This window comes from Vidua chalybeata, chromosome 1, assembly GCF_026979565.1.
Source record: "Vidua chalybeata isolate OUT-0048 chromosome 1, bVidCha1 merged haplotype, whole genome shotgun sequence".
Taxonomy (NCBI): Eukaryota; Metazoa; Chordata; class Aves; order Passeriformes; family Viduidae; genus Vidua; species Vidua chalybeata.
The window spans coordinates 2,444,155-2,546,670 of NC_071530.1; the positions used below are offsets into that span (position 1 = coordinate 2,444,155).

The 102,516-nt window shown below is 46.7% G+C and overlaps 3 protein-coding genes across 4 annotated transcripts; all 3 read left to right on the plus strand.

The window, feature by feature from the left end:
* Positions 1 to 3,288: 3,288 nt before the first annotated feature.
* GJC2 (gap junction protein gamma 2) lies at positions 3,289 to 40,786 on the plus strand. 2 transcript variants are annotated; one of them, XM_053965566.1, is made up of 3 exons: positions 3,289 to 3,352; positions 6,527 to 6,622; positions 37,535 to 40,786. In XM_053965566.1, exon 3 carries the CDS (start codon positions 37,555 to 37,557, stop codon positions 38,800 to 38,802), a length of 1,248 nt encoding a protein of 415 aa, XP_053821541.1. In that variant the 5' UTR covers positions 3,289 to 3,352; positions 6,527 to 6,622; positions 37,535 to 37,554; the 3' UTR covers positions 38,803 to 40,786. The 2 variants fall into 2 exon arrangements, with proteins under 2 accessions (XP_053821541.1, XP_053821544.1); XM_053965569.1 differs by lacking the exons at positions 3,289 to 3,352; positions 6,527 to 6,622 and adding an exon at positions 10,167 to 10,211.
* Positions 40,787 to 46,663: 5,877 nt separating this feature from the next.
* On the plus strand, positions 46,664 to 54,779 carry IBA57 (iron-sulfur cluster assembly factor IBA57). Its single transcript, XM_053951597.1, has 3 exons — positions 46,664 to 48,913; positions 50,639 to 50,970; positions 53,121 to 54,779. Exons 1-3 carry the CDS (start codon positions 48,663 to 48,665, stop codon positions 53,510 to 53,512), a joined length of 975 nt encoding a protein of 324 aa, XP_053807572.1. The 5' UTR covers positions 46,664 to 48,662; the 3' UTR covers positions 53,513 to 54,779.
* Positions 54,780 to 62,616: 7,837 nt separating this feature from the next.
* Positions 62,617 to 82,574, plus strand: LOC128791808 (uncharacterized). Its single transcript, XM_053949709.1, has 9 exons — positions 62,617 to 62,653; positions 67,105 to 67,231; positions 71,638 to 71,760; positions 71,992 to 72,158; positions 73,976 to 74,077; positions 74,605 to 76,363; positions 78,996 to 79,124; positions 79,899 to 80,079; positions 82,270 to 82,574. The coding sequence occupies exons 4-9, from the start codon at positions 72,013 to 72,015 to the stop codon at positions 82,509 to 82,511; spliced, it is 2,559 nt and encodes an 852-aa protein (XP_053805684.1). The 5' UTR covers positions 62,617 to 62,653; positions 67,105 to 67,231; positions 71,638 to 71,760; positions 71,992 to 72,012; the 3' UTR covers positions 82,512 to 82,574.
* Positions 82,575 to 102,516: the final 19,942 nt, after the last annotated feature.

A 102,516-nucleotide genomic window follows, 5' to 3' on the forward strand; every position in this document is an offset into this window, starting at 1 on the left:
TTACCAGGTTTGTACCTAAACGCTCCATCTTTGGGTTTCATCCTCTTCACATCCCATCCCTCCAGTTTATCCAGATGCTCTGCAGTGCCTCTTGGTCCAGGTCATCTCCAAACCTCCGTCCTCCACCTTATGGAGAGAACAAGCAGAAACCCCCCTTGGGCCACCCTTTTAGTACCTTGCATTTACAGCCAAGAATTGATGATTATTTTGCTCGTTTACCTTTCTTGGGCTGGTTTGATTCATCTTTCCTAGATTTCCTAGAAAACATTGCTTCCTGTTGTTGTTGTGGGTTTCCCACTACTTGGTTCTGGAACTGGCTAAACAAGCAGGAGAATCCTGTGTGAACTGCTGTGTCCAGGCTCTCCCTGCGCCATCAAGTGATGGGCTCTGATTATTTTTCCTTCTGAATCGTGGGATTTTGTTACAGTTTGAGGGACGCGTTTGCAATGGGAAAAGGTCCCCTCTAGGTGGCAGGAAAGGCAGCGGGAACGCGCTGGAGTCGCGGGGCAGGAGGCGCAGGACACGGCGCCCGCCTCAGTCCGGGGCTCTGCGGCCACCGCGTGGCACCTGCGGGGCTGTCACCAGATGGAAGCGCCCAGCTGCTCCCTGCGGATCCCTCCTGCCAGCGCCCCCAGCCCGGCCTCGGCTCACCCCTGCGGGACAGGTGAGTGCACCGCGGAATGGGAGCGGCGGCAGCTCTTGGGGAACGGGGAAAAAACCAATCCTTTGGATCGTGTGTGCCCCCCCCGCCCCTGGTGAAGGGCAGGGAGAGGGAAGTCTGAAATGTCCCGGCCTGGTGGGGTGCCCTGCTGTAGCTGCCACATGTGACGGAGCAGACGGAGAACGCCAGAGCTGACGCGAGGTGACGGGATCGAGGCGACAGCGTGGCCATCGGCATGGCGGTGGGAAGCAGGGGGTGGCGCAGCCAGGCTGGTCCCCAGGCGGGTGACACGGCTGTGGAGCATCTCCAGGGAGTCATTTTGGGTGCTGTCAGCAGCGCCCCTCTCCAGGTTTGGTGTTTTGGAGGGGCCGTGCCGTGCATCGAATCCCAAAGCTGGGTGGGTGAAGGCACTTGTTGGAGTGGGTTTAATTCCTGCACCCCCAAAAATGGGATGTCTGTTTTGTTAATTGAGTTTGCAGCCATAAATGCCTTTCTGGAGCCGTGGGTTTGGTGCTGGCTCATTGGGGTATTCCATTCCCACATCCTTGGGGCAGGCAAGGACCACGCTGAGCATGGCAGGTGTCAAGTCCTGGGTTCTCCACAACTGCAAACATCTACTCCCAGTGCTCCATGTGGGGCTGGGATTGAGGGATCAGACTGGGAAAGTGAGGATACAGGAGCCTTCCAGCCCAGGGGTTGTCTGTGATTAAAGATGCTCCTCCTGGAGGACCATTTTCCCACCTAGATCTTCCAGGCAGGCAGGTGCTGTTCCCATCTCAGGGTACACCCGAGTAAAGGAACAGGCCTGCTCCTGGGTTGCTTCCAGAAATGTCAGAAACAGGGATTTTATATAACTAAATATTCACTGTTCTGTCAGACTGAGGTAAATTTGGACAGACTTCAGCTTTTTTCAGCTGAGATGCTTTGGGAAACGTGGCAGCACCTACATCCCTGCAGGAGGAGGATGCTGGGGGAGGAAGAGGAGGGCAGGAGATGGTAAAAGCTGGGGTAAAACCTGCCCTGGGAGCTCTCTTGTCTGTGGCTGAGGATATTTTGGAGCTGATGCCAAAAAAATAACAACGCCCTGTAGCACTTTTGCTTCAAAGCTGTTGCTTTGCAGTCATTGCATTGTTTTTTTGCTGAATCCAGGCTGACACGCTGCTTTTGGGGCAGGAGCTGATTATTTTCCCCCCCATTTTTCAATTTTCCTGTCCACCCAAGCTCTTTGGCAATAGAAATGCTCCTTCAAGGAGTGAACGTAGGGTTTGAACTCAGAGGTCACCCCTGCTCTGACCCAGCAGCACCCAGCCCCTGCCTGGGAAGGATGTTGTGCAGGGATGCAGGAGGGCAGGCATTCCCCAAAGCCCAAATCATCCAAGAAAAGCTGGAGCCACGCTCCAGGACATCCTGAAGCATCCAACGTTAGCCCAAAGCCCATTTCCCCCCATCCTGATGAGCCCAGAGCCTTGTCCTTGCCGTGGTTTTCCTCGGCATCTCAGCGCCGTTGGAGGCAGCTCTGATTTTCAGGCTTCCTTCCATTCCACTGCAGAAAGGCACCGCGGGGCAGAGCCGGCCTGGCAAATAATTGGGCAGGCGGCGTAGAAAATGAGCAACGAGGGGAAGAAGGAGCAGGAATAACCCTGATTTTCCTGCTTGTCCATCAGCGTCCGCCTCGCTCCGCACGCGTTTCCCACGGCAGCGCCGGCATTGAGCACCCCAGGTATGGAAGTGTGAGGGGTTGTGCTCATGGTGGGGCACAGGGAGGGTGTGTCATGGGTGTGCTGAGTGCTGCCAGAAGTTATCCTGTGAGGAAAAACCCCTCTGTGCCAAGCACATTTCTCTCTCTCTCTCAGGATTTTTTCATAGAGGAGCACAGAGAGAAAGAAAGAGAAAACGATTTCTGTTTCTGCTCCTTGTTTTTCCCATGTGGAATGTGTTTGGAGAATTTTTTTACCTGGGGTGATTGCTTGATTGGATTCTGGTGAGGATTGTTTGAGCCTGATGGCCAATCCAACCCACCTGTGGCTGGACTCTCAGAGAGGGTCACGAGTTGTGAGTTAGAAAAGTAGGTAGGTAGTTTTAGTATCTCCTTTAAATAGTATATGAATGTATTATAGCATAGTTATACTAAAGAAATCATTCAGCCTTCTGAACTGGAGTCAGACATCAGCATTTCTTCCCACCTGCATTTTACAATACTGCTGGGATCTTCTGGAGAGGCTGTTCAATGGGGGAGGCCGTTAATTGCCACCTTTTTTTGGCAAAGACAGCTTTCCTGCTCTATCCATGAGGGAAACATCTTCTAGGAAATCCTCCAGCAGCCTGCACGGCTTCAAACAGGAGAGCAGGGAATTGGGGGTCTCATCCTCATCCCTCCACAGTGGAGCCACCCGCCCGTGTTCCCCAATCCTCCAGGGTGCCAAAACCTCTGGCAGCTCCCAGCTGCTCCAAAATGGATTAAGAGCAGTGGAACGGTGGGAGCAGAGGGAGGTGGGCTTGGGATGGATTTCCCCAGCCATGTGGATCCCGGGCTTTTTTCAGGATGTTGCAGCTGGGCTGGGTGGTGTGATCCATGCTGGGGTATCCTGATGTCCCTTGTGCTCTCCCACAGGACAGGGAGGTGACCACCACGCTCCAGCTGCTGCCACCTCACGCTGAGACTCCGACCAGCACCACCAACACGGACCACAGGTAGGTCCCATGATCCCACACCAGCCCAAAACCCTCCCTGGCATCCATGTGGGACTCAAATGGATCCATGCCAGCATCCCTTGGCCATAGCATCCCTCCTCCAGGGCTTTTCTCTGCCTGTGCTGCTGCTGGAAAGGAAGTTGAGTGGGAGGACGGAATTTTCTGCCGAGCATCCCGTGGCTCTGGATGCTGCAGGCTGCTGGTGGGAGTTCTGCCATGGCCATCAGCTCCACGAGGCTGAGAGTGGCCCTGGCAGCCGGCTCAGGGGCCGGGCAGTGCCTGCCTTGCTGGGTGCTGTATTTGGGTCAGCCACATCGACTGGATGTGCAACTGTGTCATCCCTGGAGAGCGCGGGACGCCGATCCATAACCGCGGCCGGCTCCGGCCGGGATGGCACGCACGGCCCGGCGTCCTCCCCCTGCTCCCAGCCCTGCTCCCAGCCTCCAAAACTCAGGAATCCACTACAGGCTCAGCTTTTTCCAGCAGCAGCTGTGACTCCGCTTGTCCCGGACCCTGTAAATAACCAGAAGCCATCTGCAATTCCCATTGTGCCGTGGCAACTGGTACAGCCGCCGCAACAACCGGATGCTTGCGGAGTCAGGGGTGAATCCCCCTCCTGACGCCTGATTCCTCTCTGTCCAGCCACAAAAAGGAGGGAAAACAGGATGTTTTTCTGGGTTTTACTTTCCCCATCTCTGGAGATGCAAGGAGAAGATAAAAAGAAGGGAGGCAGAAAAGGCAAAATTCCAGTATCCAGGTGGAGCTGGGCAAATGTAGATTTATATTCCTCAATTTCTACATGGAGGGGTTTATTTTATTGAAGCCATGTGGGAATAAGACCCCTGGGAGCTGGGTCCAATAGGCACAGGGAAGGTGCCCAAGCCATCAGCCCAGCATTAATTTGCAGACATTCCCTGAAGGAACAGGGGTTGCTACTCCTGTTTTTATCAATTCTTGATGGAAAACAAAGTGTCTGTGTGGTGGGCATTGAACTTTAGGGCTGGCCTGGCTCCCTAATGTGAGGTCAGCACTGAGGTGGTGGAAAAAACTCAAAAAGCCAAGAGCAATGCTCCAGTCACCACCGATGTGCTGGGTATAGGATGAGAAAATAGAGGAGATTTATTATTTTTCCTAGCTGGAAGTGCAGGATACATGAGCTGCATCCCTTGCTTTGAACGAGGTTGAAATCCTGTGATGCCTCCTGGATGTGGGGGCATGGACTGGAGGGAGAAAAAGCGCCCCAGTTTGGGTGGAGAGGGGAAACTGGTGCCAGAGCCCAGAGCAGAGGGATGATCTCCCTCCCTGGAGGGGTGGGTGCCTGTCAGGCTGTCCCCTGAGTGGGGGGGTGATCCCACACCCTCCATCCATTTGGGATCTGGCTGCTCCTTCCTGCTGCAGCCTGGCCCAGCGAGCCCAACGCCCCCGGTCATCCCCGCCCCCGACCTGGGAACATCCCTCTGCTCCCTCCTCCAGGGGCTGCCTGCACTCCCTGCCCCTGCCAGCATCCCCAGGAGCTGCAGCCTGGCTCCAGCACGGCAGCATTTCTACGTTTCATTTGCCTTTTCTTTTTTTTTTTTTTTTTTTTAATACATAATACTTTATTCACCCTGTGTCTTCCCAAGCACAGATGCTGCTGCTCCTTGGGGTCATGCCAGTGCAGCTTCACCCCACAGCGTTGCTCTGCTGGCATCTCTGGGATCTTTACTGTTTTTTTTTTTTTTTTTTGTCTGAAACCCAGCCTGATCCCCTTTGTCCTGTAGGGAAGACATTTCACTGGTGTTCTTGCAGCAGCTCCTGGTGTTTCCAAAGGCAGGTGGGATCTTCCCTTGTGCATTCTCACCACTGTGGCTGCCTCTTTGGGCCCTGGGTGCCTCTGAGAAGATTTTGGCTCTGTTTTCTCACCACTTTCCCATTTAAGAGTTATATTTCTCAGTGAAGTCTCTCTGCTGAGCCTCCCCTTGTGCCCCCCATCCTCCAGCCCTGACCATGCTCCCTGCATTTCCCAGAGCAGCTGTGGCTGCCCCTGGATCCCAAGGCCAGGCTGGACAGGGCTTGGAGCAGCCTGGGACAGTGGGAGGTGTCCCTGCCATGGCAGGGGTGGCACTGGGTGAGCTTTAAGGTCACTTCCAACCCAAACCATCTGGGATTCTAAGACTCCTCCAGCTCCTCAGTGTGCTCTTCCCCTGGAAGCAGCATCCAGATGCAAACTCCTGCAAGGATCCCAGCCAAATCCCCCTGGGAGCATCCTTCTGTTTGATCAGTGAGCTGTGAACTCCTGTTCTCACCCCAGTCCTCCCAATTCTGATTGATTTGCCCAATCCTCCCAATTCTGATTGATTTGCCCAATCCTCCCAATTCTGATTGATTTGCCCCAAGGTCCCATTTCCTTCCTCTCCTGCAGGAGCCTCACCCCAGTGCTGCTGTCAAGGCAAAACTGGGATTCAAGTCAAAGCCTCCTGCCCTTCTCCGGTGGTGGCACGAAGCCTTTTAGGAGCTCTCTTGTGGGAAATGAATTTGTAGAAACCTTTTAAAGTTTGATAGAAGGTTTATATGGTATGTATTTCTATATAAATTTCAAGACAAGAAATTAGATTTAGATTTAGAAATACTATAGAATAAGATAGATATTGTTGAGAGAGAGTTGGAATTAGAAACAAGTTTTAAAGGATGGTTTTATAAATACGACTAGGTACTTTAGAGAAATAGAACTATAAAAGTTACAGTATAGTAGAACTCACAAGAAGCAATTTTAGATGATTAAAGTATTCACAGTGTAGTGTGATAAAAGTTAATAAGAAACATTTATCATCTGTTGTGATAAATAGTTTCTGATTAGAACAGTGTAAATTATGACAGCTGCATTATCTTACTCTCCACATAAAATTAAAAATAAAAAATTTTAAAGCACTTCTCTGTTACTCTAAGAATAAAATAAAAGTTTTTAAGACACTTCTCAATTACTCTAAGTAAAAAAAAAAAAAAAAAAAAAATTACACAAAACCTTAATCCAACACTGTCGGAGGGGCAGAAGCTTCTCCCCGTGCCACGACCCGCAGGAGCCGTGGCTCGGGAGGGGACAATGGTGCCATTGAGCGGGGACAGTGGCACGCGTCCCTATTGTGCCTGGCGGAGAGCTGCCCGGGGCTGAGCCGCTCCTCCTCGGCTTTGTTGCAGGGCTGCGCTGCTGCTGCCGCTGGGCTCTCCCGGCCGGGGCTCCGCTAACGCTGAGCGTCCGCAGCTCCGCGGGCTCCTTTTCCCTGGCTGTGAAAGGTACGGCTTCGTGGGGCTCCGCGCGAGGACTCGTTATTCTAAAATAGCCTCATTTGTTATTGTGGTACAACTTCATCGTTTGGTATTATAGCATAGCATCATCATCTGTTATTATAGCTTAACATAATAATTTGTTATTATAGCACAACATCATCATCTGTTATTATAGTGTAACATAATAATTTGTTATTATAGCACAGCATCATCATCTGTTATTATGGTATAATAATTTGTTATCATAGCATAGCATCATCATTTGTTATTGTGATATAATAATTTGTTATTATAGCATAACGTCTTCATTTGTTATTATTATATAATAATTTGTTATTATAGCACAACATCATCATTTGTTATTACAGCACAACATCATCATTGGTTTTTATAGTACAACATCATCATCTGTTATTACAGCGTAACATCATCATTTGTTATTATGGTATAATAATTTGTTGTTATAGCATAACATCATCTGTTATTATGGTATAATAATTTGTTATCATAGCATAGCATCATCATTTGTTATTGTGATATAATAATTTGTTATCATAGCATCATCATTTGTTATTATGGTATAATAATTTGTTATTATAGCATAGCATCATCATCTGTTATTATAGCATAACATAATTTGTTATTATAGCACAACATCATCATTTGTTATTATAGCGTAACATCATTTGTTATTATAGCACAACATCATCATTTGTTATTATAGCATAACACCATAATTTGTTTTAGCATAACATAATAATTTATTATGATATAACATAATTTGTTATTATAGCATAACATAACATAATTTGTTATTGCGCTATAACAGCATAATTATTTGTTATTATAGCATAACATCATAATTTATTATAGCATAACATCATAATTTGTTATTATGATACAACATAATAATTTGTTGTTATAGCATAACTTAATAATTTATTATGATATAACATAACATAATTTGTTATTATAGCATACCATAATAACTTGTTATTATAGCATACCATAATATAATAATTTGTTATTGTGCTATAACAACATAATTATTATAGCATAGCATAATAATTTGATATTATAGCATAACATCATAATTTGTTATGCTATAACATAATAATTTCTTGTTATAGCATAGCATAATAATTTGTTATTGTGCTATAACAATATAATTATTTATTATTATAGTATAACATAATTTGTTATTATGATATATCAACGTAATCATTTATTATAGCATAACATAATAATTTGTTATTATGATATAACAACATAAAATTTTGTTATTTTGGCATAACATCATAATTTATTATGTCGTTAGTTGCAATGAAACTAATATTGATTTTTTTTTAAATTTAGCTAATAGTCTAACTGGCTTAATTGTTTAATGCTATGTTTGAGGTAAGTTGAGCTGGAAATAAAGTTGATGTAAGTCGTTTTGTACGGTTTTAAGGTTGGAAATTATTATAGTTTTTTTATAATGATGGGCAAATTATTTTTTATGGTTTTTTTTTTTTTTTATGTTTTTATGGTTTTTAAAATGTTTTTATGGTTTTTCATTGTCACCTATTAAGCTGGATGGGGCTCTCTGGGGCAACAGTGATGGGGAGGGATTGTGGATTTGGGGGCAAAAAGATGTTCCTCACCCCAGGAGGCCGTGTCACTGTTTCACTGATCCTTGTAATATATTGTCTACTTACTATATTTTATGTATTACATATATAAAAGCAGCATTGAGAGCCATGAAAATTATCATTTCTTCCTAAGCCTGCAAAATGTTTTGCATTAAATCTTTGCATAAGATACAGGAAACCAACTCCCCTTTGGGGTCTGGAGAATCCCTTAACATTTGAATCCAGGATTTTGCTTGGACCTCTTTCATACGAGGCTGAATGAGAGTTTGCTCAGAGTCTGATACACAGCAGGGCTGAGATTTTTTTTTTTTTAGGAGCATATTTAAGGTTGTTATTGAGCTGTGTGATCACAAAAAAGGGTTTCCCTATGGATTTTCTTGCCCAAAATTCCTTGAAATCCTCGGATTTGGGCTGAACTTTGGGCTCCTGACTGTGTCAAGGGCAGCAGCAGCTGCAGGAACAAGTGCTGTGGTGCTGCCTCTCTTCTCCCTCTTCCCCCTCCATCCCTGGAGCATCCCAGGAGCTGATTTCCTCTGGAAAACTCCTTCTGGGATCACATAACCCCTGCACACTCAGCCAGGCTGTTCCCAGCTTGTTCCTCCCCTAAAGCAGCTGGGGAGCAGAGAGCACACTTGAGAAATTAAATTAGAGGATCCAATCTTGGCTGCCCCATCCCAGCTGTTCTGAGGAGCAGGGACCTCTCTTAAAATTCCCTTCAAACCAGGAAAAACAAGTTATTTTGAGGAGTTTCACATGGTGGGAGCTGCTCCAGACATGATGAGGGTCGTGTATGTTTAAGAGATGAAGAGCCACCAGATTTTAAAGGTTTAGGGCCTTCTTCATGCCAGATTTGCTCAGTTTTGGGGCTTTCTTTAATTACAGCGAGCAAAACCTCACTGATTTGGACTCCTGGAAGCCAAATCTCCCCTCACAGCATGGGGCCTTTAAGGAAAACATCAATTTTTGTGAGGTCAGCCATAAAATCATGCGAGTTGGCAACGGGGAAGGAACAGATGACAACGGGCCAGAGGTTGTGGCCTCTGCATGGGGCAATTATTTAATCCCTGTTTGTGGGTTTGAGTCAGGGGCAACATCCACCCCCTCTGCTGCAGAGATGTGCACAGGGGGGGAAAATCCCTCTGGCAGAGAGCAGGAGGGGCTGGGGGAGGAGGAAAATGTCCCTCTGGCCCTTTCCAGCTGTTTTCCCTTCCAGCTGTTCTCCACAGAGCAGGGAGATGCTTCCAGCTGTTCCCCCTGCCCTGCAAGACGGGGTTGGGAAGGGAGGACAGGGATGAAGAGGGGCTGGGATAGGAGCCTCTGGTCACCAAAAACCATTAAAATACAAAATTTCAGCAGCAGGCACTGCTTTGGGCACAAAAAGTGGGGGGGAAATGAAGTTTTTTTTGGTGGTGCTGCAGTGTTTCACTGCAGCTGTAAGGACAGGGAGAGTTTGTAGCCAACTTTCCACCAGGTTTGGAGCAGAAAGGAAAAGAAATCCCAAACAAGAAGGAAACATTCTCATCCTGCTGCAGCACCTCCGCTTCCTGCCTCCCTCTCCTGCTCCAAGGAGCTCTTTTTGCTATTTTTAGCCCTAAACCCTTTGACTATTTGAATGATCTGTTGGTTTTTATTATTTTTTTTTTTTCCATAAGGCACCGCTCTTGTCTCTGTTACAGTGAGCGAGTTATTCACCTCGCTCTCTTTATTATGGCGTTTTTCATGCGAGCTGAGAAGGAAAATCCAAAAAAAAAAAAAAAAAGATGAAGGGGAGCCGAAGGAATCCTTGCTGTCCCAGGGAGCGCTGGGGTTGCAGATCCACAGGAGTTTTCCCGTCTCCACGTCAGAGCGGGGCTGGGAGGGAGGGAGGAGAGCGGCGCTGGGAGTGGCGCCGGACGGGGATCCAGGGACCCACAGCTGGCCAGGATGGGACAATTTTGGGAAGGACAGAGCCCAGAGCTTTCTCCGTATGTTACTTTCGTGTTTGTTTTGTTGTGTTCTCCCTCCTCCTGCTCGCGTTGATGTTTCGCCGGTGGTTTTTAGCTTGGCGCGTCGCAGATCCCCTCCCTGTGCTGCACCCCCCGCCACCCCCCTGCTCCCACCCTGCTCTTCATTTTCTGCCCTTTCCCAATTTTTGGGGTGGGAAATGCGTTTGCCGAGCCTGAACGTTCATGTGGTGCCTTTCCTGCCGGGGTGAGAGCCACAACATCCCTATTTGGCATCAGTTTGTGCACACTTTGCTGGCATGAATCATCCCCCGGCACGCAGGGCAGAGCAAATCCACGTCCAGGGAGTTTGGGATTAAACCAGCAGTGGGTTAGCTTTTTCCTCATGGAAAAAGGATGAAATTCTTCCCTGTGAGGGTGCTGGGGCCCTGGCATAGGTTGCCCAGAGAAGCTGTGGCTGTCTCTGGATCCCTGGCAGTGCCCAAGGCCAGGCTGGACAGGGCTTGGAGCAGCCTGGGATGGTGGAAAGTATCCCTGCCCATGGATAGGGTGGAATGAGGTGATCCTTAAGGACTCTTCCACCCCAAACCATTCTGGGACTTTGTGAAACTCCTCTGTGCTCTGGGACCTCCTGGCCAGTCCCTTTCCCAAACCTCCTCTTATCTCAGACCACCCGAGCTGGGGGAAGGAGCCCCAGATTCTGATTTTCCTGCTGATCCCGTGTTACATTCCTGAGGTTTCTGCAAATTTTGGGGTCTGCGTCCTCCTGGCTTTGGGATCGTCAGCTTAGAGCCCCCTGCTCCTGCATGCTGAGCTGGGCTTTGAGGCCAGGCACAGCTGGAGAGCAGCAGCTGTGGGGGCTCATCCCAGCAGCAGATGTGGATTTGCAGCTGGGGTCTCTAATCCATGATAAGTTTACCTTCTCTGTAAGGTGCTCTTGGCTTGTTTTTAAAAAAGGATCCAAGGCTGTGAGCACCCTTTTCATCTTCACATCCCAAATACCTTGCAAAGGCTGTGCTCCCTCCTGTGCAGCTGGGGAAACTGAGGCAGGGGGAGCCCGTGGCTCAGCAGCATCACCACCCGTGGGAGCTGAACCTGCTCCTTGGTGGCCTCATCTTCTTGGCCAACCTTCCTTGGGAGAAAACTCTCCTTTGGCTACCAAACACCCAGGATGCTCCTGTGGGGTGGGATCTCCAACTTGGATCCCTCATCCCCACCTCAGGCTCCTGAGATGAAGCTCATGTGGAGATGCTGTTGAAGTTCCACGGCTTTTAATTGTCCCATCCTTCAAAATCCTAAAGATCTTCCCCGTGGCTATTGGATGACCATGAATTATGTCCCTTCTACCTCCAGATCTCTGCAGATTTAGCTGCCACCAGTGTTTGTCCAAAGGATTTCCTGGAGAGGGGGACTGGAAGGAGCTCCTGAGCCTCTTTGTCCATGAGGTGGCCTGGGAGGCCGTTCCTCTCTCCATCTCCTCCCATCCCAAAAAGCCCTTCCCATCTATCCCAAGCACAGGATGAATTTCTTTAAGCTCTGCTTGTTGGCAGAGCTGTGTCCTCTCCTGGTGGGAGGTGAGCAAACATTCCATCACCCCCAAAAGGGAAACAGAGTCCCTGAAATCCTGGGAGGCCACAGGCACCTTCTCCTTTCCCCCCAAATTTCCTTGGAATGCCACAGGAGGGCAACCTGCCCTGTGTCCCAAGCTTCCTTAGAAAGTCAGAGGGAGGAAATCCCAACGTAAGCCAGCTCCAGACAATGGGAACGGGAAAAGGGCCGTGAGGCAGATGGGGAATCTGCACCTCGTGCTCCTCCTGCAAGCTGGGAGAGCCATTTCCGAGACAACCCTTGGGTCTTGTCCAAGACCAAAATACCAGGAAGGTTTGTTTTTTTTTTTTGTGTGTGTGTCACAAGGAAACCCCTCCTTCCCCAGCAACATGGTGTGCACCATATTCCTGCATGATCCCAGTGCTGGGGAGGACTCTCTTCTCCTGTAATTTATGGCCTGGTTGGAGTTCTTCCACCCAGTGTCCATCCCAGCATCCCAAGGGTCAGTTTTAGGGCTGCACAGCTCCCTTTGACCCGCTCAGTCCCTTGGAGATTGTGGTGACCAGCCATGAAAATCCACGTGGTTTCTGCTCCTCACTGCCAGGAGAAGGGAAAAGAAAGGAGTTTTTGTGGGATTTCTGCACGTCACAACCTGGGGCTGTAGCAGTAGAAAACAGGGAAAATGGATAGAAAAGGAGGAGCCCCATGCTATAAATTAATTAAGGCACATGAGAATAACCTTTGCTGGAGCAAAGTTTATCTCCCTGCCTCTCCCATTTTTGGGTGCTGTGGGTTGTGCCACTGTTTCTCTGGCTGCATCCTCAGAGGGTGAGGATCCCACGTCCCACCCTGAGCTGTCCCTGAGGAATGAAGTGACTTTCTAAGGACAAGCCAAGCCCTCGAGCAGGTCAGAACTGCTCCTCTAAGATCTGCACACTCTCTTTCTTGTGCAGTTTGACTTTTTGCTCCCTCTCCATCCTCTGGGGAGGATGCCAACTTTTCCTGGCTCCCAGTGGGTGTGGGAAATGCTGAGCAAGGTGGGGATCTGAGGGTGACTTGTGCAATCACAGATCAGCAGAGGCTGAAGGTCCCTCAGGAGGTGCAGATGCCACCAGCTCCCCATGCCAGCGTTTGTCAGGGAGACTTTTATTTCCCATCCACTTGAAATTCTTCTGCCTGCACCTTGTCCTTCCACGGCGTGTTTTTGGGACGTCTGTGAGCAACACAAAGCAGCACTGCCTCCCCCCAGCCCCTCCCCAAACTCGGTCCCATCACCCTGATCATTAATGACACGCCACAGCCTCGTCCCCTCTCCTCATCCCTGGGAGGTGCCACCACCAGCTGGGCCCTGTCGGCGCCCCAGGGGGGTGACAGGGTGGCACCAGCTGCTCCTCAGGAGCCAGGACGGTGGTGAGGTCACAGGGCTGGATTTCCTGAGCACCCAAAGTCCCCGTTTCCCCAGAGATCAGGTCCAGCAAGGGTTGAGGGAGCTCGGCACCTCTGAGGCTGCGTTTCTGCTTTGCGTTGTTATTTTGACCCTTTTTCACACCCTTTTAATCCGGCCCGGAGCTGTGAAAGTGCGCCCGGTGTGAAGCACCTTTCAAACACAGGGCAGGGGCCAGCGAGCCCCTGATGGCACCAGCAGTGGGATGGAAATGGGCAAAATCACGGGAAAACAGCCCCGAAATTGGGCTCGGCATCACTTCCAGCCCAGCCCTGAGCACCTTTGGGTGCTTCCAGCCCTTCTCTGTGCCACCCTCCGCATCGAGGCAGCGCTAATCCACGCCACGACCCCAAATACTGTTCCCTACCGCTTCCAGCCCCAGAGAACACCCGCCGCGCATCCGGAAGCATCTGCTTCGGAAACCTGAAGCCGGTTCAAACACGAACCCGAGCCAAAATTCCTCCAGGCACGTTTTTATCATCCTTTTTTTTTTTTTTTTTTTCCTGCCGGTGACAATGGCTTTGCTCAGGGCTCTGCCCAGCCCTTTCCTCTGCGCTGCCAGTCAGAAATAAGCAGGTTGGCTAAGAAATGAGTGCCCTCCTTTCCTTTCCCGGGCAGGCGGCTCCCCCTGGCCGCGTCTCCGCTCGGAGCCCCGGGGAGCGGCCGCTCTGCGGAGCCGTGCTGCGGGGGCAGACGATGCCTCCGTGACCCGGTGGCCTGTGCAGCACTGCCAGGTGCCCCGGGGGCTCTCTGCAGCACGGCAGCGGCTCTTTGCTCGCTCTCCGCCTGCCACGGGAGCGCCTCGTGTGCCCCGGGGAGGTGCGAGCCAGCGCCGGCTCCGCGCCTTCCACCCAAAACGGAGCAAGCTGATAATAACGAGCCGTGCTGGAGAAGAGCGGGGGAGGGGAGAGAGAGAGAGAGGGGGGAATGATGATGCCACGGGCGTTGCAAAGCAATCCCTCGTGTAGACACAACCTCGTTTGACAGCGTGGCTTCTCCTGGGAGATCCCCCAGGAAAGGCGAGACCACCAGGGCCGGGACCCTGTGCTGACCTCAGTGCCCAGAGCCCGCGGGCTGTGTCAGGGACACCCCGGGCTGGTTTGGGTAGGTGTTTAGGGTCATCCCAGATGCCACAACCCGTTAGTTGTGCCGTGGCTCCGGGGAGGGCTGGTGGCTCCCGGGATGCTCCAGCTGCCGGAGCGGCGATGCGGCGCTCGGGAGGAGCCGCTCCCGCAGCCTCTTCTCCGAGGGCATCCAGAGGAAGGCTGCCTCTCTCGGGGCTTTGTTGCATGCTTGGCTTGGCTTGATGGGAGGTGGTGGCTCTCGGGCTTGCAGAATCCCCGGACAAAGCATTTTCCACGCTGCGGGGCCGCAGGGACACGGGTGAGATCAGCCGTAGCTTCAGCGCCTGCTTGGATGGAGCCGGAGGTTTGCAGAGGATGGAGGCGGCGTGTGCTGGGGAGAGCTGGGCTGGTGGAGCATGACACATCCCTGCCCGGGGCATGGAGACCTGCCCGGCATCCCGGTGTGAGTGGAGAGGTGAGGAGCTCCAGCCGGGGAGCAGAGCTCTGCCGGGAATCCCCGCGGCCGGGAGATGGACCGCGAGCCGCCGGGATTTTGGGAGAAGGGAGGACTTCTGTGCCCTCTGCTTCGTCCCCAGCCTGGGAGATGACCTGGGGCTGGTCTTTCCGTGGGTGGGACCCACGGCAAAAGGAGCAGAGCTGGGGCTGGGCACTGCCTGGGGGCTGCTCCAAACCCTGCTCGGCTCTTGGGGCTGCCGGAGGGTTTGGCCAAGGCTGTTTCTGCCTGGAGATCGATCGGGGAAAACTCCGGTGGCAAATGCAAGGTTTGATCTCCTGCGCCCGTCCTCAAGGTCAGCGTGAGCTGTGGGGGCTCCTGAAGCTGCTGTGTGGGATAACCTAACTCCTGGTTGTTACAGCACAAAGGGATACCCTGGAAAACAGGAGAGGCACGTGGCCAGCTCAGAGGTTCAGCTTTCTGCAAGAAATTCTGTGTCCAAGGGCAAACACGCGCGAGGTTTTGTGCGCTGGCCAGGACACGTGTGGGCGTATGGAGCTCCTTTATTTATCCCTCCGTGAGCGGAGCTCTCCCGGAGATGCCGAGGTGGGAGGAGGAGGATGAGGAGGAAGCTCAGCTCCGGGCAGCTGCTTTCTCTCAGTCCTTCTCTCTGCTCCTCTCCCTGCCTCCCGGATCTCGTGGCTGCAGAGCCTCCTGGCAGCCCACGGCACTTTTTTGGCCATTCCAGAGAACTGGAATAGCTCTAGCGAGGGCGAGCTCTGATTTATAGGGAGTGTTTTTATGGTGTTTATGTTGGCAGGCTGGAGTTTATGCACGGTTTGAAATGCTCGCTGAAGCCTTTTATCGCCGGGGCTGAAAAACAACAGAGCGCTGATGAAAAGTCCTGTGCTAATTGCAGAGGGGTTGATTCAGGGCTGCAAAATGCCTGGCTCCTGCTTGGCTCCGAGGGGCTGCTGCTGCCTGCAGTCCCCCTGGGGAAGGAGAGACGATTTCAGCCATCAGCAGGGTGGGATCCATCCAGGTTGGGCCATTTGGCCAGCGAAGGTCACATCTGGCACTGGGAGGGACAGATCGTGGTGCCTCGGGCTCCCGTCCCCGCTCACAGCCTGACAGAACGAGATGATCAGCAGATGCAGGAGGCTTCAGTTTGGGGAAAAAAAAAAGCAGTTGCTTAAATGTGGTGTTTTTTTAGAACTCAGATGTGGGGCAACACCTTGTGCTCCTGGTGGAAACGCGGCTCAGCTCCATCCCAGCACTCCTCTCCCCATGTCTTTGTAGGATCTCAGTGAGGTTTTAGTGAAATCAGTGTCTTGGTGAGATCCCATCATCACCTGTGGGATTTGGAGTGATTGAACCTCAGGAGCCCCTCACAAGAAACAACCTCCTGCTCTTGATTTTCCCCTGGATTATCCCTCTCCCATTAGTCCTGCAGAATTAGTCTGAGAGCAGGGAATTCTTTCAGGTGCCAGCAATTGGTCATCTTGGAGCACAGGGAAGGAATTTACCCACCTGCCATAAGAAACCTACTTTAAAATCAGCTCCTGATCCCTCCAGTCATGCCCACCTTCCCTTCTCCAGCATCACATGTGCTAAGGAGAAGTGGGTGATCCATGGGGTGTGAGCAGCACCTCGGTGTGGGATGGGGAACTCTTAAGGGCAGTGTAAAATGTAAAACAGCAGGAAAGAGTTGCAGGGGGATGCCACAACTTGGGCAGGGTGTGCTTCAGCTCTCCTGGTTCCTGAGAGCAGGTGGGGAAATCTAGAGGAGTGGAGAGAAGGGCTGGGAACTGAGATGAGTCCCAGACCAGCCCCTGGATGTCAGGAAGGTCACAGAATCCCAGAATGGTTTGGGTTGGAAGGGCCATGGGCAGGGACACCTTCCACCATCCCAGGCTGCTCCAAGCCCCATCCAACCTGGCCCTGGATACTGCCAGGGATGGAGCAGCTCCTCTGGGCACCCTGTGCTCAGCTCCAAGGAGGGTTGACCACCCAATGAAATCCCACCCAAGTACCTTAAAACCAGCCTTGGTGGATGCCACAGAGATTTTATCCTTTTGAGGAGACCGTGGCACGTGGTCCTGCCTCCACATCACCCCACAGTTGCTCCATACCCCTGCAACCCTTATCCCAGAAACATCTACTGGGACTCCCCTGCCAGGCAAAAGGGCACTTTATTCCAGGCCAGCTGTTTAGGGAAGGCCCTGGCTGGCATTAGGCACCTCAGTAGATGTGTCCTGCTGGGTGGATCCTAACAAGAAGGGAGGGAAGGAAAGGCACAGCATTACAAGCACATCTACGTGCCTCTAGTCCAGTCACACATACAAGAAAATTTAAGGAATTTGGTTCTAAGTGTTTTAGTGAGGCAGAGAACCTTCTATTTTAAGAGATTTCTGATATCTCTCACCCTGCACTGAACCACACAGATTCTAAAAGAGGAGGGAAAGAAGAAGAAGAAAAAAAAAAGACACAAAACCAACAAATCCCCCACTTCTGCTACTGGCAGTAGAATTTTGGCTGACACGTGTGAGCCTCTATTAACCCGTGGCCCTGTGAACGTGCTGCTCAGGGACAAACCTTACAGTAGGAGAGTCCATCCTGCTGTTATTCCTTGTAATGGGAAGCTTCCAAAAAACCAGCCAAAACAAATATTTGGAGGAAAGGCAGGGGCTGCCTGGAGGGAGACACTCGGGCAGGAATGTGCCTGCCACTGGGCAGGAGGTGACATCATCCAGATTCCTTCACTGAGGAATGCAGGATTTGGTCTTCCCTGCCAGTAATTGCTTTTCAAAAACAGATCTGCCCAGGGAAGCAGATTTCACCCAGCCCCTTCCACTGCACGGCAGAGAGGCTGAATGTTCCCAAATCCCCTTCTTGTGCCTAGTTTAATGGGGACATTGTGTGGACAGGCAGGGTAAAATTGGTCATCTCCCAGACCACAAGTGAAAGCACCCAAAATTCCAGAAGTGGGAGCTGGACAGAAATCTGGGCAGGGAGAGCTGGTGGGGCAGCAATGACTTCTTGGGGCTGGCCAGGATGGGGCAGGCGATGGGCTGGGGGGGTGTGTGGACTTCTGTGCCGGGCAGACTTTGCTGAGGGCTGCAGGAGGAGCCCACGGTCACTCCGTGGTGACCCCATTTCTCAGCCCTGTGAAGCCCAGCGACCTCATCAGGGGTTTTGGAATGTAGGACCTCAGCGGTGACTGGAGAGTGTTGGTCCTTGTAGCTCCCTTCCAATTTGGATGTTCTCTGGTTCTGTGGCTGCAATAGGCTCATGTGGCTTGATCCAGGGCAGGGATTGTCCCCCTGTGCTGGCACTGCTGGGACACCTTGAGATCTGTGTCCATGTTCGGGTTCCTCACGACGAGAAGGACATTGAGGGTCTGGAGCACCAGGAGAGGCTGAGGGAGCTGGGAAGGGGCTCAGCCTGGAGAAAAGGAGGCTCAGGGGGGACCCTGTGGCTCTACACAACTCCTGACAGGAGGGGACAGCTGGGAGGGTCAGGCTCTGCTCCCAGGGAACAGGGACAGGAGGAGAGGAAGTGGCCTCAAGTTGTACCAGGTGAGTTGTAGGTTGGATATTAGGGAAAATTTCTTCCCTGAAAGGCTGGTCAGGCATTGGAAGGGGCTGCCCAGGGCAGTGGTGGAGTCACCATCCCTGGAAGTGTTCAAACACACGTTGATGTGGCACCTGGGGCCATGGTTTGAGGTGAACACAGCAGTGCTGGGTTGACGGTTGGACTTGATGATCTTAGAGCTCATTTCCAGCCTTAATGTCCCTCCATGATTCGTCTGGTAGGGCTAATTCAGCCAGGCCACCCCTCCATTGAAGCTTTTGGCTTCTCCTTTGGGTTGAACACCCCACATCCCATCTCCAGTCCCTTGAGCTTGCAGCCCTCCACCCCAGGCTCTGCGGCGGCTCCAGGCTCCACAAACACCTCTGGAAATGGATGTCATCAGCCCTTCCAGCAGCAGCAGAGGGGTCAGTTCCTGTGGGATGGAGGCTGCTGCCGTCATTTCAATAGGTGGAACTAGGTGTAGTTCAGCTGCCCCCGTTACCAGTCCAACGGGGTGATTTAGTGCCTGGAAAGGCCCGAAATATTTTGCTCCCAGTGCCTGACAGAGGATGGCTGGCAGGAAACGAGCGCGCCGCGCTCCAAGGCAGGGCAGGTCTTGCTGGTTCTCTAATTTTCCGCCAGGTTTTTGGAAATTCTTGGCAATGAAGTGGAGAGCAGAAGAGAAGGGCCTCGGCCAAAGGAGAAATCCCACTTGGTCAGCGGGATTTTTGGAAAGGGTGGAGTGAGGAGCTCTGAATGGGCAGCAGCAGGACAAGGGCTGGATCTGCTCTGCTGAGGTTGCTGGGATGTGGGGTCAGGCGTGCCAGGAGAAGGCCTGCTCATTTTTGGGGCCAGCAGCCCCCCCAAAAAAAAAGTGGGGATGGGCACAAAGAGGGGTCTGGGGTCATGGCAGGGTGATGATAATGGAATTTTGCCACGGCAGAAGAGGAGGTAATGATGCAGCTGGTTGGGACAGGGTGACAATGCCATGGGACAAACCTTCTGAGGGACATCCTGGGCTTGTTTTAGATAGTGTCCCCCACCAGGCAAGTCCCTTCTTGGCCACCCTCCACCCCAGGGCTGTGTCTGGTGCTGGCAGTCCCGCTTTGCAGGACTCTCACAGCTCGAGGGAAGACAAAACCAATATTTCCCTTGTTCTCTTTGGGAGAGGAGAAAAATCACAGAATCTGATGGCGTGGGTTGGAAGGGACGTTAAAGATCACCTGGTTGCCAGAAGGAGAAGGCAGGCACCAATCCCTTTGCCTCACATATGCTGAGCAAGCACTCCACCACTGGGGATAACCCCTTGTGGGATTCTACAGGGGTGGAATAGGGAATAAAGGGTATGAAATAGGGATCTCCTGCTCATTTCTGCCTGGAGACACCCTAGAGGCAGCACAGAGCTGGCCAAGCAGCACTGACATGAGCTCCAGAGGAATCAAGTGGAGGCTCCAAGGCTTTGAGGTCAGTAGGGACCAAGAAGCAGGCAGGAAGAAAGATGGCAGTGGAGGCAGATCTGCTTTTAAATGACACGAGGAAGCTCAGAGGCTCCACATTTATCACAGCTCAGTGAGTCAGGTGCCACCAGTCAGGTGTGGGACTGCTCCTCTGGCTCCAGGCCCCCCAGCAGGACATGATTTGGGGGTTTGCTTCATGCTAAGTTGTTTCTTCAGGGTTCTCTTGGTGTGGTTTCTTAATTATTTCTGTCTGGAGGCTGAAGGGAGGATGACTTGGAGAGGAAGGGAGGGAAAAGACCAGAGATGGAAAGACTGAATTTTCAAGAAAAGCCTCCCACCACTTCATCTTCTTTCCTCAGCTTCTGGTAATGGCCAGGGTGAGTGACTGCAGCTTTTCACTCCAGAAAATTCTCAGGGGGTTTCCTGGCATATTGAAATGTGGTGCAGAGAGGATGGACCTCAGCTGAGCAGCAACAAACTGAGACATGTCCCAAAAGCTGCCTGGAGGGTCAGAGGCTCTGGCTTGGCATTTTTAAGGTCTGTTCTAAGTGAAGGAGAATCAAGTTTGTTTTGTTTTGTTTTTTCCCATAAAAACCCTCTTTCCACAGCATTTTCTGTGCTGACTGCCTCTTTAAACTTAGCAGAGGAGGCTGAACCGGCCCTGGGCTGGCAGAAAGTGTGGAAGAAATGTGAGCACCAGACTGGGAGCCTGGGAAGGGGCTCGCTGCACATCCTGGAGGGATTTTAGCATTACTGTGAATTAAACCATGACTGCAACATCCTCTGTGTCCCATCCCCAGCCTCACAGTGGAGCTTCAGGCATCCCTGCCCGGGAGCCAGACAAATTCACCAGGGGTACCTGCCCTGGCAGCGGGAGCTCCCCTCTTCCCAGGGGTGGTGGAGGGTTTGGTGTCAGCAGGGCAGGGCTCACCTGAGCTGTTCCTTTCTCTAGCAAAACCTGCACCCACGGGCCTGGTGCTCCCTTGGGAAGATCTCTGCATTCAGGACCAACCTGAAAACAAAGACAGGCTCCTCATCTCACGGCCCCCGTGGCTCAGGCTGTGGATCAGCCCTGAGCACTGGAGCGTTGCTGGCTCAGGCTCACAGCCACAGCCTCTGTGAAACAGGCATGGAAGAGCTGTCCTCCTCCTCCTCCTCCACCTTCCCCTTCCGCCTCAACGTGCTCATTCATGAAAAATCCCCAGTTGGACGGACGTGCGGAGAGGAATTGATGTTGGCGCGTTTTTTCCCGCGCGTCGGCCAAGGGAGGTCGTAGGCCCAGAGGGATTTAAGCTTTGTTTTCGCAGCTGGATTCCATATTATCCTTTCTTCTCTCCAGCTTTTTATTGCTGCTCAGCCCCCGGAGCAACCTGTTGGGGAGCAGAGTGTGTGCTCGTGCAGAACCAGTCCCCCCCCAGGACTGGTGAGCTCCCCGGGGGTGCCCAGGACAGGACGAGGAGCAATGGCCATAAACAAAAACACAACGAGTTCCACCTCAACATGAGGAAAAAATTCTTCTCGTGGCGGGTGGCAGAGCTCTGGAACAGCTGCCCAGGGAGGGCAGGGAGTCCCCCTATCTGGGGACACCCCAAACCCACCTGGATGAGTTCCTGTGCCACCTGCTCCAGGTGTCCCTGCCTTGTCAGGGGGGCTGGACTGGGTGATCTCCAGAGGTCCCTTCCAACCACAACACTTCCAGGGCTCTGTGATCCCATGACCTGCACAGCCCCACGTGTTCATTAGGGGTTGAGGCTGGAAGGGATTGTGTGCTCCTGCAGCGGGAGCACGCAGTGGATCCTGGCTGGGGAGGGAGGAAGGTGCCATCCTATCGGTGCTGCGATCCCTGACACGGGAAAAATGATGATGTGCAGAACTCCATGATATCAGAAGGCTAATTAATTACTTTATTAAACTACATTACACTATATTGCACTAACAAGAACTAACTAGAAAACCCGTGACTCTCTCTGCCGAGAGTCCCGACACAGCTGTGACCTAATTGGTCAATCAATCCAAAACACCACCACCAGTGTCCAATTAAGAAATCACCTTGGGTGAACAAGCTCCACAACACATTCCACGTGTGCGCAACAACGAGCAGCAGCAAGTGAGATAAGAACTGTTTTGATTCTCTTTCCTCTGCTCCTCTCAGGAGAAAGCCTGAGAAAGCTAAGTCTCTCTTTGTTCAGAGGACGTGTGAACACCACACCATCCCATAATGGTCCCCTGAGGACACCTGGCTGCAGCCCAGATCTCCTGGCACAGTGTGGGGTGAAGGCAACTGGTCCAACCAGCCTGGTCCATCCCTTGGTGGGGCTGGGCAGGGAGCATCTGCCTTGGCCTGGAGCATGATAGGATCACAGCAAACCCTTGGGATCATGGTCCCAACCGGGGCACACCGTGACTTTGGGGGATGCTCCAGGGTTTGGTGAAGGTGGGCTATGGATTGGTGGTATGGTGTAGGGTTTGGTGGTGCTGGGCTAGGTTTGGGGGTGTCGGGTCGTTTTTCGTGGTGCTGGTGTAGGTTTGGTGGCGCTGGTGTAGGATTTGGGGGTGCTACGATAGGTTTGGTGGTGTGGTGTGGGTTTAGAGGTGTAGGGTAGAATTTGTGGTGCTGGTGTGGGTTTAGTGGTGCCAATGTAGGTTTGGTGGTGTGGTGTAGGTTTCTGTGGTGCTGTGGTGTAGGGTTAGGTGGTGCCAGTGTAGGTTTGGTGGTGTGGTGTAGGTTTTTGTAGTGCTAGTGTAGGTTTGGGGGTGCTGGTGTAGGGTTTGGTGCTGTGCTGTAGGTTTAGTGGCGCCAATGTAGGTTTGGTGGTGTGGTGTAGGTTTTTGTGGTACTGGTGTGGGGTTTGGTGGTGTGGTGTAGGTTTTTGTGGTGCTGATGATATAGGGTTTTGTGCTGTGGTGTAGGGTTGGTGGTGCTGGTGTAGGGTTTGGTCCTGTGGTGTAGGGTTGGTGCTGTCACTGTCGCTTTGGGAGCGTAGTGTAGGTTTTTGTGGTGCTGATGTAGGGTTTGGGGGTGCCAGTGTAGGTTTGGTGGTGTGGTGTAGGTTTTTGTGGTGCTGGTGCAGGGTTTGGTGCTGTGGTGCAGGATTTGCCCAACAGGCAGGTGTGGGCTCGTGCCCGTTTTGGTGAGGGGGTGGAGAAGGTGCTGCTGGAGCCCCGCTGGATGCCCAAAGGACTCCAGCACTGCAGATCTCAGGGTCAGCCTTTGCTCTGAGCTGCGGCGTGGCCCAGGGCCAGCTGGCACTGGCTCCATCCCCACCTGGGGGCACCTTCCCCATGCCACTGCCCCACTCCTGAGGGCAGAGAGGGGCCCTGATCCAGCACCCCTCCAGCCCTGCAGCGTGGCAGGCACATTTCTCTCTCTCTCAGGATTTTTTTCATAGAGGAGCACAGAGAGAAGAAAGAAAAAACAATTTCTGTTTCTGCTCCTTGTTATTCCCATGTGGAATGTGTTTGGAGAATTGTTCACCTGGGGTGATTGCTTGGTTGGATTCTGGTGAGGATTGTTTGAGCCTGGTGGCCAATCCAACCCACCTGTGGCTGGACTCTCAGGGTCACGAGTTGGGAGTTAGATTTGGTAGTTAGAAAAGTAGGTTTGTAGGTTTAGTATCTCCTTTAAATAGTATATGAATGTATTATAGCATAGTTATAATAAAGAAATCATTCAGCCTTCTGAACTGGAGTCAGACATCAGCATTTCTTCCCACCGGGTTCCCCTGCACTTACAACACTGCAGGCTTTGGGGATGAGCACACACGTGGTGTCCCTTCCTGGCACGGGGCACCCGGGGCTGTCCAGATGTGAGGCAGGAGCCGCTGACCTCTGCGGCGTCAGCGGGCGGGGGCCACCTATGTAAGCATGTCCAGGAAGGTTCCTGTCCCTGTTCCACCCCTCTGGTCAGACCCTCCTCGCATCAGGACCTGCAGCCCGGAGCTCTGGAAGGTACCGTGCTGCTCGCCCAGCCCTGGGCTCTCCTCTGGGCATTTCTCTCTCATCCTCCTCTTTGCACGTAAAGCTGGCTGTGTCATTGAGTCTGTGCCTAATTACCTAAGGGCTTATTAAATACTTGCTGGTGATATCGGTGTAATGAAATATCTCGGTGAGCAGAGTAGGAACCTGCCCCGGTCGTGCTGGGAACCCGGCCAGGAGGGTAGGAAAGCACTTGTGGAAACAATGTTTCTTATTTCTCCTTTTTTTTTTTGTTGTGTCTGTTATCTAAGAACAGCTTGGCAAGAGCACATCCAGTCCTTATTTTTCATGCTCGAGCCTCTGTCTCCCCTTTTAACTCTGTTTAGGTCTGATTAGCAATGGGGAAAGGGGCCACAAAGTCACATCGAATTGTCTTGGACCATTGCTTTGGCATTTTCCTTCTTGTCTTCATAGAATCCCAGAACTGTTTGGGTGGGAAGAGACCTTAAAGATCACCTCATTCCAATCCCCTGCCAGGGACACCTTCCACTACCCCATCCAGCTTGGTCTGGAACAGCTCCAGGGATGTCTGGGGAGGGCACAGCCTCTCTGGGCTTCTTCTTGTTGTCTCCAATATAATTTTAAAGTTGGGGTTGAATTTCTTTACCATAAAGATTTCGTTACCATAAAGAAAATCTGATGTTCAGGGCTGAGCTCAGGAGGACATTTTGGTGATTTGGGGTGGCAAGTGTGCAGCAGATTTATTTGGGGAGGACACAGGGATGGGTTTACATGGTGGAGAGAAGGGTTTGACAGCTGCTCCCAGCCCTCGTCCCTGTTTGCACAACACTTGGATCATGGAGCAGCCTCACTGTTATGCTCTGTCTGACTTGACAAGTCAGAGGCTTCTCCAAAGCCAAAAGATTGGGAAATAGATAAAATAGATATCCCAGCAATGAGTGTTGGAATCTGCAGAAAGGTTTGGTTTTTCAGATGTGATGGTTTGGGTAAAATTTTTGTCTTATCTCACAAGTCCTGCTGCCTGAGCTTCACCTCAGCTCCTGCAAAGCAGAACCCTTGTGGTGAGTGATGGGTTTGGGAGACCAAAGGAGGGTCACCAGGGTGACCAGAGGGATGGAGAACCTCTCCTGTGGGGAAAGGCTGAGAGAATTGGGATTGTTCAGCCTGGAGAAGAGAAGGCTTCAAGGTGACCTTGCAGCCCTTTCTTGTGGCTAAAGGGGCTACAAGAGAGCTGGAGGGGAATTTTGGGCAAGGGATGCTGGGGCAGGACAAGGGGGAATGGCTCTAAATTGATAGAGGGTAGCTTTAGATGAGATATTAGGAAAAACATTGTTCTCTGTGAGGGTGGGGAGGCCCTGGCACAGGTGCCCAGAGGAGCTGTGGCTGCCCCTGGATCCCTGGAAGTGTCCAAGGCCAGGCTGGGTGGAGCTTGGAGCAGCCTGGGACAGTGGGAGGTGTCCCTGCCCATGGCAGGGAGTTGGAACAAGATGGGCTTTAGGCTCCCTTCCATCCCAAACCATTCTGGGATTCTGTGATTCCATTCCTGGCAGAGCAGGCTGCAGAGTGTGCCTCAGCACCCTGAGCAGGTGACACACCAAAGCAGGACCTTGAAGCTGCTCTCCAGCACAGCAGCTGCTCCAAATGACCCCCAGGTGGTCTTTAACCACCTTAGAGTCCTTAGGGTTGTTTAGAGCAGCAGGACATGAGCTCTGCCCCAAGGATGCTGCAGGACAGGACAGGACAGTCCTCAGGGGTCCCAGGGTCTGGCCAGGGCAGTTTGAGGGAACATCCTGAGAACCAGGCAGAGCATGGACCTGATGCAAATACCTGGGCTGGCTCCTGTGGGTCCTGTTCCTGGACCAGTTTATAAATTTATGGCCCTGTTAGAATTGAGAGGTTTCTTTTGGTTGGCAAATTACAGATACTTTTGCGTTTGTAAAAGATTAGAATAATGGAATTGTTTAAGATCATCACCAGTAAAGCCAGCATCATCATAACCACCCCTAAACCACATCCACAGGTGTCACATCCACACAGTTTTGAACACTTCCAGTGATGGTGACTCTACCACTGCCCTGGGCAGTCTGTTCTAGTATTTTACAACTCTCTCTGTGAAGAATTTTTCTCTAATACCCAATCTAAACCTTGCCTGGTGCAACTTGAGGCCATTTATTCTTGTCCTGTCACTTGTTGTCCAGGAGAAGATAAAAGCATTAAATAACTTTGGACCATTTCTCATGGCTGTCGTGGCTGGGTGTGAACAGCTCGTGCCATCTGCTGCAGTGGCTGTCCCTGTGTCTGACATGGATGAGGTGCATTGTTTTTTCCACTGGAACTTCTGAAAAAAAAAAAAAAAAAAAAAAAAAAAGAGTCAAACTCTCAGGGTCAGCAGCCTGACTGTGACATTGCAGAGCATTTCCCACACACAAAACCACCCCAAACCTGTGGGCATTGCAGGTGTTTGCAAGAGGAGATTGGTGAGGAAAGCTGGGGGAGGTGTTGAGCGTGTCCTGCTTTCAGAGAACCACAGAAACATGGAATGGTTTGGGCTGGAAGGGACCTCAAAGCCCATCCTGTTCCAAACCCTGCCATGGGCAGGGACACCTTTCACTATCCCAGGGTGCTCCAAGCCCTGTCCAACCTGGCCTTGGACACTTCCAGGGATCCAGGGGCAGCCACAGCTGCTCTGGGCACCTGTGCCAGGGCCTCAACACCCTCCCAGCCAGGAATTCCTTCCCAATATCCCACCCATCCATCCCCTCTGGCAGTGGGATCCATTCCCTGTGTCCTGTCCCTCCTCTCCTGGAGCCCCTTTAGGTCCTGGAAGGAGCTCTGAGCTCTCCCTGGAGCCTCTCCAGGTGAGCACCCCCAGCTCTCCCAGCCTGGCTCCAGCCCTGGAGCAGCTCTGTCACCTCCTTGCCTTTCTTTGGGTGGGTCCCAAGGACAGAACTGTTCCCCCTCCACTCTGGGGGTTGCTGTCTTTATGCTCAAGCTGTCCCTTAAGGTGTCGCTGCTCCCATCCCCTTCCCACACTGACACTGGGAATGTGGTTTTCGTGCTCCTGAAAAATAGGGGAAAATGTTCCTTCCACCCTCTTGGCACCAGTCAAGGACCTCACCCAGCAGCTCCTGAATGCAGCTCAGAAGCTGTGGCTGAGCTTCCAACCTCTCCTGACCCCTTTTCCTGGGGTTCTTCCAAGCTCCCTCCTAACACTCCACCTCTGCCCATCCACAGGTGTTGGGAACAACACCACCAAACCCACACCTTGCTGGAGCAGCCAAAAATGTGTCCGTTTCCCTTTTTCTTTTCCAGCATTCCCTAACCTTTCCCATACACCCTGACCCTTTTCCTCTGCCCCCACCTGCACTAAAGCACTGCTGTGGGGTGAACTGTGGATGGAGGAATGTCCACATGGACAACAGAGGGAGCAGGAGATGAGCTGTGAGCTTTTGCATGGCCCGGGGATGGATTTCCTCTGATTTTAATTGAATTGTTTCAATTTTTTTTTTTAATTTTTTCACTCTTTTGTAGAAGTTCAGGAAGGTCTAGAGCGAGTCAAGCCTGGCTTGGCTTCACAGGGCTGGCAACACCGAGTGGAAATTTTATTGCTTCCTGTTATGAGAGCTCAGGGAGCCAGGATGGGATTTCAGGAGAAACACGGGCAGCTCTGACTCCAGGGATGACCCCGACGGGTGGGGCTGGAGATGGCTTTTCATCCCCATTGCTCCTCCAGCCACTTCAGGAAAGGGAAGCAAATCGAGGAGGGAATAATGGCTCGGTTTGACCTCTGGCTGTCGAGGCAGGTGTTTTCTTTGGAGCAGGAATAGATGCCGGGGAAAAAAAAAAAAAAAAAAGCTATAAAGGGCTTTGCTGAGCCATGTGCCAGGGCTCCACCTGAGTCCCTTCTTGTCACCTCTCAGCACATCCCTGTGTCATCTCACCACCTTGGACACTTCAGCAGAAAGGTTCCCCTCAGAAAAATGGATGTGTTGTTTTTTTTTTTTTTTTTCTCAACACTGAAATTTATCCCGAGAACGTGTCCATGGCAGTGAAATTTTCAGCTGGGAAGGGCTGGAATAAATTGCTTCTGCTCTCCAGCCTGGGTTTAAACATTTCCTCTGGGCTTTTGTACTTTAGAATTTAAATCTTCCTGTTATTTAAGCATATCAGAGAAGTTTTTAGGTCATTTTCAAAGTGAAGTGCTTTTACCTTTCTGCAGTCATCAGCCAGCGATATCTGAAGGAAACTTTTCCCTGATTTTCAGCAGAAATGTTATTTATTCTGCTAACAGCATTGGCTTCTGGCTCCAGGCACAAACCAATGCAAACTTCACAGAAATTCAATTTTCTGACCTATCTTTGTGTTAACTGAGGCTTAACTGTGGTCCAAATGTCATGGCAGCTCAGAGCCAGAGTTTACATTTTCAGAGTGCATGAAGGAAAACATCCCTCACCTCGCTTTCAAACAGTCTTACATTATTCAGCCAAAATCCCCACAGGCTTTGGAAAAATGTGTAAGACCAGATTTTCCCTGTTCCATCCTTGCAAAGAGCCAGAGACCAACCACATAATTCCTTTCCAGATCAAAACCTTCCTGGGTTCATCCAACAAGCAGAGCTGGGTGCAGGATAAAAATCAACCTGATGGTGAATAAGTTGAGATTTTTGTCTTTCTGCCCTTCAAATGACACATTTGCATTGGGGCTGGCTTCACCACTGCCCTGAAAAGTCTAAGCAGAGTTTTGTGATGAAGCAGATTTTAGCAACAGACCCTGGCACAGCTTTTTCTGCTGCTTGTAAATTAGTTTTTTTAAGAGAGTTAAGGTTCTGGCTGAGTTCTTAGGATGCAAGCCCTGATTAGCCCCAAACCTTGGAGAGCACCCAAAGCTCTGCGTGAAGGAGGGAAGAAGTTTGCACAGCTGGGATGGTTTTGGTGTTAATTCAGGGAGTTTGGTGGGACTGAAAGGGAGCCTGGAAGCCCTGGGCTGGCACGGCTGAGTCGAGCACCACCAGGGCCATTCCCACCTGCCCACCCCTACCTCTGCTTCCCAGATCCTGAACGGCTCCCCGGGACAGCCACGCTTGTCCTTGATCCCCTCCCCCATGGAATTGTTGGTTGGGTTTGTGTTTCATGAGGAAATGGGCTCTTTCTGTCCCCAGGCCTGGCCCCTCCACCCATTAAGCCAAGTTCTATCCCAGTGTGGTGCTTCCATCCTTGCTGGGAGCTGCTGGCCTGTCCCAAAGCACTCAAGAGATGTGGCCCAGCCCCAGCCCAGCCATGTCACTGGGGCAGTGACACGGCTTGGGTCCTTGGGGACACAGTTTGGGTTCCTGGGGACACGGTTTGGGTTCCTGGGGACACTGTTTGGATCCTTGGGGACACAGCTTGGGTCCTTGGGGACACAGCTTGGGTCCTTGGGGACACTGCTTGGGTCCTTGGGGACACTGCTTGGGTCCTTGGGGACATGGCTTGGGTCCTTGGGGACACAGTTTGGATTCTTGGGGACACAGCTTGGGTCCCTGGGGACACGGTTTGGGTTCCTCGGGACACGGTTTGGGGTCCCTGGGGACACAACTTGGGTCCTTGGGGACACAGTTTGGGTTCCTGGGGACACAGTTTGGGTGCTTGGGGACATGGCTTGGGTTCCTGGAGACACTGTTTGGGTTCCTGGGGACACGGCTTGGGTCCTTGGGAACACAGTTTGGGATCCTTGGGGACATGGCTTGGGTCCTTGGGGACACGGTTTGGGTTCCTGGGGACACTGTTTGGGTTCCTGGGGACACAACTTGGGTCCTTGGGGACACTGTTTGGGTTCCTGGGGACACAATTTGGGTTCCTGGGGACACAGCTTGGGGTCCTTGGGGACACAGCTTGGGGTCCTTGGGGACACAGCTTGGGTCCTTGGGGACACGGTTTGGGTCCTTGGGGACACGGTTTGGGTCCTTGGGGACACAGCTTGGATTCTTGGGGACACAGCTTGGGTCCTTGGGTTGCTGAAGGCTCTGGAGACTCCAGGCATGAAGAAGGGGCTCCCATGGGGGCTGGTGGCCTCTTTCCCACCAGGAACTGCAAATGGAGATGTCCCAGTGGGACACACACTCGGACCTCTGGTCCAAGGAACCTGGTGCAGTGGAAGGTGTCCCCACCCATGGCAAGGGGGTGGAACTGGAGGATCTTTAGGGTCCCTTCCAACCCAAACCTTCCTGGGGTTCTCCACAGTGCTCCGCTCACCTCATCCCATCAGCCAGGCACGTGCTGCTAGAAATGTCAAATTCCAGCGCTGGCCCGAACCAAACTGGTTGAAAATGAGCCCAAATCCTCCTCCAAACCCATGGATCCCCTCACACCTGTGTGCTCCTGGGACAGCAGCTCTGAAAGCAGAGAGGGGGTGGAGGAAAGGAGGACACATTGAGGAAGGGGGTGTCAACCCCTGAAGCCCATCTTGAAGGGGATGAAACCTCAGCGTGCCTCCCTTGTGGCTCTGTCACTCACTGACCGAGCCCCCAGCTCCCTTTCTCCCCATAACTGCCACCAAATTACTGGCAAATAAGAATAATAACACAGCTCCGTGGATTTTTAGTCTATGCAAAAGGGGAAAGAATGTTTTCCAAATCCCAGTATTCCTTTTTAGCAGTGCCTTTGCCACGCTTTCCATCACAAATCCCTTTCAAAGTGGACAGCACCCACAGCCACCAAAGGTGAGCGTGAGTCCTGCATCCCACCTCCAAAAGTCAGGGGAAAAAAAAAAAAAGTTTAGTGAAGTTAATCCAAGAGGAAAAAGATAAGAACTAAAATTGCTGCTTCACGTCTTGCTATCGCTTGTGGTGCTTAAACATTTTTGCTTCTCAGATGGGAAATTCCATCATCTCAAAAGCCCAACTCCAGCAATAATCAATAAGGAAAAAAGATGGTGGTTTTAATTTATTCCAGTTTTGTCACATCTGTCTCAACACAGTGGGCCCTGTTTTAAAAACAGGATTATCATTTGCACAGAGATGCACGCCTTCATTGCATTTAGTTAAAAACTGAACAAATGAGCATCCAAAAGAGGAAAATCAGAGAAGAAAACGACCTGTCAGCGCAATCCAGCACAGAGCTTTGTAGGTTTGTGCTCAGAGTGGGTAATTATGGTCACTCCTCATCCCTGACGTAGCAGGAGATGTTACACCAGGTCTCATTATCACTGCTGACAGCACTTATGTATTTCAACAGGACATTTAAATAAATATGCACAGATCACTGCTCTGAAACACAAATGGTGCCTGGGGGAGAGGTGGCTTGGAGATGTGACTCCCAGCAGCAGCCAGAATTATACAAAGCTCCATCACAACCTTTCCCCTCTGTCTCCTCTCTTTCATTCCCCTCTCTCCTAGCCAGGCGTTGACCTGAGGACACGGGATGCTGCAGGGGTGGGTTTTTCCCTGTACACTCATTTATGGCTCTGCCTCCTGCCTCCTCCCCTGGGCGATGGTTTGGTGATGGGAAGCCCTCAGTCCCTGCCAGTGTGGTGGCTGGAGCTGCTGGCCGTGAGGCTGCAGCAGGAGCAGATGTTGCCTGGCCTGCCTGAAGCACAGATGCCCCAAAAATCTTTACGCAGACATGAGAGCTGTGTGTATAAATAACCCTCACGGTTAGAAAGCAAAGAGCCTGGAAAATCTGCCTGACCCACGGGGCTGGGACCACGCTGAGCTGCCTTTTATCTCTGAGCTGAGCCTGGGAGTTGTTCTCAGCTGGTTATTTTTAAATAACCAACAACACTTCCCTGCAGCTCTGTCCTGCTCCAGCAGCAGCAGGTGGGACTTGCACCACAGGTTTTGGGTGGGAACGAGCTCTTGGTGGCCACGAGCTCTTGGTGGCCATCCCTCAGCTCTGGTGGGTGTCCCAGCGTGTGGCTTTCAGAAGGAGCAGGTGTGACATGTGCTGCAGGGACCCTGCTTGTGGGGGATGCACCCGGGGAACATTCAGTGCCCCTGTGGAGTGACCACGAGGTGACACACTGCTGTCTCCAGAGCTGAAGGACCTTGAGGGGAAGGACCTCACTGGCCCAGCGTGCTGGAGGCCAATCCCTACCCCAGGAATGAGCAGGGATAATGTGGCCTCAGCCTGCTGCGTGTTCTCACTCTCTCAGAGGGAGATCTCCAGCCCCTGGGGGGGTTTGGAGAACTCCAGCCCTCTGGAACCTCCCTGTGTCCTTGGGAGAGTAAGCTGTCAGTGTGCCACGTGCTGAAGTTGAAACATGAAGCCAGGGTTGTGGCAATTCAACTTTTTTTAGAGGTTTATTCCCCAAAAATGCCTCCCAGGTTTTCCTGGCGTGGCATATTCCCACCAAGCTGTGTTCATCCTTACGCCTCACTCAGCTGACAGGGCTTTTCCTGCCTATCTTAGGTGACTAATTCCAAACAGGGAATAAACTTATCAGTAATGATGAGTGAGTAATTCGTTTATAACATAAAACCTCGAGGAATGGAACTGCAATCAAATGCAGCACAGATGCTGCTCCCTGCAAGGAGTTCCAATGAGCAGGAATTGCCCTTCCAGATGCATTCAGGCTTTTTTTGGGAAGCCAGAGGTCTGAATATCCTGCTTTGTCAGCACCAGGGATAAAAGTTGTTGATAAACCGTTCTTCATAAACCCCCTTTAATCCCAGTGCAGGTTTTCCTGGGTTTTCTGCCCTCAGAGATCTGATCCTTGGCTGGACTTTCTGCCCTGACTCTCCATTTCCACCCAGCAGACACCCCGAGCCCTGGTGCTGCTGCAATGGCAATGCCAAAGCTCCTCATGGATGGAGCAGGTGATCCTTGGACCACCAGGGTGGAGGTTTTTTCCCTTGAAAACCACTTGTCTCAAGCTTCCTGTGCATCCCCATCCCAGCTATTCCCTCCTGCAGCTGCAAAGAAGCCAGAAAAACTCTCTGTTGGTGCTCAAAACCCCTTTCCCATCCTTCACCTGCTCTCTGCTACCTCCACCAGCTTGGAGAGAGGGGAACCACCTCCTTCAGGGACAGCTTTTCCTGGGAGTGCAGCGAAGCAGGAGCTTCAGGGCAGTTTTTCCCACTAGTGAGCTTTCCCTCTTTTTTTTTTTTTTTTTTTTAATTATTTTTTCACCCCCCAACAGCCGAGGAGCTTTTGCCAGAATGTGTTTTCCACATGTTCCCTATTAGTCATGCTCTCAAACTTTACAAACCTCTTACCAGTGCCACAAGCTGATGCTATTAATTTACTCCCAACCGACACAAGGGCTCGGCAGCAAAATTCCAGGCAGCGTTCCTAAAACCAGACCCGGCGGCTTGTTTGGATTTAAAACCAATGCCTTTCCCTCGCCTGGCGTGTCTGTGGAGCACCTTCCCAGCTTCTCCCGAGGCTTGGCGAGGGGCAGGAGGGTCGGCACAGGCGGTGGGACCGGCCCCGGGGGTCGGGCAGGGGCTGCCGGCAAAGGCGGGGTCTGAGCGCCTTAAATACTCCGCTGGAGCTCCGCTTCCCAACCCTGGAGCGCGGCTGGACCGAGCTGCTGGGACTTTATCTAGGGCAAGGCGGAGGGATTGGAGGCACAGGAATGTCGGTGGAGGAGGGAAAGCCACGGCGAGAAAGCATCATGTCTCTGTAAGTAGATTTTTCCCCCACCACTCGTTGCTTTCCCTGCACTTCAGGCAGCGGAGCGAGAAGCGTGCAGAAAGGAAGGACATCCAGCTAGCACTGATTTATATATATATTTTTTCATTCTTTGGCGTGTTTTAGACTCAGTTTTTAACGTTTTCCCAGTTCCTACAGCTGTGTGGAGGGGCCAGTGGGTTTTGGGAAGTCACTGTGGTGAGAACGTGGAGCCAGCACCTCATTCTGGCTACACACGGTTCTGACTACTTTAGGAGCTGGTGGTGGTTTGAGCAGTCCAGTCCCTCCTTTGTGGCTGTTTTGAAGCGCAGCTTGTAGCCCGTGTGTGTTTCACACGCTGTGTGTCACCTCTGGAGGTGGCATGTGAAGAGGGATGTCTGAATGAACGGATTTCAAAGCCACAGGGATGGGGAGTCCTTTCTCAGGGAGATAATTCAGCTGCATGAATCTACACCTCACCTAATCCCTCTACCTGCTGCAGATCCACTCAGATTTTTTTTTTTTTTTCTTTTACCCAGACTGCATAACTTTCACACTGCACAGAGGAATTGGGTCTGTAGCAGGTGGAAAGATGCAAAAATCTGTGTTCTGTGCTTTGATGGTTGGGATTGTGAGGAGAGGAGACACAGCCTTTTCCTAGTGCCAGTCCAGCACTGTGAGCAAGTCTTTCCTTGGAAGCTTGTTTTACTTATAATTGATTCCAAAACCTCATGGTGCACAAAACCCCGACCCAAGCAATTAAAAGCATTGAAATCCCCCAGTTTGGTCTCTGCAGTGGAGCCCTAAACCCCACCAGAAGTTTAACCAAACTGGTTTGTAGGGAGGGGTTTTTACCTCATTTCCTTCGGCTCCTGCTCACGGATACAATGCCAGGAGGGCAGGGGGACACACAGGGGTGACCCCACACAGCACAGGGGTCCCAGGGGCGCAGGAACAGCTCGGGGCTGTTCCCTGCAGATGTTCCTGCAGATCCAGATGTGCAGAGGGCTCAGCAGCAGGGGCAGTGGCAGGACCCACAGCTCAGGGTGGTGGCTGGTAGCCAGGGGTGGTCTTCTCAAAGCAACAACCTGTCACTTTTTTTTTTGTTTTTCTGTTATTTTACAATTTCCTTCCTTTTCCTTGGCTCGGGAGATCTGGAAGCACTTCATTGGGTTCTCCTTTCTAAAATGTGTCTCCGAGAGGAGACAGGGGGTGCTTTGCTAACAACCCTGATAAATACCAGTTCAAAACTTGAATATTTACTCTAAAAGCTGTCAAAACCTGGTCAGACCCTCTCTGACCCAGCACACAGTTCCTGGGAGGTGCATTGGAGCTTTGGGAATTGTGTCCATGAGTAACATTTGCAAAATGGTGAATTATCCTCAGTGTAGGCTTCAGAAACCCTTTAGGGCAGCACTGAAATTCGGATAAAGTGCTCTACAGGACATTCAAAGTGCATTTTTAAGAACAATTTGGGGCTTGCAGCTAATTTGGGGTGCAGATGGGAGCTGGTGGGGGGGTTGGACACCTGCATGGGGCCGGCCAAGGTGGGGCTGTATCCAACCCTGCCTCATCCAGACCCGGATGCTCCACAGACAGATGCACCATGCCCCACACCCAGCAGGGTCTTCCCTTCCCAGCCCCCCGTCAGTGGAGCTTGGCTGAGTGCCTGGATTCATTCTGCAAATCATTTAACACCCCAATTTGCCCATATCTGAATGTGAACACGACAGAGGAAGAGTTAAATACCCCTTAGGGTGTACCCACTGTAAGGAAGCAAAAAAAAAAAAAAAAAGGCACTCAAAGAGGGAACCTCCCCATCTCACCCCTGAATAAACCAAATTTCCCCAATAAATGAAGGATATCTCAGTGGGCATCACTTTCCATGTCCTGCAGTGGCTGAACTGTCCCACCTGCACAGTTGTACTGGCCAAGGCATCACCTTTAGTCCAGGAGAGAGGGATTCTGGTCCCAGCAGCTTTAGGGGTTGAGGGCAGAGAGCAGAATTTCCCCACCTCTCCTTCTGGTTTATGACCCAGCTGTTTCTCCCCTCCCTGCCTCAGTTTCCCCCACCCCAGGACAAGAATAGCACCGTCTGCAGAGCGCTCCCACAGGCTCGGCCCGGCGTGTGAAGACTTGGGGGTTTGTGTTCACAGGGGATTTGTTTGATCTGGAAATAGCAGGGTTAGAAAATTCCATCTGCCTGCTCTCGAGAGCCCTGGACGGGGGCAGCGCGACGGCGAGCGCTGAGCAAACCAGCGCTGAGCAAACCAACTCTGCTTGGCTCCTGGCCTGGGAATCAGCGGGAGCAAAATCGCATTCCAGAAGGGCTGGATGTGGAGAACAGAGCGGGGCACGTTTCCCTTCCTGCTCCCGTGTGGGGCCGTGCTCGTGGCCGCTCCCACCACGGAAACCCTACAGCAAAATTTTGTGTCTCCAGTGGTGCAAAGGCAGGTTAGGGCCAGGCTTTTGTCTCGTGGCACCACCAAGCTACGTTGGATGGGCCCTGGAGCAACCTGGTCTACTGGAAGGTGTCCCTGCCCATAGAACAAGATGATCTTTAAGGTCCCTTCCAACCCCCCAAAATTATAGGATTTGAGTTTTTATGATCATTTCCCCCCCTGGATCTTCACCCCCACTCAGCCATGCTCACCCAGCATGGAGAGTTATGGTTGATGCCCATACTTCTTGCACATGGGAAAACAGCTCTTCTCTTCTCTTCTCTTCTCTTCTCTCTTCTCTTCTCTTCTCTTCTCTTCTCTTCTCTTCTCTTCTCTTCTCTTCTCTTCTCTTCTCTTCTCTTCTCTTCTCTTCTCTTCTCTTCTCTTCTCTTCTCTTCTCTTCTCTTCTCTTCTCTTCTCTTCTCTTCTCTTCTCTTCTCTTCTCTTCTCTTCTCTCTTCTCTTCTCTTCTCTTCTCTTCTCTTCTCTTCTCTCTCTTCTCTTCTCTTCTCTCCTCTCCTCTCCTCTCCTCTCTTCTCTTCTCTTCTCTTCTCTCTCTTCTCTTCTCTTCTCTTCTCTTCTCTTCTCTTCTCTTCTCTTCTCTTCTCTTCTCTTCTCTTCTCTTCTCTCTCTTCTCTTCTCTTCTCTTCTCTTCTCTTCTCTTCTCTTCTCTTCTCTTCTCTTCTCTTCTCTTCTCTTCTCTTCTCTTCTCTTCTCTTCTCTTCTCTTCTCTTCTCTTCTCTTCCCTTCCCTTCCCTTCCCTCCCTTCCCTTCCCTTCCCTTCCCTTCCCTTCCCTTCCCTTCCCTTCCCTTCCCTTCCCTTCCCTTCCCTTCCCTTCCCTTCCCTTCCCTTCCTTCCCTTCCCTTCCCTTCCCTTCCCTTCCCTTCCCTTCCCTTCCCTTCCCTTCCCTTCCTTCCCTTCCCTTCCCTTCCCTTCCCTTCCCTTCCCTTCCTTCCCTTCCCTTCCCTTCCCTTCCCTTCCCCTCCTCGTGCTTTCCCTACTGCTCTCATCTCTCAGTATCTGTGCCAGTCAAGCAGTGAATTTGCCTCCTGTCTTTAGCGCTGCCTGAGGTCACCCGAGGAACTCGGGCTGAGGCCCCACTGCAAGTTAAGCTAAACACAAAATGCTTATTACAAGCTTTTCCTCCCCAGCTGTCCAGGTCTCCTATGAAATCCATGGTTTTCTCTTGAAAGCTTCTCAAGGTTTATTTTTGAAACAGTCTGCATTTGATTAAAGTTTTGTTTTGTTTTGCTTTGTTTCAAGAGGAACTTAAAAGGGCCATCAGCCTGTAAACATAAATATTCCCATTCTTTCACTGATTCTTTGCATTTTTCTGGGTTTGCTAATGAAAGATGTTCAGCAGGGCAAGTCTCTGTGATGTGGGAGCATCCTTCACTGCTCCAACCCTGACCCCTCTTTAAGAGGAGAAATTTTCCCTAATATCCAATCTAAACCTCCCCTGGTGCTAATTGAGGCCGTTCCCTCTCCTCCTGTCCCTGTTCCCTGGGAGCAGAGCCTGACCCCCCCGGCTGTCCCCTCCTGTCAGGAGCTCTGCAGAGCCACAAGGTCCCCCTGATCCCCCTTTTCTCCAGGCTGAACCCCTTTCCAGCTCCCTCAGCCTCTCCTGGTGCTCCAGACCCTTCCCCAGCTCTGTTCCCTTCTCTGGACCTGCTCCAGCCTCTCAATGTCTTTCTTGTCATGAGGAGCCCAAAACTGACACAAGGAATCAAGGTGTGGCCTCACCAGTGCCCAACACACGGGATTGTCACTGCTCTGGTCCTCCTGCTGGCACAAGATGTGACCTCACAGCCCTGGTTTTTATTTCCCTCTCTCCCTGCAGGTTATAACTGAGTAGCCCCTATGACCAACATGAGCTGGAGCTTCCTCACCCGCCTGCTAGAAGAGATCCACAATCACTCCACCTTCGTGGGGAAGGTCTGGCTCACCGTGCTCATCGTCTTCCGCATCGTCCTGACGGCGGTGGGGGGCGAGTCCATCTACTCCGATGAGCAGAGCAAGTTCACCTGCAACACCAAGCAGCCGGGCTGCGACAACGTCTGCTACGATGCCTTCGCGCCGCTGTCGCACGTCAGGTTCTGGGTCTTCCAGATCATCGTGATCTCCACGCCCTCCGTCATGTACCTGGGCTACGCCATCCACAGGATCGCCCGCTCGGCCGAGGAGGAGAAGAAGTTCAAGGGGTTCAAGAAGAAGAAGCAGTTTGCCCTGAACTGGCAGGCCGTGCGCAACATGGAGGACGCCATGGAGGCCGACGAGGAGGAGCCCATGATCTCCGACGACGCGGCCGAGCACGAGAAGGCCAAGGCCAAGCCCAAGTGCAAGGAGCAGCAGAAGCACGACGGGAGGAGGCGCATCCAGCAGGAGGGACTGATGAAAATCTACGTCTTCCAGCTCCTCACCCGGGCTTCCTTCGAGGTTTGCTTTTTGATAGGGCAGTATTTGCTCTACGGTTTCGAGGTGGAAGCTTATTACGTCTGCAACAGGGTCCCTTGTCCCCACACCGTGGACTGCTTCGTGTCCCGGCCCACGGAGAAGACCATCTTCCTCCTGGTGATGTACGTGGTGAGCTGCCTGTGCCTGCTGCTGAACATGTGCGAGATGTTCCACCTGGGATTCGGGACCATCCGCGACGCCATCCGCAACCGGAAAATCAACAGCTTCCGGCAGCCCCCCTACAACTACGCCTACCCCAAGAACATCTCCTGCCCTCCCGAGTACAACCTGGTCGTCAAATCCGAGAAGTCCACCAAGATCCCCAACAGCCTGATGGCCCACGAGCAGAACTTGGCCAACGTGGCTCAGGAGCAGCAGTGCACCAGCCCCGACGAGAACCTGCCGGCGGATCTGTCCACGCTGCACAAGCACCTGCGGGTGGCCCAGGAGCAGCTGGACATCGCCTTCCAGAGCTACAGCAGCACCCAGGCCAACACGCAGCCCTCTCGGACCAGCAGCCCCGCCTCGGGGGGCACCGTGGTGGAGCAGAACAGGGCCAACACCGCCCAGGAGAAACAAGGTGCTAAACCCAAGGCCTCCCTGGAGAAAGGCAGCTCCAGCAGTAAAGACGGGAAGACGTCTGTGTGGATATAACTCTGTCAGGAAGGCGAGAGGGCGGCGTGAGTGGGGTTTTTATTTTGGTTTGTTTCTGGTTTTCGGTGTTATCTCGCGTTTGTTTCGCAGGGCACGGTTTTTGTGTGGAAGTCAAGAGAGTAAAAGGAGTTTCGGACCGATTTTGTGCTGTCTTCCAGTGCGTTAACAAAAGACATTTCTTCCCTGTTTCCAACGTGTTCTCCAGCTGGGAACCTCCAGTGAGTAACAGCAAACCCCCCCAGACCTCCCAGCCCCTGGGTCAGCGCCGGAGCCCCCAGCAGAGACTGGACAATGAGCTGTGGTGGGAAGAGGAGCTGCTGGTGGCTCAGGAGGGAAGTGAGGCTGACAGGGATCAGCCACTCTCCTGCATGGCAAGGCTCAAGTGCTGCAGGCCAGGCAGTGTTTAATTACTAAACACCCTTAATCAAATTAATTTCTGATCCTTTGGTAAGAAAACCGCTGACATATTGCAGGGACCTTCGTGGCAGGCTCACAGCTGATGACCTGCCTGGGCTGGCAGATGCCAACGAAGGCCTCGTTGGATGCTGTGAGCCAGAGCTGGCACCCAAGTCAGGTCTGGGGCAGGAACACAGAGACTGCCTCACACAGGGGATCCTAAAACCAGTTTCATCTTTTCTTCCTCTGCATCAAAGCAAAAAGCAAATCTGCTCCAAGCCCTCCGGAGCAGGAGCGAGCAGTGACATTGAGTCCTACTGGTGCCTGTGTAGCACTTGCTACAGATGTGATGGGAATTGTTGCAGTTACAGAGTTTTTAACTGCTGCTTCACATCATCAGAAAGTGCCTTTATGCAACCAGGAAAACAAAAGTCTAAAGGGTTGAGGCTCCTTTACTTGCTGAATTTTAGATGATCGGCGTCGGCAAATTTGTTTTTCTGATTAGTCAAACCCTTATAAATAGTGGCAGGTGGCAGATCTATGCATAGTGTGTCTCTGGTGTGTGTGTGTGTGTCCATGTGTAAATACAGACACATATGAACACGTGTGTGTGAACATAGACATAGAGAGCTAGGTGTAAATGTAATATCAACCCTCTGCTCCTTCTACAGCCTTCCACCTCCCCTGAGAAAACCCAGCTGCTCCAGGGCTGGGGCTGATCTCATCCTGGGGTTTTTAGCCTCCAGCTCCTCCTGGGGAAATGGGAGGGTTCCCACACTTGCTGGGGGGGCTTTGCAGAAGGTCTGGCTTCAGTGGGGACAGGACCAGGATAATAGCAGGAAGTTTTTCCTGAGTTTATGAGGAATTTTTTCAGCTGGGCTTGACTTTAGGGTGGTTTTCATGCACTTACAGTACTTTGGGTGCATGTTAAAATCAAGCTGCTGAGCTCCAAGGCTGCTACTGTTCTTTGTCAGAGGGTGTTTTTCATCAACCCAGATAGGCAGAGTCTTCAAGATCAAACCTATTGCAAAAGAATTAATTTCTCCCCGAGCACTGCACTGTCCCTGTGCCAAGCTGTTCCCTCGGGCTGTGCCAGGATTTCTTATCCATGGGATATTCCTGACTTCTCACTGGGCATCACTCTCATGTCCTTGAGATCAGTCCCTAACAGCCCTGAGGATGCCTGTTCCCCAAGTGTCCAACCCTTTGGCCGTTTTTGGGAACAGGCAGAGAATTTGGATATGTCCATCTCCTGGGAACTTTGGCCGAGCTGTGTGATGCATTAGAGAACAGTCCTGGAAGCAAAAAAAAAAAAAAAAAAAAAAAAGTAGAATTAAAGGGAAAGCAGAGAAACATCCTACAAAGTATCCAGCAGCAAACATTCAGCTTTATGTAGCTGTCTGGGGAACAATTCCAGGCTTGCTCCTGGTCCTGCTGAAGGCATTGGTAAAATGCCTGGAATGCTGTTTGCTCTTGCAGCTTGAGACCTTTCCCTCACAAATGGGTAACTGGATCCAGGAGGGTCAGAACAGCAGCAGTCAGCATGCCATCCATCCATCCATCCATCCATCCATCCATCCATCCATCCATCCATCCATCCATCATCCATCCATCCATCCATCCACCCATCCATCCATCCATCCATCCATCATCCATCCATCCATCCCATCCATCCATCCATCCATCCATCCATCCATCCATCCATCATCATCCATCCATCCACCATCCATCCATCCATCCATCCATCCATCCATCATCCACCCATCCATCCATCCCCTTCTGCTGGGAATTTTGTAGGAAAGGCTCAGAAGGGTCACACCAAGGTGGTGAGGAGACAAACATATCCAAGTGCTCTGTTTGTCCTTGTCCCTTGTGTGGGAATGTGCTCTCTGCTGGCTGGGGATGTGCAGGGCACATCAGGAGAGGCTGGGTGCTCACAGGGCTGCTGAAACCTGGAAAAAATGCCTGCAGGGCCACAGCCCAGGCTGCTGGGGAGGAGAGAGAGGTGATCCTGGGTGCAAATTTGTTCTCTGGTTGCTGCAGCTGTGCAGGGGCACATCCTCTACATCAGTGGGACTTCTTTATTCCCAGCCCTGTGTCCCATGGGAAACTGTGTGTATTTAAAGTCGTGATCACAAGGGAGGGATGGAAACTGAGGATAACCATGGCTGGATGCTGCCTGGGTTCTTCTGATTCCTTTTCCATGAGCAACAATACCAGAGTCCCAGATAAACTTGTGCTTCCCACACGATGCTGGAAGGCACCGCCCCGTGCAGGAGTTGGGATTTTGGGTTTCTCCTGCCCCGACCAGCGACACCTCCCTCAGCACCACTCATGGCCTGAGCATTTCCTGGTGACTCAGATCTGCCCCTCAGCTCCTGCTGACCTGCAGATCCCCCCCACCGTGAGTCACCACACCAGGGATAGGAATGTGACTCCCTTGCTCTTGCTCCAGGAAAAAATCTTGGCAAACGCCTCACCATAGGAAAAGCAGATTTTAAGCTAAAACCCCCCAAACCTGGTCACAGAGAGCTGATGAACTCATTAAACCCAGTCCATACAGCAGGGCTGCACCTGCTGCCCCAGCAATACCCCAGCAGTGCCCACAGGAGGAGATTCCAGCTTCAGAGCAGCAGGGTGGGAAAAGACCATGGATCTTCTTGCCAACTTGCCACCATCAAATGTCATCCCTAAAGGGTGACATGACCCCCCTCTCTGCAACCCCACGGAGACATGGAGAAGCCTCATGCCTTTAACCTCAGCATGTTTTGGTTGTTTGGAGACTGTTTTCACCCTCAGATCTGCTTTGAGCTGAACACCTCCAGTCCCACCAACCTTTCTGCAAGGGCTGCTTTTCTAGCATGGTTTTCCCTGGTGTGTCTTTGGACCAACAGCAGCCACCTCACGTCTTCCCAGCAGTGTGGCAGTGCTGCTCCTCATGGCACCTTCCCTCCCTTCTCCTCTTCCTGCACTCTGCTCCTCCCCAAAACCCCACTGCTCCCCTCTCCAGATGTGTGGCTGTACAGTCAGAATCTTCCTGCCCACCTTCAAACCCCCTTTTTATTGTCACCCAGTGAGCCAAGGGGGCTCTGAGTGACCCCTGGGTCCTGCAGAGGGTTTGGAGCCTGTCCCCAGCTGGTGTCACCCTCACATCTCATACGCACACGCTGTTTTCCGCAGGGAGAGTCAATAACTGCAATATTGATGGGTTCCAGAGCCAGGGCAGACTCTTGGGGGATCAATAACCCCCTTGTCAGGCAGGGACACGGGGTGACCACTCCCAGCCCTGCTCACCCCTCAGGAGTACTTCCCTGCATAACATCCCTTCCCAACACCTGCTTTCCCAGTTTTCCAATAGTTTTGACAGAGATTCAAGCACAGGGGTGTATTCCCAGCTGGTGTCAGGGGTGCCTGGGAGGGATGCAAAGTTGCCTGTGAGGTCCCAGCCAGCCTGGAGGACACTGCTGCTCCTCTGAGCCTGGGGAGGAGGGATCCCAGTTCTCTCAGATCCCATCTGGGCTACACACAGGAGCCAGCACGGGTCAGACAGCCCTAGGAACAGAAAAGATTATTACTATTTATTAGTATTATTGCTATATATACTGATTTGCTTGCTTCCCCCCTTCCTCCTCCACTCTGTGACCTATAAACCCTTTAGGATGTTGGGTTTCTCCACTGAGTCACTGCCACAGAGGTGACCAAATGCAATGCTGACTCTGCAGGAATGACTCCTTTCTGGGCAGGAGCAACAGTCCCTTCTTTTATCCTCTCAGTGGGGGTAGCAAAAGGATAGAGCAGCAAAATATTCACAGCCACAAGCAAAATCCCCACCACAATTGTTCCTGACTCAACCAGCAGCTCGAGGAAATTCATTTAGAGGGCGGAGCATCAGCCACGGAAGAAATGCCAATGGTATAATTAATGCTTTGCTTTTATTTTTGTCTTTTCTCCAGGTAGCAGTTTTGTCCACACACAAGACAGGTTTAGCTTTGTGGCTGAACTAATCATAAACCTTGACTCTCTTGCTAAACTTGGTCAGATAAAGTGCCCACACTTATATTTCTCTCTTTACCATTCAGGGCTTGGAATGTCCCACAAAAGCCAGATTACCTTCTTGCTTGCATTGCATTCCACTGGGAAATACTTGAACTAAACTCAAGGCCATAACCAGTCTGTGCTGTTACAAAGTGTCTGGGATTGGTGTTTTTCTTTTCTTTTTTTTTTTTTTTTGGCTGTTTTTTTTTTTTTAATGTACTAACTGTATTTGTACTAGACATTTTTTGGAGAATGAGGTCGAATCTGTAAGTATTTTTCAGTGTAAATGTTACATCTGGGCTGTAGTTAGAATATGAAACACTGGTCAAAAGGGAAAGGGACATCAGTCCAACCCAACTGTGGCTATTCCACATCCATTACTAATAATATGGAATAAAACTTACATTTTGTTACAGTATGTAAAGCGTGTGGTGCTTGCTTGAAAAGGGCTCTGAGTGATGGGAAGAAATCCTTCTCCATCGATGATTTGCCTGGTTTAGCCACGTAGGAGCTGTGTTTTCCCTGATATGGCTACAAATCATCACAAAATAGTTTTGCCTTAAGAAGCGTTTGACCTTGGTGTTGTTTGGGATGCGTTGTCTCCCTGATGAATCACTGCAGATCCCTCAGGCACAGAGCTCAAACTGCTGAGGGAAGCCTGGGCTTTCAAAAGCAAGAAAACTTTGGGGAAATCTGGGAGAAATTGATGATTCAGGCTGAGCAAACGAGGGGAAAGCACTTTGTGAGAGAGCCTGGCTTTCCAAGCACCTCGGTCTCTGCTGCTCCCGTTAAGTGTTCACTCACAACCCCTCTCCAAATGCCCTCAGGAAAAAAATTCTGGACTCAAAATTCTGGACCCAATAAAGTCATATTGAAATATTTCAGTGTCAAAAAACTACATCTCTGCCAGTTTAGTGCATTAAATCAGCTCAGGGAGACAATTCCTGGTGTCACTGAGACCTGTAACCCCGAGAGCCCTGGGAAGCTTTGTGCCAGCCCTCAGTCAGTGTGTGCCTGTCTTCACTAAAAATGGGGGTCCTGAAGCCTGGTGGGATGGACAACACAATTCCCACAGCTTCCATGACTTTAATTTGTAGTGGAAGGTGTGGAATTCTAGTGGGAGGTGTCCCTGCCGGTGGCAGAGGGTTGGAACAAGGTGTCCTTTAAGTTCTTTTCCAACCCAAACCATTCTGGGATTCTGATTTTTTTTTTTTTTTCCTGCATTTTTTTTTCCCTGTTTCTCTGGAAGTTGAGCTAATTGACAACTTCTTTGGCAGGACACAGGACGTGGTCCCACCAAGAGACTGGGAAGAGCCAAGGCCGGGGCTTGGAGCAGCCTGGTCTGGTGGGAGGTGTTCCTGTCCTGGGGGTTGATCCCGACTCATAGAAGGAAGAAAGGCAAAAGCAGCCCCAGTCCAGCAGAATTTTGGGAACAGGCAGAGTAATTACAACCCCCTCCATTCCTTTGGAAAGCCAGACTGAAATTGCCAGTGACTCTCCAGTTCTCCCTGGGATCACAACACCCATGGCTGCTCCTCCTGCAGAGAATTCCAGCCACAATATCCCACTGGCTCCCAATCCCTCCTCCCAGGTGTTGGAATGGAAGCCCCTGAGGGCACAGGCCCAGAGGGAAATCCAGGCACAGGGAATGAACTGAAACCCCTGGAGAAACTGAGATATATGAAGCCACAAAGTGAAACAGAAATATAGATTTAGAATATAGATTTTAGCTTTTAGTAGAAACTTATACTAAGTGCCTTGATCTAAAAAGCTGCAGCAGAGAGCAGAGGCCTTTTTGCTCATAGGCACAACTCTACCATAGCAGTGGTATTTCTATAAGGTTACCCTGCCCCAGACAAAATGTAAGCTTAGCTCTTACCTACTCAAAATCCCACTCAATTATTACTGTTTCACTACTACTACCATAACAAAAATAACAATATATCCCCTTAGAACGCTCACCTTCAAAAGAACATAAAATAAAGACTTTAGTACAACACAGACACAACCTATTCCTTTTTACTCTCACCTCGAGTAAAACACCCATCATGAAGCCACACCAGGGAAATGCAGTGGCAGCTGTCCCTTCCTCTCAGTCCCACCAGCAGGAATCACAGAGCCCTTAAGGTTGGAAAAGCCCTCCGAGTTCATTGAGCCCAACCATTAACCCAGCACCACAACCACCCAACCCTGTCCCCAGGTGCCACAGCCACACGGTTTTTAAACATTTCCAGGGATGGTGATCCCACCACTTCCCTGGGCAGCCTGTTCCAATGCCTGGCCACTCTTTCAGTGAAGAAATTTCCCCTAATATCCAATGTAAACCTCATCCAGTGCAACTTCAGGCTGTTTCCTCTGTCACTTGTCCCCAGGGAGAAAAGCCTGGTGCCCACCCTCCTTTCAGAACAGCCTTTTGGATGCACAAACTCACTCCCTCCAAGCTCAGCTTCCACTTTGCTCTATTCCTGAATGCTGCCTGTTGTACTTGCAGTTCCCCCTATCATCACTGACTTTGCATTGTCCAGGCCTGCCACAATCCCTGGTTTCCTTTCCAAGGCTGTGGGATATTGTCCCAGAAGTGCTGCTATGGTTTACCACAGCCCCGTGTCCCAGCTGCCTGTGGCTGACCTCCCAGAATATTTAATGCACAGGGTTTGGGAGGAATAATTGCAGCTCACGTGGGTTTGTGGATGAGGAGCTGTGCTTAAAACCCTGAGAAAAAGAGTTTATTGTGGCAGCATTACCCTGCAGGGCTGGCTGCAGAGGTTATCCCTGGTGAGGATGAGTTATTGACAATTAAATGCCAAGGATGAGCCCTCACAAGTGGGAGCCTCGGGCTGTCCAGGGTTTTGTGCAGTGGGAGAGCAGAGAGTGGAAAGTTGATGGAGCAGGAGGCTGCTGGCAGCTTGTGCAACCACCCAGGGGTTGCTGAGGGACAGGGAGGGAATCTCTGTCCTTTGTCACCACCTTCTGAGCTGTGGGAAGGGATCCCGAGCCACCGTGACACATCTCACTGGGTGAGAGGTGTTCCACCGAGGAGGGAATTTGTGTCCTGTCACCCTGTGCCACCAGCTCTCCTTCCAAAAACACCCCCAGAAATTACAAAGCTGGAGGGGGATGAGCCATCAGGGGCTGTATCAGAATCCCAGAATGGTTTGGGTTGGAAAAGAACTTAAAGGACACCTTGTTCCAACCCTCTGCCACTAGCAGGGACACCTCCCACTAGAATTCCACACCTTTCACTACAAATTAAAGTCATGGAAGCTCTGGGAATTGTGTTGTCCCTCCCACCAGGCTTCAGGACCCCCATTTTTAGTGAAGACAGGCACACACTGACTGAGGGCTGGCACAAAGCTTCCCAGGGCTCTCGGGGTTACAGGTCTCAGTGACACCAGGAATTGTCTCAAACCAGCCCCTGAGCTGATTTAATGCACTAAACTGGCAGAGATGTAGTTTCTGATGCTGAAATATTTCAATATGACTTTACTGGCTGCGTAACTCCATGAGAAATGAAAACCAAAGCCAAGCCAGAGGGGAGGGAATAAAAGCAATAGGAAGTGGTAAAACAAATAAAGATTTGAACTGGCTGCCTGATTGTTTTTCATTTTCACTTTTATTCCCCTTGCTGCCCTTTCAAATATCTCCGTGGGGTTTGATACGCCTGTGGTGGCTGGGAATGCAGGGAGATGGCAAAGGGCTGCCTGTGGGATGGCCACTGACAATCCCCACAGCTTGGTGGGCCAAAGCAGGGCTGTGGAACAGGTAAAAAAACCACAAAGCTGGATCCAGATGTGCCCCCATGGTGCCTGCTGGATTCTGGAGTTCCAGCCCAGCTGTGCTTCCCGATTTGTGACTTTTCCCCCTTCTCCTTCACAAAGCAAACCCAGCTCCCGCTCTGGGCACATTCCCACTTCCAGGGAGAGAAAAGAACCACCCTGGGCACCAGCTCTCTGCTCCTTCAGCTGCCCCAGAGCCAGGCAGGTGTCCCCAGCCCCGTTTTTGACACACAGCTCGTGCCAGCGGGTGGGCAGAGCACATCCACGTGCCAAGGTCACCTCTGCCCACATCTGTATTTCTCCAGCTGCAGGGAATTCCAGGTGAACACCGCACACGTCTCAGCGCTGGGGGATGTGTGATAAGGTTATCACTGCGGGGCACAAGGGGAGAGCCCAGCCCTGCCCAGGGCCAGCTGCACCAACTCAGCGCGTTTCCAGCTCCTGGAAAATGAGCCTCCCCTTCACTCGGGGTTTCGGGATCGGTGGGTTTGGGCTGGCGCTGCCTGTCCTGGAGGTTTTGGCGGGGTCATTCGGGGCCGTTCCTGCCCGGAGAGCTGCTGGTGCTGGCAGCGGGAAGGGGCAGGATGGCCTCAAAGAGAAGGGGAAGCGCGGGTGGCAGCGGCGACTCACGGCGATTCCTCGGGGCTGTGGGGTGAATTCCAGCGCAAGGAGCCGCAGCCACACCCGGGGCACTTCAGGAACCACTTCCCAGAGCGCCAGTGAACATTCCAGGGGGAGGGAAACAGCGCTTAACCCTTTAATACAGGGATTCTCCATCCCTGAAAAATATTCCAGATCAGTTTGGGCTCAGGCTCTGAGCAGCCTGATGGATGGAACACGCCCCTGCTCCTCGCAGGGTGTTGGATTTAATGACCTTTAAAGCCACACCACGATCCCATGGTTTTATTCCCATGCAATGCTTAGCAGAAATTCCCACTGCCAAACGCTATCATTGACCCCAACCCGGTACCGCTGACAGCTTCTGCAAGGGCGTTAAAAGAGGATGGAGGGCAGCTGGTGAGTCCTGTGGAAAACCAGGAACCTTTGGAGTCTCTTTTCCACCCTGACAGCCAAAAATGTACCTGGAGGGGGAGGACGGCCCTGTGCCCTCTCTGTTTGCAGCACCCAGTGGATTTTAGGGGCAGGAATGGAGGTGCTTAAGGAATGACGGGACGTGGCACGCAGTGCCATGCTCTAGTTGCCGTGGCTGGACTCCATGAGCCCGGAGGTCTTTTCCAGCCTGGCTGATCCTCTAATTAAACGGGGAGCAGCCGGCACACGGAGAGCTGGGCTGGGCAACCCCCCCACGGCGCCCACAAACCAAACCGCGAGACGTGGGAGCGCTCTGCGCTGTTCCCTCGCTCGCTCCATGGCCGGGGAACGCGGGGAAGGCCGGGGGGGTTCCCAAATTCCTCCTCCGGGATCGCGGGGAGCGCCCGGCGCCGCTCGGCACCGTGAGGCGGCCGTGAGGGCGTGGGCGTGGCCAGGACGCGAACGGACGTTAGGGGCGTGGTCTATACGGAAAAGGGGCGTGGCCTGAGGAAGGGGGCGGTCCCGCGGCCCCGCCAGCAGGTGTCGCCCTCCCGGCGGACACACACAAGATGGCGGCGGCGGCGGGCGGCGGCGCTGGGGGGACTCTCTGACGGCGCCGCCATGTTGGTGAGGGCAATAACGGCGCCCGCGCTGCGCCGGTGGTGCCGGGGCCGGCGGGGCGCGGCCGCCGCCTGTTTCCCGCTGGGCCGGGCGCTGCTGGGCGTGCGGGGCGCCGAGGCCGCCGTGTTCCTGCAGGGGCTGCTCACCAATGACGTCACGCAGCTGGTGGCGGAGGGCGACGCCCCCGCCGCGCTCTACGCGCACGCGCTGAACGCGCAGGGCCGCTGCCTGTATGACGTCATCCTGTACAGGTGAGACCAAGCGGCGCGGCCGGAGTGGGGGGGAGCTGGGAGAGACCATTGGGTGGTGGGGGGGGGGGGGTGGCTCCTGTCACCGCCGTGTGACATTTCCGGCTTAAATTTCTGCATTAATGTGCAAAAAAAGCGCTTCCTCCACGTGTGTGTGTCTGTGTTTGTGTGTGTGCGTGTGTCTGTGAGGCTTGCAGCCTCTGGGGATTGTTAGGAATGAGCCGCTTGACTCAGCCAATAGATCAAGCAGCAATTCAATTTATTGATTAATATGGTAATATGAGCAAAGACAGCGCTGGGTGCGGCGGTGGGGGTTGTTGGCCTTGCTCGTGTTTATCGATCATGCTCATGCATATTCATAAGCTTTTCTCAGTGTCTCCGTGAGCTTTCGGCAGGTTCCGTTTCTGCCTTTTAACATCACAATTCTATACTTCAGGACCGTACATCTGTGATGGTGATGTCTGGTTCCTTTCCAGTTTCTATGCTGTACATCCCAGGATGTGTGTCCAAACGGTGGGGTCCAGCCTCTATTTTCTGGGATCATTCATCTATGGTAGCGATGTCCAGCTTCCCCTTTTGAAATAATTTATTGACAAGCTTGATATCCAATTTCCTTATTTTCTTAGGACCATTAATCTATGGTAGTGATGTCCAGCTTCCCCTTTCGAAGTCACTAATCAGCAATCTTGATGTCCATCTTCCTTCTCCAGGAGCTTGAGATAGGGTCCCTTCCCTTTCTGTTTAAATCCTTTGTACATTCTAAAGCTACACTTTAAAATCCTTACTACTAAGCAACGTTCTAAGGTTATAATTCAAAACTCCTTATTACAAAACAACTTAAGACTTATATTTGTTATTTGCAAACAAAAGATTGGCTCAAAAGCCTTGGAACTCATCTTTATAGCTGTCCCATGGCCGTGTTCCACACATTTCATAAGCACAGCTGCACGGGCTGCCTTTATTTACCTGCCGTGAAACACAGGTTTGGATTTCACAGACTCACCACAGCACAGAAGTGTGATGGCTCCAATACCCCCACGTGTGGGATGCTGCCTCTGCCGGGCTGGGAGAGCTGGGGGTGCTCACCTGGAGAGGAGGAAGCTGCAGGGAGAGCTCAGAGCCCCTTCCAGCGGGATGGATGGGATTTTGGGAAGGAATTCTTCCCTCTGAGGGTGCTGCTTCCCAGATTTGCTGGATCCCTGGCAGTGCCCAAGGCCAGGCTGGACAGGGCTGGGAGCAGCCTGGGATAGCAGAAGGTGTCCCTGCCCATCCAAGGGTGGCACTGGGTGGGCTTTGAGGTCCCTCCCAACCCAAATCCATCCTGGGATTGTGTGACAGCAGAAGGCACAGCTGGACAAAGCTTCTCCCCAGCTGAAACTGCCTTCACTGTTGGTCAGGATAGAGAATTCCACACGGGCAGACCTGCTTCTGCCCCCGGGAGAAGTGAGGGGGGTGTCTGCTAGGAAAGCCACAGCAGGTGGCTGAAACAGTTTCAGGTATTTCACTGTGGCCGTGTGGGTGCTGCTCCCTCTGTGCCATCCGGAAATTTGCACAGAAATGTCTGGATTTCTGTGCAAATCCAGAAATCCTGGTGCGGAATTCTGGATTTGCACCAGCATCCAAATAAAAATCCAACTTTGCTTTGGCTCCTGCTGCTGTGGGTGTTTGTTTTCCTGACCTTGGGGGTGTGATTTTTATTTTTTTTTTTTTATTTTTTTTTTTTTTTAGGCTCCACAGGAGCACAGCAGAGGAGCCTCACATCCTGCTGGAGTGCGACAGCAGCGTTCTGGACTCCATCCAGAAGCACCTGAAACTCTACAAGATCCGCAGGAAAGTCACCATCACCCCCTGCCCCGACCTCTCCCTGTGGGCTGTCATCCCTGGGGATGCCAGTTCCCTCCCAAAATGTGCAGACCAGGCTCTGCTCCTGACCCCTGACCCCAGGGCAGAAGTCATGGGCTGGAGACTGATTGCAAAGAAAGGAGCAAACCTCTCAGAGATTATCCCTGGGAGCCAAGTTGGAGATGTTCAGGATTACCACAGGCACAGGTATAAACAAGGTAAAGCCAAGCCCTGTTCTGCACTATGGGATTTGGGGGTCCACATGCTGATTTAAGGCAATAATAAGTTATAAACCCTTCATTCTCAAGTCTTAATGCCTTTAATTTGTTAATTAATACATGTATTAATTGCTACTTTGAGTATTAAAATGTGCTGGAGGTTATAATTCTGCCTGGTGGCAATGTTTCAGTATAATTTTCTATTATTCAGATTATGGGGATTGGGCAGGAATGCTAAAAAAAAGCCAGGATTATTCATTTTCTTAGAGAGAAGCTTCTGTGGTTTGAGTAATTTTGATTATTTTGGGATGATGCACAGCTCAGGTGTTTGGTTGTTGCTGAAGAAAGAAAAGGAAACAGCCAGACTTGGCTTCCTAAAAATTTTATGGCTGGATTTGCTGAGTTAACTCTGAGGCCAAGGAGACTGGACAGGGATCTCAGTCCTGGGAGCCCCAGTGCCTTTGATTTTAGTGTCTCCATGGTGATAAAGGATTAAATTAATTGGGAAGGAGGGAAAGATGATGGTCCTGTGCTGAAACTGGGATCCCTTTGGGTTGGAAAATCAAACTGAGAACGAGCCAGACAATTCAGAGCACAAATCTAACGAGGAGCAGTGTTTACCTTGGTGCCTCAGGTTTGAGCTTTTATATTTTCAGATTCTGTGCTGCTTTAGTGTGTGGGTCTGGGCTTCACATTAGGGGATGCTGAGCTCTGTGCACAGAGCAGGGAGACAAAACAATTCCTGCTCCAGCTGGGCACCAAGGACAAATGATCCAAACCTCAGGCCCTGGAGCACAAACAGCGTGGGCTGGAGAGAGAAAAACAAGCAGGATGGGAGTGCCTGGGCTAAAGCTGGAATGGGACAATGAACTGCAAGGTGCAAATGGAGCAGAGCTGATCCCAGTGAGAGCCCCCGGGAGCGCTCGTGCATTTTGTTGTGGCAGCAGCTCTCTGGCTGCAGAGAGCAGGCACAGACTTTCCCAGGCATTTTCCCAGGGAAGGCTGTGAGGAGATCTGTCCTGGCTCAGGGCAAATTTGGGAGAGAATCCCCAAAGGGGTTCCTCTAGAAGGCAGATTCGATTGGCCCCTCCCCGCAACCGATTTGGGGAAAAATACTTCCCTGGAGAAAAGTGGAAAAAACTGTTTATTAAACAAGAAAACCTAAACAATGAAACTTCTTGCCGCTTTAAAAGAGAGACAAACTCAGAAAATCCCCTCCCTGTGCTGCAGCTCAGCTCACTCAGTCTCTGATCAGTCCCTCCAGCACTGGAAATGCACGGCCCAGGCCCTGCCCGCTGGCCACAGGTGTGAGCTGCCGGTGCTCTTCTGGGTGTTCAGTCCAGAGCAGTTTGAGCAGGTCCAAAGAAAAGGAAAAAAACCACAGTCCAGGGAACTTCTTTGCCTCAGCTAGCTAAAACTAACTAAAAGCAAAGGAGAGCTCTGTCTCGCTGTCTGTCCATCCGCAGACAACACAGCCTGGGAGAAGAAATGTGGAGGAGTGAGTTTAGTTTCTGAAAACAAACTCCGTGCTTCTTCTCCCTCCCCTCACTCCTGGAACAAGTCCTAAATGTGCAAAACTTATTATTCAGTATAAACAACAGACGATTGGGGATAAAAGCATCATACAGTCAGCCTAGGACAAGATCAGAGGAAAGAATGAGAAACAATTCTTATCTCCACTTGTTGCACCTGCTGTTGTGCACATGTGGAATGTGTCGTGGAGATTTGTGATTCCTTAATTGGACACAGGATGGTGTTTGGGTTGATTGATCAGTGAAGTCAAAGCTGGATCGGACTGGCTGCAAGGGTTACTGAGGTTCTTAATGAGTATAGGATAATATAGGATATAGATATAGTAATGAAGCAATTGATCAGCAATAAAGCAATTGATTAAATCAATAATAAAGCAATTGATCAGCTTTCTGCACTCATGGAGTCAATGCTAGTTATTACCTGGCTGGGGGCTTGCAGCGACATTTTGGGACCATTTTGGTTCATCTTGGCTGCAGCTCTGGCTGGGCTCTTGTGCTGCCCAAGGATCCATGGATGCCTTTAATAAATCCCTGCTTTATTCTTTAGGCTCAGTCTAGCCTCTGCTCTAGGTCAAGCCTTGCCAAGGCATCAACCTGCTGGCTTTGTTCTCGCCCTAGGGATTCCCGAAGGGGTGAAAGATCTCCCCCCTGGAGTCGCCCTCCCTCTGGAATCCAACCTGGCCTTCATGAACGGCATCAGCTTCACCAAGGGCTGCTACATCGGGCAGGAGCTGACGGCCAGGACCCACCACATGGGCGTGATCCGCAAGCGCCTGCTGCCCGTCAGCTTCCCGGAGCCCCTTCCCGGCGCCGGCGTTCCCGAGGGCGCGCAGATCCTCACGCGGGCGGGGAAACGCGCCGGCACCTTCCGTGCTGGAGGAGGAGAGCTGGGCATAGCCCTGCTGAGGCTGGCTCACCTCAGCGAGCCGCTCTGCATCCACCTGGCAGGGGACAGAGTGAAGCTCAGCGCCAGCACGCCCGAGTGGTGGCCCAAAGCTGCTGCTAAATAAGCGAGGGAGGGGGTGGGAATGCTGCTGTTGGCTGGGGGGAGGTTTGGTCTTGCAGGATTCCTCAGATTGGGATAAACAGCCAGAACCCAAAGCTGGGGCAGATCACTGGGTTGGATCTGCCGTGGAGAGAGAAATCCAGGGAATTGCAGCTTTTCCTGAGGGTAATCCCCACTTTTTTAAGGGTGCTGTGAGTTGTTGGGTTGGACCCTGTTTAGGGGGTGCCCTGTGTTGTTGGGTTGGACTCTGGATGGATCTCCAGGCTGACACTCACTCCCTCAGACTGTGCTCTCCCAAGCAATGGGATCAGGAGTTTCCCTGTTCCATGCACTGATTTTTTTTCAGTTCAGAATAACCATTCTGTGCTATTATAATTCTGTTGTTTTTTTTTTTTTTGAGTGGAGATCGTGCTGCTCTTATCAAGATGTATTCTCAGGCTGAAGTTTTTTGCTGCAAATTGTTCCTTGCATTGAGCTTCTTAAACTTGCTGATGGGGCTGGCGTTCCTTGCCACCACTGGAATTGTGTTCAGGAAGAGGAACACCTTGTGCTTCACGTGTCAGGCCTTGATTTTAACTCATCCCAGCTGGGAAAGAAAGGTCTCAAACCTCCTGTCCTGTCTCCTGCTTTGGTGCCAGTGGAGGGAGCAGAGCCAGTTCCTCTGACTCCCTTCCCTCCAACCATTTTTTTTTTTTTGGGAGAGGAAAAGGATATTTTCAATGCCACATGTGCTGGCTTGGCCTGGCCTTGCTGGGGGAGGATTTTCACCATGTTCTGGCTCTACACCTCCACGCTCTCCGTGCCCCTCACACCCTGTCCCTGCTGCCACCTGCAGCTGGGGTTTTCTCCATCCACCACCCCCAGGGTTTTCAGAGCAGCCCAATGCCTTGGCATTTCTTTGCTTCATTTTTTTTTTCTGGCTGCCAACACTCCTCTGCTTCCCCAATTTTTCTTCCTGCTGCAACATATTCCTCTCTTATTCCAAAGCCAGCCAGCTCCGTGCCTCCTGACCCTGTCAACCTGCAGTGATTTATAGGAACCCTTTTTATTTTTGTATTGTGATCAATCCATTACACAATGAGAGAGCTGCCCAGGTGAGATCCCATTTTGTCCAAAACAAAAAACAAACAAAAAAAAGCCTTTGCATGAATATTTGTAACAAAACCCGTCCAAAATCACATTCTGCCTTTGTTTCAGTGTTACAGTGAAAGGAATTTGTCTGTAAAAAAAATGTTTTTATTGATTAAAACTCTATGGTTGCTGTAAAATGATTCTGTGGAATACCTCATTAATTATTACCTCTGATTTAAATGTGACTCATCTGAAAGAGAAGATGCCTTTTTTTTTTTTTTGCTTGGTGTGAAGAATAAAGAAGAATAAATGCATTTTCAGGTTGCTTGCTGACGAGAACCATGCCTTAGACTGTTGGTCAGGTGTGGGATTGGTACCAGAGTCTTTCTGCTGGGACAATAAATGAAATTGGACCCTTCAGAGGCCACAAAGACGAGGCTGTGCTGCCCAGCTCGGCCCGAAGCAGCTTTTCCTCTGCCACCCATTGTGCAAAGGCTGCTCAGAATGGTTTTATTGTCCTGGGGTGAGCAGAGCCTGAACAAACACTGAATAAACCCCTCTGTTTGGGGAAGCCCTGCCTGGGACACGCGTTTCTTCTGTCTTCCTCACAGTGTTTGGAAGGCTTTTGTTGCTGCCAGCAGCTGCAGGTGACACAAGGTTAGACACGAGAAGGTGCTGGGGTGAAGAGGTGTTTGATGGCTTCTGGAAAATAAATAAAAAAAATGAGGTAGAAATGGAGGGGAGCAGCTATCCATGTTATCCTTAATTTTTTAAAATTTAAATTAATTAATTTAATTAAATTTAATTTATCCATGTTATCCTTAATTTTTTTTATTCTCCTTCACAGCCTTCTCCACCATTAATGACTGGAGCCAGGTGATTTTGGGGCTGGAGGGTGCAAGAGTTGATTTTGCCTCTCTGAGAGCCATGGAATTATTAAGGCTGGAAAAGACCTCTTGGATCATCAGCTCCAACCATTAACAGCACTTCCAAATCCAAACCACGAATCCACGTCCCCAGGTGCCACATCCACCCATTTTTTGGCCACTTCTGGGGATGGTGACTCCACCGCTTTCCTTGGCAGCCTGTTCAGGGTCGGACTTTTCCAGTGAGGAAATTTTTCCTGAGCACCAACACGGTGCCCAAAGGTGACCTGCTCCGATTCCAGCCTCAGTCCAAACAGCTGGAAAATGTGGGGCCCCTTCCTGATCCCCTTTTTGTGTGGGTCCCCCCTTGCTGCCTCAGTTTCCCCTTCCTCTGCCTCAGTGATGCTTTCTGAGGGAAAAGAGTGGAGTAAACACTTGGAATAACCTGAAATCCCAGTGGGATAAGATAGGAGTCACTGGCAGAGATTGCAGAGGGGAATAGATGAAATGATTGCTTTCAGGAAAATAAAGTTTTCCTCTTTTTTTCTGCCTTTAATGTTGTTAAAAAATTTCTAGGAGCAATGCTTGTCTTCATTGTTAATTTTTTTTTACCTTCTCTGTCATAGTAAAATGCCAAAAAAAAAAAAGTTCTCTTGGTGTGGTGAGGAGTCCAGAAAAATTACAGCTTATACTTCAGTCTACTCTATTTTATATAAATAAATATAAATATAAGCATAAATATATGCATAAATATATACATAAATATAAATATAAATATCACAACAAATATATTCTCTATATATATTCTACTATACAATATATAAATTCTATAGATATATATATTCTACATATATTCTGCTATATATTAGATATATAATTCTATATATAGAGATATATATGCTATAAATATAAATATAAATAATATAAATATCACAACAAATATATTCTATATATATTCTACTATATACAATATATATATTCTATAGATATTAGATAAAGATATAATATATATTCTATAGATATATCTATTCTATAGATATATCTATAGAATATATATATTCTACTATATATTCTATATATAGAGATATATAATTATATATATTCTTTATATTCTATATATTCTATATTATATCTATATAGAGTGAGCTGTATATTCTGTATATATCTAGAAATATATATAACATATATATTCTATATATAGAGACATATATTCTGCTATATATATTCTATATATTCTATATTATATCTATACATATATATATATTTTATATAAAGAAATATATATAACATGTATATAGATATATATTCTACTATATATAATATATATTCTATATATTCTATAGATATATCTATATTCTATATATATTCTACTATATATTCTACATTATATCTATACATAGATACATATTTATATATATAGATATAAAAATATATATAATATAACATATATATATATTCTACTGCAGTTAAAGTCGCTGCTATTCCCTGTTAAAAACATAATTACTCACAGGGATTCACACTGCTGTGACCAAGTTTTGTGTGAGCATCTTCACTCTAGATTACTTTAAAAAGTAATACTTTTAAAAGTAATATATCTCACCAATATTTGTAGTTTAATATCAATATTTGGAGTGGTTTTTCTTGCTGCTGAGACAGCGCTGAACCCTTTCAGGCCTTCAGGGAGTGTCCAAAAACTGCCCAGACAAGAGGCAAAATTGGATTTATTCCTCACAGGTTGCCTTGGTGCTGCTTTTCCAGGAGACTCAAATTCTCCAGGGTTTTCAGGGCTGGAAAATTTGGCAGCTTTCATCCCCTTTTCCCAACAATTCCTGCTGAAACCACTCTCTGCATGGGCATTGTGGCACTTGGAATGTGATTTTGAGAGCAGGGTGTAGCTCCTGCTACTTCTAATTATTTAATATTTTTGGGAGCACAGTTTTTGCTGGATAGAAACAAAGACAAACGCTACATTTTGGCTTTAAATCCTTTTTTCCCAACCCTTTCCCTGTGTGGTATTTTGCTTTTTTAGACTGTGAACCCTTCAAGGAAAAGTCTTGGGTTTTTTTTTTTTTTGTTTTTGTTTTGTTGGTTTTTTTTTTTTTTTTCCTTTTCTTTTTTTTTCTGTAACCGTGTTTTTGACCCAGTGGAAATAATTTCTGCCTAAACTGTTTTTGTGGATTTGTGTCTGGATTTCCTCTCTTTCCCTCTCATCCTCCTCCCACTAAAATCAGAGTTTGTGCTTCAGTGCTCTGCTGCCACAACTCTGGAAATGTTTGGGCTTTCTCTATTTTCCTTCCTGAGATTTTTGATCTTTCAGGGTTTTGAGAAAAAAAAAAAAAAAAAAAAAAAGTGGAAATGGATATAAAAGCTTCTTGTTTCAGTTTTATATATTATTTTATTCTCCACCTGTGCTGACTACTTGGGAGCTGGAGGGTGCCTGGGAATGTCATTGGAAGTTTTGGGACAAACCAGAGGGGGAACAGCAACTCAGCAAATAAAAGTTGGGTTTTTAGAGCTGATCTAATTTCCTACTTATTGCTGTGTCAGAAAAGCTGCAGGGAATAAAATGAATATTTGTGCTGTGTGCCATTCACATTCTGTTTTATTAGAGCAGTTTTATTCATATTTTGGAGATTAGCTAAAATATATGTACATCAAAGGTAGCTTTTGTAATTTTTTTGGATGGGTTTTCTGTGGTTTTTCTTTTTAAATTTGGTGGGAATTTAGCACTTTCTATTTTTTTCCAGTCTCAAGATGAATAATTCCTGACTGATGATGGACTCTGCTTCCCAGCAACCCAACTAAATTGCGTTTTCACTGGGTTTTGTGTCATTTTCTTCAGAAAGATCAAGATGGATCCGTTTGCCATTTTGCCATTTCCATTGTCTCTGGATACATTTATTTGCCGAAATTACATTTGCTTTTTTTTTTTTTTTTTTCTTTTCTCTTTTTTTTGGTAGGGCTAAAAATGGAGTCACGAGGAGGGATGATCAGGATTTATAATCTGAGGCAAAGAATTGTGGGAAAACCATGACTTTATTAAGGAAAAAAACAATGTTGAAAAGGTGATAAAATGCATTTCTCACTGAGAAATTTGAAAAAGGGGAAAAGGCAAGTCAGCTTAGCATGGAAGGAAGCCTTTATTTAAAATAAACTTAATTTTTAATTCTTTTCAGTGGGGACACAGGAACAGAAGTGCCACCACCCCCAAAACCACATTAATTCCAGTGAATTATTTGAGATGCCAAACCCCCAGAGATACAAAATCGTATATTTATATGTCTGTTAAAGCAATTAAAATTTCCTTCCTGGTTTGTGCTTCCTCATTACAGCTTAAATGGTTTTGAAATATTAAAATATGTAATTTATTACTCTATAAGTATAGTATATATACACACTAATATATATACACTAATATAGATATATACTTTTAGAATATATATTATTTAATATATATGTAAGTATATAAATATAGTCTGTGTACACAAATATATACTAATATAAATATTAATGAATATATACTTATATTAAAAATATATAAATATAGTAGATATAAATGAATATATCCACTTATATATATGTACTTTATATATTATATATATACTTTTATACTGATATTCGTTTTTATATATATACACACTTTTGCACATATATAGTTTAAATATATATGTATATATACCTACTAAATATATATAAATATACATATAAATATAAATACATACTTTTATAACTATATAATTTTTATATATGTACTTTTACACACATATATACTTTAAATATACATATACATATACACACATACTTTTATATATAAATTTATACTTATATACTTTCATAGATGTGCTTTCACACACACATAAATATATATACATATACATTTATATATATACTTTTTAACATATATACACACATACTTTCATATAGTTTTATAGTTATATATTATTATATATATGTACTTTTACATACATATTCACATACTTTTATGTGTATAAACTTTTATACTTTTACGTGTATATAAATATATATACATTTATGGTTATATAATTTTATATAGATGTACTTTTACACATATATATACTTTAAATATTCATAAATATATAAACATATTTATATATATATTTATACACTTTCATACATGTGCTTTCACATGCACATATAAATATGTGTATTCATATACATAATTTTTAATATTTATACATATCTAGTTTAAATATATATACATATATACACACATACTTTGATAATATACTTTCAAAATTATATCATTTTATATAGATGCACTTTTACACATATATATACTTTATTCATAAATATGTACACACATACTTTTATATATACTTATATATTTTATATATGTACTTTCACATACACATATATATTTACATATAAATTTATAGATACTTCTATAGATATACTTTTTAATAGATATATATTTAAATAGTTTAAGTATATATACATATATACACTAATACTTTGATATACTTTGATACCTTTACAGATATACTTTCACACACACATATACATATATATACTTTTCTATATATATTTATACTTATATAAAGATATATATTCTATATACAACTAAGTTATATTCTATAACTTTTTTCTATAAAGTTATATTCTATAACTTTTATATATGTATTTTTATGCATGCATATACACAGATATACTTCTCTCTATATATTTATACTTATATATTTATATATATATATAAAGTATATATACAGTATATATTTTATATATATATATTTATATATATAATATAATTATTTTATATAAATGTATATACAAATATATATTTTATATTTTATATATAATATTTATTTCTATGTTTATATATTTATATATACTTTTAGATAAAAATGTATTTTTATGCATACATATACATAGACATACTTCTCTCTATATATTTATACTTATATATTTATATATATAAAGTATATATACAGTATATATTTTATATATATAAATGTAATTATTTTATAGAAATGTATTTATAAAGATATATTTTATATTTTTATATATAATATTTATTTCTATAGTTATATACCTATATATACTTTTAGATCTAAATATATATGGTTACTTATTATTATATTGTTATTATATTATTATTCATTATAATAGTATATATAATATACTCATTATAATAGTATATCTATATATACTATATATATATTGTAATATATATATTAATATATATATTATTGATTATAATAGTATATATATTATACTCATTATAATAGTATATATATACTATATGTATATAGTATATATAGTATATATATATTATATATGTTATATATATACTATATACATAATATATATAGTATATATACTATATATATACTATATATATAGTATATATATACACTATATATATAGTGTGTGTGTATATATATATATATAATTGTTACTTTATTATTATATACTTTAATATACTTATATATATTATATATGTTATATACTTTATATATATATGTGTATATATATATACTTTTTATATATATATACTTTGTATATATATATTATATACTTTAATATACTTATATATAGATATACTTTTACTTTTTAACAGATCTATATTTACATATAAATACCGATCACCTGCGCTCAATGACTCGCTGAGGGGGAGGAGGAGCCGCACTGCCCAAACCTGCAGGCGCTGCTGTCGCCCCCGGGCAGCGTTTCCCGGCTGAGCGCCCGGGCTCAGCCGCGGCTCCCCGCCAGAAGCCGGCGGGCAGGGGGATCCCGAACCTCGGGGCCGGCGGGAAGGGACTGCAATTCCCAGACTCCTCGCGCATCCTGGCCCTTGCGGTGACATCAGCGCTCCACGGCCGGGACTGGCTGGGCAGCGACAGCGGCCGAATGTGAGCTCGGCTTTCTCCCTTCACCCGCCGGGCCCTTCCCGCAGCCCGCTCCGCGCTGCCCAGGGCGGGACCCGGCACCGCAGGGCGGGCGTGCGGCCCGAACGTGCCGAGGTGACATCCCGGGGACGAGGCACCGCCGCCCCTTCCCGCCGGGCTCGGGGACGCGCGGGTCGCGCCGCTTGTCCCGAGGCTTCCCCGCTGCTTTTTCCTTTGTCCCGCGGCTCCGGGTCGGGGGGTGGAGGAGACGCTTTGCCATAGCCTGGCAACAGAGCGCGTGTGGCAACCGCGGTGCGAGCGGGGATCCGCCGCCGGAGGGACGGGAGTGGCGGGGACGGCTCGGTGCGGCCGCTCCCGCCGCTCCTTCCCCTCTGCCGGGCTCGGTGCGGCCGCTCCCGCCGCTCCTTCCCCGCTGCCGGGGGCAGGGAGAGCAGCCGGGGAATGGCAGGTGGGAAGCGACTGCTGCGCGGGTTGCTCTCGGTGCGAGTTGGCTCTGGATGCGGGATGAGGTTTCTGCGCCTCCGGGAGGGATGCTCGGAGTGTCCGGACGGGACAAACTCGGGGTGCCTGGAGGGATGCTCGGGCTGCCCGAAGGATAATTCGGGGTGTCCGGAGGGGATAACTAACTCGGGGGGTGCCCGGAGGGATGCTCGGGCTGCCCGAAGGATAATTCGGGGTGTCTGGAGGGATGCTCAGGCTGCCCAGAGGGGATAACAAACTCGGGGTGTCCGGAGGGATAACTTGGAGTGCCTGGACGGATGCTCGGGCTTTATGAAGGATAATTCAAGGTGTCCGGAGGGGATAACTAACTTGAGGTGTCCAGAGGGATGCTCAGACTGCCTGAAGGATAATTCGGGGTGTCTGGGGGGGGGGGGATAACAAACTCGGGGTGTCCAGAGGATAATTCAGGGTGTCCGGGGGGGGATAACAAACTCGGGATGTCCAGGGAGGATAATTCAGGGTGTCTGGGTGGGATAACAAACTCAGGGTGTCCCGAGGGATGCTCGAGCTGCCCCGAGGATAACTCGGGGTGTCCTGAGGGATGCTGGTGGTTTGAACATCTGGAAAACCAGCCAGGACAGTGATTTCTGCACTGTAATGCTGGCTGAGGTTGTTGTAGTTTAAAGTGAAGTGTGGTGAGTTCCTTTCCTAATAGTGTCCAGTGATTTCTTGGTACTTTCAGGTGGTTCTTTGATACCAGTGCCTGGCAGAACCCAGATTTCTCCAAGTATCTCGTGGTGCTGAGCAGGAGACTTTAGAAGTCTTTCTCAAAGTGGATAGGAAACTTGGGAATGCTTGCTGTCATCTCTCCCCTGAGAAGTGTAGTAACTTCACAACCAGGTAAATAAAACATTAAAAACTCGTCTGTTTCTCTTTAGAAACAGTTTAGGTGTTTGAAGGGACGTGTTGACTGTGCTTTGTTCCAATTTGTAGTCCTGAGGTCACCTAATTATTATTTTAATTTCACAAAGTGCAGAGGAAATCAAATGAGAAAAGTGGCTTTACATCAAATTTGAATAGCCTAATGAAATTAGGACACAAACTTATTATATAATATTTAGTGTGTCCTGATCCTCGTGCAGGTGATTAAAAAAGTTCTATTTGTTTGTCCACATGTTACACCAGTTTGTAACTTCAATAAGTGCTGAATAAGTCCCCATGGAGCAATGGATATTTTCAGTCTTTTTGTGTGTTTTAAGATTAATTTGGAAAGAGTTTGATTTAGGGGAGTTTACACTGTACTGGATAGGTCAGAATGAATTGAGAGAAATACTTTGTAACTCCAGCTGGAATTTTATATTCCTGAACAAAAAGGTTTATGTTAGTACCAACAATCCTGTTTTACAGCACAGGGCATTATCTACAAATCAGGCACTTCTTGTGCCTTTGGATTATTTGACTTTAAAGTGAGTGGAAGTCCAGTAAAATCTCGTTACCTGTTTGTTTAATATTCCCTTGTGTTTCCTGGGATTACCAGGAGCTAATGGAGTGTGACACATGATAGGAATTGTAAGTGAAGGTGAATTACAGTCTCTTCTATTTTCATGGAGCCTGCATAAAAAAATAAAACCTGAAACTTCAGAGTAAGGGTTTCAGTCATATAAATATGACTGAAATATTAATAAAATACTTAGAATTTATAGTATATAAATACTATAAAATACTTAGAAATAGTGGGGCTGGATTGTTCAGAGTACTTGTGGCTTTGGACAACAATTAGGAGTGTGTAGAGCTATAAAATCTATCATTAAAAACAATATTAGTAACCTTTTGAAATAGTTTAAATGAATGGCTGAGCAGGGCTTTGTTTCTAAACTATCTGCTGGCAAATTATCAATTTTTTTTTTAAATAAAGCAAGAATTTCAGTCAGTGGAGAGGTTATGAATTAGAAGCTTCAGTATAAATAATTGCAGAAGTGTTCCGTGTGTTTGGGTGGGGGTTTTTGGCTCAGGAAGAAGTACCTGACAAAGGTAGCACTGCCTTGTTTCAAGGATGGAATTGAGGAGGTGATTGGAACCTCTTCTCCCCAAAAACTTTATTACATGTAGCTTTGTAAAGCAGATAGGCCTAAATATAAAATAAGTCCAAAAAAAAAAAAAGTGTGCTAGAGAGAAATGTGGCTCTTCAAACTTGACACCTGATTCTGGAACTTGTAATGTTGGGAGGAAGTTTTCAGGTCTTCCCCATTACCCTCCTGAAATACAGAGGTCATGTTTGAAATCCCCTTTTTATTCACCACTAGTGCAAGAAGCAGCTGTTTGTGGCAGGAACGGGCAGTGAGCACAGAAAATCCATTTTTCTGAAGGAGGCAGCACTCAGAGCTGGTTTTGAGCACCTGTGTAAATTTTAAGCTTCACTTGGACTCTTGCGTGGGTTGTGAATTCCAAATGTGGCACCTGCAACAGTTTGGGGGGGTTTCCCGTGATTTCAGGTAGTTCCTGTTTAGAGAGATCAATGGATTGTTGTTTGGGCTTCAGGATATCCCGGAGTGCTTTGTGAAATCCACTTCCAAAGCTGCAAATAGAAGGGTTGTGGCACAGAGGTAATGATTAGCCAGATCAATAATGTGTATGGTGAGGGGTGCCTGGGCAGAGAAACAGCTGATAAAAGGCTGATGTGCTGAGACCCCATTTCTGGTGGCAAAATCCAGGTTGGACATCAGTTCAGCCAAATCTTGGTGCTGCAGCATGGGCGGGGGGAATCAAGCACAGTGGGATGTGGAGTTTTTCCTTCTGTTTTGCCAGGGTCAGGATTAAATGTGCGAGATGGTGTTTCTTGTTGGGACTGAGATGTTTATCAGTTCTTATCTCTGTCACAGCCTCACAGCCTGAGTTCTGCAGCACTTCACTCCAACAAACTAAAAATGGAGCCCATCTCTCTCTCTGCAAGGCCTTTTAAGGATCAACTGTCCCATTGAGAAATGACACCTGAATTATTTTCACTTTTAACCCAATAACCAACCACCCGTGCCCACAATGGGGGCTTTTTTATCCAATCACACAAAACCACCCAAACCCATGGAGAAGAGGGGAAGAAGGAGCAGCCTCCACCCCAAAACCTCCATCTTGCTTTCTATCTATTCCTGTATTCTAAACCCTTAAACTCTGAGTTTCCCACCCTGTGATATCACACACTTCTATCCAAACTCCACCCCCACAATCCCAGTTCTGTCATTCCATTTTGGAAGCTTCTCCATGGCCTCAGGTCAATGCAGTGTTCTCCTGGGGGTCAGTGCCTGGCAGCACAGATAGTCTGGAATTCTCAGCAGCCAGGGTTCCAACAATCTGACATCATCTCCTTCCTTTAGGACAGGAGCAGCTGCTTTGTCAGGTTTGGAGGATTTATCATAACGTGACTGCTGCAAAATTTATCCTAATTTATCTTAATCATAAAAGCTACCCTGAACTTCACTCAGAGCTTTGTGGTGGTGAAAACAAAGCCTTAGGTTTGTGCAGGGCATCGATTCTCTCACCTGGGACATTGGTGTGTCCTGGGAAGTGTCACACGTGTGGCAGGGGACAGCCACAGCTGGGCACTCCCTTGTAACAGGGGAGTTGTGCTGTGTCGGGTCCAAGTGGGTGTGCAGAGAGCGCAGGGGAGGATTTTGGAATCAGAACATTCCACCTGGAGTGCTCTTGGGTCCGTGGAGTTGTTCAGGTTGGAAGAGACCTGTCAGATCATCGAGTCCAGCCCTGTCCCCACGTGCCACGTTCAGACTCCTGAGCACTGGTGATTCCAGCAGTGATGATGATGCTGGATTCCACCCCTTCCCTGCCATCCTGCTCCAGTGCCTGACTGATAATTCCCTTGTGGAGAATTTTGGAAGGAATTTGAGGCAGGACCTCTGAATTGGTTTTGATGATGCAGTTTATTTTCTTACCTTCTACGTAGACAGGAAGGGTGAGCTCGGCTCACGTCGTTACAGGACAGTTCAGAAGGTCACAAGACCCTTAGTTACAAGACCTTTTAAGGAGTTACTGACCAATAAAACACTGCCAGTAAAGATATTTATGCCAAGGATATTTATGTTTTTGATTTAATCTTTAAATATTTCATCCATGCTACAGTGTGAGCTCTCTTAGCCAATCATGTTATAACACACAAACTTACAGTATTGTGTTATAAATTCCTTGTTTACCTCTGTAACTACTTTTATTTTTTCTATATCTTGAACTTTAAAACTCTAGACTTAGCTTAATGTGTCTTTGCTTTAAACTATAAATCCACATTCTCACTTCTAGCACCTCAGTTTGGAAGCCTTTTCCAAGGTCTCAGATCAAGTCCTGGGTTTAATTCTAAGCTTTGGCTTCCAGGCCTGAAGTTCTGAGAGTTCCTTGCATTTCATGCATTCACACATTTAAGTTAAAAAACATAAATATCCTTGTTAGCAGTGTTTTATTAGTCAGTAACTCCTTAAAATTTGGTAACTAAGAGTCTTGTAACCTTCTAAACCATACAGTAAACATGTAAACCAAACTCACCCTTCCTATCTATGTAAAAGATAAGAAAAAAATCAAACCACATAATCAAAAACAATTCAAAAGTCCTGTCTCAAATTCTGTGGGAAATGGAAAAACAAACTTCTACAGACACTGAAGGATTTGATTTGTAGCTTTGGAAGAAGCTTGGATTTATGCTAAAATATAATGCACAGGTATTAAGCAGAAAAATCATAAACTTATGTTTCTGTAGTTGTAAGAATCTGCCTTAAGTAAGTAAAAAACTGTATTAATAAAGATGGTGAAGGGTTTGTAATGTAGGGGTGTGGTTGTGTAGAGTAAATTAAAAGTTTAGGAGTTATAGTAGAAGCATTTGTGTGCACGTGAGACAGAAACCCATTGGATGAAAATATCCACAGTGCAGCAGAATAAGTAAAGGTGATAGGTCAGAAAAGCAAGATATTTGTAGCAACTGTCTATTGGGTTGGAAAGTTCAATGTTGTCTTGTAACAAAGAACTTGTGACTACTCTTGAGCTGTGGCTTGCTCCTCTAAAATCTCTGATATTTATCTGAGCAATAAATCGTTCTTAGCCCCCAAAACAATCCTGTCCCTTCATTAAACGCAACAGCAATGATAAAATTCCTTCCAAAATTCCCCACGAGTGAATTATCCCACCTTCCCAGCTCCGTTCCCTTCCCTGGCAGGATGGACTTCCCCATCTGGCCTTGGGATAGGAGTGGCTGGACTGGGGGAGCTAGAAGTGAGTTTTGTGTATAAATACAGCTTTGGCAGACCTGGTAACTGCTTTTTTTTTGGTTTTTGTTTTTTTTTTTAATTGATTTCAACCAGGAGAAGTCGGTCCTTAGGAGCCTTGATTCCTGCCTGCACGCAATGCCGCACGCTCCAGAGGAGAGGACCTGGCTGCTGGTGACAAGGACATGGTCCAAGTGCCACCCCTGGGCATTGCCAGCCACAGGTGAGTCCAAAACTGAGTTTTTTGCGGGGCAGCAGAAATAAAAACTCGGGTGAGGCGTTTGTTTTATGGTGAACAACCACGTTACATAAAAAAAACCTCAGCACCTGGAGGGAATGTTACATCCCAGACGGAGCAGCTGTCCCTGGTTGTGTGAGAGGCATCCTCTGCTCATGGAGATCCAGCAGATCCTCCCAAGTTCTTCTTGTCTTTGTGAGACTCACCACAAACTCCTAAAGAGCAACTGCTGGGAGTTACCATGGACCCAAAAAAAAAAAAAAAAAAACCCACCCAAAAATCTTAGTTGATATGAAATGAGTATTTAGATGCTTGTGTTAAAATAAACAAATGGCCCTGTGAATATTCCTAATTGTAATTGGGCAACAGAAGCCATGTATTGAACAAGCACCTCATAGATTTGTAAAATTGAGTAGTATTTTTATGAGTAGTATTTTTATGAGTAGTATTTTGTAGTATTTTTATTAATTTTTTATCTATTACTATTTCTTATTATGTATTTATTATTATTATTATTATTATTTTTATTTTAAATTAATTTTTGTGTTTTTATTATTTTTTTATTTTTTATGATTCTATTTATTTATTCCCACGCACAGCTTAAAATTTATTTTATTTACCTTTATTCCCACACACACACTTTATTTACCCACCTTTAAAGGTGCTTTTGACCCAGCTGAGAGGGGTCTGGCAGACTTGGGTCCTTTACCTCAGAGGAAAGAAAAGGTTTCTTGATTCTTTGGCTGCTGAAAAGGAACATTTCCTTTTGTTGCTAAGACAAATCTTTTTGATGATGTGACCCCAGGATTTAGAGGGAAGTCTTCAGTAATCTTCCATTTTTATGGTTTTATCCCTGATATTAAGAGGTCTGAATAACTGATCTATTTTCTCCCCTGAATTTGGTTTTTTTTGCATATCCTTGTTGCCTGTTTACTGCTGCTGGTTCATTTCCTGGGAAACCCAAAAAAGAAATTTAGAGATTTCTGGTTTTTTTTTTCTCCTTTATTTTTTTGCCCAGTGGTTTCAGAGAATCCCTGGCAGTGCTCCCTACATGAGTCATGCAGTCCCAGTGTGCTACAGATTAAGATATCCATAGGTGGGAATTACTAAAAACCTTTAAAAAGCCCCAAAACAGTGCTTGCTTTTTTGTGCTTGCTTTAACCTGCCAAGAAACAAAACCCAAGGAATAAACAGGAAATACTTCTCCTGCCAAGAAATGAGAGCAGAATCCCCTCAGTGTGGATGTGATAATGCTGCAGGGCTGGTGTTTACTGCTGTTAGCAGGGATGTTCTTGCAGTGCTCTGGAGCAGGGAGATCCTGCAGCTTTAGGATAGCTGGCTCTAAAAGGCTTTGGGCTAATTTTAATGCTGTTTTGGAAAATCAAGAGCTCTGTCAGGTGAGACCTTCTGTCAGTGAAAGCAGTTTCTTCTGATTGTACAATGAAGCAATATTTAGGTGTGATTATGTTATTTTTCAGCTGATAAAAGATCTTCTCAGAGGACTCTTAATCTGATATGAGCCAGAAGCTCTTCTCACCTCTAAAGAGGAAGAAATCCTTCCTAAAGGGTGCTGAGGCCCTGGCACAACTTCCCAGAGCAGCTGTGGCTGCCCCTGCATCCCTGGAAGTGCCCAAGGCCAGGCTGGATGGGGCTTGGAGCAGCCTGGTCTGGTGGAAGTTGCAGGTCCATTCCCAACCCCAATCATTCTGTTTCAGTCCCCAAGATGTTCATAACCCTGGCATAATTTAGGATTCTCCATGAAAATTCCTAAAACTCCTTCCAGGCTGCCCAAGGGGCTTCCCATGCTCTGCCAGCAGCTCCTGGCATCACGGAATAGCAGCCTCAAGACTTGGACTGCTTCCAGGGCTTTGCTGGACAACTCTGAGACCAAAACCCTTCCAGAGATGAGGAGCAATGTGGGAGTGTCTGTCGATTCTTTTGTTTCTGTTTTGCCAGGGTCAGGATTAAATGTGTGAGATGGAATTTCTTGTTGGGACTGAGATGTTTATCAGTTCTTATCTCTGTCACAGCCTCACAAAACCTGAGTTCTGCAGCCCTTCAATCCAACAAACTAAAAATGGAGCCCCATCTCTCTCTCAGCAAGGCCTTTTAAGGATCAATTGTCCCATTGAGAAATGACACCTGAATTATTTTTACTTTTAACCCAATAACCAACAACCTGTGCCTGCAATGGGGACTTCTTTATCCAATTCCACAAAACCACCCAAACCCATGGAGAAGGAGAAGAAGGACCAGCCTCCACCCCAAAACCTCCACCTTGCTTTCCATCTATTCCTGTATTCCAAACCCTTAAACTCTGAGTTTCCCAGCCTGTGATATCACACACTTCTATCCAAACTCCACCCCCACAATCCCAGCTCTGTCATTCCATTTTGGAAGCTTCTCCACGGCCTCAGGTCAATGCAGTGTTCTCCTGGGGGTCAGTGCCTGGCAGCACAGAAAGCCCAAAATTCTCAGCAGCCAGGGTTCCAGCCAGTGTCCTGCTGTATTCCCAGAGCTGTGGAATCCTGGCACAGAGAGGATTTTCACAAGGTGCAGGTCTCTGTTTCCAGCTGCTCATCTCAGAGGAGCCTCTGTGTGGAAAACGTCTCGGACGCATCTTTCACTGATCCTGCAGATCACAGAATCCCAGACTGGTTTGGGTTGGAAGGGACCTTAAAAATCATCTCATTCCACCCCCTGCCCTGGGCAAGGACACCTCCCTCTATCCCAGCGTGCTCCAGCCTGGCCTTGGGACACTTCCAGGGATGTGCAGCCACAGCTTCTCTTGGAATCTGTGCCAGGGCCTCCCCACCCTGACAGGGAACAACTTTCTCTCAGTGTCTGATCTAAATCTCTCCTTTCTTCATGTCACAGATACCACAACAATATCAGTGTCTAATAGCTTTGATGCTATTTAATGCCATATATATTTATACCTGAAAGACTTAACATTTTACTGATGAAGTTGTGCTCATGTATTTCTCCTCAAAAGAAACTTTGGAAGAGAATTTTAAGTACAAAGAACTGCTTGAGACTTTTGGAAATAGTGGTTGGTTTTGGTAAATAGTTTTTTTTTGTCTGTTCCTTCACTGTTGGAATGAAAAAAAAAATTAATCCAAAAGACCTGTCTGGGCTTTAGTTGTAGTTTTTTATTGTTGTTTTTGAAGGTAATTTGTTAAGACCAGTGGCTTTCCCATGATTTGAAGGGGAATAAAGTAAAAGCCCTACTGAAGAGTCTGGGAGTTGTAATTTGATTTTTCCCCCCCACTTTTTTTTTTTTTTTTTGAAGTCAGCATTCAATTAATTGATTTTTAAGTTTGATAGTCTGAGTGATTACGTCTTTTTTTTTTTCTCCCCTGCAGCTTGTTAGTGATTCCTATGCAAACCCCAGAGGAGAATTTGTGTGTTGCCTGGGTGGAAGGACAGGCTCCAGTGTTTTGGAAGCACTGAGCCTTATCTAGGGTACATGAAGTCCCTCTTCTCCTGGGCTTTAATCACATTATCCTGCCCAACTCACATCAGCAGTGATTAATGGCCCTGAAAATAAAACATAAATCCATTTGTTACAGACCCTATTTTTAATCTCTGCACAAGTATCTTATCCTCTGGCCAAGGAGCAGGAATTTCTCTTTGCTGCTTCCTGGTGGCCCAGACAGGACCAGGGGCTGGGCATTGCTGTGAGCTTGCTGCTCAATTCTTGATTTTGGTCTTGCTGGATCCTCAGGGATGCCTGAGTTTGCTCATTTGGAGCAGAAGGTGTGGCTCACACCCTCCTCCTGCCCTGCAGGGTCAGCAGGGACCCGTGGGAGCTCTTCTTGTGTCTGATTTAATGACATAAATACTGTCTGAGTGTTGATATGGAGTTTTACAGGATGTTTGTGTGGCCTCCACAGGGTCCTGGTGCTTCTGATTCTGTTATTTAGTAGGGATTGGTTTAGATGTGCAAAATCAGTTTATAGCAGGTGATAAACTCTCAGTGTAAACTTCTAATTTATTTATTTAAAAACATTTACTGCAGGGTTGTTCTGCAGTGCTCTTGGTAGGATCACACATGATCAGAGAATATTTCTACCAACCTTTTCAGAAAATACCCAGGAATGGAGACCTGAGGCTGTGACAGCTTTCAGTAGGCCAAGGATTAATAGTAAATTAAATTCAGAGAATTCCAGGTTGGAAGAGGCCTCAAATATCACCTGCTCCAGTCTTTCTTGGCATAAATAACCTCGGAACAAATAATTCATTTGTAATTCTCCTTTCTGCAGCAGTATTGGGTTACTTTTCTTTACCCACATTTTGCCCTGTGGAGTTTCCAGATGCCCCTCCCTCCTTCCCTGGAATATTTTTGTGGTTTTTGGGGTCTAACAGGGATGGTGGATCTTGTTTTCCAGAGGGGATGTGTTTGCCTGGGACAGGTGCAGTCCCGGTCTCACAGATCAGGAGGTTCTGAGCTGTGACCATGCCATGCCAGCACCTAAAATGTGAAACCCGTGGAGAATTCCTATTGCTGTGCAGTAAGTCAACTCTGATTTTTGCATATTTATTCTTAGAAGACAGATTTGGGTTGATTTAAGGCAAGGGAGGGAGCATGATTTAGACTTGGTCCTCTTGTCCTGGCTGCGTTAGGCGGTGCTGAAAAATTCATTTAGCTCAGGAAACAAAAGCAAAGCTTTGCTTTGCTGCCTTTACTGCTCACTAGATAAACATCTAATATTAAAGAACATTTCTTTCTCTGTTCCATGCAGGTGAATAGCAGGAAGCAAACCATGGACACTCAGTTGTTCTCCCCATTACTGGGAGCAGTCCCCGGTCCCCCCACGCCCCCGGAGCCCTCCCAGCTGTGCAGGGACTGGCCAGGATGTGCTGAGGATTTTGGATCCCAAACTGCCTTCCAGGAGTGCCCAAAAAAAAGGTATCAGTATCCCTGCCCAAAAAAAAAAAGGTATCAGAGTCCCTGCTGTGGCCTTGGGGCTTCTGGATCACTGGGGTTTTTTGTATTACAGAACAAATTCTGGATGTTTTTTGGGGAGAGTTTCAGGCATCTCTGGAGGCTCAGCGGATTTGCTTTGCTCTGTGGGGGTTGTCACTGAGGTTGTGAAGAAAAAGTGTGGGGGGGTTTTCTTTTTTCCATCCTAAAGCCAAGTGATGGTGACAGAATATTGCCTTTTTTTTGGAGGGAATTGGGTGATAGAGACTGACACAGCAGCTTTTGATGAGAAAAAGCTCTTTTGCTGAGCATTTCTAATATCTCACTGTGTTTTTTGTATAATTTGCTTAAAAAGACAAAATCTGAGGTGGGGTGAAAGTGGAGTCCACTGGCTCTCAAGGTGCTGAAAGGTAACAGTTAAAGAAGATAATGGATTGCAAAAAAACCTTTTTTTTTTTTTTTTGCTGGTTTCAGTGGGAAGTGTCAGAGTGATGTTTGTTTTTGAATAAAAGATCACACAGCTTTGGTGTCAGCTGTAAGAGTTAATTTTAAGCAAGAGGTGGCAATTTACTAATTAAAATATACAGTATTTTCTTAAAGCTGCCTTTGGATTATTGCAAGGTAGTTTTAAAAAGCCAAAAAGTTATGGAATTATGGTCAATCCATGTCTACACCCATTCTGAGCCTGTGGATATTCAAAATTCCTTGAGGCCTCCCTAAAAAAAAAAAACAAACAAAAAACAAAAAAAAAAAAAAAAAAACCAAGAAAAGGAAAAACTTTGCTCTTTGACCAAGACACAGAAAAAATCTGGTCATCAAATATCAGTTCTGCAGTCACAAAACATTTTCAAGAGTCTTTGCACTTCAGTGCATCCTAAATTAAATCCGGGTCCCTTAGGGAGGAAACTGAGCAGTCATGGGGTAAATCAGGGACTGAGCTAGATGTGAAACTGGTGAGGTCTGAAAAGCCAGCAGGGTGTGATTTTCACTGATTTCACAGTGGCAAGGGATTAAAAAGGTGAATTTTGTAGGAGTTTGTCCCACATTTTATGGTCTCTGTTAAGTCAGTGAGCAATTATGTGGCAGCCAAGGTGGTTTGGGTGAGGTGGAACCAGGAAATCTCAGAGATCCTCAGGGATCCTGAAAGGCATCGAGGTGGGGAGGGAAGTTTATTGGAGCAAAACATGAGGAAAGAGGGAAGGAGAGCTTCATAATTAACTTGTGAGGAAGAGTCAGGAGTCATTACAAACAACTCCATGAAAATCTAATCGTGCACCTGAAGTAAAAAGTTGGGTTTGTTCACAAATTGTTGAAAACCTTGGGTGTTCACCAGAAATATTTACTAATATTTTGACCTGTCCAAGAAGGGATTAAAAAGTAACTTAAGTATATAAAACTTACATATATGTTATTTTTTTTTTTGAGATTAACATAATAGGTTTTGAATTATTTGGCAGTAGGTAAATCAGAGTGCTCCAGACTTTGAGAATATTGATCTTAGTTATGCTCTAAACAAGACAGTCAAGGTTTGTCCATGAAACAGTTTTGTTTCTTGGAAAGAGAGGAGAATTTTTGCTGCTTGGAAAGTCTCTGGTGAAACAAGAAGGAAAATAATTCTGCTTCATTTGGGCTCTAGAATTCACAAATGCAGGAAGGGATTTCTGTAGAGGGATGCTGAGGATTCAGAACAACTGAAAAATCCTGCTAAAATAGAGGTTTGGTCTTCTTTTTGTCTGTTTTGTTTACGAGAAAAGTACTTATTTAAAACTTTTCCTTTTTTTTTTTTTTATTATTTTTTTCAGGGCACCATTAAATCTTTCTTACTCTGGCAATGGCCCTGATGTGTTTGGGTTGGTGTCGAGCATTTTAGAGGAGCCAAACAAGCCAGAACCAGCCACAGATTGGTAAGTTTGTTCTGAGGGTTCTTAAAATATCTGTGCTGGCTTTTATGCCCATTGTCACACAGATATGATAAACATTTTTAATTATTTCAGAGTTGAGTAATGACAACTTTTTAAATCCCCTTAAAATATGGAATTGTCTTTACTTCATTTAACAGTTAAAAAAAAAATACTGAACTGTTAAAAATGCATTTTTTTTTTTAAGTTTTCCATCAGCTTTACAGCATTTGAGGAGGGAAAAAAAAATTAATTTTAACCAGTAGGGAGTTGACTGAATACAGTGGAATCTGAGATATTTAACAAATCCAAATAAACTCTGCATTTCTGAACGTGCAGAATAAACAGTGTGGGTGCTGAGACTTCACAGAGCACTTGCTCAGCTGCAGTGGGAATATTCCTCCTGTTTTTCAGGAGAGCTGTGCGTGGTTGGTCACTAATGTGACTCTGGGGCATTACCACGATGTGTGAGTTGTTTTAAAGTAAGAAAGGTTTTAGATGCTGACGGGAGGGTTGGTTTAACTCTGTTACAGGAATTCTCTAGCAAGATTGTTTCCCCCTGTGTGGGCACCTGATCTGGGCAGCGATGGGGAGCTCCCAGGGCTGCCAGGCCAGCACTGTGTCCAGAACAAGGATTTTCCCAACCTGCTGGGCTCCAGCTGCCATCAGGAACCCCTGCAGGAGCCTCCTGAGGTGGAGATGCTGCACAGAGGTTTGGGAGACCTGCAGCTCCTCGAGTCTTGGCTCTCTCCTCCTCCTCATCCCAGCAACGCCCCGAGGAACCCTGAGAATTCCCCTTTGCAAACCACGGCTCCCCAGGAAGGCTTTTCCTTCCCAAATGGGGGCTGGAACCAGCATTTGTGCACTTACGACCACGGGAGGTTAAATGGGGGCTATGAAAAATGTGGGTCCAATTTTAGGCCTTTTTCTCCTCAGAGCAGGATGAGAGAAAGCCCCAGCGTCCAGAAGGAGTTTTGGAAAAGAGGAAAAGCTCTGAAAAATTATGCTCAAGGGCAAACTAAGTATTCCCCTGATCTTTCCAATCAGCCTGGTGATAACTCTTGGGATAAAGTACCCCAGGACAGCCGCCTGTTCTCTAAGAGATATGAGAACTTCCCAGCTGCTCACAATCTGCAGTCACCTGTCCATCCATCCCTTTGTTTTTTCAATCCACCCCCTAAGGAAAATACTTTTTCTGGAGGAACAGGCAGAAAACCCCAGGAAAGCCATGTGCAAAATGGCCATTGTGGCTTTACTTTAGGGGATGCTTTTAATAATAATGATGAGTGTAAAGTGAATATGGGACCTAAGGAAAGCTCTCCTCAAGCAGCTGAATGCGATTTATCTGTGCAAAATGGGAATTGCTCTTCGTACCAGGGGTGTGCGTGGCTGGATGGGAGCAGTCTGGCAGCTGCATCTGAAATTCCATATGGAAAACAAATGGCCACGAGCCCCCAGTCCTCATCAGGGGTTTCCACCATGTCTGGGGGCTCTCCCACCCACCAGCCTTTCACACAGCCCTCCTGCTACTCCCAGCTCCTTCCCGCCCTCCCTGCCAGGAAAGATGGGAGCTTACAACCATCAAATGGAGTTTCCAGCCGCCTGGGGGTTCCTCATTTCATCTCAGAGAGCCAGAAGCAGAGGAGACCCGTTGGAAGGTCCCAGGAGGATGCCGGGCTGAACAAGGAGGGGCGGCGCCGCAAATTCCCCGTCCGTTTTCCGCCCGACTGGCTCGTGCAGCAGAAAGCTGCAGGTGAAGACCCTGCTGAGAAATACCACAGGTTCCCAAAAAGGCAGAGCCAGGAGAGTGGCAGTAAAGGCGACAGGAGAGGTAGAAGGAGTTGGATCCCTCACGTGGGATCTATGGCCCCAAACCGCCAGCCCTTCGACGTGTTCCCCACAAAGCACGAGCAGAACGGTGGCAGCTTGTCAGACTTCATCAACCCTTCTCTGCTTCCTTCTTTCCCGTTCATGCCTGATTTTAAGCAAAATCCCAGCTTCCCTCCATTTAATCACCAGCTGTTTCCATCAGCAAATGCTTTCAATTTCCCTCCGCCGCCGTTTCCACTCTCGGACCTTGTTGATCTTTTTCACTGCGACGACTTCAACCCCTTGGGTCCCTTCGTGGGTGATCTCTTCCCTGGAGAAATCCCTGCCCCCTGCTTTGCCTTTCCAGCCCCATTTAACAAGTACAGACCCCCCAGGAGCCACAGTGGCCCCGCTAGCGAGCTCCACGTCCGGCTGGAGGAGTGTTCCGAGCAGTGGAGAGCTTTGGAGAAGGAGAGGAAGAAGGTAAAACACAGCTGGTGGTGATTCCTGATAAAGACTTGGCTGGTTTTAAGAGAGAAGGTTTTATGGTCTTTCTTCTTTGGTTTTTTGGGAGTTTTTGGTGGGTTTTTTTTTTTTTGTTGTTGTTGTTTTAGGGCATTTTTTTGTTTGTTTTCGTTTGGGTTTTTCCAGTCACAGCTTTCTTTTCTTCTGTTTTTTTTTTTTTTTTTTTCTTGTTGTAATAAATCTCTGGCTGTAGTAAAAAAGAAAATGAAGTAACTAATCCTGGGCACCCTCTGTGTGTCTGTAGAGAAAACCTGTGATATTTTTCTTGTTCCCAAAGAAAATTTCAGTTTATGCTCTTCTCATTACAGTCACTTTCCTGCTTCAGGCTCACTCCCAGAACTGTTGGCAGGAGGGATCACACTGATAATGAGGGTATTGCACTTGGGAATGGAAGCTCTGTGCTCTAAAGAAGCAGGAAGAGCTTTCCCAAGAGGAGTCAAATCCCTGAATTCCATGCCAGGTGTCAGAAAAGAAATTGCCCATAATTCCTGGTTCTAATTATGCACTGGGTGCTTGGCTGCTTCCACATGGGAGAAGCCTCCTGGTTGTGTCTGAGCAAAGTAGGCCTGGAAAACACCTTTTTCTTTCCATCATCAGCTGTGGGGCCTTGCTAATGGACTTTAGGAATTGTGAATGGAGGTGCCTGTGTTGTTCTCTCATGGATGCCTTTAAACCAGACTCCTCTCTGCCTGCCTGGCCTTCCAGGAATGCTCTGGAAGTGAGAAAGGGATGATTCTTGCTCCAGTGTTTGTTTCCTGTTCTCGGGCAGGATTTGGGACAGTTAGGTCATTTGCAAAGACCAAGTCATGGTTTTTGTCTCCTGCTTTTTATTTTTATCATGAAAGGAGGGTTGTTTGTCCTCATCCTTATTAATCAAAGGGGCTTAATTGACCCCTTGCTCTGGTCCATCCCAAGTGTTCCAGTTTTATCCCAGTGAGCTGCTCTGGGTTTCTCAGGGTGTTTTGTGCTTACAGAATAGAAACTGCTCTCAGCCCTCCAAGCCATAGCCTGGCTCCCATTCCTGCAGCCAAACCACATTCCTCAGGAGGGGATGACTGCGAGGAGAGAGGAACTCCCCCTGGGATCTGATTTAATTCTCTCCACCTTGTCTAATCACTCAGCCTTTTCAGATCTCTGAAGCCTGTTCATTGCAGCTGCTTTGGGGTCACAGCTTGCCTGTCTCCTTCCATGAACCCCACTTTTCCAGGGATCTCATGTTTAAGGCATTTCCACCAGTTAGGAATTGTCTGCAATATTAAATGTGCACATAGCTTAGTTAATTGCTTATTAACTGTAATTCTTAGTTACCTGGTGTCATCATGTGAATCCATGACCTTTTCTCCGTCCATTTTTTTTTTCTGCATGACTTCCAGGCTCCTCAGATGATGAGTAGGGGTGGAGTCAGCTCTTGAAATCCATGTTAGGCCAGGGCAGGGACTAAATAACGTGGAAGTAAAGCAAAAAGAGAAGGACTTCACCACATGCTTTCAGCACAAATATGCACAGTGTGAATGTGGACTTAGCCTTGCCTTGAACTGCAGTGCAGCACCTGACCCCTCTCTCCTACATCCATGGTACCGTGGAGGAGGAATGAGATAAGGAATCTGCTGCTAGCTGTGCCTTTTCTACTCAAGTGTAAGAATTTCCTACCCAGAAATAGGTTTGGTGATGTTTAGTCACTGCCTGGCTAAGCCACTCTTTCTCAGTGGAAGTTTGGCTGTTGTGTTAAAGATTTTCTCTGGTAAAGAAAAAGATCTTCTGGGTTAAAGAGCTGGGGTCAGTTTATGTGAAATGTGGTTTCATCCTGATGCACTTGAGATGTGGTTTATGCTGCTGCTATCACCTGGTTATTTTTTTAAATAATCAGAATGTGTGACATTGGAGAGAAGCAGTGAGGGGTCTTGAACTCTTGAGGGAGAGCTGAATTAGAGAAATATTCCTAACTTTTGACAAGGGCATGTAGTGGTAGGTCAAGGGGAATGGCTTCAAACCAAAAGAGGGCAGGGTTAGATTAGGTTTGGGAAGAAATTTTTGCTGTGAGGGTAGTGAGGCTCTGGCACAGGGTGCCAAGACAAGCTGTGGCTGCCCCTGGAAGTGCCCAAGGTTGGATGGAGCTTGGAGCAACCTGGAAGTTGCAGGTCCTTTCCCAACCCAAATCATACTGTTGCAAATCCACACCCAGGGAGTTTGGGATTAAACCAGCAGAGGTTTAGCTTTTTCCTCATAGAAAAAGGAAGGAATTGTTCCCTGGAAGGGTGGGCAGGCCCTGGCACAGTGTGTCCAGAGAAGCTGTGGCTGCCCCTGGATCCCTGGCAGTGCCCAAGGCCACATTGGACAAGGCGTGGAGCAACCTCGGATGGTGGAAGGTGTTCATGGCAGGGAGTGGAATAAAATGAGCTTTGAGGTCCCTTCCAACCCAAACCATTCTGGGATCCTGTGATGCTGGGGAATGTTCTTCTCTCAACGCACTCAGAAGTCGGTTGGGCGCTCGCTCCTAACCCAGCTGAAAATTCCAAACAGCGCCAAAACCGGATTGATGACACCGCGCTGATTTCAGGCCGCCACGCTGACAAACTCTTTTCCCTTCCAGGCTGAGGCTGACCTTGCAAGGCACTTCCCAGGGCAGCACAGCTCCAGCTGCAGCCCCGTGTCCCGGCTCCCCGCGCACCCGTCCCGCGTGGATCGCCTGATCGCCGAGCAGTCGCGGGAACGCGCCCGGGTACGCCCGGGGGGGCTGCAATTCCCTCAGTTCTGCTGGGATTTCTTCGTTTATTCATCGCCACTCGGCGGGTTTGGTGCTTTGTCGTGGTTCTCTTGGGTAGTTGGAACTGGAGAGGTGAACTTTGGGGTGGCTGTTTTTGGATGGAGCGGTGTGTTATCAAATTGGTGATAATGAGAGGTTAGCTTCTTGGAGTTATCGGTAGAGAATTGGAGGGGTGTCATGTTTTTTGATTGCTTTGTTGATTTTCTTTAGGTTGTGAAGTAATCTCTAGGAGTTAGAAGTCATTTTGTGGATGATGAATACAGGGCTGTTTGTGGGTGTGATGTGATTTTTTTTTTTTTTTTGTAATTGTTCTTTTAGTATATTTTCAAGGGTACTTAACCTTTATCAAAGAAAAAGCTATTGATTAATTTAAATAGGGTTATTAATTTTTCTGTGGTAGCTTTAGAATGGTGAATTTTTGACGTGGTCTCTATTAAAGGTTTTGCTCCCCACTGGGACAGTACATCTTTCTTCCATATGGTGAGAAGTTTCTGTATAATGAAGGGATGTACTGTTGCTGTTTGATCTTTGTTGAGGGTATTTACTAAATTTGGGAGAGAGAAAGGGGATTGTGGGAAATAGTAAATGTAAGAAGACTTCCAGAAAGCTGTGAGGCCTCAGAAAGAGCAGAGAACTTAGAGCTACCTGCAGCTGCAAAGTCTGAGAGTAGAAAAGTTGCAGTAGTACAGCAAGCAAGGGCATGAAACAATAGCTTGAGTTTTCTGCCAGGTGCTCGCACTGATAGGAAGAATGGAGAGGCTTTGTGGTGCTCCCCTGCACAGGAACATCTCCAGGACCTTGGAGCTCCACCTGGAAGCCATTCAGGTGACCCAGGCACGTCGGAAGGATGAGATTGGGAATGCTGCAAACCCCCAGAGGCATGGGGGGCCACGCTATAACAACGACAAAGGTAATGCTGCCCCTTCCTGCAGCCCCCAGAGCTTTTTCGGGGGTTTAATTGCGAGTATGTTCCTCTTAAAAATGTAAATTTATAATATGCAGCAATTGCCGTCACTTCAGCAAAAGGAAGTTTGCAAATAGGCTCTTGTTGCTTTTTAAGACTTCAAATTACTTTGAGTTCTATTGGTTTTTTTTCCTGTTACAATTTTTAAAAATTGCTATTTTTTCCTCTTGACTAGGAGACAACTGTAAGAACTCCTCAGTGACATTTTATAACCATAAGAGGTTGTCCTAAAAGCAAAAATGTGCTAGTTTTTAAGCAGGCAGCATTATTTCCTGGTATGGCTAAACTTTCTTTTCTCTTCAGCTTATAAAATAATAAAAAAATTGCCAGCGTTGTGCAAAACAATTGTCTACCTTACCTAAATCACAAACCCACCAGGAATGACATTCCACATTTCCCAAATTCTGTTGAAGTAAAGCCAGAATAACCTGTAGCAACAGTAAATGTGGCAGTTTATGGTTTGGGGTTAAAGATGATATTATTTTTCTTCAGAAAATACCTGTGTCTCAGAACAAAAGAGGAATTCACTCCTTAGTGCTGAAGTGGACAGTGAGGTTCCTCTGGCTGTGGAATAGCTCTTCTTGTGAGGGAAAGATAAGCTGGAAAGAGAATCAAACTGCTTTTGCAGTTCGGGTGTCAAAAATTAAAATATCAAATTAAAATGTCATGCCCTTAAAACAATAGATCTATCTGCAAACGTTGCTTTTAAAATAACTCCTAAATCTTTGATGTGACTTTAACTCCAAGTGTGAGTCAGGAGTAGTAGAAGGAAGGTTCTTGGCCAGGCAGGAGAAGTAGGACACAGTGGTTAAGTGGATGATTTTGGTTAGATTTAATACCAATACAGCATCTAAATATTGCCAATACTGTAAATAACAGCTCTGTTGTCTGTTAAAATGAGTTCTGGCTCCAGCAGGTCCTGATCCCTCCTGTTGAGCCACAGCTTTTGGTGACACCCCCTCCCCTTCTGAATTCCCAGAGAAATGTAGGAGCATCTTGGTCCACTTGGTCCCAGATTTCATCATCATTTCTGTCTGAAAGGTTGCACTATCAGCAGTTTTGGCTGGAAATGTGCAGGTTTGCAGTCCTTGGCCTTGCAGGATTTGCAGTTGCAAACGAATCCCCTGTGGAGCTGCTTTAAGATTTCATTTCTGTATTTGACCAGATCTTTGTGCCTTTACTCACCCATCCAAAAATCAATGTTCCCTTCTTCCTGCAAAATCAAAAACTGCCTGCAGCCTCAGCAGACCAGTTTGCCCAGTATCCACAAGCCTTTTGGAGCCTTTTGTAGCATTTTGGATCCTTTTTGCACAGACAATTCCCGTGAGATGTTGCAGCTGTCGTTACTGGTGCAGCTCAGCTGCTCCTTGAGCACGGTTTGCTCAGGGCTGTGAGTTGAACAAATTTATGCAATTAAAAAAAAAAATTATAATGTGCTTGAGTTCTGGATGCTGGGAGTTTTAGACTTTTTGTGCTGCCAGGCACTGACCCCCAAGAGAGCACTGCGTTGACCTGAGGCCATGGAGAAGCTCCCAAAATGGAATGACAGAACTGGGATTGTGAGGGTGGAGTTTGTATAGAAGTGTGTGATATCACAGGCTGGGGAACTCAGAGTTTAAGGGTTTAGAATACAGGAATAGATATAGAGCAAAATGGAGGTTTTAGGGCAGAAGCTGGTCCCTCTTCTTCACCTTCTTCTTCACCTTCTTCTTCACCTTCTTCTTCACCTTCTTCTTCACCTTCTTCTTCACCTTCTTCTTCACCTTCTTCTTCTCCATGGGTTTGGATGGTATTTTGTAATTGGACAGAAAAGTCTGCATTGAGGACTTCGAGTGATCAGTTATTGGGTTAAAAGTGAAAATAATTTAGGTGTCATTTCTTAATTGGGCAGTTTAGCCCTAAAAGACCTTGTAACAAGAGGTAGTTAGCCACTTTGTGCCTTGCTAATGAAGGACTGCAGAACCCACTGCTGTGAGGCTCTAACATTGATAAGAAATAACGAACATCTAAGTCTAAACACAAACTCTCCTCTCGAGTGCCTTCAATCCCGACCCCGACAGAGGCAGAAAGAGAAACCAAAACCTGGCAATAACCTTTCCAGGCTTGTCCAGTGATGTGTTTTTCCTGTTGTTGCAGATGTGCTGGCCCTGGCCGCTGCCCTGCGAGCCCTGGCTGGTGCCACGCGCAGGGCTCGCACCGCGCTCTGGTGCGCGCTGCAGGCGACCCTGCCAAAATCCCCTCCAGCTGCACCCGAAAATCAACAGCTTCTCCTGCAAGAGCTTCGTTCTTCAAGCACAACCAGCCAGGGAAAAAGCAGCGTGGAGCAGGAAAGCAGAGGAAGTGGAAAAGCAGAGGAAGCGAGGAAGATTTTGGAATAATCGCCGATAATAAACGGAAAGCCGAGGATGGGGAGGGGAGGGCTCAGGTCCTGCCCAGCACCACGAGAGATGGATTTCATAGGATGTCAGGAAGGGGTTCATTAAAAAAAAAAAGGTTAATTAAGGTGCCTGGTCAGTGCTGCAGTTGTGGTACTGTGATTCTGGTGTGGAGAGACACGGTTTGTGCTGGTGTTGCTGCAGTTTTAGCATTTCTGGTGTTTGCTGCTGAGAATTTTAATGTTCAGAGGAGCTGAACAAGAGCTGAGCTTTCCTCCTGTGCTTACCCAAAGCTCTGAGTCCAGCCAGGACCTGAGCAACCAGAGGCTGGTAGAACTTAATTCTCTTTTTTTTTTTTTTTTTTTTTTTTGGTTAATGAGACAATTTAGGATATCTAAAGGTACTTGATAGTCATTCAGGGTTTGTTTTATTTTTATTTTTTGCACCATGTGTAGTTCTTTCCAGAGCCAAAGTGATCACTGAGTAGTTTGCACCCCATCACTGTGTCAGGAGCAATCCACGCTGCTGTGGTGGTGTTTTTTTGGGACAGGTTATCTCTGTTTGGCAGGAATAATCAGTGTTCAGTGCTGGTTTTGAGTGAGTTTTGTGCTGCCAGTTCAGTTTGCAGCAAAACCAGTGTGAGCTGAGCTTTTCCACAGAATTGTCTGCTTTGGTTTTTCCACTAAAAAAGTGGATTTTTGTAGCTTTGCAGTGTGAACTGCGTGGAAGTGCACATTAGCAGGTGACAGAAAACTTGCTCAGGCTTAGAAATTAGATGTATTGATTCCTCAGTGGGTCTAAAACCAGTAACAATATAACATAGTATGCACTTAATTAAAAAAAACCTATTATTTCTTATTAATATATGTTCATGGTACTACAATTTTTTCAGACACATTCCATATTTATTTCAATGTCTTCATTGAATGTTTATTTAAAAATCTATTTTAGTAATATGAAGTTAAATATTTTGCCAAATCTTCCGAATAATCAGATTTAATGATTTACTCAGGAACTCTGTATATTATCATATAAATATACACATGGCATATAGGGATTTTTTGGGAAAGGGATGTTTGCAAAATATTTACACAAAGCTAATTATTTACTAGGTTACCAAAGCTCTTTCACTGATTTTTTTTTTTTGGTGTGGAAGGTTTAATATATTTAATTGCTCTTAATTAGTCTCCATTGTGTGGCTTAGACAATCAGAGTGTGGTTGTTCAGGGTGAAAGTTAGTAAAGAATAATTAATTCAAGGTGTGATCTTAGGGCATTTAGGAATATTTGAATGCTTTAACAACTGTCTTACTGTTACCCAATCTCCTAACATGCACTAATAATTAAGGTTCTTGAGTATCAGGATATTAATGAGCAGCTTTGGAGAGCAGTTCTTGGGTTAGAAGTGAATTAAGTTGGGGATTTAAGCAAAACTGGAAGGAAAAAAGTGAGGATTTTTATGTCATGTGGTGTTTAGTGTCAAACTTGACATTTTTGTGGGTAATTATAGAGCTGTTCACGTATATATTTGTACTTGCAGAATTGTTCCAAATGCAGTTGTGTAGTTCTGGATCCGTGGATGTTTCTAGAGCAGATTTTGTCACAGTAGTGCCATCCTTAACTCTATCGAGGCGTGGGAATTTGTAGCTAAAATTTTCCCAGGCCTCACTGTAATCCATTGAGTAAAATTTAAAAGCTAAAGTAGATAGAAATCAGATAATTAATATAGCAAAATTATGTTTTTTCCTCCTAAAGAAAGTGAATTCCACTTAAAAGATTATTTCAAGCCTTAGCCTAAAAAAAAAGGTACCAGAGTTGTTTTAGTGTGTTTTCTCTCTGTGTACATGGAATTTATTTGCACAAACTAATTCAAGAAGGTTCAATCTGCATTTGTGAAACTGTGCTCCATAGCCTAAAAGTGCAGTTTGCAATATTTCAGTTCGTGGGTGATTTGGGAGTTTAATTAGCCAAATTAAAATTAATTTACCATTGCTGTGCTGACAGGAAATCAGAATTTGAGAGTCTGGATCTTGAGGTTTTTTTCTGTTTGCACAGCCAGGGGTTGTTTTGTAGTGGTGAATGTTTAGGGTATAATTGGTTTGTATTGTACTGCTCGTGTGTTAATTAATGATCTTAATTAGTTCATCGTTAATGTGCCTTTAACAATCTCATTTTTCCAGAGTGTTCAAAAGCTGTGTGGTCACTTCTGGCTCCGATTCCAGTTTAGAAATGCCTTTTAAAGGGTTACACGTGACTGCAATCAGCACGCGGTTGTTAATTATGTTAATTGCACTCGGAGCTGATCCAGGTCTGGGTTCCTTAAGGAGCTCTGTGGCTCTGGAATTGTCCCCCTGGATCATGTGCCAGGGTCAGGTGCTCCTGGTCATGCCCTGCAAATGCTCCTGTTTCACTTGGCCTCCCTCAGTTTTCTTCACAAAAACTCCAGGTCTTCAAGCAAAAATAAGCTTTTATTTACAAAAATAAGTTTTAATCTTTTTTTTTCAGTGCTCTTTTCTTTAAATGAGTTGTTTGTGGACAGCATCAGACCTAGAATGAGTTGTGTCTTCATTTCCTAATTTCAGAATGCCCCACTTCTGTTGTTTTATTACAAAACCTTATGGATTTTAAGGGAAAAAAAACCCACTTTATTTTGTAAAACAACACCTGGAGTTGCAGCAGCTCTGTCAGCCAGAACATAATTTTTGCTGCCTCGTGTTTAATCTGGCAGCAAGGTACAAATTCTGCAAGTCTTGCACTGAATTTTTGGTGTGAATAAGCACAAGTACAGTGCTTGTGGCTTTAGGCACTAATTGTATTCACATTTTACTGACTTCAGGGGAAGCAGAATTGAGGTTTTTGGGTCACACTTAAGCCAAAGAGGTGGTTTTGGTTTGGAGTTAGGTTTGATGTTATAGAGGGAAAAAAAAAAAAATAATTCCCCCTTCCCTTCCTGGTTTGAGAAGCTATCAGGTAAAATTCAGTTTATTCCCTTTTCTTCCACCTCCACCCCTCCCCTCAGCTCTCTCGAGATTGAATTGTTTGGGTTTTTTTTTCCCTGTTTTGATTTATACTGTTTAAATTGTTGGGGTGGGCTGAAGAAGGTGGCAGAGTTTGTAGCCAGTCCTGGTGGCAGGAACACTGGATTGCTCCACTTTAAATAAAGGGAATGCTCAGTTGTCCCTTTTTGAGTCAGGATTATTATCAGGGTGCTTTTTGATAGTTGGTAGTGAATCTTTAATGCTTTAAAATCCCAAATTGATAGTCCAGTACAACGTAGACTTAAGAATTACAATTATTTCTGTATTCTGTGTGAATAACTGAAGGTTTCTGATGGTTCAACCTTATTAATTCCCAGAAGAGAGGACAGCAGCAGGGAAGAACTCTTTTTTTTTTTTTTTTTTTACTTTATTTTTAACTCTTTATTATTTTTATTCCTGGTTATAGGTTTTGTATCTCTGTTTTTCTGTATCCACAGGGTCCCTCTGGCAGTTAAGCTGCTCTGATGCTATTTGTATAAAACTAAAACTCAGAAATTGGTATTAATTTGTTATTTCCATTAGAGCAGCATGCAGGGAGGTTATTTAAGTTCATGCTGCTTGTCTTGCTGTGGCCTTTTCAGGAGTGGGTGACATTTAGTTCCCAAACTGCTGCTATTGCACTTTTATCCTTTCCAAACGGAATTATTTTTATTTTGCTGCTGGAATTTACCACCACTACCAATATTTTTGTCTGTACCTGGGTATGTGAAATTTGGAAATGATTTGCCTTAGTCAGAACTGCTGCTCTAGTTCAGGATAAGTCTCCTATGGTTATTTCTTTTGAAGGAAATCAGTGGTTTAAGGTGGGGATTATGAGAGTGAGAGGCTTTGCTGAGGTATTTCTGTTTCCAGAGAAGCGGGGGGATGCCCCAGGTTTTTGCACTTTGCCAGAGGTGACCTGGAAAAGGCATTTTGACCTGCAGCCCTTTTTTTTTTGGGGAGGGGATCTAAAGGAGGAACAGGGAGCTTCAAGCAGGAAGGAGCCCAAATTCCAGTGGAGAATTCTCTTCTTTTGAAGGCACCAGGAATCTTGGCTCGAATGAAGATTCTTTTCCCCTCTGGATGCTGTCAGGGTGCAGATTTTGGGCAGGGTTGGCTTCTCCCTGCCCTGCTCTGGTGGCCAAGCTTCCTGCCAGGTTTCCATCAAGCAGGACCGGGCTTGGGGACAGCCCAGGGGGTGGAATTGTCCCTCTGGGATCGGGATCAGCTCCTCTCCTGGCAGCTGGCAGGCAAGGGGCTCTGGCAGGATTTAAGCTCAGCTTTTCTAGGCCTGGGAAATGACAAAAAGAGCAAGGAGAGCTGAGCACAGGATGGGTTTGGTTGTGGCTCGTGTCTGCTTTTCCTCCAGTGGCAGAATGCAGCTTGGCTCCCTGGGGTGCTCACACACACACACAATTTACCATCAAGTCTTAGCTCTGATTCTGCAGGAAGTTGGATTTTTGTTTGGTTTAAATACTGTAAAAATTATGCAACAAACAGACCTTAAGCCTATATGTTTATTATTATTATTTTTTTTAAATTCTGTTTTTACCTGCTCTGGAAGCTGGGTATTGGAATTTTTTTTTTTTTTTTGCCCCATTCTTTGTTTAAGAGCTGCAATTTTCACAAATGCTGCATGGTAGCACAGCCCAAAGCAGTGGGGTTTGGGGATTTTGTTCTTTATATCTTTATTTCTTATGTTCTTTATAGCTTTATTTCTGTTGTAGACTATGTGCTCTCAGCTGCAAAACTAAATGTTAAATTCTTTATGGCCACAGTCTGCTACAGATATATTTATTTATTTTTCCTAATGGAGTCGTTAAAGTGGAAGAACTTTGAGTTATTGATTATTTTGTGTTTGTAGATGGAGCAGGAGCAGGGAGCACTTCCCATCAGTCAATGTGAGGGCAGTTGACTGTGGAATATATATTTTAATGATTGGTTTTGGATAATTGGGCTGCTGAAGGGCTGAGTGTGGTCCTGCTTCCATTGAAGGCACAGCTTTTAAGAGATTTCTGTCTTGATTTGCCTTTGTTGCTTTACCCTGAGTTCAGGAGCTCATTAAACACAAGGTCAATAATTCACCTTGAACATTTATCAAACTCTGGAGGGATGAGCTCCCAGCCTCTTTTATAAGGATTCTTGGAATCAGCCTGGATAATTTTGATTTCTCCTAAAGCTGAGGAATACCTGCTGCAGGAACTGGGGGGTTTCTGGCAATTTTTGCACTTTGTTTTCTCCTGTTCTGCTTCGAGGAAAAGAGAGCCTTAACTATGCTGAGACCTTGATTTATTATTCCCTGTGCAGTTTTTCCATGGCAGTCACCAGCACTTTTTTTTTTTTAATATTTTTTTTTTTTTTTTTTTTTGGTTTGTAGCACTTGAGATGTCTGATTTTTATCAATTATTTTTTTGGTAGAGAACTGCTTTGTAATTTTCTAAAATAAAATAATAACTTTGCCTAGCAAATTTATCAGTGATACAGAATAGAAGGTCCTTATTTTTCTTCATTAGCAATACTCTAATCAAAGGTGCAAAATAATGTGTTTAATGTACATGTCTGTGCTGTTAGAGATTGAATATAGATTGGGTTAGGAGCAACTTCTAAACAAATTGAGGAACTAGAGTTATAAATCCTCTTTGCTTGTTGCCAAATGAGCTTTAAAAATGAAAATATTTGCATATAGTGTATTTAAAAAGTGCACTGGTTAGAGAGAGAATAAGTCAGAGTAAAAATCATTGCCAGACAAAGATTGCTTTGTTTTTTACTGAATAAAACACAACTTGTTTATGCACAATAGTAACTTAATGAGCATAGTTTTTTCACAGAATTAGGCTGTTTCCAATATATAGATGGGAAAAATAAGTTTCCTTTTATTTTTTATGACAGATATACAAAGATGAACAGTGTCTATATTTTAATATTACTGTTTGGTGTCTGAAGTGTATCATTTGCCTGTGTGTTGGTCAAACTCATTTCCTTAAAATATCCCATTTTACACTGCTAGTGAAATATTACTGGAGGAGATTTTGGTTGGGCCCGACAGAAATACGTGAGATTATAACTGAGCTTAAAAAAGTGAAGTGTTGATTATGCAAGATTTTAATCATTAATCAACTTAGGCTTATTTCAGTGTTTCTGTAAAACAACTGTGGATGTTTGAACGCTGCAAAAATCTTACTTCTACCTCTTGTGTAACATCCTTAAAATTCCCCTTCACAGATGTACTCTGATGTACCACGGGGTGTTGTGCACCTTAACTTGGGAATTTCATCTGCTTTTCCTTTTCCTTTCTTTTTTTTTTTTATTGTGGAACACCGGGATGCCTTGTGATGGGATTTGTGTTACATGTGTGAGAGTCTTCAGAAATAGGAGAATTCTGTAGTAAGTCATGGCCAGTGTCATTTTCTGGTATTTTCTATGTGCGTGGTTTGATTCCTTTTATTTAAATAATCACCTGTGTTGTGTGGATGTCCTTAATAAATAGTGACAGCTTGTTCAGATCAACTCACACTGTTTCTCAGCTGCTGAATTTCAGTTTGGTAATTCTGCCTTGAGAAGACTTGTTACGTGTTCATGACAGAAATTAAAATCCTTTGTGGTTTTTTTTGTGACTGGTTTTATTGCCTTAATTCTGTGCAAGAAAGGGAAGTTTGGGCAGTTGTTGAACTTGGGGTCAAACAGAAAATTCAGATTTGCATCAGGTAGTTGAGAATAAAGGGAAGAGTTCAGTGAGGACTTCAAGGGATGTTATGGGGCAATTGGGATGAGTTTGGCACTTTCCTCAAAAATAAATTGACAAATGTCCCAGATCTGGTTTTGATGGCAGAGATCTGAAGCACAAGTCAGGAATTGCACAGGTAACAACAGAATTTGGCTGGTTTGTCCTGTGGAGTTGAGTGTGATGTTCTAAACCTTGACTGGGAGAAGTTCCTTGCTTTAGAGTTTAAAATCTAAGAGCATTTTTTCTTTTCTGGTGACAGGCAGAAAAAAATAATTGATATGATTGTTCTTCATTGGTGGAGAAGTTAAAAAACTTATAAAACGTTACAAAAGTTATAAAATGGTGCTTTGGATAATCTAAGGATGTAATTCTGGGGTGTTTCCATCATCAGCTGAGCTGTACATGTCAAATATCCCAAATTATCCCTTCTGAGCAGCTTTCTGTTGTTGTTGCTGATTGGACACGTGGTTTATAAATGAGTTTTGGAGACACTGCCGAGAAACCTCCTCTTTTTTCCTCCTTTTGCAGAGAGAAGGGGATTTCCAGAGCAGATCATGAGAGAAACATCCCTTCCCTGAAGGGCATCTCTGCTTTTATTTGGCTGCAGCTTGGTTGCTTTGGTGCTTGTTCCAAAACACCTGTGATGGAATAAATGCAGCTATTTTAGTGGGACTGTGCTGGCAGCTTGCCAGTGGAGATACTTTGGAAAACAGGCACACAGGGAAATGTGTTCTTCCCAAATCAGACTGATAGCATTCAGTATTTTACGTTGATTTTTAAATAATATTAATCAAAAGTGTTTTAAATCCAAGTGTTTGTGTGATAGGCTGGGCTTGGTGAACCCCTGCAATTCAGTGGTGCTGTTCTGATTTGAATAGTAGTGCCATATAAAAAATAAAATCTGTGTTTCCACAGTACCAAATCCCTCCACTTACTGAGGAGACCTTTGATTTGCAGCTGATGAACGAGGTTGCTTAGATAAATATTTAATTTAAGAGTGCTGGGTTGCAAGAGCAGGGAATTTAGATAAATGGGAAAAAAAAAAAAAAAAAGAAAAAGAAATTTCTGCTGTTGCTTGTGGTACAGAATTCCCAGATCTTTGTGCCTTGGGTAGGTTATGACTGAAGGAGCTGTGGGGGCATTCTGACTTACAGAGAGAATTTATGATAACACAGGTCTTTAATTTTGTTGACAAATGCTGGTTTTGAGAGATGTAGCTGGATTTCAGAGCTGTGAGAAGTCACTTGGTTAAATCCCAGACTGGTTTGAGTTGGGAGGGACCTTAAAGCTCAGCTTGTTCTACCCCTTGGGACACCTTCCACTATTCCTGTCCAGCCAGGGCTTGGAATATTGGTTATTCCTGTCCTGGAATAATCTCATCAATAATTAGAAGATGCAGTGTCCTCTGGTGAGCTTTCATCTCAGGCTCTGTTGCATTCACAGTTCTTCAGCTCATCCTCTTCTATAAATCACAGCTTCCTCCTGTGGGAAATGTGTTTGTAGAGAATTCTCCAAGCCTGACAGAGGCTCACACAGTGTGTGCAAACCTTGAGACAAGAAATGCTGGCTTAGAAATGCCATGGAATAGGACAGACATTGCTGAGAGAGAATTGGAGCTGGAAACAAGTTTCAGAGGATGGCCTTGCAAATAAGACCAGATACTCTGGAGAAATAGAACTGTGAAAGATGCATTGCAGTAGGACCCACGAGGGGTAATTTCAGATGATTGGCTTTAAGGCATTTTCAGCATGGTGTGGCTAAAGCTGATAGGCCAAGAAACACTGACAGTGTATTGTCATTAGGAAATAGTTGGCTTCTGGTTGTGATGGAGTGAATTATAACATCTGCATTGTCTCACCCTTCTCATGAGACTGAAAATGGAATGAAAGTTTTTAAAACACCTCTCAGGTGCCTCACCCCTGGGTCAGAAAAGGGCTCAATCCAACATCCCCCCCTCCCAGGAGCTGTTCCTGATCTCTCTTCCTGCTGTGCTACAGAACCTGTTGAATGACAGAGTTCCTTTTGTTCCTCATGGGTTTCAGGGTGGCTTGTCCATTCTTGAAGCAAATAGGGAAGAACTCAAGGTCTCCTGGAGTTTAATCAATATAATTGTACCAGTGTGACCCTGGAAGCTCGAGGGTTTCCCCCAGAACAGGAGGGACTGTAATCACTTAGATTTGAAAAATAAGATGGGTGATGATGTGTCAGACGTTTAAACAAAAATGAGTGGGTTTGGCTGAATTGGTGGGGTGTTGCTTTCTTAATTCTGGAATCCATAAATCCGTTTTCAACAGATGTCTGACCTGTTGTAAAGGAGATTTTAATGGAAAAGATGGATTTGTTATCCTGGTAGATCCCTGGCACTACAAAGGCTGCAGGCATTTCCATTAAAATTCAATGTCCAGAAGAACAAACAGCTCTTTAAGAGGGATTGAACAGAGGAAGTCACAGCTATTAATGGGGGAAATAAAATCTGTCTGGCTCGTGTCAAGGTTTTTTATCAGGGTACTCAGATGAATGGTGTCACCAGGAAGAAACAGGGATGGAGGCGTGTCTGGAATTCACTCTTGGGTGTTGGTTCAGCCTTCACAAACCTTCACAGAGTAAGTTACTCCACTCTTCTTGCAGATCGTGGAATCCCAGAATGGTTTGGGTTGGAAGGGACATTAAAAATCATCCCGTTCCACCCTGCCATGGCAGGGACACCTTCCACTGTCCCAGGCTGCTCCAAGCCCTGTCCAACCTGGCCTTGGACACTTCCAGGGATCCAGGGGCAGCCACAGCTGTTCTGGGCACCCCGTGCCAGGGCCTCAGCACCCTCCCAGGGAACAATTCCTTCTGAATATCCCATCTAAACCTGCTCCCTTTCAATCTGGAGCCATTCCCCTTTTTCTGCTTGTCCCAAGTCCCTCTCTCAGCCCTCACAGCAGCATGGGGCACCACCAGAGTGATGTCCGTGATGTTCTTGTCCTGCTTGTGCAGCTGCTTCTGTCCCAGGGTGGGTGCAGCTCAGCTGAGGCCACTGCTAAGCTGAGAGAAAGCTTTTCCCTCTGTTCAGCAGAAGCATCATTTATCATAAGCAAAGTTACATTTTGCTTTAATCAGAATCCCTTCAAAATTCAGGCCGAGTCTCCGAGCTAGATTTTAAAGGCAAACTTCTGGCAGCAGTTGTGAAGCAGAGCTGTTCTGGGATGTAAATGTGCTTTCCTGGGTGCTTAATCATCTTGTAAAGTGATTGATTTGTGTTCCAGCTGAGGAACATTTAAGGGCTGAATTCTGTTGTGATGTGCCTTTCTAGGATTATAAATCCATCGAGCAGGCACTTCGTATTTTTCAAGTGTGGATGTGCATCCTGTTGGGATGTAATCACACTAAAGATCTGTAAGTGACACTGAGTACAGCCAATAGTTGTATAAATAACGATATAAATATCCATCATTAAATGAATGGGGCCCTTTGAGGAGAGCACACTTGAATAAAAACCTTGGTGCTTGCTCCTTCTCTCTTTCCTGAGGGATCTTTGCCTTCCAGAGGGTAATAAAAAAAAAAAAAAAAAACCCAAACAACAAAATATTTATATAAGTTCAAATAATGTAAAAATAATTCAGGCTCATTTTAATGTAAGTAAAATATTTAAGATAGCTTTATTAATGTAAAAAATAATTCAAGGTCATTTTCATGCAAGTAGACTATTTAAGATAGTTTTATCAATGTAAAAAATAATTCAAGGTCATTTTCATGCAAGTAAAGTATTTAAGATAGTTTTATTAATAAAAACAACCTGGTTGTCAGGCTTTTATCCAAATTTTCCCTTGTGTATCAAGTCTTTATAGCCACTTTGCTGAGAATGTCACATCTCTGACAGATTCAGCTTTTCACAGAGGCACTGCTGGTGCTTGGATTGTACTGGGATGGATCCCTCAGGGGTTCTGGAAGAATTTAGAGCTGAAACATCTCTCTTGGCTTCTCCAGCGTGTCCAAGGTGAGTCACAAACAGGATGTGCACTCGGTTTGGAATTCCCTGGAAAGCAGAACTCGCCCAATAACAACGTGGCCATGAAATCTTCATTTTGAGTAAAGCAGTCACTGCCACTGCTCGTGTGGTATTGGCAAAAAGGGAAATGGTTTCTCTGCTGATTCCCAGAATGACCAGGTGGGAAGAGACCTTCAAGATCATCGAGTCCAACCCAGCCCCAACACCTCAACTCAACCCTGGCACCCAGTGCCACATCCAGGCTTTGTTAAACACACCCAGGGATGGGGACTGCACCACCTCCCCGGGCAGCCATTCCAGAACTTTATCACCTTTCTGTAAAAAACTTTTTCCTGATATCCAACCTGAATTTCCCTTGGTGCAGCTGGAGGCTGTGTCCTCTGGTTCTGTCAGTTCCTGGAGAAAGAGCCCAAGCCCAGCTGAGCACAGGCACCTTTCAGGAGCTGTGGAGAGTGCTGAGGTCAGCCCTGAGTCTCCTTTTCTCCAGGCTGAGCACCCCCAGCTCCCTCAGCCGTTCCTCATGATGATGATAAAGGGTGAGCTGGAGAGGCAGACAGAGTGGGATGGGCTGAGTCACTGGGCAAGCTCTGGGGAATGTTTGGGATGAGGGAACGAGCCCGTTTTGTCCCTGCTGACACATCTTCCTTAGCTGGAAGCAGGGAAGAGATGGATGTGTGTGACCGTGGAGCGCCCATGGTGCTGCTTCAACACCTAAAAATGGACATTCTGTGCAGGCAACTCTCTGAAAGGGATGAAGTTTCTTCAGTAAAAGACATTTCAAAAGGCAAATCAGCTTCAGGCTCGTGCTGTTGGCTGAATGCTTTTTTTTTTTAACATGGGGCAGGATGGATGGGGTTTGGAGCAACCTGGGGTAGTGGAGGGTGGAAAGAAGGGGTGGAAAATGATGTTTTTAGGGTCCTTTCCAACCCAAACCACTCTGGGATTCTCTGGGTTTTTTGTTCATTTTTTTATTTTGTTTTGGATTGGTTGGTTGGGTTTCTTTGGGTATATTTTTTGTTTTGTTTTGAGGTGTTTTTTTTGGGTATTTTAAAATTTTTTTCTGGTGTTTGTTTGTTTTGGTTTTTGTTTTCTTTTTTGTCTGTGGGTTTCTGTTTTTTCTTTTTTTCTTGTTTGTGGGTTTTTGTTTGCTTCGTACTGTGATTGTTCATTTGTTTGGGTTTTTTTAATAGAACTATTTCTCAGGTTGTTTGGGTCCTTTCCAACCCAAACCACTCTGGGATTCTCTGTTTGGGTTTTTTTTATTTGATGTTTTGTTTTGGGTTGGTGATTTTTTTGGGTATTTTTTAATTTTCTTGCTGTTTGTTTTAGGGTTTTTGTTTTCTTTTTTGTTTGTTTGTGGGTTTTGGTTTGCCTTGTGTTGTGATTGTTTATTTGTTTGGGTTTTTTAATAGAACTTCTTTGGGTCCTTTCCAACCCAAACCACTCTGGGATTCTCTGGGTTTTTTGTTTCAGGTTGGTTGGTTTTTTTTGTTATTTTTTTCTTTTTTTTTGGTGTGTGTTTGTTTGGTTTGGGTTATTTTTGGCGTTCTTTATCATTTGTTTGTGGGTTTTTGTTTGCTTTGTGCTGTGAATGTTTATTTTTTTTTTTTTTAAATACAACTATTTCTCAGGTTGCTCAGAGCCCAATCCAACCTGGCCTTGAACCCTTCCAGGATTGGGGAATCCACATCTTCTGAGCAAAAAACCATTTTTATACCAAGTGTGGGGTTATTCTATGGCAATTACACTGCCCTCAGTGCAAAAAAAAAGTTATAAAATGTCTATTTCCACCAGCATGATATTTTTTTTCCTCCTGTAGGAAATAAACTTGGCTCTGTGAGAGACCTGTGGACAGTTTGGGATTGTGGTGCAGAGCTTTGTTCACTGTTAAAAGGGAATAAATGGAAGGATTGGCCCAACTGAGCCACACAGATTTTGCCATCGGAGCCTTATTTTTATTGAAAATCTGATTTTGGCAGAGTCCCTTGAGGCTTCAGCCAGGCTTAGACTTCCACCATCCCAAAATTCAGGAAATGGTTTCTTAACCTTTCATTTAATGTGTGGGTGGTTTGGTTTTTTTTTGTTTTTTGGTTTTTTGTTTGGGTTTATTTTTTTTTTTTTCTTTTTTTTGTTTCGGTTGGTTTTTTTGGTTGGTTTTTTGGTTGGTTTTTTTGTTTTTTTTTTTTTTTTTTTGGTTGGTTTTTTTTTGTTTTTTTGGGTTTTTTGGGGTTTTTTTGGTTGTTTTTTGGGGGTTTTTTGGTTTTTTTTTTGTTTGGTTTTTTGTTTGTTTTTGTTTGTTTTTGTTTGTTCTTTGTTTGTTCTTTGTTTGTTCTTTGTTTGTTCTTTGTTTGTTCTTTGTTTGTTCTTTGTTTGTTCTTTGGGTTTTTTTTTGTTTGTTTGTTTGGTTTTTTGGTTTTTTTCCACTCTAGTTCTTAATGCCAGGAAAATGCTGTTCAGGTGCAGCTCTGGGAAGATTTGGGGGTTACTGGGTAGCACAAATGGATTTGGGATCAGCAGCTCCTCAGTTGTTTTGAAACAGGCAAAAATCCATAATGGGATGCACAAATGTGGCCACTTGGCAAACATCCTGACAAAATGTTTGGGATACACAGGGTTAAATCACAGCAGGAATTTTAAAATTTAGGTCTTTTATTAGCAACATAGCAAAAAGTTTAATGTTAAGAGCAGAGAAGCTCAGGAAAGCATAAAATAAAAAGGAACATTTATAAGGTTTTTTGGAAGCCTTGGCAAGATGTGTCACTTCAGCCTTGTTTGTTCAATTTATTCTTTGTCCTGAAATTCTAAAAAAAAAAAAAAAATGCATTTTAAGAAAAAATTAATCTGGTTAGGAGTTGAAGAAAAAATTATCCCAGTTGCTCTGTTCTTTTTCAAATCCATGTAATACTTAATTTGCCTCTATATATTAATTTTCTGTGCCCTCCATGACTTTCCCAATTAACATTGCCTGGTATAAGTAAAATTTTAGGGGAATGTGTTCCCTCATGATAGAAGTGCCTTAGGGAACTTCTTGTGAGGTTTAACTCAGAATTAGGTGCTCTTCCCATCAGAATTAAATGTGGTAGGAAAAAAAAAATCTCATTTTCTGTAACTTATTTCTGTGTAAAGTTTTTATTGATTTTTATTTAATTTTGTTTTTCTGACAATGCTAGATTGGGAGGCAACACATCGGGGTTTTTTAGTTGTAAAATCTAAGTAAACATACTGAGAAATAAATGAGCATCAGCTTTTAAATTCTTGTGCAGTATCACATGGGGAAAAAATCAAATTGAATTCTCCCACAGAGAGAAGCAGGAATAATTTATTTTTTTTTTTTTTTACAAAAACCTGCCTTTTTATGCAAAAAAAAAATCTCATACTTCAGAGGAGTATTGAAATAAGATGTAGTGCCTCAAGCCTTGCTAGTTATTATAATTCAAATAATTTAAACTGATTTCTTGGAGAAAGCCCAAACACAGCTTGTTTTTGTGCCTGTAAACTCTGGTTAATTCTGTTTCACATCCTTTTATTTCCAACTGAACTGTTGGAAATAACATGGGGCAGGTTTGGAGCTCACAGATGTGGTTTCCAAGTGCAAGGAAAGATTTTTCTGTGTTTTAAAACTGCACAAATTTCTGTTTCGAGCACATCTTCCTGATGTTTGTTGTGGGCAGAAAACACACTTATGGAAAAGATCTTATAAATAGATATAGCTTTATATATAAATAAATATATGAAATAAAATAGCTTTTATTTCAAAGAGGAAGGGACTAGTGTTGTGCCTGATGATATTTTATTTGTCTTCATCCAAATTCAGGTTTGTTTTTTTTTTTTTTTCAAGCATTTCACCATTCTCTCTATAAACTGGAACTTTTATTAGCTCATTGTTTTAAGATGCTCCTTTATTTTAAACCCATGACAAGCTGTAGTTCCTGGATAAGTTAATAGCTCATTGGTACTGGAGATATTTCTCTGTTTTTAATTTTTAGTGACTTTTAGGAGTAGCTCAGGCAATCCAACTCATGTCAGGAGAACTAGGGTAAAAAAAAAAGAGGAGAAAAGGAGGTTTAGGGGGGGATCTTCTGGCTCTGCACAAAACCCTGGCAGGAGGGGGCAGCCAGGGGGGTCGGGCTCTGCTCCCAGGGAACAGGGACAGAGTTGTGCCAGGGGAGGTTTAGTTTGAATACTGGGGAAAATTTCTTCCCTGAAAGTGTTGCCAAGCCCTGGCACAGACTGCCCAGGGCATTGGTGGAGTCACTTTGCAATTCTGGTACATGCAGGTGGTCCTTTACCAAAAAAAACCTCAAGGTGGAGATCATAAAGTCTCTGAGATGTTTCTCAGAGTCACCAAGATGTTAAAGGAAAGGCACTGCTCGCTTGATCCCATAAAAATCTACCTGGTGCCTGTGGGAATTGCATGGGGCAGGGAAATGCAAGCCAGGGAAATGCAAAGAAAATATGCTCTGGTTTGCTCCAAATGGACACTGGATTATTCCAACATACCAGTTGTGATGCCTTGAGAAGGCAGACCTAGAGCAGAGGCTGGACAGAGCTAAAGAATCAAGCAGGGATTTATTCAAAGGATCTCCTCCATGGATCCACCTTGGGCAGCACCAGAGCCCAGCCAGGGCTGCACCCAAGATCCACCAAAATGGTCCCAAAATGCACGAGCGCTCCCGGGGGCTCTCACTGGGATCAGCTCTGCTCCATTTGCACCTTGCAGTTCATTGTCCCATTCCAGCTTTAGCCCAGGCACTCCCATCCTGCTTGTTTTTCTCTCTCCAGCCCACGCTGTTTGTGCTCCTGGGCCTGAGATTTGGATCATTTGTCCTTGGTGCCCAGCTGGAGCAGGAATTGTTTTGTCTCCCTGCTCTGTGCAGAGAGCTCACCATGCCCTGATGTGAAGCCCAGACCCACACACTAAAGCAGCACAGAATGTGAAAATATAAAAACTAAAACCTGAGGCACCAGCTGGGGACAGACCTTGGAGTCTGCTGATGTTCAGTTTGTGGAGCAGTGCAAATGATCCTGGTCAGAAATCAAATCCTGCTGATTCAAAGAGAATCCTGCTGAGAGCTGTTGCTAACACACCCTGGGCACATTCCTGTGCCTTTGGGAAGTCTCTCTAAGTCCTACAGCTAAAACTTTAAACCACCTTCAGGAGAGAGGGGAGAATGAGCACAGTGGGCACTGTCTTCAGGAGGGGATGAGTTTTTCACCAAGCTGAACACTGGATAAAACCGCCCACAGGACATTCAGGTAGCACCTTAAATCCTTTTTTTCTCCTCAATCCTGTAATTTAATTATTCATTTTGGTAGAATCACAGAATAGTTTGGGCTGTGAGGGACCTTTAAACCTCATCTCATTCCACCCCCTGCATGGGCAAGGATGCCTCCAACTCTCCCAAATTGCTCCAGGCCCTGTCCAGCCTGGCCTTGGACAATTCCTGGGGGATGAAACAAGATGATCTTTAAGGTCCCTTCCACGCCAAACCATTCTGGGATTCTGCGATTCTCTTCAAGCTCTGCTTTCAAAAATCCCAGCTAAAACTCTGTTTTGCTGCCCTGGTGGTGTTTTTGTGCCCTGAAAAGTGATTTAACACAACCTATCACTGTGTCTTCAGAGCCTTGGGCTATGCAGCACCTTATCTGCTTTGTTTACTGCCAAAAATAAGCGTATCTTGCAGTTCACTCCTGATATTTGCACAGAGCTGAAGTGGTTCTGGGGGGGCCTGCCGGGCTCTGTTGTAGCTCTTCGACCATTAGCAGAAATCAGCTTTAAATTTAAAGTATTGTGATTGCCCATAAGAATTGGTGAGGACTCCAAGGAAATTGTTTCTAAAAACTAGAAATTTTAGTTGTAAATATAGCAATTATGGTCTCGAGCATCCGAGATGTGATGGATTGGCAGCTCAGGCGATTTTTGTACAGTGTTTGTATTCACGAGGCAAAAAGGTGGGGAATTATATAACCTATATATACACATACATACATATATATTTTATATATATATATATACAAGGTGAAGGGGCAGAGACACACTTAGGATTATTAACTTGCTGCTGATTTGCCATTGTAACAGCTCCTGTCTGGGAGGTTATAAATAAACCTATTATTGATCTGATGCCTTTGGGACAGAATTCCTGCCCAGTGTGCGACGCTGATAATTCAGCAGCCGCCCGTTCCCGAGTCCCCACGTCACATTTAACACCTGGCTGTGGGATGGACCCTTGAGGGACGCTTCTGACCCACCTTGTCCCCACAGCCTGTCCCCCAGCCCACCCAAACACCCACTTCTGATGGGGTTTTTGCCCCCTCCCGTTGCTGGGCTGTGGCAGCGAGTCCCTAAAACGCTGCCCTTTCGCCTCTGTGCTGCAGGAAATTTAATCTCCCCGGTAAATGACACCCAGAGCTATTTTGGAGCTGGGCTGTGGAGGGAAGGAGAAGCACGTCAGCGATTTGACTGGAGGAGGACAACCCAGAGGAGGGTCGGGGGGGGGTGGCACAGCCTAACCCTGGCCAGCAGAGCCACTGCAGGGGGACTTGGGGGGACCTTCTGCTGCGCGTCCCTGCCGCCGCTGGGGTTTCTGTTTTATTTCCTGGAGGGGAAAGAGGGGGGGAAAGCCAAGCCAACATGGTCTCCCCACGTCCTCTGTTCCCCTCTTCCCTCTTCCCCCTCCTTTCATCTCAGTAGGAATCGGCTTTTTCTTCCTCTGCCCAGAGCTTTGTCCTCCTCAGACTCAGAGAAGACTCCAGGTAAGACCAAAACCTTCAGCTGAGGAGAGGTGGATCTGGGGATGCTGATGTCCAGCAGGAAGTGGAGAAGGTCGTTGGTAGCTGAGGGAGGGGTGAGGTTGTTTTTGTGCCATGCTGGAGGATGTTTTGCTTTATGAAACATATTTGGGGATGGAGCTGAAGGTGCAGGTAGTAAATCCATCCTTCCTTTGCTCTGAGCCAAATGTGGATTGTTCTGCTGAATTATTTCTGAGCAAAGATCAGCCTCCAGAGGAGGAAAGTGAAAAAAGTCAGGTTTAGAGATATAGACTCAACTTGATACACTTTGTCCCCAAATCTGAGACACCACTGGGCATGTAGAGCCTGGAAAACACATGGAGAGGTGGCAGAAAGGAACGTTCCAAAGAGCTTTATTTCCAGGGCATAATCTCAGTGCAGCTTTTCTCTTCAGCCAGGACTTTTTTTCCCTGTGAGCTCCTCTCTGGTGTCAATGTAGATCCACTCTGCAGCCCCCCACCCTCCTCCCATTTCTCCAAATGGTTCTGAGGGGAGATAGGGAGAGATGGAGCTCGACAGCTGAGGCTATTTTGGGCCCTACAGCTCAATGGGGTGGAGTGACTGTAATGACAATGACGTCCACTTGTTAAAATACAGAGGCTTAGGTCGGAGCCACGGCTGATTGTCACCAAGGGAATTCTTTGTCCATATGGGAGCTGTGATCCTGCAACTCCCTCGTGTAAATCACATGGGCTAAAACAGGAGCATTTCTAGCCTTGAAGATCTATTTTTTTTTTTCCTGGGATTCTGCCACAGTTGCTTCTCTCCAGGCCTGTGTGTAAAGCAAAATGCAGTTGGGTGAAATTTGTGATGAAGTTTCTAGATTTACATCGCTCCTTTTCTGTCTCCTGGGTGGAAACCCTGGAATTTGTGTGTTTTCTCTCCATTTGTCTCCTTTATTCTCAGCCCCACAGAACAGGAGTGAGCATCACAATGTGCCCAGACCTCCCTGGTCCTGTGGCCTCTTGCTATTGTCAGAGCAGCCTTGGGAGGCTCAGGAAAAATAGAAGGAAAAGTGGCTGCTGTGGAGTCCTGAGGGGCTGCTCTGTGCAGTTTTAGGCCTCTGAGAGCTTCAGGGGTGGTTCTGTAGCTCCATCAAGAGTGGAATGTGAAGTCCCCATGTTGCAGTAAATCCCTTCCCTGCATGGAGTTTCTTGGAGCTGTTAGTGTGTTGATGGAAAATGGTTTTTGGCCCGGTGGTTGAAAGTGGGATGACTTTTCTAAGATAGGTCTGCCTCTGTAAAGAGGAAAGATAAAAAGTGTTTTAACCACATAAATCACCTAAGTGCCTTGAATCTCTCGTGGTTTTTATGAAGTGTGTGCTGCCAATGTGGCTGGGAGGTATCTGACCCTCTTGCCCAGTGACGTGCACAAACCACGTGATTTGTTCTTGCTCCTCGTTGGAATTCTCTAAATGTTTGAACCCTTGTTTGCTACCAATCATTGGGAACATCCAGGTTATTGATAAGGGATTAATAGGGGGAGCATGAGGGGATGCAGGTCCCTCCGAGGCACTTGGTGCATATTTAGCCCTACCCTGAAGGTCAGAATTGTCTCGAGCTTCTCCTTTCCCCTGAGGGCTGCTCACCGTGTTTAGCACCATGTCAGCCCTTGACCTGCCACGAGCTTTCCCTCAGCATCTCCCATGGATTTTGGCTTAGGATGGAGGCTGTGGATGGGAGGGAATGCAGACAAGCCTTGCTCTGAGTCGAGTTAGAAGCTCCTTGCAAAAGGCTTCGTGCGCTGCGGGTTCTCCGCGTCCGACACCTCCAGTGACGGATCCCCCGCAGAAACCTCTCCCCTCTGCTCATCCAGTGACCTTTGGACATGCCAAAATCGCTTCTCCCTCACTGAAGTGGAATTCAGAGTAGCCCAAGCTAAGCCCTGAGCCCAGCTCCTCAGGCACAGATACCGTTCCTGCTCCGGTGGAACGGGACAAATCCCGCCTCCCTGGATTAGAGCGCTGGCGCAAATCCGCACTGAGCCCCGATTTGGGGGTGTAATGGGCAGGGAGCACTGGGTGTGCTGGTGTGCATTTCACCCCCAGAGCTCCCTGTCTGCTGTGATGGCTCTCAGGCACCCACCAGAGCCCGGCTGATGTCACCCAGCCTGCCGCTGACACCCAACACTTGTGCTATTCCAAAGCTCTCCATTCCCTGGGAGGCTGCTTGGAAGCGAGAGGGCAGCTGGGTTACTGCTGTTTTCCCCCAGCAGAATTTTAAACATCAAAGGAAACCCAAACTTCCCATTAGACAACTCATCGACTTCCCTTCCCACCCACAGATTCCACTTCCTGATGTTTTTAGATGGAACAATACAAGCAGATAAGTCATGTAAACTACAGCAATACCGGTGCTGCCTTGATTTTTATCTGGAGCTTTCATTTCGGTGATGTTCTTTGAAAGCTCAGGATTCAGAGACAGGAGGTTCCCTGTAAATCCTGCCTTTCCTGTCAGGAAAAGGAGTGAGAGGATTAGAATTTAGC

Bases quoted from the DNA above. Each gene is read 5' to 3' on its own strand.
- LOC128791808 (XM_053949709.1), top strand. From the start codon at position 72,013: ATGGACACTCAGTTGTTCTCCCCATTACTGGGAGCAGTCCCCGGTCCC. The intron at 74,078-74,604 runs GTAAGTTTGTTC...ACTCTGTTACAG, and splicing joins CCAGAACCAGCCACAGATTG to GAATTCTCTAGCAAGATTGT. The intron at 80,080-82,269 runs GTAATGCTGCCC...CTGTTGTTGCAG, and splicing joins ACGCTATAACAACGACAAAG to ATGTGCTGGCCCTGGCCGCT.
- GJC2 (XM_053965566.1), top strand. From the start codon at position 37,555: ATGACCAACATGAGCTGGAGCTTCCTCACCCGCCTGCTAGAAGAGATC.
- IBA57 (XM_053951597.1), top strand. From the start codon at position 48,663: ATGTTGGTGAGGGCAATAACGGCGCCCGCGCTGCGCCGGTGGTGCCGG. The intron at 48,914-50,638 runs GTGAGACCAAGC...TTTTTTTTTTAG, and splicing joins TATGACGTCATCCTGTACAG to GCTCCACAGGAGCACAGCAG. The intron at 50,971-53,120 runs GTAAAGCCAAGC...TTCTCGCCCTAG, and splicing joins CAGGCACAGGTATAAACAAG to GGATTCCCGAAGGGGTGAAA.